This window comes from Tachysurus vachellii, chromosome 9 (assembly GCF_030014155.1).
Source record: "Tachysurus vachellii isolate PV-2020 chromosome 9, HZAU_Pvac_v1, whole genome shotgun sequence".
Lineage (NCBI taxonomy): Eukaryota > Metazoa > Chordata > Actinopteri > Siluriformes > Bagridae > Tachysurus > Tachysurus vachellii.
The window spans coordinates 15,569,459-15,693,874 of NC_083468.1; the positions used below are offsets into that span (position 1 = coordinate 15,569,459).

General features: G+C 39.1%; 4 protein-coding genes across 10 annotated transcripts in view; 2 read left to right on the forward strand and 2 right to left on the reverse strand.

The window, feature by feature from the left end:
* The window catches only part of fam169b (family with sequence similarity 169 member B), a 7,544-nt gene extending 4,359 nt beyond the window's left edge, over positions 1-3,185 (reverse strand). For 4 of the 5 annotated variants that reach the window (XR_009649017.1, XR_009649016.1, XM_060877888.1 and 1 more), the window contains exons 1-5: positions 1,630-3,098; positions 1,383-1,501; positions 1,186-1,288; positions 1,011-1,096; positions 667-841 (exon numbers count right to left, since the gene is read on the reverse strand). Coding sequence is in view for 3 of the 5 variants with exons in the window: in XM_060877888.1 (XP_060733871.1) it covers positions 667-841; positions 1,011-1,096; positions 1,186-1,288; positions 1,383-1,501; positions 1,630-1,672 (526 nt within the window). In the remaining 2 variants the exon portion in view is untranslated. The other variant, XM_060877889.1, reaches the window with a different exon arrangement.
* Positions 3,186-10,978: 7,793 nt separating this feature from the next.
* On the forward strand, positions 10,979-101,176 carry igf1ra (insulin-like growth factor 1a receptor). Its single transcript, XM_060877886.1, has 21 exons — positions 10,979-12,092; positions 26,832-27,392; positions 79,635-79,938; positions 80,368-80,504; positions 80,759-80,903; positions 82,314-82,522; positions 82,682-82,808; positions 83,149-83,381; positions 83,703-83,870; positions 85,231-85,438; positions 89,114-89,394; positions 89,744-89,886; positions 89,993-90,158; positions 90,353-90,455; positions 90,546-90,616; positions 91,021-91,250; positions 91,441-91,548; positions 92,510-92,672; positions 92,841-92,970; positions 94,480-94,614; positions 98,039-101,176. The coding sequence occupies exons 1-21, from the start codon at positions 11,942-11,944 to the stop codon at positions 98,457-98,459; spliced, it is 4,194 nt and encodes a 1,397-aa protein (XP_060733869.1). The 5' UTR covers positions 10,979-11,941; the 3' UTR covers positions 98,460-101,176.
* Positions 101,177-103,906: 2,730 nt separating this feature from the next.
* pgpep1l (pyroglutamyl-peptidase I like) lies at positions 103,907-106,308 on the reverse strand. Of its 3 annotated transcripts, none has more exons than XM_060877892.1 (5): positions 106,107-106,308; positions 105,912-105,964; positions 105,003-105,119; positions 104,248-104,420; positions 103,907-104,105 (listed from the first exon to the last, which is right to left on the reverse strand). In XM_060877892.1, exons 1-5 carry the CDS (start codon positions 106,141-106,143, stop codon positions 103,937-103,939), a joined length of 549 nt encoding a protein of 182 aa, XP_060733875.1. In that variant the 5' UTR covers positions 106,144-106,308; the 3' UTR covers positions 103,907-103,936. The 3 variants fall into 3 exon arrangements, with proteins under 3 accessions (XP_060733875.1, XP_060733874.1, XP_060733876.1); XM_060877891.1 differs by having other exon boundaries at positions 104,248-104,474; XM_060877893.1 differs by lacking the exon at positions 105,003-105,119 and having other exon boundaries at positions 104,248-104,474.
* A 748-nt stretch (positions 106,309-107,056) lies between these two features.
* synm (synemin, intermediate filament protein) lies at positions 107,057-114,653 on the forward strand. The gene is made up of 4 exons (XM_060877890.1): positions 107,057-107,862; positions 109,036-109,160; positions 111,515-111,585; positions 111,678-114,653. The coding sequence occupies exons 1-4, from the start codon at positions 107,065-107,067 to the stop codon at positions 113,909-113,911; spliced, it is 3,228 nt and encodes a 1,075-aa protein (XP_060733873.1). The 5' UTR covers positions 107,057-107,064; the 3' UTR covers positions 113,912-114,653.
* The last annotated feature ends 9,763 nt before the right edge of the window (positions 114,654-124,416 follow it).

A 124,416-nucleotide genomic window follows, 5' to 3' on the forward strand; every position in this document is an offset into this window, starting at 1 on the left:
AACAAGAGAACCACTTATGAAGATGCACAATGGTACAGTTAAACCAAACTATTAACAAATAATTAAACAGCTTGTATTGGACGATTAAGCAAGTAGAAATAAATACATTTCTATAATATGTTAAAAAATGTTTATACAACAATGTGTTGAATTCTTAAAACAAATTTTAAAAAATATAAAATTTAATTTATAACCACAGGGCTCTCCTAGTATTCTGATTATACACAATATTTATGTTAAGACTTTTTTTTTAATTCAAGAAAAACCTACTGTAAAACAAGTGAATATGGTTAAGCTCTTTGTTAGGAAACATTTATGTAACATTTACAAAAGAAGTCTCCAATATCATAGTTTTGTAACAGTCTGAATGTTTTCTGTTACAGGTCTTCAGGACAAGGTTTTGTGTGCTTTCCAGTTATTGCCAACTTAGCATGCTTTGTTTAGCACTATTATCGTCAAGAGAGGAAAAAAGAGGCTGCTGAGCAAATGACTTGTTTAAACTTATGTAAGAAATGAACCACAGGCCAAAATAATAATGGGAACTGAAGTCAGATGGTGCTGTATCAGTACTGAAATAAGAAAGGATCAGGGTTGATTAACTTCAATCTGTCAAAGGTGATATTAATAAAACATGTATATTGATGTTTACAGATGTGAGAGTCACACCTTTGTTTTTAACAGTGTAAAAGCCAACTGCTTCTCCATCTTGCCAGAAGATTTTGCCATATTCTGACACAGGGTGAGTTGAGAAATACACACGTTCTCCCGGAGACCTTTCCAACATTCCAAACACAATCTGACTCAGCAGGAACAGTATAACTCTCTCCATTACTGACTCCACCTGTAGTGATAAAGGTAATAATAATAAAACGTCTGGTATCAATATCTTTATTTCCATGATTAATGCTGTAAAATAAACTGAATCACAGATATAGGCAGATCCTCCTTCCTTCTACATAAACAGATTTACAGTTTAGGTTATATCTTGCTCAAGCATGTGATCAACTTACAAACACAAGTCCATTTCTGGATTTGCTGGATGTCTTCAAAACATCACTGATGGACCACCATTTGCGATACATGTATATGGCAACAACTGAAAGAGTATATTACATTACATTAAAACAACCAACAAAGAAAAAAAAATTTTTTAAATGAGTGAATAGGATTCTGAATTCGGTTAACCTTGGGTTTCATCTCCAGGTAAATGGAGGGCGAGAAGGTTATGAGGTGGATCTTTCTCACCAAACAACCTGAGCTGGCCTATATTGTCATACGTTACTTGTACCTGTAAGCAGTTGTTATAATTAACCAGATATATATTTTTTATAAATCAAGTAGGTTATTTTTATTTCTACTGATGTGTAGTCATGAGCACTGACCTCTGCTCCATTGGGAAGGCAAAATGATTCTGTGTCTGACTCAAGACATGACAGGTATTCAGAGTCAGGGCACAATGTATCATAATCCTGACAAGGCAGGTCCACGGGGTAGGAATTCACTGTAGCAATTAAGTTTTGAAGTGTTTATGCAAAATAAGTTAGTACAAAACATAAGGTGTTATACAGTATACAAATTAAGTTTCAAGAGGCTGTGAAACCCTTGAAATCTTTTACAAAACTTTTATACCTCTAGACTCTAGAGCAGCGACTATTATGCCCTCCCGAGTCATGGATATCTGTACCGTCTTCAGGTTTCATATTTGCAGTCTTGCACTGATGAAGAACTATTTTTTTAGGAACCAACATAACAGTCCATTTGAACAATCCTCTTAACAGGTCCATTCTGCAAAGGATTTTAACCATTTCCCCACTAATGAACTGAATTCTCGCACTGGCACATCATTTAATGTAATCCTCTTTGAAATTAAAGTAAATTATAAGATAATACTTTTTTAATGTCACTATAATTTAAAGTTAAACTGTAATTTTGAGCTTAGGGACAAGGACACATTATTGAAGCATGTGAAAATGTTGATCATTAAAATTTTTTAATATTAGATTTAACGTATTCTAGATATAAACCACATTTGATCTTTTTGTAATGAGGATTCAGACACGATTAAACATTCCATTTATTTATATACTTTTAGATTCTTGTGGAAAATAGTGCAAATCATTAACGAGTTTCAACACACACACACACACACACACACACACACACATACATACAATTTTCATGGTTTTATAAATTCAATATTTATGTATTATTAAAGTATTTGTTCGCCTCACACCTCCAGGGTTGGGGGTTCGATTCCCGCCTCCACCTTGTGTGTGTGAAGTTTGCATGTTCTCCCCGTGCCTCGGGGGTTTCCTCCAGGTACTCCGGTTTCCTCCCCTGGTCCAAAGACATGCATGGTAGGTTTATTTGGCATCTCTGGAAAATTGTCCGCAGTGTGTGATTGTGTGAGTGAATGAGTGTGTGTGTGTGCCCTGCGATGGGTTGGCACTCCGTCCATGGTGTATCCTGCCTTGATGCCCGATGACGCCTGAGACGCCGAGGTAGTTCGGATAAGCGGTAGAAAATGAGTGAGTGAGTGAGTAAAGTATTTGTATTGAAATTATTTGAAATGTATAAACAAAGAAAGGAAAATTGAATTAATTCGAACGTGCCATGTGACCCATGCAATGTATATTTATAGATTTGGCCTTTTTTTTATTTTGAGGCCTACGTTGAGGCCTATATGCATTTCTTCTTCACAACTTTTCAACTGCATGTGCATATAAAATAAATAAAAATATCACCCTTAATACAAGGTTGTGTAAAGACGAAGGGTGGCGCTACAGCACAGTGAATCCGGCGTAGTGACGTCACCACGTCCTGACGCACAGACAAAAACAACTTCTTAACTAATGAAAATTATTCGTATTAAACTGATTGTGGGTTAACAGGTTGCATGACTGTCCCTTCTTACTTAGAGACGGTTTATTTCCGCTGTTTGGTGGATAATGAGTCCATGTTTAGCTCAGGCCTAGAGCTTAAGGCTGTGCTTACAGTCTATTTAGTTTAATTGCGTGCTGTTTTCAATAAAGCAACATCATTTTATCATCTTTATATGTGCATTTTTAAAAAATTTAATTTCACTCCTGTGGTTTTGCTCCTACCTTGATTTCTGACCGGCAAGTTTGAGTTGGATTCCATTTTGAAAGCCCAATGACCTTTGAAATGGTTGCAGTTGTGAAACTGCGCCACCTGCTGCAGCGTGGCGGTACAATTCATCCATTTTATAAACTTTATTTGTTGAAATCTATATCAAGGTGCTAGCAGTACAGTTTGACTGTAAGCATTTAGGCAAGCAAAAAAAGTACCATATTTGATTTGATTATGACATGGATTAGGAATGGCATTTGATTAGGAATCCTTTTTTTTGCACAGCATGTAACAATAATAATACTCTTGTGCTTCAAAAGATCAACATTTTAGTCACTTCAATAATGTATCCTTGTCCCTAAGCTTAAAATTACAATTTAACTTTAAATTATAGTGACATTTCAGGGCTATAATCTTATCTGATCTAAACAAGGTTAAATAGAAACATTTCAATGGATCCTTGGTTAAGTTTTAAATCCAGTTCAAGGGTGAAATCAGAGTTATAAATCAGAGTAATTAGAGTAATAAGTATGTTATTAAAACAATGAGCTTATTGCTATGTGATTGAATCCATGACTAATCACTACACTTTAAAGGTAAAATGTACTGGTATCATACTGGTGTGTAACAGTCCACGTCACACTCTGTAACTTTCATAATCTTTCAAGAATCCATTTCTAAGCCAGGCGTCATAATACTACCCTAACAGGTTTATTAAGAGTAGCTTTTGTTGGATTGGAAATGAATTCTGTGGGAAATGAATTTAAATAACTGTAGTGCACTACAGGCATAACTATAGTGCCACAGTGCACTGCATATAAACATTGCATTTAGTCTTATTCTGGAAGATAATTTCATTAAAACATGGACTTTCATTGAATTAACAGAAATGACCAAATGATATTTGACATATGTATGTGGTAAATATACATTTTATACATAAACAATAAGCCATAACCCCAATTTTTTATATATTGATAGCTGACATAATATTCCTTGTTATCAAGATGATATTATGTACATGAGTTTATAAAAAAGTTAAGCCTTGCAATAATTTGACACAATAATATGTTAGTTACTTTGGTTTTGATTGAACCACTAGTTTCATTAAAAAAATCCCTGATAGAAAAATGTTTAATTTGGCTAGGGTTATTTAAGATAAATTTTATTTATTTATTTATCATTTATTTTTTACTAGAATATTTTATTAGTATTGTCTTAAATTTAATCTACATATTCTATATTCTATGTCAGTTTTATGATTAAAAGGTTATTCACTTTTTTATAGTTGTTCATTCTTTGTTGCTCGATGTCTCTCTCTACTGGCCACATACTGCAATTAAACCTAGAAAGTATAATACTGTATATATTAAGAAATATAACAAAATACTAAAATACTACTGAACTGTGTTTCTAATGAGCATGTTTGATCTCTCATCAAGAATTGTTAATCCACTAAAGCTGCCATTGGTGGACAACAGGGAAGTTTAGATCTGCACATTAATATATTTCTATTTTGCATGTAATCCTTTTCCATAGAATTCCATAGAAGCATGCTTTGTTTAAGATGCCAAATATATAACAATTCGCTCAGTAGTTTTCACAGCAAAATCCTCCATTAAAGAGAAATTAACCTTTTTATGATTTATTTTATGCAGTAGCAGCAAAACAGAAAATTATATAATAGTATACAAATAATAAGCATCAACAAGGATCTCTAAAATTATCTTAACACATTACATTAAGTACAAATCTATGCACACTTAACCCTAATCTAAAGATGCTTCATAAACATAAAAATATAAAGCACAAAGCGTCAATCTCCTTTTTTCTCTCCACATCATTTATTTTAAGACTGTCCCAGCTGTCCCCTCTATTCTTGAAAAATTCTATATGTTTGTAACACAAGTTTTGACTTTTACCTACCAGGCCATTAAATGATGCAAACACAAACTTATTTTAAACATATATTATTTAAAAAGACAGAGGAAAAGTGTGGCAAAAAGGCAAGGGTGAGGATCTGAGTGACATTGGCAAGAACCATCTTGTTAAAATATATGTTACAATATGTTAAATAAACCTTTGCTATTAAACCGCTTGATGAAAATAATATGCGTTAAAGCATGTAAGAGTATATCAGTTGCTGTGGTCAGCATGAACCAGGAAGCTTACCCCAAATTGCTAGAGGAAAGAAAAAATGACAGGTGATTTGGTTAGGGATATTTTTATTTATTTATTTGTTTGTTTGTTTGTTTGTTTGTTTGTTTGTTTGTTTGTTTGTTTTTGCTCAGTAGATTTTAGACAACTGGGTCAAACTATCTCCAACATAGCAGCATGTGGTTTCCAGGATAAACTGGTTAGTACCTATCAAAGAGGTTCAGGATCACAGGTACCCAAGGCTAAATGATGTAGGCTGGAAGCAAAGCTGTAAGAACACACAATGGATGGAAGCTTGCTGTGAATGGGGCTGCTGACTATTGTCCAATGCTGACAGGGCCTACTGTGGGCATTAAAGCATCAAAACTGCACCATGGAGAAGAGATGTTACAATGCTCTATGGGAATAAAGTCAAGCTAGTGGAAGCACTGTGTAACTTTTGCTGTGTTCTGCTGAGAATCCTTGCATTTACGTGGGTGTTACCTTGACACCTACCACCTACCTGTACTTATTACTTATACCAAGTACACCCCTTCATAGTAACAGTATTCTATAAAAACAGTGGCTTTTTCAAAAGGATAATACACCCTCCCACACTACAAAAATAGTTCAGAAATGGATTGAGGAGCATTACAAAAAGTTGCTCAATTCCCTATATCTCAATATCAATCAAGTACCTGTAGGATGTATTGGACAAACCATGAAGGCCAATTTATGGAGGTCCCGCCTTGCAACTTACAAGACTTAATGGATCTTAACGTCTTGATACCATAGTACAACTGCAGAGCTCTTATTATTTCCATGTCTCAACATTTGCTGGCACCATGGACCAGACTTGTTTCTAAAGGACATCCCATAATGCTCAATCGTACTGAGATCTAGGGAATTTGCAGGGTAGTCAGTTGAACTCTTTGTCATGCTTCTCAAACTATTCCTGAATACTTTTGGGTAAGTGTACATAGCTGAAGTATATAGTATATATACAGTATATAGCTGAAAGAAGCCACTTCCAGATGGATTTATCATATCATAGACTACATTAACTAGGTACAGAAACAAAGTTCTACCTAATACAAAAGTAAATACAAATTATATTTAATTGAAATGAATCAAATTTAATCTAAATTAATATTTAGATTAATTTATACAACTGACTGAAAGTTAAAAAAAACTGAAGTGATAGAAATTTAGTACAAAAATAAGAGTAGTTATAGTCCCCCCCACAAGATGACAAATATACTGAGTCAATCATTCTGAGAGATTATATAAGAGATCATTCTGTTGATTTGCATAATTTACAGAAAACATGTTCTGGGACAGGGGATGCAATCTACATCACATTACTTTGCTGTTTGTCTCGGCTATTGTGCTGGCGCCTTATGTCCAAGCCCTTGGTTTTGGAGTACCCTATGTCCTGCACATTTTGTGTTTTCTCAGCTCAATGACACCTGATTCAACAAAACAGTTAATGAACAGATCTTCCCAGGTTGAAATGGGTGTGTTAGAGCATGGCATGGTTTCTTTGTTGCTGTGGTTAATAGCCAGTGGTATCTTTCAGTAAAATTGGATACACCCTCTAAAATGCTTTTCTCTCAGTTTCTTTTGGTTCCTGTAGTCCCATTACACATAAACCACCAACTTCCCACTGAGGAATAGTCAACATTTCTGGAATTCTTCTCACAGTGAAAGGCGAACTTGGCTTGTTAAATTTGTTTTTGTTGAGCTGCAGTTTTATGATCTTAAGGGATCAACTGTCACCCATCTGTTTAATAACTCACGATTTTTGCCATTGTTGCCATCAGAGATATTGCTGTGGAAGGAAAGGTTGGCCTGTGTGTTACAAAACCGTTACAAAACACCTGTAGCAATGTTAATTGAAAGGTACTCATGCCATGTTGTTCCTAGTAATATGATTCACCTGAAATCTGTGTATATTCTTTGTTTGTTACTCTTTCTGTATAATGTAAATGTTTTCATTTCTCTCACATTACAGGACTTTAACCAAGGCACAGGTCACTCTGAAAGTCTGAACCTTTAAAGACAAATCTGTGTAGATGTGACACACATACAGACTGTTTACAATGCTACTATAGCTCTAACAATGGTCAAGGCTATTGTGGGTAATCTTGAGGGAAATCAAATGACAAAAAAAATTAGCAATATAAAAACAATAATATTACTCTCTGTACCTAATTATATGTGTACTGTATCTACCTGCAATCGTATGCAAAAGTTTAGGAACCCCTGACAATTTCCATGATTTTCATTTATAAATATTTGGGTGTTTAGATCAGCAATTTCATTTTGATCCATCAAATAACTGAATGACACAGTAATTTTTCAGTAGTGAAATTAAGTTTATTGGATTAACAGAAAATGCGCAATATGCATCGAAACGAAATTAGACAGGTGCATAAATTTGGGCACCCCAACAGAAAAATCACATCAATATTTAGTAGAGCCCCCTTTAGCAGAAATAACAGCCTCTAGATGCTTCCTATAGCCTGTAATGAGTGTCTGGATTCTGGATGAATGCATTTTGGTCCATTACTCCTTACAAAACATCTCCAGTTCAATTAGGTTTGATGGTTGCCGAGCATGGACAGCCCGCTTCAAATCACCCCACAGATGTACAATGATAGTCTGGGGACTGGGATGGCCATTCCAGTGTTCCTCTGCATAAATGCCTGAGTAGATTTTGAGCAGTGTTTTGGGTTGTTGTCTTGTTGAAATATTCAGCCCTGGTGTAACTTCAACTTTGTGACTGAATCCTCAACATTATTCTCAAGAATCTGCTGATATTGAGTGGAATCCATGTGACTCTCAACTTTAACCAGATTCCCAGTTCCAGCACTGGCCACACAGGCCACACAGCATGATCGAACCTCCACCAAATTTTAATGTGGGTAGCAAGTGTTTTTCTTGTAATGCTGTGTTCTTTTGCCGCCATGCAGTACACCCCTTGTTATGACCAAATAACTCAATCTTTGTTTCATCACTTACAGCACCTTATTCCAAAATGAAGCTGGCTTGTCCAAATGTGCGTTTGCATACCACAAGCGACTCCGTAAAAGCGACTCCAGAAAAGGCTTCTTTCGCATCACTCTCCTGTACAGCTTCACCTTGTGCAAAATGCGCTGAATTGTTGAATGATGCACAGTGACACCATCTGCAACAAGCTGATGTTGTAGGTCGTTGGAGGTTTTTTGTGGGCTGTTTTTGATTGTTCTCACCATCCTTCGCATTTGCCTCTCCAATATTTTTTATGTGGCCTGCCACTTCTGGCCTTAACAAGAACTGTGCCTGTGGCCTTCCATTTCCTCACTATGTTCCTCACAGTGGACACTGACAGCTTATATTTTTGCGATAACATTTTGTAGCCTTCCCCTAAACCATAATGTTGAACAATCTTTGTTTTCTTTGTTTTCATTTGAGAGTTGTTTTGAGGCCTCCATGTTGCCACTCTTCGGTGGAGAGTCAAAGAGAACAACAACTTGCAATTGGCCTTAAATACCATTTCTCATGATTGGATGCACCTGTCTATGAAGTTCAAGGCTTAATGAGCCACCAAAACAATTGTGTGTTCCAATTAATCAGTGCTAAGTAGTTACAGGTGTTCAAATCAACAAAATGGCAAGGGTGCCCAAATTTATGCACCTGTCTAATTTCGTTTCACTACTGAAATATTACTGTGTCCTTCAGTTATTTGATAGATCAAAATGAAATTTCTGATCCAAACACCCAAATATTTATAAATGAAAATCATGGAAATTGTCTGGGGTTCCTAAACTTTTGCATACAACTGTAAATGTACAGTAAATGAACATATAGTAGAAGCAGATATATTTTGCGTCATGGATAGACTGTTTCAGAACATTTCATTTAGGTGGCAATGGTTGAGACCTGAGGAACAGCCATTGTTTATTATAGAATAGCAGACATGATATGACATGATAGTAGTGTAACAAATATATTAAAATTGGTGGTCATCATAGATGAAATGGAGCAGAACAAAAAAGAGAATAATTACAGTGCCACATACCAAAACATCATACCACTCTCAGCTTGAATATGTCAGTACTAATCATGTCCTCTTGCTTTAACGTTGCCTCTATTTTCAGCCTTATGATTTTCAGGAATCTGTTTCTGGCATATGAGCTATTCACAAATACAAGTGGAAAAGGCCACCTGGGGAGTGTGTTTTTGTGGAAACTTAACTTGTTTTTTCCATACCTTGGATAATGAGGGCCCTTTTCTAATCCTTTATATTTGTTTAGGAGCTAAAATTTTGTTGACGTTACTGAAAGAGGAAGAAAAAAGCTATGATATCTGAGAAACCATTCATTACTAGGTACTGCACATGGATTTTTATTCCATTTTTAAACATTAATTTTTTGTCAAATACTGATATTTGAAAAAACCTATACAGTTCACTACGTTTCATGTTACATTAAATTTATCATTGTGCATGTATTAGATTTTTATTCAGCATACAAACATGTATTTAACATGTCTGAAACATTGTTCAGGAGACTATACCAGCCTTGTAAACAATCACTTGGAAACAATTTCCTGATTAATCTAAAGGGGGCACCAAAAACAAAATTATTTAGTGATGTCAGCTCCGGGTGCTCCGGGTGTGTGTTCACGGTGTGTGTTCACTGCTGTGTGTGTGCACTTGGGTCACCATACTTAGCCGTATGTCACGTCACTAAATCCTAAATCCTAAATCCTATATATATATATATATATATATATATATATATATATATATATATATATATATATATATATATATATATATATATATATATATATATATATGTTCTCCCTTCTGTAATACCAATATTAGCCACTGGAGGGCGAACCACAGGTAAAAAAAAAAAAAAAAAGCACAGGCTTAGTTAGCGTAAACGGATTTACAGAAACATCTGTATCGCACATTAAGTGTCTGACATCAGAAACCCGCTTAATGAATTGGTCCATATTTTTGAGCCTTGTCAGTTGTAAATGTAATTTCTACAGCCTATTGTAGTTTGTAGTGCTGGTTCAGGCGCATCTATATCATAAAGAGTGATTACAGTCAGTCATATATATTACTATATATAATTTAAAATAAAGTATAAATGTAGATAAACATTTTATCTATATAATTATACATGTCCTCGACATTCCGGCAGCCAACAGATCCTTATTTATTCCTCCTTGTTTACTTGTTATATAAACAAATTGTTGACATTTAGTTTTACTCATCAGAACAATGTTTTAATTCATTCTGGTTTTTATTTTAGCTTTAAATGACATTTCAGTGCTGTTAGTGATTTTTGTTTCAGATTTGATCCTTGTGGTCCTCCATGTCACAGGAGATTGTTTACACTGTAAACCATGTTGAGTTCATTGTGTTAGAAAAAAATGCATGCTTAGGGACGATGGAATGAAATGTGCATTTAAATTCGGCAGCATTTAGACACAAACACTTTATTTTTCCTAAACCAGAGATGGTGTTGATCATCATCAAGCCCAGTGGTGTGTGACTCCATAAATGTGCTGATGGAGGATTCCCACGCTGGATGTGTGTACTCCTCAACTCCACTCCGTTTTTTCCTGCTCGCTTACGTGTGTGTGTGTGTGTGTGTGTGTGAGTGTATGTGTTTGAGAGAGTGTGTGTGTGTGTGAGTGTGTGTATGAGTGTGTGTGTGTGAGTGTATGTGTGTGTGTGAGAGTGTGTGTGTGTGTGTGTGTGTGCGTGCGTGCGTGTGTGTGTGTGTGCGTGCGTGCGTGTGCGTGTGCGTGTGTGCGTGCGCACAGCTCGAGTGTTGTTTACAGCGGTGATCCTCGGAGCAGCAGAGAGAGATCACAGGAGTCTGGGCCGCTGCAGTGCAGCTCGGTACCGCAGCAGAAACCTTCAATGCCAAAGTGTTGTTTTTTTTTGTTTTTTTTTTTAAATACACAAAACAGGCTATTATTTTAGTCGACGTGGAAAACCATCCGCAAGCCCGAGAGCACGGTGTTAATAGGGATTATTTCTACTGCAGAAAAAGCAGGTCGTGAGAGCGAGAGCGCAGACGGAGGGAGGGAGAAGGAGAGGAGCTGCAGTTGGTCGAAACCATTTTTGTCCTGGCGGATATTTTGGATGTGGCCCTATTGGGAAGCTCATTGAACGGAGGGCTACGTTTTTCATTCATAGCCTATCCGAGTCATCCTCGGCTGAACCCTGAGCTCGTTGTTTCCTCTCACGTCCCAGGGATTCACTGCAATCAGGCCGAGTGTGAACCAAAAACAATTCGGTTTCCAATAAGACGGTTTAGTTTGGGATGAGAGAGGTTTTAGTTTTCTGACTGTGAAGTTAGCTATAGCGCTGCTTTCTGTTTGTTTTCTCGCTCTCTCTCTCTCTCTCTCTCTCTCTCTCTCTCTCTCTCTCTCTCTCTCTCTCTCACTGAAATGGAGGCTGAAGATGCGGATTGTCGTTCGTGTGAACTGCACGGATCGAGACGCTTCAGATGTCCCAGTCGTTGGCAGGAATAACACGTCTTCATCGATCTGAATGTTTTGTCAAGAGGAACAATTTATTTCCAAGTCTGTCCATCTTGTTCCAGCGCAACCGAAAACGCGGATTAGTTTTTTCCCCCATCACTGATTCTAAGAGACCATAAGGAGCTGCTTTCGTTTTAATCTTGGTGTACTGTTTTTATAGATGTGGAACAAGGCCTTTCTGTTGCTCAGAAAGCCGCTGAATGCGACAGGAATGAGACCAGAAACAACGAGGAATATTCCGACCTTCTTCTGGGGTCTGGTGCTGTGTGTGTGCGCGATGCGCCACTTCACCAGCGGACAGATTGGAGAGAGTAAGTGTGCTTCGTTCCATGTCTACAGTTTATTATTATTATTATTATTATTATTATTATTATTATTATTATTATTATTGAAATACACATTGTTACAAGACCAAGTGTGATCATTAAAATGTGCATCCAGTGCACATGGAGCATGGAGATTTGTTTTTTAGGCCTGATTGTGGGATGCAGCTCTCTAGTCATGGGGACACTGTGCTGATGATGAATCCAGTTGTAGACGCTTCAGTTCCTCTGTGTTACGCTGATAGTTGCTTTTTCTCCACTGCCTCGTACGCTTCAAACGTCACTGCGTAAAAACACGGACTAGCTCATTTGTAGGCTTGAATAAAATCTACACAGTACTGAAACAGCACCCAGTGTACCATAAATTGCTTATGACGTGCATTCCAGACGTTTGATGTTTTTGTTGTCAACACACCTGTACCTGTGCATGGCCATCGCTGGTTCAGATTAAACCTGGGGCTTTCATCACAGTCGTGGAGACCACAGAGCCAAAACTGTTCTGCAGAGTTTCATGGCTTCTGTACTGCCAACACACTTGATCCGGGTCAGGAGCAAATGATCAACCTAGAGCAGGTGTATCTAGAGCAGGTAAAACGTTTGTCTTTGACCTGGAGCTGAGAATCACTCAACCAAATGATACACACAAGTGAAGGATTACTATAAAAGACCATGGAGCCATTTCTCAGTCTGCTGCAAGTGCATAGGAACTACTACATAGGAATCTACTGGCTATACAAACATAATTAAAGGAATTTAGTCTTTTATGGAAGGTGTGGTCTATAAAAGTCTTCTAACTATATATTAAAATAGTTAGAGTCTTGTTTTAGTGTTTAGTGACTGTAAAGTGTGTATGGGAGAAACTAAGCATCCTGTTGTAAGTTTTTGTTGAAGAGACGTTTTGCATTGCAAAGTCAGTTTTAAGTGGGTTATGCTTCACTTGATCAGGATAAGTAGGCTGGATTGCTGTGTCGCAAAAAGAATTTTGTTGTGCTGGAAAATGTTGTTATTTGCCGATTCAACCCGTGTTGTTTCAAAAATGTTTAAAAAATGTTTAAATATTTTTGCATTAAGAACTGTAGTTGTTTTTGGTTATCTCAATTACTGTATCACTTCATACTGTCTTCACTGGGAGAATGTCAGGAGCACAAAGAAATAAATCAGGCTGAACAAACCGGCTATTGAAAACTACAGCTGCTATAAAGTCTCTCCTGATATCAATATATGGCACAATTTCATGTCGTAATTTCTAATTTGTGTAGTTTGGCCCAGCATTACTTTAATCCGTGAGTGTGGGTTACTGTGTACGTGGAGTTTCTGTCATATCAGAAACATTCCACTAGTCAGAATGGCTAAGAATGACTTGAAATTGCCTCTAGGTGCGAAAGAGTGAGAACGTGCATGTATGAGATCTTGAGATGAACTGTCATTTCATCCAGTGCTTATTCCTGCCTCAAATCTTGTGTTCCCAAGATGGGCTCTGGATCCACTGTGACCTTAACCTGGATGAAGCAGTTGCTGAATATGAATGAATGACAATAGGGTAATAAAGGTTTATAGGGAAAAAAGTTGCTAGAATCTCACTTGGGCCATGTTAACTCTGTGTTGATTTAAAATTTTATTAAAGAATACTTTTTACGACAGACTAGTCTAAGAAATTAATACCTTCTGAAAATGTCTGTAGTTATATATTTAAATAGTATTAAACCAGTGGAAATAGTAGAATTGTGCTTTTATGTTGAAAAGGCAAAAAAAAAAGTGGAAACTAAGAGCAGTCTTGTTAATGAGTCAGATTTCTACACAGCAAATTGTTTTACAAAAATAGACCACAAATGTACCAGTACTGGATTAATTGTTTTAAAATAGTTTTCTTCTTTTGAAATATGATAGCATGTTTGTGAATTTATTCATTTATTTATTTATTTAGATTGTAGAAAGGTGTGTGTTTTTGGGAACTTGTTTTCATTCCAGACCATCAACCCATTTATGTTCATTGTTTACGCCAGAAACTATGCACTGTATTTCAATGTACATAAAATCTTTTTTAATATAAAAATGCATGTTATTATTTATTAAATTGATTAAAGTTTTATTAATCAATATTACATATTGAGTGAAATGCATTTTTGTTATAATTGATATTTCATATTCAAAATGCATTTTTACTCAACCATGTCACCCACATATCAATTGCTGTCATTGTGAATAAACACTGAATCATTTGTCTTGGCTTTAATCAGTACATGTATGTGGGTTGATTTAATAGACTACAGGCAGGAGGACAAACCTGACAGGTTATTATAGCATTTTGCTCTTATAAACTTAATTAATTACAACTTTTTCCCTCAGACATAAACACTATAAGATTGCAGTCTGTTACGATATTATGTTTACCTCTAGGTTTCTTATGTTGTTTTATAAAATTTGCAACACTTAATATAAAATTCAAAATTTACTTAATGCTTAATATTTATTGGTTATTAAGAAAACACTTCAGTATTTTACATCTGCACAATTTTAATAAGATTATAGTTACAAGTCTTGCAAAAGGACAGAGGAAGCATGGCGAGAAGTCCTTTAAGGTACCAGTCACATGATCCGGCGCCTATCCTGGGAACACTGGCCTATGTAGAAGGAATATGCACTGGATAGAATGCCAGTGCCTGGAGGTGCCATACATACACATTTGCACTCTTGTACACACATACAGTCAGTTTATCACAGCAAATTCACCTGACCAGGAGAACACAGTTACTGAAAAGTGAGAGAGAGTGTGAGTGACTGAAAGGATGGTTGTGATTTCAAATCCCATGGTTTCCAGAGAAGTACTGTTAGATAAAGGCAAATGGTCTTCAATAAGGGCCCTACTATATGCTTGGTCTGTTACCAAATGTAAATTGTAAATGAATAAAATATATATAAATTTGTAACACAGACAAGCAGCATTATTGGTATTTTTTATTTCAAACTGACAGGCGTAATCATGTAGTCTCCCACTGTGTAAATACATTGTCCTTTACTCCAGGTATTCACACCCACGTTGAGTAAAATCAGCCTTGAAATATTCAAGGCTAAATTAATGGCCATGCTCTATTAGAAAGTCCTCATTGGTCTCATAAATGTTTTCATACTGTTCATTTTAATAATCTGGTCAGTCTAATAAAATGTAATTTAGCCCCTTTTCAAGTTTAACCGCAGCAAACTTTCCATGCCTTTTTTCCCCAACTCTATGGCAAACAAGACTCCATGGTTCATCAACTCAGAGGGAGAGAAGAAACTCAGGGATTTGAAAATAGAACATGTAAAAATACATGGCCAGGGGAAACAGACAAGGTTTTGTTGATCTGAAGAGTGGGGAGTTTGTGGACTGTTTTGCCGGTCTTTACTGTTCACGCAGGCGGTCTCTGGCTTGCCGGGCTGCTTGACATGTGAGTCGGCAAACAGGCCGCCGTCAGACACACACGGTATTTAAAGAAAAAAAAATTCTCTGCTGTGCTCATTAGTTTGCCACTCTGACTCCTTAACTGAAATTTTGAGCTTGCTGTAGATGAGAGGCAAGATCGCAAACTTGTATTTATTTCAGTTGGTCTAATCATTGGGGTCCGAATTGCCATGCAGGCAGTAACTGTGCTCTGGATTCATGTATAGCCACTGCAGTTGAAAAAAATGCAGAAATGGCTGTCACCAAAGTGACACATTCTGAAGGCTGAGTGTTTTTCTTCTTTCTCTCCAGACCTTTTGTCTACCTTGAGCTCTGCAGTTCTGGGCTCTCGTTCTGTTTTTGCTGCTCATGACTGAGAAATTGTGGGCCTCTGCTCTTATGACTCACACACTCTGCATTGGCCAGACTGTCAGACACACACTTTCTCTCTCTCTCTCTCTCTCTCTCTCTCTCTCTCTCTCTCTCTCTCTCTCTCTCTCTCTCTCTCTCTCTCTCTCTCTCTCTCTCTCTCTCTCTTTCTCCTCTTCGCTCTGCCTTTGCTGGGGGGTAAGCAGCGAGGGTGGGACGTGGGGGAGGATTTGTACTTGCTCTGCATGCACACCAGGGCAGCGCGTGAGTCACTGAATCTGTGTCACTGTGCTAGTTTGCGCCTTCGAAGTGGTTGTAGCGGGCAGAGTGTCTCCGCTGAGAAGCCAGATGAGCTTTACAGCTCTTAATTTAAACAGGGACACCGTATTATCTACTTGTGTATAATCTGGGAGTCACGATTAAACCATTGAATAGAAGGAGAGTGATTTAGACTAATGGGCCAAATTGAACCGCTTCTCATATGTTTCATTGTTTTCTGTAGTGCAGCTGAGCTGGTTGTGAGGACAGGCTTCATTTTTACATGCTGACTCACTGTTGTGTTTGCTGGTAGAGTACTGCTGACCTAAGAAGTGGTGAAAGGTTTAGCACGTATAATATTCAAGGCATGGAACATGATCAAAGATTTATCTTGGTATTTTGAGTAATATCCGAGGTTAAAAATAATTTTAATTTTAATAAAATTTACACCGTTGAAGGAAAATCGACTTTGAACGTACTGTTTATGATTCATTCTATGTCTAGTTTTTGCTATGTATTTGTTTTTGGGTGGCTTGGTGCTTAATATGTTTGACCCAGTAGTGTAAAGTAGTGTAGAGAATGGATGTATCAGTTTTTCAAGTAAACATTAAAAAGAAGGAAGTATGTGTCCTTTGAATGTGAAGTGATCTTGAATGTAACCAAGTAATGATTTCAAACAGGAACATATCACCATATCACTCACTCTTGTGAATCTCAAGTGGAATTCTATTAGACACTCAGAAGGAATAGATTTTTCTGCTTTTAAAAGTATTCCTGTATAAAGATGACTATTGTGTGTATTGTTTTAACAACATATGAGCATATCTGTTATTAGAAAACATGAAAACATGAGCTGCTGTTTCTTTACTCTGGTTGCCACGCTCACAGTAGCTTTGATCGTAGCTATTCATGTAAACAGAATGCGTGGATATGCATGATTACTGAAGGTATGTTAAATCCTTGTCCTATAGTCAGCCTATAGAAATATAAAGTCATTTTTTCTTTTATTTATTGCACCATTTATGTTTTCTTTCTACAGTTAGCAAATGAACTAGCTGGAAGCAGATATGAGTCTAATGTGAAAGCAACAAAAGCTGAGATATTTTTTAGCTTGGAGGCAGGTGGACTTGATGGATTGATGGGTTCCTAGGTTTGAACCTGTAGTTGTAAATGATTTGGAAACAAATGTATGTGATTTGCTCTGCCTTTCACTTTTCCAAGTACTTACTACATGCATGTGTGTGATGTCTATATGCACACACTGGTATTCACTTATGCATTATATAGGTGAGGGAACAATATAAGGAAAAACTCAAGGAGAAAAGTGAACCCAAACCGTGTCATATGGTATTCAGGAAGTTATATTTGTGCTTTAAAACTGTTTGTAATAGGTTTATACAGTAACTTTTGGCTCACATTTAATGCAAGAGCTAATAAGAACTAATGGCACTGTAGGGGGTCATAAATGTGGTGCCTGATGGGGCTTTCAGTTAAACTGTTGCTCAGCAACAAGAAGCATACAGTAGATTAACATTGGCATATTATAATTGTAATTACTAGGAGGAGAAAGAATTGTTTACCTCATTCTGAGTATGGTTTAGTCCTGGGATTTTGGACTCAGTTTCAAGTGAAAGCTATCAATCAATCAATCAATCAATCAATCAATCAATCAATCTATCTATCTATCAATCAAACAGGCAAGCAATCAATCAATATGTACAGTGACCTATTATTAACCAGTAATACATGTATATTTTGTTTGATAAGTTTTATTTGTTAAAGCTACTGTTAAAGAGCCACATGCATTTTTTTTGAGCCAGGGGTGTTCTATGTGCATAAACAAAGCAACATTTGCAGAACTACCTGTCTGTGCAGACAGACTGATTATAATCAGTACTCAATACATACAAAACATAATTTATAGATTTCACACAGGTAGGACAACTGAAATACACCCCTTAATGCAGAGAATTTCTGGTTTAATAGAAAAAAACGTGAAAACATTGTAAAAGGCCAATGTTAACTGTATTGACCTACATTAATTTTTTAATTTTACCCTGTAATTCTATCCATTTTGAATGTTTCTATTTTGTCCATTCCTCTATTGAGTTTGATTTTACCATTTGTTTATTTTGTATTTTAATCTTCATTTGAAAAATTACAGGACTGAAATGAATGACAAATTAAAATGTAAACAAGAACATAATTTAAAACGAATAATAAAAAAATAAATGTATATAAACAGTAGGAAATAAAATCTGAAAAAGTAAACATGAATAAGACACATATTTCCTTTTCTGGTAGGCACAGAAAATCTCGCTAAGTTTCCAAGCAATGCATTTTTATTCATGTTAAAATTGTGCATTTGTAAATTGTGCATTTATCTTTAACTAGTCAGTTGGTTTTCCATTATGATAAAGTGTTATGTGAGTGAGTTTAAAGCGTAAGGCTTGGGCGAGAGTCTTGCCAAATGACGTACATCTCTCCTCTAGCAGCGGGGTTAATGCAGACTGAGCAGTGGATAGTGAAGGGGTGGAATGGGTGTCGTTTGTAGCCGGACACTGACGCATGAGCTCATGCTTTTGATGTGAGGGCCACTAAAGGCAAGTGTAGCACAAGACCAGTGGTCAGATGACTTCCAGCATGTGGGGGGATTAAGCACAGTTGAGGTGGCAGGTGCAAGCTCTTTTGGGCAGAAGCCAGAGCCTTGCTTTCATGCCTCTCCACGTGAGAGTGGTGTTTGCTCAATCCCATCATCCCTTGGGAGCAGTCCAGTGCAAAACATTTGCTTTAATTGGATCAAATGGATGATAAATGCTGCTGTTTTTATTATTCAACTAGAGATGTGCAGGTTCAGATATCTGCCTAGAGATGGCCACAAATCCCACACTCACAAATAGTGATTCTATATTGCCTGAAAACACGACAGCTCTCTTGTAGATAATAGATTGAATGAGGCCAGAAAAAGACAGTTACATTCTCTTCTGAGTAAGGTTTCTTGCTCATGCTTCTAGTATCTTCTGATACTGTGAAATTAATCTGTTTATCAAGTTTTCTTTTTTCCAAAATTAAGAATTCTACAGATTACAACTACAATGATTAACAATTTATTAATAATACAGCTTTATTAGTTCACCTGTATTTCATTAGTAAAGATTTATTTCTGAAATTTTGAAAAATCAACATATTGCAATACGCCTCTTAATCTGTTATTTATGGGGCTTCATCGGTTCGGTTGAGCGGCTTCACATTAGACTATTTGCCAAGTTGTCATCAGAGTGAATTTATGATTTTGGTTTATTTGCTGTTTGGGTTGGTTTGGCATTAGACTGCACAAACAATTAAATGAAAAAAGTCTGAAAACTCATTTATTCAATGGTCGAAAAAAAGATAAGCAAATTTTGGCCAGATATGCGAAGAAATCCTCAAAATCACTCGAACACCTAAAGCAATAAATTAACAATATAAACATTATTATTTAGATAACGCCTTCCTGCCTTATTTCAGATTTACTTTTCTTTTCTCTTTTCTTTTCTTCTCTTTTCTTTTCTTTTATGTTGGTTAAAATATCGAAAACACATATACTTGCAATTTGCAATAAAACACTTCCCAGAACTCAAAAAGCATGCTGCATTCACTTCCTGCCCTTGGGTTGATTCAGATTCAAATCTTTTTCTTACTGCAATCAAATCATGCTAGAGTCACTTTCTACTACTAAACAAACAACATGATTAAAAACCTTACTATATTTGCGCTGGATTGAAACAGCCAAGATGTTTTGAAAGTGTGCATTTCCGCTAACATTCCTACAAAGCACTCGAGAAGTACTTGTGAACCATTTCAGAAAAGCCATGTTTGCTCAGGTGCACTACGGCCTGATGACACATAGAAGACCCTCGTAGCCCCCGGCCGCTTCAGAGATTCCTGTGAAGGCCAGGGTCAGGTTATCAAACGCAAACAGTGGATGCTGGATTCTCGATATGTCTGTTTGCTCAGCGGTGTGAATAGCATGCTGAGAGGAAGAGACACCCGGGTTTCTGTTTGCTCTCTATGGGCTGTGGACGCTAGACGCCTGATCTAATGGACAGTGCTATTCGAATCCATGATTAGATTCCCTGCTGCCTCTTGTTGCTTATGAGTGTGAGAGGGTGTGGACTTACCCTGCACAATGTAAGTCTTATCTCATGTATCTCTGAACACACCAGAAAAAAAAGGATTTTTTTTACTTATTTTTATTACAGCAGGTCACCTGTAGCTCCTATCTCCGATCTTCGTGATATAAATCTGCTGCTGAAACGTGGCTTTTGTGACATTGGGATTATTCATTCATTCATTGATTTTCTACCGTTTTTCCGAACTATCTCGGGTCACAGGGAGCCTGTGCCTATCTCAGGCGTCATCGGGCATCAAGGCAGGATACACCCTGGACGGAGTGCCAACCCATCGCAGGGCACACACACACTCATTCACTCACGCAATCACACACACACCCTACGGACAATTTTCCAGAGATGCCAATCAACCTACCATGCATGTCTTTGGACCAAGGGAGGAAACCGGAGTACCCGGAGGAAACCCCCGAGGCACGGGGAGAACATGCAAACTCTACACACACAAGGCGGAGGTGGGAATTGAACCCCCAACCCTGGAGGTGTGAGGCAAACGTGCTAACCGCTAAGCCACCGTGCCCCCCACATTGGGATTATGGTTTAGGAAAATATCTATTTATGCACACTTTTCTATCCTCCTAAAATTTGTGTCCCCGTACCTCACTTCTTTAAAGGTGCCCTTCCACACAAAACCGTTTTTACTTGAATTTTTTGATATGTGTTAGGTCCATATGTGTTTGTGTTGTGTCGTGAATTTGAGAACGAACTGCTACCTCCAAGGTCAGTTCTAGCCACTTAAAAGAAATAAGGGGAGAAATCAGGTCAGTTGGAAAAGCTGCTCAGTGTGACGTAGTAATGACTGAGCTCATTACTATTCATGAGCTCTCCCACTTGAGACCGTGCCCCCAGAATTCGTGTAGCTCAGTGAGTTTCCTATACAGCAAGGATGGCTGAACGTCAACGGGCTTGTGAAGAAGCCATTCTGCCGCAATTCAAGGTAATTGTAAACAAATTTCTAGGCTACTTATTGCGCTGGGTGAATGAATAGTCATGCTCTCATATCCTAGCGGTTAGCCAATCGGAGCCAAGCAGCATAGCTCATTTGAATATTCATGAGAACTGGCGCAAATCGAGCTGAGTCTTCCTGTAGGCTTTCTATACCACACTAGAATGGCTTGAAACAAGGTAACCAATGCATTTTTACAGAGTCCATGGTAAACTTCAGACATTACCACAAAAGTAATGAAATACGTGTGGCAGGGCACCTTTAATACAATGTAAAAATTGCTGTAAATGTACATGATTTATTTTACTGAAGTATATTGAGTTTATACAGTGAAGAAGTTTACAGTAAAATCCCCAAGAACATGAGGAATAGTGAGATATCTAATGCTAGATGTTAGAATGTAGACAGATAAAAATACATGGATTCTTTTCCGTGCCCTTCTCTTTGCCAAATATTTGAGACAAACACAAGCCGCCTTTGGATTATATGCTAGCAAACACTTTGGTTGAGTTAATTCATCTTTTAATGTGAGTTAATCTGTGATAGAGATGCTTGCATCAGTGACAGCTAGTTGAGAGAAGTGGAAGCTCAGTGCTTGAGGTTTTGATCTACAAGTCAGAAGGTTAGTTTAAATCCCAACTTGGGTTTTTAAGCAAGACCCTTAAATGTCATCTACTTTGTTGCATCCTTCTTTTATTGTGAGTTCTTTTTGATAACCGTGTCATGCAAATCCCATTTTCTTTTGAATTTACAGTGTTATATACCGTATACATCACATTGTTTGCAATATTTGCAATACTTCATTGGTAACACCCGTGTCAGGAAATAACTATAAATTTTACACTAAATGTTTACAGTGTATTTTTCTGACCTGAGGTTTTAATGCAAACGTCAACATAAACCCAGTATCACGCTGTAAGACGTCGGCTCACACAACCATATAAAATGTATTAGCTGCACGACTAAAACTTGAAGCTTTCCTTACATCTAATAAAACTTGTAATTTCCACAAAGTTTAATATTTTATGGAAAAAAATGCTTTGCAAATAAACCATACCTGCATAATATTCTGTTTCTGGCCGTTCTCATTGCTTCTGATGACTTCTGATCAAGATCTGTCCTTCTTCAAAGAACGCAGCTAAGAGACTCCTTGCATATGTCAAAGCACAGACTGTAGACTTCCATCTTAAGGAGAGCAACCATAATCACGAGATACTGTAACAACAGCCCTTCAGAGCTGAATTTCTTATTATATGAATGGTCACTAATGCATATTCACTTGGGACTGTTTTTTTATGGTTAAGATGCAAGAGGTACGGCTATTTGAGGCAATGACAGAGCCACCAGCACGTCTCATTGGTTGATCTAATTACTAACACTCAACACTGTGTCATTAACACAGCAACAAATCAAAAAATATCAGTGCAACATTCCTGCATATGAAGGCTAAAATGCTTTGTTCCCTGGAGGGTTTCACACTGGCCACGGTTGCTAAAGTCCAAAACTCCGTGTGATTGTTCCTGGCACTTCCCACAGCATTAGTCTTGTTTTGGACTCAGTTGATTTACAGCTTTTAGCATCTGTGTTCATCTTACATCATCACAAATGCACATGGGGAACATCACACTATATCATATTTTTTAATAATTTCTGTGCTCTTATTCACAGTGAGGTATGTCACCTCTTCTGTGTCCCACAATGTTCCCCTGCCACTCATGGTACACGTGTGCTATGGAAAATACTGACCTTGTTGTCAGCTGAAACACACTTCCTTTGCAAGTCGTGAATCATGGCACGATTCCAGCGCAACAGAACTTAAACTACTACAGGTGGTCTGGGGTCAACACTGTGGTGCGCTTCCTGGTCCGCATGACATCTTTTACAATTTTTCATAGGACACGTGATCTCTTTCAGACTAACCTTCCATTGAGACAGTCCTCTAAGGACCCTGAACTTTCACCACCATGGCCCAGGTTAGATTCCTGAGTCGAGAATCTACCCAGACACTGGGGGTTGCACAAGCCAGTTTAAAAATTAAGTGTTGCATCAGATTTGAACGTTTTGGCGTGAGGCAGTGAGATCTGGTCCCAATATGAGAGTCTCAATGCATGAGAGCGACAAAGAGGATTGCAATTTTTGGCTAATTAACCTCCAAGAATTAAGATACATGGATAAAATTGTATTTGTCACATTTTAGTGCATTATTTTATTAAAAATGTTTATTTACATTTTTTTAGAGGAATTATTTCCTATTTTTTTAAAGTCTGTTCAGCCTGGGAACAACATGATTTAGGAATGTAATTAAATATAAAAAGGTCTGCTTAGATGGGAAGATGGGAAGAACATCATTAAATGATTTATATCACATTTATATCCCAGTGTGTGTATACTGGGGAGTAATAAACACTGATCTGATGAGACAGTGTGTGAGATCGGTTTCTAGGCTGTTCCCATAACCTCAAATAGGTTCAAACACATGAATTAGCAAATCTTCACAAAAGCAATAATGTTTCTTCAGTTAGCATTTTGTATGGCGGGAACTGCAATGTTGCCACAATTTCACAATTAAAGCCATTTTGTAAGCATCTAAACCATAAAAACTGCTTGTTGAAACAACTCTTTGAATTAAAAAAAAAAATTGTAAGTTATTTATTTATTTTAAAATAATGTCTAGATATGATTCAGTAACTGCAGTGGAAGTAACTGGAAATGTACACAGTTTCTTTCAGACTCTTGAGAGTTTCAGGAATTGTAATAAAAAAAAATTGTCTCATCGATATTTTTTCTTCCATCACTCTTCCAATTACATTTATAGTGCTTAAAATGTCCCACAAACAGATCTAGGTCAGTGCCTCAAAGGCTGTGGAATAAAAAGGGAAAATAAATGTCTGGAATAGTTTTTATTATAACAGGAATCCTGTTATAAAAATGCAAAGATTTTGTCCACTTTGAGGGTTGAAAGCAATCCTTGTGGGATGACCCAAGAGAACAGGGCTTAGATGTGTTTCTCGCTGGGCGTATGTTTACGGAAGAGCTGGATCTCTATAAGTGGAATGAGAGCTGGGAAACGGGCCTCAGATCACTGTTGGATTCACGGCAGAGGTCAACTGGTGGGCATATGGCTGTGTCAGTTGGCTCCAAGCTGCTTGCATGGTCCTGCCAATACAGAGACATTTGCTAAATGTCTATATAACAGTGTATCTAAGACAGTAATTGGTATTTTATGTGTTGGAGCTGAATTGTTTAGATTAATTAGTATCATGTGCAGATAAACAGCTAGACTTCCTGGGCTGGTCCATTCATATAATGCTGGTCTGATTTTATTAATGAATCCAACAGGAACTGAAGAGCAGAGTTTCTCTTTACCAACAAACAAATTAGTCTTTGTGTTTATGCCAATCTAGACCTCCTCCTCCTCTCTGGCAGCAGGAAGAGAAAGAGAGAACAAAAAAATATCCAAGGATGAAACAAAGGGGACATGCAACTCCCTGGCTCCCGAGCATGGTCGTGCAGTGATAGGAGAAACAAATACTATTTTCTCATGGAGCAGTCATTTCCGTTCTAAATTTGGATGCCCCTACTAGGCTGACAGGAGCTTAATAAACAATGTGCTCACTATTTTGGGCAAGCTGGGTGAATGAGGAACGTCAAATGGGATTCACGTTCTTGGCAGGGTGTCACAGTGGTTTGTTCACTTCTCAGATGTGTGTGTGTGTTTCTGCTGAGATTTTCATTCCCAAGAAAATAACCTAGCATGGAAAGACACCAGATTAAAGATTGTGTCCTGTTTGACCTGTAGTATAATGCTGTGATGATAACGAAGGTTTTGTTTTGACTGTTTGGATATGATACATTATGCTAGCTGTCTAAGACAGAGCAACCTCACGCTCCAAAGGAATGTAAAAAAATTAAGAATTATATAGCTATTTCGTGTCCTGATTGAGTTCTACTGAGTTCCAGAAGACAGATATATTTGAAGTTGTTTTCATTTTTTTTTTAATGGAGCACATTATTTACAGCGCCTTTTGCGATTCCATTTACATTAGACCACATAAATGCGTCTCGGCGAATCGGGTATCAATCCGATCTTTCTACTCCCGCCCAAAATGCAAATATATTTTACCTCATTTCCGGGGTAATTGAAATGGAACATGCTTTGGTGTCTGCGGTTTTCAGAATGCAATCAAAAAGAAGAAGAAAAAACTTGTTACAACGGTTATGCTACAAAAAACAGCATTTACTGTTTGCTGCATTTTGGCTGGCGGCAGCAGTGCATTTTAAGACCCAACGAGACACCTGGGTGAAAGATCACTTGCAAGTGACGTGCTTCCGTTTGGGAGGAGTATAGCGCTGACGTATGTGGCTTCAACCACATTCATTTACATCTGTCCAGTTTCATCTGAAATGCATCCCAGACCACCTCCTGAAGTGGTTTGAACGATCGGCCTTATATCCGTCTTGTAAACGTTTCGGAGGGCATTTAGACCTGGTCTTTTTACGCTCGATCGCATTTAGACCTGGTCTTTTTACGATCGGATAGCTATCCGATCACAGAAAAAGCATGAAGTGACCAGGTGTAAAAAGCCCCTGATATCTAATACAAGACCAAACAGAATTTTAACAATATTGCAGCCTGTTACTGATATAATTCTCCAAAATAAAACGTTTTATTTGTTTAGCTTGTTGTCTGAGTGAGAGAGTGGATGAGTGAGAAGACTCTGGTTTTGCACACAGGTTGTTTTTTTTTTGTGTGGCTCATACACACAAATAGCCTTTTAAACACTGGGGTCATTTGGGGTGAAAAACATTTTTTTGAAGATTCTTGGATCCTGTATCCCACAAAACTATACAGAGGACACGAGCCTCCGCAAAAATGCCTGTTTTTTTCCCCTGACAAGTTGAATTGCCACACTGGGCTTGCCTCTGTGTGTTGGCACAACTTCATAAGAAAGAAGAACAAAAGCTATAATTCCTCTTTGTGTGCAGTGTGAACAATGTGTGGATCTGTGCAGTTGGATATATTTAAGCAATATCGCATGAACAGCAGTGTGGCTACCTGCATAAGGGCAGCAGTGCGGCTGCCCTTATGCAGGTAAACACAGCCAAGCTGATATTCAGTCTAAAAGTGCAACTGTGAGTGCAATATTGCTTTTATGCAACTTTTTCAACACAAGAAAAGTAAAGAGCTTAATATTGAGTAACTGACATTCCCGATGCAATGTGGCCAAATGAACAGAAATAGATCCTAAAGGAGTAACATTAGTAAAATTGGTGTTACTTCTTCCTTTTTGTCTTCAGGGGACGTCTTTCACTTTTATAGTCAGAAATTCTATTTATGAAAAATGTTTGTAATGATCTCTGACTCTACTGTAGTAATGGTTTCATTGAGAACGCTGACAAGCATGTTGATATCCACAGTATAACCTCCTAATGCGGTTATACTAAATATTAGAACTTTGGAACAACACACATCTATGAATTTTATTGTTGGCTTTTGAACTCTAATGCAAAATTCACTCTTCTCTCATTCCACATATCTGACTGTATTCTCTATGGTTTTCCAACAGTCTGTGGACCTCACATTGACATTCGCAATGAAATCAGTGAGTTCAAGAAGCTGGAGAACTGCACGGTGGTGGAGGGCTACCTGCAGATCCTCCTGATAGGAGATAAAAACCACAACCTTCAACAGGAGTTTCGCATGCTTAGCTTCCCCAAGCTCACCATGGTCACAGATTATCTACTCCTGTTCCGTGTAGCCGGCCTTGACAGCCTCAGCACGCTCTTCCCCAACCTCAGTGTCATCCGAGGACGCAATCTTTTCTACAACAACGCCCTGGTAATCTTCGAGATGACCAGCCTAAAAGACATTGGCCTGTACAACTTGAGGAACATCACACGAGGGTCCATTAGAATCGAGAAGAACCCAGAGTTGTGTTATCTCGACTCGGTGGACTGGTCTCTCATTATGGATGCAGAGTTTAATAACTACGTTTCTGGAAACAAGCTGTCCAAAGAGTGTGGCGATGTCTGCCCTGGCATTATGGAGGACAACCCTCAGTGTTTCAGGACCAGCTTTAACGACAATTATAGCTTCCGCTGCTGGACCTCCAGCCACTGCCAGAAAGGTAAGATTGGTGGCTTTTGTGTTAATAACAGAAACAGTTAATTTGCTTTGTTTTGTTGATCTTGTTGATGTTGGTCAGGATTGCTAAGCTCTGCTGGAAATGTATTGAAACAGTGAACACTTCTTACTTCATCAGCTGTCAGTAATGAATAGCTTGCCGTTAGTATGAAACGCTGTGCTAATCTAAGTTATCTTAGACCCTGCTCATCTGTCACATGGCACATAACTCATGAGGTAGTCATTTTTATGGCCCAGGACATGGAGTGTGCATGTGTTGGAGTGTTTTTCACAGCGCACAAATTGAACACTTTTTTCATTCATTCAAGTTGGTTATTAACTTTTTAAACTTCATGGTGATTTTTTTTCTAGCTGTTGTTACATACATCTGCTTATTATGAAGCCACCGGTACATCATTAGACATTTTCATAAACTGCCTGAGAAGTTTGTCAAACTTCTTCTGAACTGTCATATTACTAATATTGCAATAAAAGCTGTTACTGCAGTAGAAGTTAGATGACAGTTAAAATAATATTCGACTAGATGCTACAGTATTACTAGTACTTAGCTGGAGGTCTGTCTGACAGTTTGAGTGTTATCAGATAAATATTTGCCTAGCCTTATCTACGTTCCATGGAGTGACTTATGACCAAGCTGTCATAAAAGCTGTGAAAACAGTTAAGGATGGTGGACTCATTATTTTCTCTTTAGAACGTCTCTGTGTGACCTTCAGTGGCACCCTTTTAGAAAATGTTTGTGGCATGACAGCGTGACAGTTATGCCATTTCTAAATTACATAGTGTCCAGTAAAAAAAGTTCTTTACTGCTACTTGAATTCCTTTCCAGCACTTAAAGGCAGTACACTGTATTTTTCAGTGTAACACACCTCAATCTACATGCCTTTATTTATGGTTGGTTCACATTAATAGTTGCCAGCATGTCTCCTCACATCTGGCTGAGGGTTGTGTTGGAATGTCTGGGAAACTTGCGCATTGTGTGCCCTCTTTTTCTCTCTCAAGCGCACGAGAATGCTGGGAAAAGCGCAGTGGAGAAGAAGGCTGGAGCTTATTCCCAGCCTTGGTCATCAGGAGTGCCTTTCAGGTTCTTTTATGGGCTAGATGATCTGCCCCTCCTCTTCTTTTTTACCCTCCTAAACATGCAATGAGACAAACAGAGGAAATCAAGCCTTCCGCAGATATATATTGTGAGATGTGTGGGAAACAGAGGCCTGTGTATTGTTGTACAGATCTGGTCAGCGTAAGGAAAACTGGTGCTGAAGGACATGGGGTACGAACAGCATAAGGGATGTAACCTTTTTTTCCACTGACCCCCCATGTGCTGATCCTGCCATTTACCAGCAGTCCTTGCTAGACGTGTCAGCACCTGTTTCCCTGCACACCTGTTTGCTATGGTAATGTTGTGTCTGAATAGTGAGTCTTTAGGGGCTGTGTGAGTCATCTATATCCAAGGCTCCCGCAGCACCACCCAAAAACAAAGGAAAGGGCAGGTAGGCACAACAGAAAGGACCTGCTGAAAGTCCTGCTTAATTCATGGGTGTTCTGTGCTTGATTTACGGGAACCAGTCATCATCCCCCACCTGTCTGAGGGCGTTTTTGTTCTGTCTTGGTTTCCCCACAAAGCATCAAAAGGGACGCAAAATGTGCTTTGGGAAGTGGCACCACAGGCTTTGTGCTCTGTTTGTAGGCTCCAGGCTCAACCTTTGCTGAGAAAAACAAAAAAGCAGGTAAAAAAGAAGTGGGTAAAGGAGGGGAGCTACACAGCCCTTCTCAGACATATTTACCCTGTACTTATACTAAAGTAAAATGGAGGTGAACTCAGACAAGAACATGAAAGGACAACCTTGAGGTTTCAAAGGGGAAGATAAGGCCTAATGGGATCAGGCGCAGTGGAGTGCAGATAGGAATCCGGATTGAAGCAGGAGGAGGAGGGTGGTGCCTTTTCGAAGGTGTCTGTGTTGCTTTGTTGTGGGCTGTGCTGCCCCTCAGTGGCTCTTGGTCCAACCTCTGTAGTGCTCTTTAAAGAGCAGATCCTTCCCACTTCTCTCTCTTCTCTTCTCCCACCTCGTCCACATAATTGCCTTGTTTTTCTTGAGCCCAGATGTTTCTTCAAGGGCACACAGTGGTTTTGTAGTCAGCCTGGAGATGGCTTCTATCCGAGAGTTATGCTCTCTAATTATGCCACAGAGAGATGCTGTACTCTACCACTCACTCAGCTTGCTGTGTTTTTCTTTGCATGTGTGTTCCTGAGTGAAATGGGATGTGGGATGTCTACTCTAGATCTATTGTATTTTGTTTGAACACTTAAAGCAATGGATCACATTCCTGTGCTTGTTTGAGCATGTGCTTGCTCCTGTTTCATTATTGCATGAGGGGCTGTGTGTGGTGTGTGTGCATGTTTGTGTGTGTAAGCGAAACACCTCTTCATTTGACACTTTGATCGAGCAGTACTCATTGTCCCTGGACTGTTCGCCCCCCTTTTGTTTGGTGTTACACAAAACTGCAATTAAAGTAACTCTCCTCTGAGAACCCAGGCATTAGGACAGGAGAAATAGTCTTTTATGAGGAACTCAACATTGCAGGACCCATTGTATCAATGTCTACACACAAAATGTTTCTTTTTCTTTCAGTACAATGATCATCTATAATCAAACTCCTGATCATGTTGATTTTTGGGATAGTTGTGTGTAGAAGTATGTGTTTGTGTAGAATTGTTTGTTTGTGGTTTGATACGAGGAGGAGCACTGAGTGGAAATTTTGACAGAAGTGTCCAGCATAGACGTACAGAGCAATGAGTGTAAGCAGACCAGCACCTTCATCCTTTCGTCCTTCGCGCCACCCTTTCTGCAGTCACTTAATTCCTGTTTTTATTTCTTCTGTTTTAATGTTTCCTCATGACACTATTTACCCCCTACCCCAGCTACAATTATTGAACACTTAAAGAGTAAACAACCAATTTTCTGTTGTCACACCGCCTTGGTTAAACACCATTGCTGTACACTTGATGTAATCACTGTTAAGGGGTTCAGGACCTCTGTGTTATTTAAGCTTTACAGAATATGTATTTCAATCATTTTTCTTTATTTCCCAGAAACTTATTTCGACCATCAACAACTCATAGCAACAAGCCTGTATCTGTTCTGTAAAATGCAGCCTGTCACTCGCTCATGGTTTTGTTTTTAGCTCTTCATGTTTATCAATGTGTGTCGAACACTGCAAAGTTAAAACTCACTCACTCATTTTCTACCGCTTATCAGAACTACCTCGGGTGACGGGGAGCCTGTGCCTATCTCAGGCGTCATGGGGCATCAAGGCAGGAGAGTCACAGGGCACACACACACTCTCATTCACTCACGTTACCAAACCAAGTTAACTGAAATTTTTATAAAAGCGCATTTTAACCCAAAGTGTGGAAAATAGCTTAGAAAAGTTGAATTTTTAATATGCATTGGTTCAGCAAGCTTATAATAATCTAACCAATAGAGATAATTTGCCCCAATATATTTATTTACTCATAGTGACCTAAATATAGATTCAGGCGCCAATGAATGAGTCACAGGTCATTTGAATTGAAAAACATGACCTGCACAATAAAGATTATGTCTCCATCTTTTTTTAATGTCATTGTTTAGGGCTGGACTTTGATGCTAAATATCTTTGAAGGAGTTTTACTTGGCACTCAAAGTCGGAGCATATTTCCTCATTCGGCGCTCTGCTCTCAGGAAAACAAAATAAACCTATAGAAAATCATGAAAGCAAAACAAAAACATAAAAAACAGCCATAAGGAGTTCGGAAATTGCACCCGCATGTTCAGAGGTCTTGCAAAAGGTTATGTACTAAACAAATAAATCAGTTTCCTTTGTATTTGTCGGTAAAAAAAACCAAAACTTTAAAATCCTCTTTGTTTTCTCTGTTTTTTCCTTTATCAATATAAAATAAACCCCCTGCCCTACACCCCCCTCTATACTTCAAATATGTATTATGATTTTCTGAGATTTATATGACCAATACAGCATAGGAATGAAGCCTCACTTCCAAAACAGGCTGATGTTACAGTCAGACTCAGGTCGGATCAATGTTCATTTTGTTTGTAAATCTGCTGGTAACAAAATTTAGAAAGATCTATTTTGTTATGTTTTAATTGATTTTCCTTTCCCTTTTCGACAGTTGTAAATGCAATGCTAGCCAGCCTGGTCCATTCCCACAGAAGAAACTTTCAGCACAAGTAGTGTCAGAACACACAGTGCATCACAGCTTGCTGCAGAGTGGTCAGAGTGCCCAAGCTGACCCCTGTCCACTGACAAAAGCACTGACTAATTAACCCTGCCACTGAGTAAAAACAAAAAATTCAAGAATGTTTTGGAGAACGTTACATCTGTGGGATGGACAAATATGTGTGATCCATAGAGTCTCCACACTGCAACTTACAGGACTTAAAGGATCTGCTGATAACAGCTTGGTGCTAGATACCATTGCACACCTTCAGGGGTATTTGCCGAGTCCATACCTTGACGGGTCAGAGCCGTTTTTTCCAGCACAATGGGGACCTGCACAATATTATGCAGGTGGTTTTAATGTAATGGCTAATTGGTGTGTGTGTGCTTATGTATATGTGTAAACATATTTGCTCTGTGGACTGTTTTTTGTTTGGCCTCTTGTGTTCCAGACAAGTATGTTGTTAAGCTACCCCCGACTGGGAGTGAGGGAAAGAGAGGGGCAAGTAGCAGAGGGGAGGGCCAGGCGGTGTGATGATAAGCTCCAAGGTCTCACAGAGAGCCTCATGGCCTCACACAACAGCACACAGACTCCTCAGGGTTACTCCAAAGGCGATTTTCCCCACCCCACCAAACACCGACAGTTTGGCTCTGGCTTACATAGCTGACATTTCTCACATTCCTCAGCAGCGGGACACAATACACAGACTGCAACGATTTGGAAAAATACCGAAAAGTCCTGAATACTGACGAAGCTGTTTGCCTCACCCACAGCTGCTCTACTGTAGAATCTTTCTGTTTGTGTCTTGTGTCAGCGTTGTAACGAAATCAACTGACTGTGTGTTCAACTGTGTGTGGACTTGCATTATTACAGTTTCTTCAGAACCGAGTGACTGGCTGGTGACCAGTGTCTGCATCTCGTTAAGAGTTTGTGCAATGCACATTTTCATTAGTTGGGTCAAGGTTGTGTCATGGTGACTGGTCATGAAGACTGCAAGGTCAAATTTCACCACCGGGAAAAGACTTGGCCTGTCTGTCTCACTGTCTGTTTGTTGTTTTCTTCTGTAATCTGCTCCAAGCTTCTGTGCCAAAAGACGGCGCTGACAAACTGATGAAGCTCTTATGAAAGTGAACTGAGGAAAACGAGGGATAGGTCACTATGCCCTTTGAATAAACTTTGCACATGGAGTAGGTTTACGACATTAAATATTTGAGAATGGTGATCTGGTGTGCCTTTGTATTTATAGTGTTTAGGGAAACTGGTGTACAGTGGGGCTTATATTAGAAATAACATGTGTTTAGGAGTTTTAGTACACAAGAGCTTCTATAAATACAGTCACTACTGTAGTGAAAGCATGAATGAGAGAACTGCAGAGAGATGTGTAGGCACAGGCACGCACAGACACTGTCGAGTGCTTTGAAAAGAGGATGCTGGGAACATGTTTTTGTTTCTTTGTGTGGGTGGATGTATATATGTGTGTGTGTCTGTGTGTAAAGGGGAGGGGCTGCATGTTTTTTTTTGTGCCATCACTCGGGGTAGTGTGTTTTTCTTAAGCAGCATAATCTTACCAGACATGTGTGGGTGGCTTTATGTTTGCTCTGAGTTTTTGGGAGATCTGCATAAAGAAAACCACTGAGAACAGATGACAAGCCGACTTCCTTTGCAGCCGAGGTGGCAGAATGCAGCGCTGTCCTCTGGGTGTATTAACTTTAGCCGTGACTCAATACGTCTATTCTCAAACCAGAACAAAGCACCAGAATAGAGAGAGAAAAAAGGAGATGAGAAAAGTAAAAAAGCATATGGATAAGCTTTCTTGTTTTTTAGTCTGACTGATAGATTCTCCAAGCTACAACTTCTTTGAAGCTCCTCTCAGTAGCTCTTAGTCAGAGGCGGAAGAGAGAAGTTTGTTTCCTTGTGCCAATTCTGCTTTAACTTGACTTAAATTTTTACAAACTCAAACCAAGCAAGGCATATGGCACATAATACACACATAATGGTACAGTGTACCAGTATGGACAGTGCATCATCCATCCATCTATATTCTCTACACCGCTTATCCTATTGGGTCACAGGGAACCTGGAGCCTCTCCCAGAAAGGCACAAGGCAGGGCACACACACTACACACTACAGCCTAAAATGCATGTCTTTGGAGTGGGGAAGGATACCGGAGAACCCGGAGGAATGGGGAGAACAAAGCATGTGGAGAACATGCAATGAACATGGCAGAGGTGGGGCTCAAACCCCCAACACTGCAGGTGTGAGGTAAATCACCAAACCTACATTTCATTTAATGGTCTTTAAAGTTTCTTTTTTCTAATTATGCCTCGTTTGAATCTGCTGGTGATTCTGTCAGACACCAGCACTTCAAACAGCAGCTCCTTCATTTCTGAATCAAATACATTTATCTCTGTTGGCTTTTCTTTCATAGTCCATTCGCTGTGCTAATATTAAAGGTGTGAGCAGCTCTTTCCTGTTAAAGCTTTGGTTTCTGTTTACACATGAGCCTTTTGATAATTTGCTGGTCTCATCCCGTTCAGTTACTGTGTAAGGTTTTTTCAATGGATTTCTTCAGATTAACCATGGGTAAATTTGAACGTAAACGTTCTTGTGTGAAGTGGCTTCAATTCAATAAATGGGGAATCGTCTAAAGCTCAAGGCTTAATCCGGGATTTAAGAGGTGGTGGAACTCTGGGTCATATCAACAGTGTGGAACTGTGATTAAAAACTTTTTAATCTATTCCCTGTTCCTAGACCTTGTCTGTTTTTGGATTAAAATAAAGTCAGAAAATCTTCTGATACATTTCTGGTAAAGATACAAAATACAGAAATGTCTTTGAGGCCAACACCTTCTGACCCCTTCTCAACATATCCAGTTAGGAGTTATTACTGTTGACCCTGTCGTCTGTACAGCGTGTGTAATCGCTCTCTTATGTTTGAATGATGATGTTGATGTGATGATGACAGGAGCATGCACTGTTTACAAACTGAATGAATTACTGAATTAATTAATCGTGTTCATTTGGCTGTGGTTATAGAGCTAGAGCTTTGTTAAGCTAGCTCTATAGCCATGATTTTTGCAGGAAGATAGACAAGGCAAGGTTAGCAATTAGAGTATAAAAAACATTTAAATGCCAAAGGTAGAATTTTATTCAAAATGTTAATTTTTATTTTCAAGTAAATTCTTTGACTCTTAATTGTTGACAGCCATTAGTGAGAACTGGCCCTAAAACACAAGCAACAACAACAAAACAACCTACAAAGAGATTCTGGGATGCCATCATAAGTAAACAGAAGTCTTATCAGATATTATTGTACATCATACGCTTGTGTTTTTTCTTCACACAAGGTGTGTTTGCAGCAGTTTTATATAAGAACCATCCATATTTTAATGGGGTTCTTTGCTATGTTTCATTGGAATAATGTAAAGAGGTTATATCCTGTAAAAGAGTACTTGCTCCCTAACAGCAGTCTTGATGGAATCAGTGAAAACACATGTTCATGTGAGGTGTAAATGGGGCTGCAGATTGGCTTGGGTACAAAGGCTTTTTCTGCTTGATTGGGTTTATTGGATTCCATTGGCTTGTGTGAGCTGTGGATGTTATCAGTCAAAGGGCAGTACAGCGCTGTTTGTACAGCGAGCACAGTGATGTAGAGGTCCATTTAAATGTGATAAAATGGCCCAGTGTGGTTATTACTCCTTTGACATATGTGTTAGGTTGAATATAAGTCTTTTAGCTAGTCGTCAGAGCAAATGACAAATGACTGTGACACGGACCTCCTACTCGTTTTTCCCCCTTTCTCTTGCTCTTCTCAGCCTGTAGTACAACTACAAATGCAGTGGATATGTCCTCAGGGGTGTGTGTGTGTGTGTGTGTGTGTGTGTGTGTGTGGGGCAGTGCAGGGTATAGAGCTACATGCTATCTAGAGTGCTAATGTTGAATTAAAGGGGTTATTCATTTGCCACTCTTTACACACGTCTATAAAAATATGAGGAAATACTATTTCCGGGCTCTTGAGTGTTCCAGGCTCAGAATCAGTCTCTCTCTCTCTCTCTCTCTCTCTCTCTCTCTCTCTCTCTCTCTCTCTCTCTGTCTCACTCTATCTCTCTCGCTCTCTGCAGTGTGTGTGAGAGACAGAGAGAGAATGTGTGTGGTATATAGCATTGCCAATGTGATTACATGCTACTTCTCATAGTCCTCCTTCCCCTTGTAGTGTAGAATGCAGCTGCTGTGTTGTTTCCAGCTTAAATAATGATGGTGTTATTAACTGCACTCTGAACCCAGGAACAGGCTTTTCCCCTAGGAGAAAAAAGAAAAAAAAAACATAACCATGTGAAGCATGCTGTTCCATACCAAGCACAGATGTTGCATTACATGAACATTACATGTGAATAGAGTGAATCTATAACTTAATAACATATTAATATCTATTGAAAACAAAAAAGTTTTTGTTCTTTGTTCCATTGTAAATATTCACATTCTTAGTTTTCCTATGGAACTGTAATTACCATGCCAGTCATGATGAATGAAAAAGGATTTGTGCATCGGAGCTAAATAAGGTGCAGTTTTCTGAGGCTTGTCCTAGATCCTATTGGGTCGTGTTTTTGTTTTGTTTTTTCCACGAAAAGCCACATAACCCCACTCCTGCTTTGAAGTCCTCTAGGGTTCAGCAGAGGAAGTGACTCTAAAGCGTAATGGTGATCCTGGTGAATGCTGCAGCAGTGTTTTTTTCCCCCTCTTTGTTTCTTCTCAGAATGAAGCGAGCAGGAAAGCCTTATTGTTTCCTTTCGGCTACAATTACACGCTACTCGGTGGCACGTTCTACACACGAAAAAGAAATCTGAAGAGAAGCCGTGTGTGAAGGATTGAGTTTTTGCATCTGTGAGTTTTGTAGAGAAAAAAAAAGTTGCAGTTTATGCGTGTTTTTCTCTCTTGTGGTAGAGAAGGCACAGGCTTGTGTACTCTATATGATTAAAAGGGTGTGGGTGTACATACATTGTTTATAAGCATTATGTGTCTGTTTCTAAAAGATAAAAATATTCACAAGTTATAGTCACTGCTAGTTTGTCCATTTCAAGCTGATGGAAAAACATTGTTTAAAAAAAACCCACAGAAGCTAACTGAATTTTTGCTGTACACAATCTGGGATTGATCATTAAAAAATAGAGCAGAGATGTTAGAGTCCTGTATTTCCCATTGTCAGTCACACAGGTAGTGAAGACTGGGGGTTTTATTAATTGCTGGATCTGGTTGCGTGTTTGTGTGCAATATCTTTATATGCCTTAGGATGAGCACTTCTCAAACAGGATAACTTTTTTCACATAAATGTTTTACACACAATCACACGCACAAATCTCCGTAAAGTCACCACCCTACCATCCCCCAGTTCCTTATTGTGTGTGGTTGTCAGCACCTGGTCGAACAGGCACAGGTGGCAGTAGGCACTTGCTGTGTCTCCACCATGGTAGGCAAACTGCCTCTTTGGCTTGGCTGCCTCCAGCCTCTCGTAGGAATCACCAGTTGGCACGTTTGCCTGGTGAGGTTTGCCAAGGGTGAGATGTGCCATCTCTTTTCACACTCTCAGCGTTCACTGTCCATTCAACATTTTCCTCTAAATTGAATTTCCTCTGTATTTCTTTTCTATTTTTTCTGTACTACTCTGGTCCACTAGCTGGCATTGCAGAGTTGATGAAATTGAATAAAAGTAAATGAGCTCATGCTAGCGTGCTAGTGTAGTGATTGAGACCATGGAGTTCAATGTGTTCTCTAATATATGCATCAGCCTTTTTTTTTTTCTTTTTTATGATTTAACAACCAGCCATCAACATGCAGCTAAGTCACATATGAGTGGATGTAACAAATATTTTCTAACAGCATAGAAAAACATCTGATTTTGGCATAAGATATATAATAATCACGTATAATGCTTTTGACTTATATACATTTTTGTTATCTGTACTTTCTGGGTTACTCTAGTTGTTATGTATGTGGTTGAAGGTTTAATCTTTTTATTTAGATACTATGGGGCTCATACGAACCTTTATCTCTTTCTGATTTTCCTTTAGTAAATTGTTCAAATGAATTCTCTCTTTCACCTATACTCTAATATTTTGTAAAACGATTGAGTGGATGATTGGAGTCCTATTCACCAATATGATGTTAAAACACACTGTGGGCAACTGTCTTTGTAGCTGAGACATGTTGTAGTGTGAGTATACGTAGGGTAGACAGCTTGAGAGAGAGCGAGAGAGAGAGAGAGAGAGAGAGAGAGAGAGAGAGAGGCATGCCTGAGAAAGAAGTGCTGTACTCTTAGTGTAAACACACTCACACCCACTGCTGTCTGCTTGGTCATTTACTGTGGCAGATCATCAAGCACCATGCCTGTGTCCATTGCCTGTGGTGAATAAAAAGTCAGGCCAAATGTGGCTAAGAGCTTCTTTGTTTCCCGTCACCTTGCGTGTGGTCTGTTTGCCGCCTGCTTATATGGCACAATTTCCTCTAGTGCCTTCGCAAATGGCTGCAGAAGGTTAGGAGTTCAATCAGAACCCAGCCATAGTTCACTCCGAAACGCTTACTTTGCTAATGACAAATGAAGTGAAGATCAGCTAGCACTGTTCATCCTAAATTTCACTGGTCAGTTCTGACTTCGTGTTTTTTAGGAAGCATTTACGCAGTTTGAAGAAACAGCTCACACACATCCATTCAGAAGTCTCTCCTGCTCTGTTGTGTCCAGCTCAGCTTGTTTAGAACATCCAGTTACAGCTCTTATGTGGCGTTTGTATCCGCATGGAGGCAATGGAGGCTGGAGTGAGCTGTTACTGACGGGAAAGCGGGGGCAGAGGCACATTAGCCAGCTTTACATCTCTTTTGCCACTTGTGTCAGAGGAGAGAGAGTGAGTGCATGCTTGGGCTATTAATCACATGGCAAATGCTTTGAAACTCTCCTCCTTCATCATCAATTACTAAATACCATTAAGCATGTGTGTATGTGTCCAATAAACACAACAGGCATGATCTGCTTGGTTCATTATGTACATAAAAGCCTGTGTGAAGTGTGTCTCTCTGATGGTCTTCACCCCTGTAATTCTTCTTATTAATATTATAAAATATCTTTTAAAAACAAATGAACATACATCAATAAAGTATATTTATTTTCATATATGAATTTTTTTTACTTCCCTTAGATGGTTGCAAATTTGGAGTTTTAATACTTCTGAGGACTTTTATGTCAGTTTAAATATATCAGTTTTGATGTTAGCATTTTATATAAACCTAAAAAAAAAAAGTGCTCCTAAAAGACTGAGATTCTTGAAACAACATATTGTTCAATTGTACATATAAAAAGATAATTGTTTCTAGAAAATTATTGTTTCTGTTAATAGTCTTCAAAAAGAAGAAATAAACATTATTAATAACCATGAATACATTCAGTGAAATATCATAATTAACAAATTTACATTAGAATTAACTAAGAGTCTGCTGGGAACTGGTCTGATTCAGCGGGTTTAAACAAAATGTTTATTTAGAAATCTGTCATTTTTGGAACAATTAATATGAAATAAAAATAGAAATGAATCACATGTACTCTAATCAGATGTTTAGTTTTGATGAGTCTGTGCCCATGATAGCAAGAAACTGTAGTTGTGCATTGAGCCAAAATAAATAGTTCGGGTATGATATTACTACATTGAAAATGAACGACATCTGCAGCTGTGTTTAGATGATGCAAGATAGACATGAAGGTTCTGTGGTTAAGCATTTAGAATAAAAACACAGTCCAGTGAGCCAAACTGTTCATCACATTTGGACCAATCACCAGTTACTGGCTAATGTGTTTTGTTTTTTTTTTTTTGTTTTTTTTACAATTTTTTAAGGAGAATTTTGTAAAAAAAAACAACAACAACAACAAAAAAAAAACTTTATTTTTACAATTTTTGTAGCAAAACCAGTGCTAATTGCATTGCTCACAGTGACTTGTACAAACTTGTAAATAAGTATGTTCTGAAATTCATTTCCTCTTGATTTGCCTGTCAAACAAAGGTAAGATTTATTTTGTTTTTGTTGGGTAACACAGTAGGGGAAAAATACCACGGAATCTTTACCTTAGCTTTAGCACCACGGAAGCTTTACCTTAGTTGACATCCCATGACATGTTGTTGGTCCTTCAAGTAGATCCTTCATCTGACTGAATGGTAAAGCTAAATTCTAAATGGCAGCATTTCTACAATCATTCCTGTAAAAGTCCAGCCCTAGGTTTCCGTGCACATGGAGGGAGAGGAATGATGTAGGAAGATGAGTGATGGAGGGAGAAGTGTGGGAGAGTGTTTTAGCTTCCAGTGTGGAACACAGAGTCAGCTTTGTTCGGGAAAGTGGAAGTGCTGCAGCATTGTGACTCTTGATGTTTTCGCTCTGCAGGCGAGAGTCATTCATGTGCCGTATGTAGCACTCTTTACTGTGGGTAACTTTTTTTTTTTTTACCATTCTGCCCTTTCCCGCCTTTTTGGGCTGCAGCTTGTTTTCAGACGAGCAGCTCACACTTTGTTTACATCAAAGTCATTGGAGAAGGGTGACTGCATGTTTGTTTAGTTTGAACTCATTGTTGACTGCCCACCCTCAAATATTTCCTCTACTCTTGATTAGAGGTTTAACTGAGTGTCGATGCATGCTGTAGTCCAGGGGTCATCAATTAGCTTTGCCAGGGTGGAGAAAATAATGTTTGACTAGACCCCCCCGGCCATTAAAAACCTTCACACGTGACATAATGTATTTAAATCAGATTCTAACATGCAGTGTGACATTAATACCGTTGCTAGTTCCCACACACTAGCTGCTCTCTGTCACACAGCAGCTACCAGACAGGGAGGGCAAAGGCTAACACATGCTTCCTCTGAGACAGAAGCATCACAGGGGAGAATTTCTGTCAACCCTCTTCCACATACACAGACACCAGGGTTCGGCTAGTGTGGCTCTGATTGACAGGTTGGTTCTATCGCTCTCTTGGTCAGGGTTGACTGTGTCATCACCAGAATTCAAATTCCTAGTGATAGGATGATTTCTTTTCTCTTGTGCTGTTTAGGAGCATAGTATTTCATTTTTTTTTATTATTTTAAAAACAATAAAAAGCTACAGTTTCTTTCACTTTACTTCAGGCATACGATAATTGCCTAGTATATTCTTTCTACACTTTACATAGTTCACACATTCTGACAATGTAAGAAAATGTAAAGGGAAAACAGTTGAATGTGACACAGTGAATCAGTTCCTCCAAAATTTTGCTTAGTGTTTTGTGACACTCAAAATATTTTGATTTTGCTGCAGCATTTTTGTAGGGTTTTATTGTGTGGCAGAACTACTTGAATTGGCAAAATTCCAAGGATCCATTTTTTTAAACTACTACCAACAAAGATACATTTGTAGTCTACATGGAATACTTTTCATACCTTGCTGTTTTTCTAAATCTTGTCCAAACCGTTTTCAGTCAAAAAAGTGGAGGGGAGAGGGCAGATTTCAATGTGTTTATTTTTTGTAGTTTTTTACAGAGCCTACAGTACTTATTATAATGCTGATGCTGAGAGAAAACTCACCATTTAATGATTCTGTGTATCGTCTTTAAAATCTGAAAATGTGATTTTTTCTCATCAAGCTTGTTGCAATCTCAGGGCTGTTTAGACAAACAGTACAACTGTAGTGACAGTGCTGATGGCCGGCATTAAAAAAATGTGCTGTCCTCTCCATTTCACATCCATTTCTGTCTTCACGCTTTCAACATGTTGATGGCTACCGATAAAGGAATAGCAAAAAATGACAAGAACGAGGAATACGATACAAGAGGTGAGGAGCAGAGAATAAAGGGGAGGACATGAGACAGCAGAGACAGTCGACCAGACTCCGCTGTGCAGTTTGCAAAACAGAGCAGTGTGAATTTACCAGGCCAATTGATTTATTTGTTCTCACTTTATGTGGGCGAGAGATGACTGAACACGCTGTTACATCCTTCCTTTACTGAGTTTTGAAGAGAACCATAAAGCATGAATGCTTCTCATTACATACAAGCATAAATAGTATTACATAATTGTATGTAGCTTTTCTGCTCAAAAAAGATTACGTTAATTATGTTACCTTGTCATGTTTGGAGCTGAGAAAGAAGAGAGTTTGGTTTGGAACCTACTGTTATTTCCTAGGCCCCTTAAGGAAAGCTGCTAAGAGTGTTTCTCTCTCTTTCTCTCTCTCTCTCTCTCTCTCTCTCTCTATATCTCTCTCTCTCTCCTCATTCTCTCTCTCTCTCTCTCTCTCTCTCTCTCTCTCTCTCTCTCCTACCAGCTTTAAGCAATAATGCACAGAAATATTTCAGACCACCAGGGAGGACTCGGAAACAGACCCTTGCCTTACTGTAGCTGCCGGATTAAGCTACCTGGTGGTGACGGTTTATTTAGCATTGTTTATTTAGCATTGAGTTTATCAGTGGGTCATTAGGAGCATACAAACAAGCCTTAATCATTTCCTTTACTCCTTCCTTCGAGGGTAACTGCCGTTTTTATGAGGAATTCTTCACTACTACTAAATAAATAAAAGCTTAATAGAAGAATGCTTAAAACCCCCTCTGTTTCTCTGTAGCTAATGCGTAGCTCAATTTTAGCTGGCTATAAGACTGCAGCATTTGAAGTGGCCAGGGTTGCCTGGCAACATGATATGTGATGTGATTTCCTTTTTCAGTGGTGTTTGTGTGTGACACTTGCCTTGGCATATGTGCTCTACCCTACGTGCTCCATCTGCACTGATCCTATGGATAGACAATGTTGCATAGGTGTTGTCAGTGCATCATTGTATCTGTGTGTGTGTGTGTGTGTGTGTGTGTTGGGGAGGTATGGAAAATAAATGAAAAAGCCATGCAGTACTGAGTGCAACAGACTTTCATGTCAAGGCTCTCTCCGACAACGGATGTGATATATCGAGCGCAGGCTTGCAAGGCAGGTCATATCCCTCTGGAGAGAATGAGGGTTAGAGAGATGTAGAGGTATTTTGATGGAGCCAAAGACAAGAGACAAATCAAGAACAGAAGGAACTCACAGAGCTTATACATCTAATTAGACAAAAAAAAAAAAGGCTACTTATAACCAAATGGCCTTAGTAATGTTTAGGGTCAGTGAATGTGCAGTCAAACTGAGTGCACACTTTTCCAAGACTATTTTCACACCTAGGTATTTTTGGCTTGATTTTATACAGTTCAGTTGGATTCAAATTTTCAGACGTACCAAATTGTTTTGGTGTTCTTTCATTAGTCAGGAATGTGGCAAGTGTTACACTTCTGTAAGTCTTTATTGGTACAATCCATTCATACCTTCATCAGTAGTAGCAAAAATTAAAAAAAAAAAAATTAAAAAAAAATAAGTGATTATTGTGGTGATTATTGTGGTGATTATCCTGGTGATCAGTGATAATTAAATGCTTGGTGCTTGTTGGTGTTTGTGTAATCACTACTGGCTCGGGGAACTGATGTCCATCAATGTGATTGTTCTTTGTACTCAGGCAAAGCTTACTCTACCATGCATAGACAATGAATAGTAAACAACTGGGAGACAAAGTGCCCTGTAGTAGCCCTGGTCTTGAGCTAACTATTAATTTTATTATGTGACTTTTTTTAAGATCCCATTTTGTTTTTGTTAACTGACACACCCAGCATTGGAATCTGCTGTGGTTTTGACTCAGTTTGGCTTCTTGTTGTAATTACATAATTACATATCCTTTGGTGTTGCGTTAACAGGGCTATCATAAATGGACTCCTATGAGACTCAGAGACCCTTCAGACCTGGCATGCACCATGACGAAACCCACAAACGCCATCCGTTTTGTACATCATCTCATTTTCTCTTTTCCTTTTAAAGTAGGGGCTAGAAAACCAAAAGCACTTTTGACAGCTTTTGGATTTGTCGCTCTACTCTTTTGGCGTCTTGGCAGTCAAGCTGATCGATGAAGCAAACATAAGCACTCTCTCTTTTACAATGCAAGCCTTTGTTTTCTCATCAGCATCTGAACCATCAACCCTTTTCTAAATAGTTTCCAGCTTATTAAAACAGTTCCAGACTGTGACTGTTGAACGAGCGAATTTCTATTTAATTGCTTGGCATCCGTCTTGCTAGTGAGTTGTGGGCATCATTTTCAAGCAGGAGGCATTGTCCTAGCTGGAGAACACTGGTGTCACCTCACGACAGGGTTGTGCAGTCACATGTGTGTGATTCTACTAATGGATGTTTTGAAAGTCAGTAATCTTATTTGCCTACTACACTGCTCAAAGAAATACGGGAACACATAAATCACTCATTGTAGAAAATCTTTCCGTATATTCATTGTGTAATTCATTGAGAACAAAATGATGTGACAATGGTCAAATGGAAACCAAAATCATCAACTCGCTAAGGGCTAGATTCGAAATCAAACCAAAAATCAAAATAAAGGGTTTTAATTACAGGCTCATAAAACTTATTTAAATTTTGTCACAGCAATTCATAATGTAAGTCAGTAGTGTGTATGGCCTCCACATGTCTGTAGGTACTTCCAAAATTTGGCCATGCTCCTGATGAGATGGTGGGTGGTGTCCTGGGGAATCTCATGACACACGGTCTGGGGAACGTGAGGGTCAGTCAATGGCATCAACTGCTCACATACTCTGGCCGCAATAGGCTGGGCATTGTCATGACCAGGAGAAAACCATGGCCCACTGCACCAATTTAAGGTCTGATAATGGCTTCCCTTCAAGTATATTTCTTGTTCTCTCGCAAATGACAGTGGAGCTGTTGGTGCTGAGCTGTAAGCATGGGACCCACTAGACGATGTCTGGCCCTCATGCCACTCTCATGGTGTCTGTTTCTGACATTTTGGTGAATAAAATTCACACCAGTTGCCTGCTTGAGGTCATTTTGTAAGGCTCTGGTAGTGATCCCTCTCTTCCTTCTTGCAGCAGACACTGGTCCTGTTGCTAGGTTATTGTGATTCTGGGTTGTTTGTTCAGCATTCCTCATATAACGGCCTGTGTCCCGTTATCTTCTTCAGGCTCTTAAAACTGTGCTGGAAGACACATCATACTTCCTTGAGATGGCAAGTATGGATATAAGGACTACCTGACTGGATTGCAGGTACTGCCTCATGCTACAAGTAGTGACAAGAACCATAAACAAAGCACAAAACTAAAAACAGGTCAGTCAGGAAGGATAAGGAAAGAGCAATTGTCTGAGGCCACCACCTGCAAACCCATTACCTTTGGGGGTTGTCTTGCTGGTACCTCTTCAGTGCACCTGTTGTCACTTTCTTTTGCACCAAAGCAGGTGAAACTAATTCACAATCACTTATGTTCCCTTACTGGACAGATTGATGTCCCTAAAGTTTAATTGAATTTGCATTATTCTTTGATGATCAATCCTTCCCTTATTTTTTGAGCAGTGTATTTCTTCTCTCTCACATTCTCTCACTCTTTTTCTTCATATTCCATTTAGCTTTCCCAGCTCCCTGGGGACATTGTTGCTTTGACAGTCTCCTATAGTCTCCTCCTACAGTCTCCTCATCCTTAAACCACAGCTACAGCACTGAGTCAGCATCAAAGTCTGCTATAGTAGTTAATACTAAGGAAAAGAGCAAACCAAAAACACTTATTGTCAGCGTCTTAATGTGCAGATCAAGTGTTTATTTACTTTGGAATCCCAGAATGTTAGTCTAGTTTTAAATGACAGAGCTTAATCCAGTGGTTCTGGCTTCTCTGTCAATGAGCATGGAACAAAAAAACAAGCTGCATGATTCCTCTTAACTACTTATATGTACAATGTGGTATGTGTTATTTCTGAATATTCTTGTTTAAAAAATGAAAAAGTAGGGACTTTTCATTTAATGTCAAATAGCAACAAATATTCTCCCATAAGCATAAGATGAACAGAAGCTAAAACCGTATGATGAGACAGGCAACCGTATGATGACCCCAGTGCCATGACCACAGGTGGAAACCAAATCCCGAGGCATCTACAGCCTATTTGTTTAGACATAAATCTCCTAATTGAGTTTCAGAGAGTGTGCTGCACTCTTAAATATGTGGAGAACACTACGTTCTAGGCCTAAACAAGACGTTGACGATGTAATCAAAAGGAAACCCATTCTACTGATTTAATCTTTGCCTGGCTTTGGTCCTGCTCTTTTAACTGCCTGCAAAAACTTTTATGGCTTTTTTCAGTATATGGGTCATTGCTTTAGGGGAAGTAAGTGTGTGCCCTACAGAACACTCAAATATTATTGTAAAGGTTCTCACAGTTCTTGCTTTTAAGCAGATAATTTTAGAAGTCTATGTTTTCTTAGGTTAAGAAGGTGAGGCAACAGGATATTTGCTTGATTAGGCTGGAAATGATATATCTGGAGAATTCTGTCTTCCACTTTGTTCAACCTTCAGGGCATCAAGATCAATGTAAGCTTGCACATACATGGTCCTTCACAGGTCAATCCAGGAGGAAGTCTGCATTCTTAGGAGCTCTCCTGGAGCATTGGTTAAATTCCTGAGAATGTCTGGAAGATAAACGAAAGCAGACAATGACTTTGGATTGTTTAGCGAGAGAATAAGATGATGTAGTAAGCAATCAAGTGCAATGTGTACTCCAAGTTCATTCTAGAGCATGTAGTACTGAAGTATTGTCAACACTTGACGCTATTGTTCTATAAGGGTTAATGATGATTCTTCCTTTTATTGTTATTTAAAATTCTACCCTCCCCAAGCTATTATTGGCTGCATTTCAAACTGTTTATTGGCCATACCTAAAGTGCAAGCATATCCTTTTGTGTAGTGCTTACAGAGTGTGTGTGTAGTGCATACAATTCTATAAGATGGTAAAATTTATAACCAGGGGAGTTTACTCCCTCTGATCCAAAACCTCAGCTAGCACATTTAAAGTGTCCTTTACCACTTGTGCACTGCTTAGGTCAAACCAAACAGATAAGGCTAACTGGAATTAAAAAAGTATGCTGTTTTATGGTAACTTTAAATTGACTAACACTGTGATACAATAAATAAAAGAAAATGAATTTCCAGGAAGAAAGAGAAAGTCTATTATGCGGCATGGTGACATAGCAGTTAGCATTACCACCTAAAACTTTATCTGTGTAGTTCAATGTGTTCTCCCTGTGTGTGGTTTACCTCCAGGTTCTCTGGTTTCCTCCCACCTCATGGTAGGTGGAATGTGTGCAACTGTTTGTGCCTGGTGCAACCTACACTGCGATGTATTGGCCTTGAATGCAGAGTGTATTCCCGGCTCATGCTCAGTATTCCAGGCATAAGCTCCGGATCTACCACCACCTTGACCTACTGTAGTATAGATGTTACTGATGATGAGTGGACAAAATCTGTTTCCCGGTGGAATGTCATCCCTTACTTATTAGCCTTTGTTGCTCTTTGTACTTCTTGTAATGTGAACTGTTTTAAAATGTATTGATTTTGAGAGTCGAAAACAAAACTGTAAAACTGAAAGGGCATCACTTTACTTCAAAAGTCTCTATTAGTACATAACTTGATTTCTTAGAAGAAGGCTAGAGAAATCTGTCTACAAATAATTAACTGTAGTTAATAGTGATTAGCTCCTTTAATACTCGCTGTTCATAATGGGGGTTTATGGTGTTGTCAAGTATTTGTTCAATTCAATTCAATTCAATTCAATTCAATTCAATTCAATTCAAGTTTATTTGTATAGCGCTTTTTACAATGGACATTGTCACAAAGCAGCTTTACAGAACATAAACATAGAACAAAAGATAAACATAAGGAGAAGTATAAAGAATTAATATAATAAAAATTCAAGATATATACAGTTCACAGTGTGTATGTATGTATGTATGTGTGTATGTGTATTTGTCCCCAATGAGCAAGTCTGAGGAGGCTCAGGCAACAGTGGCAAGGAAAAACTCCCTTAGATTGGTAAAGGAAGAAACCTTGAGAGGAACCAGACTCAAGGGGAACCCATCCTCATATGGGTGACACTAGATGGTGTGGTTACAAATAGACAAGTATCACAGAGTCCAACTGGAGCCGGTAGATCTGTAGATGTCTCAGGGTTCTCACAGAGTCAGCCTTGTCTCAGTGGAGGTCCAAAAATTTCATCGCACGGAAGACGATCATAGCATGGGTGTCTCAGCATGGGTAGAAAAAGAGAAGAGAAGAGCAGTGCAGAGGGATTAACATATCTGCTGTTCATAAGAATGTGCAAGTCTAGTGTGATAGTGCACAATATTTATGGAATGTATTATGTGTACGCCTGACTAAAGAGATGAGTTTTCAATCTACATTTAAACTGTGAAAGTGTGTCTGAGCCCCGAACACTATCAGGAAGACTATTCCAAAGTTTGGGAGCTAAATAAGAGAACGCTCTTCCGCCTTTAGTAGACTTAGATATTCTGGGGACTACCAGGAGTCCTGAGTTTTGTGACCTCAGAGAGCGTGAAGGATTGTAACGTGTTAGAAGACTAGTTAGATACATGGGAGCTAAACCATTAAGAGCCTTGTACGTAAGTAGCAGCAGTTTGTAATCAATTCTAAACTTAACAGGTAGCCAGTGTAGAGATGATAAAATTGGGGTTATATGGTCATACTTTCTTGTCCTAGTGAGAACTCTGGCCGCTGCATTTTGGACTAACTGTAGCCTATTTATTAAAGATGCAGGACAACCACCTAGCACCATTTGTGCTACAGTTGTATTTAATATATAATGTGCAAATTAGACTGAGAATGCTTGGTCTGTCTAAACTTACAACCCCAAAATTACTAAATTGTGGATGGTTTGCATAACATTTGCATTTGTGTTTAGGATGTCGGAAGTCCTCCTGCAGTGACTCGAGTCAAATTTAACAGGCGTCAAATGGGCGAGAATAATTGTCAATGCTCTGGTTGCCAAAGGATACAACTTCTGAATGTGTCTACAGTCACATATACAGTACATGTGATTGTGTGTATTTGTTGCTTTCATTTTAGTCAGCGTCCATAGCCTAGAATAGCATAAGAGAAGATGCCAGTACACACATACTCTCACACTCTCTCCCTCCGTCCTGCTGGCCCTGAACCCCACTATCCTTTCTCACACAGACGGTACAGGAATTTGTGTTGTAAATAAAGATGGAATGAGTCGCCCTGCCCCTTTTTGCTTTCCCAAATTCTAAAAAAGCTTTCCTCTCAGATAAAAGCAGCTGCATCATCACCTTGTTTGAGTAATAGCTCCGAATGCACTCATGGGAACAGCACAATTATCCAAGTTGAATTCCACAAATTGTTTTTACAAATGTTTACACTGCTGAGCCCTTTGAAGTTGGTCAAGGCACAGAGGCTGATTTGCGCATCGTGTTCAAGCATATATTTCTGAACAAATTAGTGTTGGTCCTGAAATACATTTACTTGTAGCATAATTATAGAGACTCATAAACCTTTGGATATGTGCTGCTGGTACACGTGTTAGCATCAATTTAATATAAATACTAGTTCTAAATACTAGTTGCCTTTAATGTAATTAAATGCATGGGATGTTGTACCAACTGGTAGAATAAGCATGCATGTGATTTGCTTTGAGTGTACGGGTGTGTTTGTCTATGAAGAAATCCCTCTGGCATTTGTAGGAATGAGTAGTTGACTCCTTCATGACACCCCAGTCTAGCTAACAGCTGCAGCAACTTGAGAAGTGGACGAGAAGGAAGGGGAAAATGGTGGAAAGGGGTAAATGTCCCTCTTCCTGTGGGAGCTTTGGTCAGGAGGTTAAGTGGCCTTCCACCGTCTGCTGTTGTTTGACACAGACATGCAGAGATGAAGAGAGGTGAGGAGATAAGACGTTTACACCAGATTAGTTTTCAGTTTGAGTCTAAGCCCACAGGGAAGATACTGCAGGCACTTTCAAGCACTTTACACAAGCACACATCTGGGGGCCATATATGCAGTGCAGTATTTATCATTTTTATTTCATCTGTCATTTCCTTTGGGATCAATCATCCATCCATCTATCTATCTATCTATCTATCTATCTATCTATCTATCTATCTATCTATCTATCTATCTATCTATCTATCTATCTATCTAGTCTAACCTTGGGTGACTTGGGACTTGGTATTACAAAATAATATCAATATCAGGATCTGTTTTTTAAAAAATCATTTTTTCATAATTTAAAATGATCTAAAAAATATTGTATGAATGGTACACTTTGTGGGGGCACGGTGGCTTAGTGGTTAGCACGTTTGCCTCACACCTCCAGGGTTGGGGGTTCAATTCCCGCCTTCGCCTTGTGTGTGTGGAGTTTGCACGTTCTCCCCGTGCCTCAGGGGTTTCCTTCAGGTTCTCCGGTTTCCTCCCCCGGGCCAAAGACATGCATGGTAGGTTGATTGGCATCTCTGGAAAAAATTTTCGTAGTGTGTGAGTGAATGAGAGTGTGTGTGTGCCCTGCGATGGGTTGGCACTCCGTCCAGGGTGTATCCTGCCTTGATGCCCGATGATGCCTGAGATCACAGGCGCCCCGTGAACCGAGGTAGTTCGGATAAGCGGTAGAGAATGAATGAATGGTAGAATTTGTTTTTCAGAATTGTGTATATATATATATATATATATATATATATATATATATATATATATATTTATTTATTTTTTTCTTTTTAGTGTTCTTTTTTTTTACAGAGATTAAATGTAAATGTAGCATCAAAAGTTTTATTTTGAAATAATTTACTTGATATATATAGAGATATCAGAGAGAGACAGAGAGAGAGAGAGAGAGAGAGAGAGAGAGAGAGAATTTTGTCACATCGCCTAGACTAAATAATAGATATGGTTGTTAAAGCTATAAATCCTCTCGACACAGTTTTTACTCTTGACTAAGGCCTGGACATAGATGGAGATTTGATGTATTGCCGGCATACTGATCCATGACTTGGCTTGGTGCTGGATGTAAGAGGGGTGGGGGAGTAAATGGGATATTTTATGCATTCACTTCTCTATGAACATCAGGTCAGCATGCACGCCTGTCTGCCATGCTTGACTTGGCAAAATGGAGAAGACAGTAAGTGATAAAGAGGCAGTTGGAGAACCAGCGTGGGGGGATAAGGGAGGGATAGATGTATTCTTATGTTTCTGAGTACACCTATACTTTCCCCAGTTGTCACCTCTACCCCTTCCCTCTATCACTTTATCTCTTCCTGGCATCTTGCACATGATCTCAAGTAGTCTTTAGGCAGACGAGCAAACAGCTAGACAAACAGGCTTAAAGAAAACTGTAGCTAGTCTGGGCTTCACCTAAGCTTAGCTCATAGCTGGAGTCTGCTCACTGTCTTGTTGGTCGGATAGAGGGCTCAAACGCAAGCATCAGGATGCTCAAGTAACGTTAAAGGCTGGGTCAATGTGTTATTGAGTGTTTGAACGCATTATTTTAAGTCTCTGAAAGGTGTCAGTGGTGATAGTATTGAGAATATTAGAAGTGGGTTGGTTTACATGACTGTGTGTGTGTGTTTCTCATCCATGGGATTCTTTTGGTTTAAACTGTGTACTCAAAAACCCCTTGCACTGTACCCTTTGGAATGTCAACTCTCTTATGGCAGGTGTCCTATTGGATGAAATAACTGTAAGAGGATTTGTGTGTAGGCATGTGTGTGTCTGTGTGTTGATTGGGGGTGTTGTGTGTATGAGTGTGTGTGCCATTTCTCACTGCTTTTTTACCTGTCAGTATGCAATACTTAATTTAAACCAACTGATATTCTCATACCATTACCAGAGAAAACTCTTATTAAACTCCTGAGAGTGCTGGTGTAACGTCTCTTACTCTGTCCCAGTAAACCCCTCTACTAGTCGTGTTTCGTGTGTTGTTTTTTGCTCTGAGTAGTCCGAAGGCCTCTCTACAGGTTTTTTTTTTACATGGCTGGCTAGAAAAGCTAAGCACTGCACGTGGGAAGATTAAACCTCCTTCACCAGCCTCTTTTTAAACCGTCACACTGTCAGCTTCCCTCTGCTGCTGTGTTAGAGTGTGTTGACAAGGTCTGCCCTACTGCGAATATTACCCAGACTCTGAAGAGATTTATGTTAAATTGCACAGTTTGTCACAGCGGTTAACATCTCAAAATGTACAGCTTTGAGGATGTGTTTGAGCAACTGTAGGAACGATAACATGGTATGGAATCAGCAGTGCCTGACCTACAGCAATCAGGAGGGCTTTTTTATATTTAACTGAGTACTACACTGTAAAAATGTCTGGCAAGTATTACCTGGTTATTCTTAAATAAACCTCTTTTGTCGTATTTTAAATGTATTAAGTAGTATAAATGAACTGGTGACAGAATCAAGTACAGATGACTAATAAGATGTAACACACAAAAACATAACCGTAATGAATGAAGACAGGTGCATGGCACTGAATGTGATTTGCAGGGACTGATGGGTAATGTAGGAGAGCTGTATCTTATAGCAGCTTAGTATTTTTTTCATTTCAGTTCAGTTTGGTAATGAGCAGCATGTGGTGACTCGTCTTGTCAGAAATCCTTCTTTATCCTGCAAATAAGACATTTTATTTTGACTGCAAAACTGTCATCGCAACCAGTCATAGCAACAGTACCTTGTATAAAAAAAAACAGTGGTGCTATTATTCTATATTTGCTCTTTTTGGCATGACTCTTGAGTCTTTAAGTTATGTTCTTCAAGCTTCTCAGCTTCGTCAGTTTTGGTGTTCAGGATAGTTTGTGAATTAACAGAGCGTAACCTGCTAAGCATTAGCCTAAATGTTATCTGTTTGAATGTTGCTCAGTTGAGTGGTGATAAAGCACACAGTGTTTGACTGTTTGAGGAAATGTTTAAGCAACATTAGCTTATCAAATCACAAATACAGCACATGAACTTATTTGGAGTACCAAATAATTTTTATAGAAATTTTTTATTTGGATACTATTTGTGATTTTTTTTCTAAGCTTGCTATTAACACAGTGAATTGTTTTTTATTTTATTAAGAAAGATTGTGATCATAATCAATAAGACGAGTAATATAATCAATTATGCTGCCCTATGCAGCATTAAATTCAATTAAATAATCTAGAACCATATAATCATATCTTTCACATGCCCAATATGATTTGTTGTTATAAAAAGACACTGTGATCAGTATTAACTCTTTTCTGCCAGGATTTTAGCCTAATGACATTCTTAGACCCCGGCATATTTGTAGTGCCTGTATAGGTTTTCTATAAAGATTGCAGTAGACTGCAAATGCTCTAAATGTTAGGTTAAATGCACTATGTACACGCAATACTTAAGCGTTTACCTCCCTTGTATATAAGCATTGTCCATTTTATCAGGCTCAATTACCTTTGGTGCCTTTTGGTAGCTATAATTACTGACTGTAATAGATGTATACGAAAGTGGGCATGCACTGGATGCAAGACTAGGATTAAGAGTAAGGCAGTCGCTAGCGAGTGCTAGTTCATATCACTCTTTTTCCCTTTCTTCATAGTGGATTGACAGCAGAGTTAACAAAAGCAGGCTATTCATCACCATGGGGCAGAACACATTTAGCCTTGCTCTAAAAGCACTCATTGTCATTCAGGCACAATGTTTATGCAGGGAGGGGGTCAGAGAATGGGATTGACAAAGAACAAGCGAGAGAATGAGTCCTAATCACACTGCAAAATGTATTGCGCTGGAGTTATATTTGACTATAGCAATGTGTATACATTATTTACATTAGTTGCAGCATGATGCACCACAATTGTTCTTCAGATACGTTGATTTGCATAACCAAGAGGAAAAGCAACCTGGAAAATGGCCAGGCAGGACAATGTAATAAAGTTACAAACAGGAGTTATAGCTATATCAAGAGCCAAGAAAAATGGTTGCTTAAGAAACCACTGTGCCAAATTGTCCCATCCAGTATAAGTAAATGCTTCAAATATGTCAGGAGGTAAACTAAAATATAAGAATATAATGTGATTGAAAGTGTTGAGTTTTATTTATTTATTTTTTTTCTATAGTTTTATAAGCTTTAAAGAATGTAAGATTTTATAATTTTGCATTCTTTGGTAGAAATATGGTTTGTGCTCCTCTCTTTGTCCAATGTGTGAATTAATCTAACAGATGCAAGCGTACACATTTAGATCATATTCAAGGCTTTTTCCCTAACCACACAATTCACAGTCAGTAGTAGATAATAATAATGACACCATTGGTTTAGAAGAGTAGTATGCAGGTTGGGATGCACACCAAATATTCACCATTTACTCAGTTACATGAGTGACACAAGAACAAAAGCTTTATTCTGCACATCATTATGATCGTCAGATTTACTGAGTATCAGGGAAAAGAACAAATCTTCTTAACAAGAGTTTGTCTTTAGCTTTCATTTTCTGGTTAGCTCTGTTCATGGTGTAACCGTTTTTTCTGCGCATAACCTCTCTCTTTCTGCGCATAACCTCACACTCTGATTCACTCACGCAATCACACACTACAGACAATTTTCCATAGATGCCAATCAACCTACCATGCATGTCTTTGGACCGGGGGAGGAAACCGGAGTACCCGGAGGAAACCCCCGAGGCACGGGGAGAACATGCAAACTCCACACACACAAGGCGGAGGCGGGGATCGAACCCCCAACCCTGGAGGTGTGAGGTGAATGTGCTCACCACTAAGTCTGTGCCCCCTGCGCATAACCTACAGAATAAATTATTTAACAGATATTAGCTACTGTAGCTAGTTTAAATATAAGATTTGGTTAGCGATATGACTGTTGCTGCTGATTCTGTTTACTAGTTGTATTATGCCTTGTGTTGGAATCATTATGCTTGATGCCAGTAACAGTATACTGAACACTGAATGTTTCTGTCTATATCCGTACATGTGGATTCAATAAAGGCTGTTGGGGTGGCTGGGGGAGGAGTTAGTATAAATAGAGTGGACCCACAAACCACACCACAAAATATTTCCAATGTGTACAACCATACTTAATGTTTTTTTTTTTATATAGAGTCAGGATTTTAATTCCTGAACAAGTCCAAACAACCAATTAAATTCAAGTGACCAGGTAAAACTGAAGAATAAGTAAAAACGTGTTAATAAATATAATAACTTTGATCATGTTGGATTATGATTCCACAAAAAGTCGCATATTCCTTGGCAGTGCTTCACAGATGCCACTTTGAGATACAACTGCTCTACTGGATAGATAACATGATTAGGTCTAGATTTGACTGTGTACACTTCTTGCATCCTTTTTGTAGTATACCTCAGGATTCTTCCCTGTTTTTTTTATTCATTTATTTATTTTTTATATAGAACCCAACAACAGTTTTCCTTAGGAACCTCACACCATTAAACCTTTATCTCCTGAGGAGCCCTGGTTCATACATGAACACACACTTCAGCTTAAAAGCCTATCCATGTGCATGTGTGCCATGGTTTTGTTTTCCAGTTTATGGCTCATTTTGGGACTCATAGGATGTTGAACCTCTCTGCATCTGCAATCGATGAGGGTGTTTTAGGGACCCCCACTGAGCCACACTGAGCTTGAACTACTTGCCGAGAGCTAAAAGTGCTTTGGCATTGTGGAACCTACTGACCAAACACACACAAACACACACACACACACAGAGTTGCTTAGTGTTTGTCGCTGTGCTGCCTGTGTAGAACAGAAGGCCTCTGAAATCACCTCCATATAGCCAGACTGAGCTGAACCACACTATGTCTGTTTTGTCTGTTAGTGTTTTTTCTTATTTTGAATATCTGCTTTAAAGAGCAGTGTGAGAAAGAGAGAGAGATAGAGAATTGCAGGCCTGAGTTTGAATGCTTCAGCATGACATATTTTGCTGAGTCACAAGTATAAGACTTCCTTAAAAGCTCTTTTCTCTCAGCTTTGTCTGTAGCTAATACAAGATTCTACATAACAAATCCCAGGAAAACCAAACCAAATGCAAAAGCAGCCAGAACCGAGCCTGTGGATTGTATGTGTGTGTGACATGAGTGCTGTGTTACATTAAAGTGTGTGTTTTTATCTGAGCGAAAGTTCAGTTGGGAAAAACAATGAGCTAATGTCTCTGGCTTTGATTTAGCTTCAGTTTCTTTTCTTCTTTCCCTAGTTTTCTTTTTATATCCTTAGAATTAAATGACCATATTTGTATTATCCCCACAAGCCAGCCATTGTCTATAGAAATAAAGCGTGCGGCTAGGGGGTTCCGAACATGTGGATCTCAGAGAGATGAAGGCTTTTCTATCTAAGGGTAAGCATGTCCCACTTGGCCATGATTGTCACACAGATTGCAAGAGCGTATTCACAAAGAATCTGACCACTAAGAGTTCTCCTAAGTGGCGCTAAAAGTTCCTCTTTAAAACCTATTCATGAAACACTGAGAATGGCTTCTGAGAGAAATGTGTGAGTTACTGTAAGTGGGATTTACTCAGTTGCTATGACAGCAGTTATGTTTTGTGAATAAATATGGATGGTGAATGGCCAGATGTTTCAGATTCATGCATGTAATGCACAAGACGCACATATTTTTGCCATATATTTTACAATATTAGAGTATCAATTTACTTCACTTCTTATGTCACAGATGACTCTGTTGTATGCTTATTTGGTTTAGTATTGTTATTTCACAGGAGCTCATTTAGATTTTTGTTCCACGTGATGGGTTTATAAGTTGTCTAGACCTCTACATCAGAAATAACATAACACTGTCGAGTAGGGTTAGGGTTAGGGCAGCCGTGTATATGTGAGGTGACTGCATCCGTAACTAAATAATCATTAAAATGCACAATCATAATCAGCATAATATTTTTTTAAAGGGGAAATTACATGAACTGAGATACACTGTTAATCACTCCTTGATTAAAAATGATTAGTTTTTGACTCCAGACTAGTCCATGGATAACTTAAATACCAATCTATGAGGTAGATGTACAGAGGTAAAGCACTTTACTGTGGACCCTGGCTTACAACTACAGCTACTGTGATCAATTCTAACTTGGGTTCTTTAAGACACCAACAATTTTCGTTTTTGATTTTTAAGTGAAAGTAAATTCCTGAATAAATCTTATTTATAATTAGCCATACAATACTGATGCCTCATCGTTGACTCCTGAAAAGGAACTGTTTCTCAGATATAACAATAGCAATGCCGTACATTTATAATAATAGATTTTATACAACACTCAGTTCTGGGCCTAAAATTTTATAAAATTTCCAAATGGATTTCCAAGATTACTTGTATTTTCTATAACCATGCTGGGACATTTCACTGTGCGCTTTACTCTGCTCAGGTTTGTTTGCAGTGTTTGTTTGCACTTAATGGTTTTCAGCTGTTACTACAGTAGTGTTAGTGAAACCATCAGATGTAATTCTCTTCAGGAATATAACATTTTAAAAGGGATGCCAATTTTACCGGAAGCACCTTCACTGGCATTGGTACCCGATGTGAGCTAACTAGCCTGCTTGCCAACATAGTGCTATAAAGCAGAGTGATTTAAATGCTATAAAGTTGACTATAGCTTTTTCAGGATTTATTTCTACTACTGCAGCAAAAGTAAACAGAACATTATCATTTTTTAGAAGATTGCACTTTGTGGTTATACTGAATATCGGCTCTGACTGACTGTGGGAATCATAGGTAATACAGTCAAATCGCAACCACACTGCTATTCAATATGTCTGCACTTTTGGACTTGCTTAAATGTAACCAAGTATGCCCTATTAAAAGAAACAACTAGAGTGTTTTCTCGCGCTACTTCCTTGAAAGGTTGTGATCACAGCAGACAGACATGAAACTCATTAACCCCTGTGATGTGATTCAGTAGCTAACAAAGAAATTTTCTATAAATCAGACTTGACAGATATTATGTACACCATGTCTGGACGTCTGGATCTGGAATGTTCTGTGTTTGAGAGCCCTCACGTATTTGAAATGGAAAAGAGCACTACGGGCAGCGAGCACTACGGGCAGGGGAGGCAGAGGGAGACAGAGCAGGATGCACATGCTCCATACACTTCAGGTGTGCAGCTCCACACACCAGCCAAGAATTTCAGCCTGCAGTCATGAGAAAGGAATTCACCTGCATCCTGCTTCAGTGCTATTAAACACACCTTTATCTCACTGCTGTGGTCTGTCATATATTTATTACTTTGTGCACAATATGAATAATTTCTTTATCATCTCCATATACCCTTTATTCATTCCTTCTTCATTATCTGTCATTACCTTACAATCGGTTCATTAATTGACCCTTTTGGATTTCTGTGCTAGATTTATGGGGATACTTACATGCTTCTTTCTTACATGTATTTTTCCACCTGCTCAGTTATTCTGTCAAAATGAAGTGTTTCCTGTAAATGAACTGATGGTTGTCCATCTCAATAGTCATGGAGGAAAGTGTGTTCGTTTCAACACGTTTGTTTTTATTGCCTCTTCATAAGCGCTTTTTTACGAGACACAGCTGAAACGTAGGTTTATTTTCCTGCAAGCCTCAGAGCTAGTGTAAACCTTGATCTAACATATGATAAACATTACATAAACATCCGATAAAAGGTTCTTCAGTGTTTATATGTGCTTGCATTTGCAATGCGGTTTTCAATGAAGTCTTAGCAAGTCTTGACATGACATTAGCTGTTGCACTGGTGCACACAGGCTACATCCTAAAACAGGTCGTTGTTTATTAAATGGTACTGTTTGAACATGAGATTTAGTCAGTTAGTGCAGCATTTTTGCCTGGGTGGTTTCAAGACACTTTTCATAAACATAAGTGCACTTTGTTCTTCTTTGTATCTAAAAAGAAGTTTGTGTAGTTAAACAGCCAAAAATTGCAGCTTTGTTCCTAACAGTAAGAGCAATAAAATACTTAAGTTATGTGGCTTTTAATGGCTTGGAAAGAACATGTGACAAAGGGAATTTGCACCAGCAGTTATATAAGGGCATCTACGTTACTCCAGCTTCTTTGTCTTCAGAAAGTGCTATGTTTGTGTCAGCATTTTGAGAGGTCATCTAGTTTAGAACAGGCAACACTTACTTTCTATGTCTACTGTTTAAGAGATGCTCGCGAGCTATCTATTACCTACATCGCTTACTGGGCAGCATCGATCTTGCCCCTGCGTTTCACTAAGCAGACAACCCGCACCATAGGCTGTTCAGTAGCTTACGCTAGTTGCCACGTAGAGGCACCTGTGACTTAATTTTAATCACCAAAGTGAGCATCCCTGGGCCGTCTTCCAGCCACACCAGGCCTCCTTCTAGTGCACTCAAAACGGAGAAAAGGGCTAGTGTTGTGACCCAAGCTTCCCCATCAAAGTCTAGGCTGGTCAGTGTGCGCAGGCCCAGAACTGGTCTGTCATCTCCGCCAGTCAGGCTAAGAATGAATCCTGATGCCTTACAGTAAGTAAGGGAACTTCCACCTCTGGCGTTTCAGGGGTTAGTGGGGTCTGCCTAGTGAGTGTTCAGCCTCATGACGGCAGCCGCCAACATTATCCCTTTGGGTCTGCTTCACATGAAGCCATTCCAGCTCTGGTTCAGAGGTGCTGGCTTTCACCCTGCAGGCACCCCTTCAGGTTCATAAGGGTTACGCGCCACAGGCTGTGCACCCTTCTAATGATGAAAAGATCCCGGTTTTTAACCTTTTGAGACTATTTTGACTCTTTTTGACTCAATACTCTTTTGAAGGACGCCTCACTTTTGGGCTTGGGAGTGCTTTTGGACGCATAAATTGCCTGGAGTTGAGGGTCGTTTTTCTAGCATTAAAACACTTTCTCCCTCATCTCAGGGGCTACCCTGTACTAGTACACACAGACAGTACTATGGTGGTTTACTGGTGGTTTGTGTTCACACCCTCTGTTCAGGTTAGCGCAGCAGATTCTACTCTGATTCTCCCTAAGTGTTGGAGCGCATTTGGCAGATTTTCGGGGTGGGCGGAAGTGGAACTGTTTGTCTCCAAGGAGTCGAGCCAATGTCTGCTATGGTATTCCCTTTCTCAACTGGCCCCTCCGGGCCTGGATGCCCAGGTACAGGCCAAGGCTCTGCCTGTACTGCTCTCGGAAGTTCTAGCCAGAGTACACCACAATCAAGTCCATCTTCTTCTATTGGCTCCTTGTTGGCTTGCTTGAGTTCGGTTTGTGGACCTATTCTCCTTCCTAGTTGGCACTCAATGGGAGATCTCCATCAGGAAAGATCTCTCTCAGGTGCAGGCGACATTCCTTCACCCCTGCCCCCAGATGTGGAAGCTCTGGGTCTGGCCCCTGAGGTGGACCAGTTTCTAGACGCAGGCTTCTCATCTGCCTCTGGTGCGACCAATGCTACCAGTACCCAGTTTAATGCTCGGTTGGTACAGTGCTGTCCCCCTCTAAATTGTGTGGCTGCTATTGCTGCCAAACCACGAACCAGTGGGTTCTTGGGGCCTCCTTGGGAAGGCACCCTCTGGTCTTTCTTTCTCTGTGCAGTACCAGGTGGCTGAGACCATCTTGTATACTGTGCCTTTCTTCCTGGGACCTCTTGGTGGTCCTGGAGGGGCTACTTGAAGACCACTTTAATCCCATGTAGTCAGCCTCTGAGAAGTTTCTGACCCAAAAGACAGCTCTGCTCTTAGCCTTGGCCTCCATCAAAAAAGTGGGTCTGCAGGCTTTGTCAGTCACTCCTTCCTGCCTAGAATTTGCCCCTGGCATGTTCAAGGCTATCCTGCAGCCCAGGCTTTGCCTCTGGGAATCAGAGCTTTCACCAGTAGGGGTATTGCCTCTTCCAGTGCCTTGTCCAGGGGTGTTACCCTCAAAGGGATTTGTGCTGCAGCAGGCTGGTCCTCTCCGCACACCTTTATAAGGTTCTATTACCTGGACCTGGACTCCACCCCAGCATCCCAGGTCCTTCAGAGCTATTAATGTTCTGTTCCCTTGTGCTCTCTCATGGCCTCTGGCACAGTCATTGACTGGTGTGTGGTGTCATGGGTATTGACGTTCCCATTGCGTCAGCCCTGACGCAGTGTTGAGTTCCCTCCAAAGGGAACTACACCAGGTTACATACGTACAGTAATCTGGTTCCCTGAGAATGGAACGAGACACTTTGTTGCTTGCAACATCCTGGGTGTCCACTTGGAAATGGAAGCTGGAGTAATGTGATGTAAATGCCCTTATATGGACTTGCTGGTGCATATTCTCTTTGTCACATGTACTTTCTGAACCAATAAATTGGCGTGTGTGCACACAGAGCTTCAGACACAACTTCCTCAAAGAAGCGTTTCCATAGCGTCAGCCCTGACGCAGCATCTCATTCCCTTCTAAGGGAAACGGGTTACATACGTAACCTGGCATAGTTTATGTTGTCCAACAGGTGTTGCCGTCAAAATAATGTAAACGTTAACCATAGTTTCTTTAGAGTTAAAAGTTCTCTCACTCTCACTCATTTTCTACCACTTATCCGAACTACCTCGGGTCACAGGGAGCCTGTGCCTATCTCAGGCGTCATCGGGCATCAAGGCAGGATACACCCTAGACGGAGTGCCAACCCATCCCAGGGCACACACACTCTCATTCACTCATGCAATCACACACTACAGACAATTTTCCAGAGCTGCCAATCAACCTACCATGCATGTCTTTGGACCGGGGGAGGAAACCGGAGTACCCGGAGGAAACCCCCGAGGCACGGGGAGAACATGCAAACTCCACACACAAGGCGGAGGCGGGAATTGAACCCCCAACCCTGGAGGTGTGAGGCGAACGTGCAAACCACTATGCCACCGTGCCCCCCGAGTTAAAAGTTGTTAAGGTTTAATACACAGGACTGAGTTAGCAAACTTCGGGTAAATGTTTAAATGTGTGAAATTACATACATATTTAGTGTTTTTTATAGTCAGTTTTGATTCAGATTTGATTAGAGTTATGTTGAAAGAGTTAATAAAAACGGGATTTAAGGGAATCTGATGTCACTGAGCTGAGAACGTGTACAGATTGTTCCAGTCTTTTTATATTTTGATATCATAATTTATTCTAGCTAGCAGGATAAAGAATCACTCTGATAAAACTTACTTTAGTCAGCATTTAGAGCTAAAGTAATCATAACTGAAATTATCAATGTCGTAAATAGTACTATTGTCTGAGGTTGATTCTCGGCCCTGATCAAGTATTTTAATAGAAATGCATTCATTTTGTATTGAGATGGAATTCATTCAGCATAGGAACTCAATGAAATCTGTAGTCATAACCTTCTGTCCTTGATTAGGTTTGGAAGAGGAAGTGCTACAAACCATTTATCTCCAAGACCAGGGTGTTCTTTCTGTTTTTTACCTTCAGATTTTTACCTTCAGTCACACTGAATTTTAGATTTATGCTCAGGTACTCTCTCTCTCTCTCTCTCTCTCTCTCTTTCTTTCTCTCACACAAGAAGAAAAAGAACCATTTATTTGTATTTTATGTATTTTACATTACAAATCAATTCTTCATATGCAATATGCAGGCATATTAGGAGTTTGGGCTCAAGGAGCACAGGGTTTCAGCATTTCATTTTCTGAGAGGTTCTGTGTGTGTGTGTGTGTGTGTGTGTGTGTGTGTGTGTGTGTGTGTGTGTAGGTTACGTGTATGTTAAGCAGAATATAGGAGTGTGTGTGTGTGTGTGTGTGTGTGTGTGTGTGTGCGTGCGTGCATGTGTGTGGTTATTCAATTGATTGAGCTGTGTGAATGGGACTGAAGAGGGTTGTGAGTGACGAGTGCTTATTCAGGCTTCCACCAAACCCCGAGGAAACACTGGTCTGCCTTTGTAGCAAAAGTTCATCAGCTGTCAAGCTGAGACGGCTGTCTGTGTGCTGGAAGTTGCAGTTGCCTATTACATTTAACAAAAGGCTTCTCCATGTAGAAGAGCTAGCTGGAGTGCAGGTCGGATAGTGTGGCCATTCTGTATGCCAAAAGTGAAATGTCATTAATTCGAGTTTGACTAACACTAATGCTAAGCTTAATTGGTGCTACATGTGTTCACCATTAATTAGTGTTTTTGTTTGTTTGGCTGTTTATGAAGTGCAGACCTGATTGGTAAAAGAAGCCATGTCTGGCAGGAATATATCTCTGTGCTTTTCTGCCGAGTGAGCAATTTACATCTTTGTTTAGCTCCGGCTAATTATATGGTGCTTTTGCCTGAAGCATCACCCATCCTCCCTCCCACCTCACCCCTCTCTCTCATGAAAGGCTCTCTGTCCCCCTTCTGTACAATAAGGGTACTACATGTTAGGTGACAGAGTTGATTGTGTGTGTGAGTGTGGCTGAATATTTTTGAGGAAGGCCTACAGGGAAACAAATGGCATGTTTCTGAGAACAGGACCCTGCTCTAGCACTGGCGTGCATTACTGATCTTGCTGCTGCATCATGGCAGACTGAGTGTTTGTGTGTGTGTGTGTGTGTAAGGGGAAGGGGGAGTCAGTCCCTGCCTTTTCAGACAGTGTCTTTATGTCAGACCTGGCTGCGTCTGTGGCACAACACTGCACAAAGGGGACCATTGTTTGTTTGGGTGTGTGTGTGGGGGCGTGCTATTCTGTTTCAATCATCTCTGGAAATCCTGCTTCTTCGAGGTGGTTAATGCTTTGCCTGTGGCTCTTTCTTTCCCTCTTCCTTGGATAACCGTGCATAAGCAACCCTTTATCCCTCTTACCCCCCACCTGTGCTTGCACAAGAACTGTTGTTATGGTAGTCTCCTGGGCATTAGGCAACATGTTGCTGTGTCTAAGAAAAGCTTTTTGCGTGTGTGTGTGTGTGTGTGTGTGTGTGTGTGTGCGTTGTGGTGGGGTGGTGGGTGCTGGTGGTGAACGGCTATTAAGGGCCAGATTGTTGTTGATTGCAGTGCTGATTGGTAAGGATCTGATACATTTTTTAAGCTGTGCAGTATACAGGCATCAATGTGTCACCTCTCCTGCCTGCACAGAACATGGCCCAGTCCTCCTTAATCTGACTAACAGCTAATAATGGGGGTGGGGGCTGACACACTATTTCCCTTTGCCTTTCTCATGACTGTTTTCTCTCTCTCTCTCTGTCTCTCTCAATTTCTCATCATAAGGCCTGCCAGCCAAAAGACACCTGTCTGGTCTAAACATCAATCCATGTTATTCAGACCAGTCTACACATCCCATTGTTTACATAGTTGATTAGTTGTTTAGTGATTGTTTTATATATATATATATATATATATGTATATATATATATATATATATATATATATATATATATATATATATATATATATATATATATATATATATATATATAACAATTGCTTAACTTATTTAGGTTTGGTTGGTCTCAGTGTGGTGACTCGGGCAGGCCCCCATAATGTCTTCTTTATAAACAGACCCTTGAGGATCTACTATAAGTTGTTATTGATTTTACAATTTAGCTCATAAAGAGTGATGGCCTGTCAGTGTAATGGCAGCTTATTTGATGGATTATTGGTGTAGCATTAACTAGCTACAGTTCAGGGTCGAATTCAGCAGGCTGCTCAGTTGGGATACACCCCTAGAAACCCCTTTCTGGGTGCCTTACTCTCACATACAGTTTCAGAGATTTAAAGACTTTTTTCTATTATCAAGTACATTATTCATATGGTTCTGTTTCTGCATACTGATTGGCTGACAGAGCGATATAATGTTCTAAGACTGCAGTCACTCGTCATAATTTGCATGAGCATTTGAAGTTGCTTAGCTACAGTATGTGAAGGGGCCAGCTTCTCTAAGAATAAGGCAGTTGTCTTCAGTCTTATTATAGTCATACAATATTTTGTTTATTTTTCATTCATTGTTTTGATTTTTGTCTTATTGCTTCAATTATATACTAAGTGTATTTTTGTTTTACTGCCAGATTCCTCAGCATGTGCAGATGTTTAATGGTAACAGTGCCTCTCTGCAATCAGAGACTCCTCTGGTGGACTTAGGGTTGGACAGCATCAGAAGCTCCAGTATGAGCACTTCTGTCTTGCCTTTTTACACTTTTAATGTGACATTGCAGCTACAGTAACACAGTTATTGCTAAAACCAGTGGAAAAGGTTTAGGGAAAATTTAAAAACATACTTATTTTTCACCCTTGCTGCATGTGACTATTCTTAATTATCCAGTCATATTCAAACCCCTTTTCAAAAGTAATGATCATACAGATCTCATTGCCACTGTAAAAGCCATCATCAACAAGTGGAGAAAATGGGGCACCATGGTGACGTCAGCAAGTACAGGACATCTCTTCAAAATTGATGAAAGGACAAGATGAAATCTTATCACAGAGTTTGTTCTAGCAACATTAAAGGTGCTGCAGGTGCTCCATTTTCTTTAGAATAGTAGCCAGGTAATACCACAAGCCTTCATGTTAACAACATAGTTAATGTTATGAAATATGAACCAGTGAATTGGTGTCCATAATGTCTGAGTGGACCACCTTGGTAGGCCTACAGTCACAATACCAGCCTCTCTTCTTTTCCTCTTCTTCATTTCTTTGACATATGATACTGTAAGCGTCCATTGCATAACAGCAACGTCCACATTCCTCATACCTTCACATTTCCTATATGTCCCTTGGGCTGTATATCAACGTAGACAGTGGAGGGAAGACCCCTGCCCCTGTGTCCACGAAAGGCCATCTGCTATATGACTCTTGGGAGACATCAGAGGCTCCTCTGTCAAGCAGTGCTTTGAAATGAGCGTAATGATTGATTTCATGGGTTCTGATTAAATGGCTCTATTCTTGTGAGGGTGTATGCATGTGTGAGACATGAGAGAGACAGATAAAGAGAGAGAAAGTGAGAGAGGACATTAACCAAAAACACAGCATGAATAGTAACAGTGTTGCGTCATCAGTGAGATTGTGTGACAGCGGCTAAGACACCGTGACTAACTGTTAAGATGGAAAAAGTTTGTTTTTAATCAAATAGACTTGTGTAAGTACAACATAAATAGGTTGGTGTCAGAAAGAGTTAAAGTATGAAACCACACAGGAGAACAGAGAGAAACTTTGGACTATACACAGAGAAGGTGAAATGAGGAAAATAGAATAATGATGCCATCAGCAGCCAATCACGTGGGAGCTGGGGAGGGCTGTCAGCTGTCCTGTTTCATCTACATCACATACACACACACAAACACACACACACTCACACACAAATTTGTCTTACTATCCTTGCGTAGAACTTCCAATGACATATTTATTAGAGAAAGTTATGCCTGCACTTCTATCTAACACAAATTTCAGTAACTGAAAGGTTTCCTTAGGTTTTTAAATAAAAGCTGCTAAAATAAAACCCAAATCCCTCAACAAGGTCAAAGCTGTCAGTCACACTCTGCCTGTCTGTTCCTCTAAGTCAATTATTTGTCACACCTTTCATATTTCCTACCTGTGTGGCAAAACTATCACATTTTCTCATCAAAAAGCACAGCTGAAAAACCACTTGAAGGTAACTGCTATTGTTAATGTCACAAATGATTAAAATGTACAAAATGTATGTGATTCATACTTGAGTCAGATTTGCGTATGCTGGAATCTTTAGCCGGCTTTTAGGAGAGTGAAAAGGAAAAGAGAGTGTAGGACTTTACACACTTTGGCTGCCATCTTACTGTTTTTGGCCAACAATAAATAAGCAATGCATTATGGGTTTGACTGTTTTTTTTTACAGTAATAGTATTTTTAATGGTATCTTTATTTAAACCCACTTAACCAGTGCGTGGCTGAAAAGGGGTGTTAAACACAGCAAGGAAGGTCTGAGGAAACAATTCATCAAGTTTCACTAATTTCCTTCCTCTCATTTGGAAATATGAATCTGTTGATTCCCTATCAGCTATTAAAAAAAAAGAAAGAAAGAAAGAAAGAAATTCATCCTCCTGCCCTTCATGAAATGTAGTGAGCTGATATTTGCTGTAATGAAGTATTAGCTACACTAATACTATAAATTTCATAAAGCTACACTTAGGAGTTTTCCATGACAAACAGAAAGCTAAAAGTGTTTGGGATATTGAGCTGTGGCACGCCGCTACAGTTACCGGTCCAGCCAGAGCCTTGTCAGAAGAGCACACATGAAAGCAGGCAGAAACAAAAGCAGAAAAAGAAGCAGGAGTGGCTACGTTTGCTCAGCTCGCTCCAACCAGCTGCTGTTTCTAAAGAGGACCACAGCAGCAGGCTTGTACCTTTCTCAGAACAAAAAGAAGGGCCACACACAAGCCTTATTTTTCTCCTCCCTTCTCCCAAATTAAAAAGTATAAAAGAAAACAAGTGTGCCATGAGTGTGTGTTTGGGGAGCCAGATGCCGAATGTTAAGTAGCTGGGGATGCCAAAAAAAAATGTGGCAGACGTGCATCGGCCACTCAAAGATGAACAAAAGGGAGACAAGCCAGTACAACAGGGGAGCTGCAGAAGAGCAGGAGAGAGGGAGGGAGACTGCAGAGGCAGTTCAGATTAGGGCGAGGCATCTTTTCAAACCGAGTGCCCTTGACAACCTGTTGAAGTCTCACCTAAGAGGAAAACAACTGCACAGTTGCACGCACAAACACAATCACTCCCATGACCGCCACCCCAGCCCCAACACACACACACGCACATACCCACCCCCACACACAAATATAAATACAACTGCAATCAGCCCCCAACTGACCCACACACACGTACACACACACACACACACACAAATACACCTGCAATCAGCCTCCCAATCCACCCACACATACACACACGCTACAGACACACCCCCAACCACACACATTTACACACACGGACGCACACACAGTCACACCCGCAACCGCAATCAGAAAGCCACATGCGCATATACACACACACACACACACAACTGCAATCACCCTGACATGCACATTTACAATCAACACACACATTTGTCACTTCAATTCTAAATGTATTATTAGGGTTTGTGTGTGTCTGTCTGCCATACTGTCTGTCCATCTTTGCTGGTGGTACAACAGTTTGCCTCAGGCTATTCTTTGTGAACCCACAGACCCCTGACCAGACCAGAGAAGTGTCCAGATACTCCCTGTATACCCCATCTCCATACATACACTCAATGCATGTATTGAAATATACTAATGACTGTTAACTACAGTTGATAATCACCCTCGACATGTCCCTTAGGATAATGATTGTTTCTGTTTCTCCCTCTGACGTACCTGCAGCGAACTGAGGCTTCCCCCACAGGAGCAGGATAAACTCAAAGCTCCGAGCTGCCAGGAGACTCCCTGAATCTAATAAAGCAGATCTGAGAAGCAGAATATTTTTAGCAGCCCCGTACACTGAAAGGAAATGCTGCTGGATCTGCAGAAGCTAAAAAAAAGGCATCATTTTATTTGCATTAGCTTGCCAGTGGCATGCTTTCAGGATTGCAGCTCTGGCGTTCTTTGCGTCTCGGCAGGGCTGCTAATTGCCGCCGATTTACGGCTTGGAACTCGATTTTGATGGTCTGTTTCAGTTAGGGTTAGATGTGTGTGCTGGGAGAGACATTCCCCTATTTATATTAAAGGAGTGGATTAGCACTTGTGGCAGTGGTGGTATGGAAGAACATGTCTCAAATACAATCTATTTTTCACAAAACAGTACATCACACACACAAAACGACACAAAACATTTATTTTGGGATAGTCCACAGTAATATGTCAACATTATAAAATCTTGGCTGAAAATTCATTATGATTAATAGTTTAATTGTTTTTTTGGTTTAGTAATTCACATATGGCTGCATTATGAAATGAGCAACCTTGGTCCGATATGGTAGATGATGATTAATTTCCCTTTAATCTGCTGGTAAATCTCACCTTATCACAACTAACAGCTTCATAGTAAACTTTATAAAAAGCTGAATTCTGTAAAAAAAAAATCTTTTTTTTACCAGTCATGTGACCATCTTTTTGCTATATTTTTCTTTCAAAAAATCTCTATGTTGCAATGTTTATAAGTTTGTTTTGATACTAGAGCATAGAAATGTGTATACAACAAAGTATGGCGAGCCAATCAGATTGTAATCCTATAGATTCCGAAGGTTGTGGCCAGAAAAATCATACATTTTATATAAGCTGCTCAGTGGCATGTGAACAGAATAGCCGATACCGAGACTAGCTGAAGAATAAACAATAAACTCTTAGAAAAACCATGTAAGTCCCTTCAGCTTTTCTCAGAGGGTTTTGTGATTGTTGCAGAAAAACATGCTTGCTTTTGCTGCAGCTTTTTTTAAATTTGTGTTGTCACAGTTTCACAAAGGTTTTTTTTTGTGGAAAGTACTTGAATTGTCTAAATAGCAATTGATACTAGCAGTCTATTAGCAGACAGTTGTGGGGGAAATGATTCACATTTGATTTAATGGTATTTACCACAAGTACGATCAAGTCAAATGAAACCACATGTGTTTTCACAGCAAAACAAAAAAAAAGGTTGACATGGCAAAAAGAAATTGAGCAGAAACATCATACAGATATGTTCAAGCCATTGAAGGTTGAAAGAATGGAATTAAATCATAACCTACGTACAGTATGTGGTTCTTCAGTGAGACATGCTGCTGTGAGATAAGTAGCAGCAGTGAAGAAAAACATGGAGTTCTGTAACAGATGGCCTAGCCTACACAGAGCCCTGATCATCAGGGCTGTCTGAGACCTTAGAGATAGAAGACGTCTGCAGAACTTTGGCAAGTTCTCCATTATGCTTGGAACAGTGTAACAGATGAAGTTCTTCTAAAACTGTACAAAAGTGTACCAAAAACATTGATTGAATATTGATTTGGATTCATTTTCAATTCATTAATATTGACGGCATCTTTGTGTTACTGACTTTTGCATAATGCTGTATTAATGACTGAACAGGAAACGCTCAACAAAGTACATGTGACAACACTAAACCAGACATTAGTACAAAGATCTCTAAATATGTATTATCTCTGTACATATGTAACAATAAAAACGTTATTGTCATTTCTACAAATGAATGGCATGTATAATGGCAGATTTCTTGAAGCAGACTTAGTTGGACTCTTCCAGTAATATACACTGTGTATCTCTGACTCTTCACTAACATAAGTATAGATGACGAACGTCTGTATTGCAGATAGACTCGAGCTAAAGGAGTGAGTTACGCTGTTATTTAAAGCAATGATTATTCAGGTTGTTTAATAGAGGTAGGATTTAATATAGTAACGAACAGCATCAACTCTCATTACCAATCTGTGATTCAACATTACTGCTCATTGGCCAGAGTAGGTGTGTTTAAACAGTTCTTCACAAAATAGACAGTGAGTGTCTGTGTGTGTGTTTGTGTGTGTGTGTGTGTGTGAGTGTGTCTGTGAGCTATTGAGGAGATTCAGTTACTAAAACCCACATTAAACTGGTATATCAAATCTATATAAACTCTCCTTTCTTCCCTAAGGCTGCAAAATGTGTGCACAATATAAAATAAGGACCTTTAACACATTTCTAGTCATTCATTCATCTTCACTAACCACTTTATCCTGGTCAGAGTTGCGGTCAATCCAAGAGCCTGAGGGATGAAACTTGGACAATCCATTGGGAACGGAAATACATAACCCATTTTACAGTGATATATATATATATATATATATATATATATATATATATATATATATATATATATATATATATATATATATTAGAACAACACAGCATATTAAACAAGCAGCTCAGCAGGAGCTATTAAGAGGATGGAATGATGTAAGCAATGGTGAACATGTGTGGGAGCTAAAGAGTGAATAAGAGTTTGGGTCATAGGAAATATCATGCATGCCAGAACATAGAGACTGCTGCATACTTTGTTTCAGAGTAATGCATTTAACTGTGTCAGTTTATCTGTGTTTATAGGAATGTTTTTTAATATCCTGTTAAGGAACCTGTACTAAAGTCAATCTGTGAAAAAAGATTTGACTGAACAAAGATTTTCATTAAAAATCCATCCATTATTATAGAAATCTTCACCAGGGTGTTAAATGACTGACCTCTAGATTTAACACTTTTTCAAACTGCAGGTTTTCTTTAAAACATGTCTAATAAAAAAAGAAAGCTATTTTTCCCTAATATTAAAGACAGAGGTGCACAGAATCAGGACCAGTCAGGCCAAACTCTGACCTGTGTTATGCAGTACATAAAGCATCTGTCACTCTGTGGTTTCTCTGAGACTCTGCACCTGTTCACTCATGCTCTCTGTGGAGGATTTGGGTTACAATGTGAGGATGTGGTCAAATATATATATCAGTTATATATCAGTTCTGAGGCCGCTAACAGTCCACTCTCAAAAAGACTTAAGTAACCTGAGATGAAGATCAGAATACACGTCAGCCAGCTCCCCTAGTCTTTTCTGCATATCGGCTGTAATTTATTTGTCACGTCTGTACCAGACTTTGAGAGTGAAAGCTCGACAGACTCTATGAGGCAGGTTAAACTTGAGAAAAAAGTATATCCTCCTTAAAACATTGTTGCAGTGGAGTTGGTGTTATTTCAAGTTTTTACAAATTGTAGTTCTCAAGAACTTGAAGGTATCTACAACCTCAAACCTATACAGTATTGTCAGCATTGGAAGGGTAAACAGAAGCAAGGGATTTCGTCTTAAGTCCACCATTTTGATCATGTTCAACTACATGTATGTGTAACTTCTCGAAAAAACCCGTTTTCAACCTTCTGTCAATAAGATTCAGGAGAGACGAGTGACTGACCCTTAATGATCCATTCTTTTCTTTTTCGTTTTCTATTTGATGTTGATATGAGACTTCTGGACACCCAGTACAGATCTGTACCAACATCCACACATTAAACAAACCAAGTTTTCTCTCCAGGTTTTGTAGAGGTGTTGGTGATGGGGTGATTTTGAACAGTGTCAGTCAGCATGACACATGTTCATGACATCAAACAAATCAACATATTGGATTATTTCATCCAATACCAATCCACCAATTTCAAGCCACTAATATGCAGCACTGGATGAGCAGTAAGTACTGGTTGAGTGGTCACGTAGTTATAGATAATTTAGAGCTTCAGATTAACAAGAGTGAATTTAGTTTTGAAGAGTATATCATATTTAAAAACCTGTGATCTATCTGCACTTCTACACTCAACAAGAACTGAAGTTTCTGTGAAACAGCTAATCGACAACCTCCATATCCCTTTACACAAGTTCAGTCTTCTCCTGATTAAATGTTGCTTGGCCTGTATTTGCATTATGGAATTTTTTATTTTAGCGAACAACACCTGCCTATCATTTGTTGAAAACTAACTACGATTTTTCCAACATGATTTTCCATTTCCTGTTTCTTACAAGTAGACAGTAAATGAATTACAAAAAAATGATTTACTTAAAACAACAGGTTTTTGATCTGTACACTTAAATGGTGAAAATGGACTGTTGGATGAGTGGCTGGGTCAAGAATAATTCAACTTAAAGCGTCATTTCGACTGATTATTTCGTCACAAATCAAGGGAAATGTTGACAAGTGCACTTTTGTTTCTTGCATAGGAACGAAGTGCATGTTGAAAAGTTTATGATTTTTTAAAAGCCAGGACCATAAATTATAATCAGGTTTTATGCCCTGCTTAGTGTTATGGCTGGATCTGTGTGTTTATATATTATTAACTGTTTCTGAGGTCATTTCATGGACAACAATAAGAACTTTTAGTCTCTCAGCATTTTGCACACAGAGGCACATAGCCTGGGCTTTATTTGAGCTTGGAGGAAAAGAGTGATTGCACAAAAGTGTCTCTTACCATACAATTAGAAAAGCTCTGTAGGCTAATTATTTTTTAAATAAATCTTGTGCTCTTTCCAATAAAAGGGCAATTCCATGCAAATTTCAATCTTGCCAAGGATAAAATTGCAGGTACAGGGGGAAAAAAATCACTTTTAAATTATCCACTTAAGTCTATATTTAACTTTTCTAACCAACAAATTTACTTGCACACAACAGTGTTTCAGCCAGAAAGTTTTTTAGGAGAGATATCAGATTTTTTTGTAATTTGGTTTGGAGTAGATTTATTCATTCATTCATTCATGTTCAATAATTGGTATTTACAATTATCAAGTAAATACTGTGTGTGAGTAAGGAATGCACTCCTGGTCCAAGTACATGTTCAGGGTACCATGCACACACATCGTTACATTTCATGCACACATGATTACATTACCCACGAGATTGCATTATCAAATCGTGAACGTACCACAGTCTAACCATGGCTGTTTCAAGTCAAGTAGTCAAGAAGCGTTTATTGTCATTTCAACCATATGTAGCTGTTGCAGTACATAGCGAAACGAGACAACGTTTCTCCAGGATCATGGTGCTACATAAAACAAAGACAGGGCTATGGACTTGTAAGTAGTCTTAGCCACATAAAGTCTTTGAGGACCATTATGTATTCAGAGAAGGGTTGATAGCACTTTTTACAAGTGGTTTGTCCTGTTCTGTAGTACAGCACAAGAATCAGTTTAAAAAGTTATTGTTTGAGGTACTTCAGAGGAAGGAGATGTGGCTGCATGCTGGGATTTGGCAGATGTCTAAATTGGGGGAAAATGTAAAAAAATGTATAATTTGCACATGATTTTTTTTTGCATTCTTGTGACGCGCTTCAAGAGTATGAATTACTCAATAATGCAGTCTGTGCAGGATATGAGAGCCTTCAACAGTATGTGTTCTGATGATAAATCACCGGTAGTTTGTATTGGTTGTTTCCTGTGATTACTTCAGTGATAAACTGAAGAACATTCAGCAGTACCCACACCAACACATTAGCTGTTTATGTAAAAGTCAGGAAGTTGCATTGTTTCCCTGAACATTTGCAACACATGGCTTTCAAAAAACATGCTTATGCTGTGCTTTTAGCTCTCCATCCAGTATTTTACCAAAAACATTTTATCTAATGCTTTGAACACGGCTTATCTGGCTGTTTGGTCGCGCCAGGGAGAGCTTGTTTATCAGATTTTCTCCTCCAGACTCAATAACATGTCAATCACTGACTGCCCCCTCCTTCTCACCAAGCCCGCTGCCGCTGCTCTACGATTGGTCAAGCCAACATTCCTCTCAGTTTACCTCGTAGCCCCGCTGCCCTCACAATGGGTGATCAGCTCTCGAGCAGTCTGACCGCATTTACACCATCAGCATGTGGGTTTTAGCCATCCAGAGTGCGTCACTTAAAAATGCAGTTACCTAATTATATTGGCATCCATCCATATGAACATTCACAACCTACATGTGAAAGCTACAGTATGTAGACAGATCAGATCACCTAGAGGGCTTCATGGCAGCATGATTCATGCTGTAACCACACTGTTGATAACCTGCAAGGATTTTGCAAGGACATCCTGTATTTGTTTCTTTTTTTTAAATTAGCTCATTTGAAATAATTAATGTAGGAATAGATAGAAGCGAATCAAGAAATGTTTATTAACAAAATGATTAAAAATGACTTGTTGGACCAAAAAGACCAAATGTCGTAGCATTTTTAAAACAGCACATTAGTTTTAGTTTGTTCTGGCACTTTCTTTTGGGTTATTATCTATAGGCTTAACATGTTTACACTGCAAGTTCACCTCTCTTTTCGAATCATATTAGGATTTCAAAGCAACATGTTCCACAATGCTTTCCTTATTTAATCATTGTATTTGGTTTGTGGTAATTATAGTGATAAAGCATAAAACAAAGCTCCAGGTTTTCATTCATTTTTGATAGGTGTATTCACAGTAAACACATTTTTATGAAAACATGATTTAAGCTGAAAGGAAATTTGAGAACTCATGTAAATTTCAATGGAACAACAAAAGAATATATCCACAAAAAAATCCAGCCTGGAAGTTCAAAAATAGTTTAATACCCTATAAAAAGGTCTCCTAAAATCACTCCAAGCTAATTCCTCACCATCACATGGTCCCTGAAAGTGATATGAGATACTGTCAGTGTTTTCCATTCTGTACTAATGAAGCTTTTGCATTTTCAACAACAGCAGTTTATAGGGTTATTTAAAAAAAATCTATTTAAAACAGCTGTTATCCAAGGCACAGAGAAATGCAATCTTCGCTCATAGGAGTTTTTATGGCATGTTTATTTTGCAAAAAGATTTTAAAAAATTAATCAAATTAGCCACAGTAATCAGGAAGTTAGCCTACAAATGTAGGTCAAGTGTGAAACATTAAAATTACATACTGGAATAATAAAAAAAACTGTCAACGAAAATGTTACAGTATGTTAAGTAAGGATTGTTAGTGAGTACATTGGAAAATAAAAAAATTGAAATGTAACTTTTAAACTGCAAGTGTGAAGAGTGGGATCATTATCATTAGCATCATTTGCTGTTCTGTAGGTTCTGTAGACAGAAAACAGACAGAAATGTTTATTTTAAATCCATGCCTCAGAATGTGTTCATTGGAAATATTTGTACATATTCAGGGTAAGCTGTATGACATGTTCATCCTTCATTGTTCTAGTAAATAGAAACTATAAGCTTTTGTAGAGTCATTTAAAAACACATTGAGTTTAAGGTGCTTAGTTTAACTGGCAAGGCAGATGTGATTAAAAAGAAAACATTCAATTCTGTTCATTTTACTAATGTGATGATGATGATGTGATAAAATGTAAAATACCACTGGCTATTTGTGTTTGCAATGCTAGTAAAAAAAAACAAACAAAAAAAAAACATATATATGAACATTAAATAACCTGTTTACAAGCCAGCTAAATAACAAGTACAGTGTGCCCTGGAAAAGAATATGGGACAATGCAGAGGGTGAGTGAAGCTAGGGAAAAGAGATGGAGCACTTTAGCTACGTGCATGTGTAGAGTTGTGCGTGATGAGAGCAACGTTTCAGTAGGGAACACAGAGATGACGCACATAGGTAGACTCATTTTCTTTGCTGCATTCTTGCTGGCCTGGGCTCGTATAGTCTAATGGTCATCAGTGTGTGATACAAACTGCGCTTTGCAAACCACCGTGAAGAGCTCAGCAAATGATAGGATACGGCAGTGATCCAAGTAGTCTGAATAAAAACCCTCTTATCCAGTTCATTTCTTGGTGCTTTTCTGAATGAATTTGCAAACAGTGCCTGAAATTGTTTTCCATAATGCTGACCCTCACCAAGCATATTATTATACGACTGGGAAATAAAGTCTGTGACCGGTGATAAGAACAAGTGGATTAACATTCTGCTTTCTGATTACGCTCTTGCTCGGTACACTGGGCAGTGTTTACAGTGTTAGCATAAGCCCACAAACCAGAATCCAAGTGTGTCAGTGGGTTCTTGCCAGGCCACTAATGCTCTGTTTTTTTATATGCTCCTTATTTCCTGTGCTCTCTCTGAGGAATGTAACAGTGCGGCGGCTGGAAGAAGCCCTTGTGCCCACAATTTGTTTCATCCCTGAGGCAAACGTGCATACGTGCCACTCGGCATATTGCAGTGATTTGGAGTGCAGCAGTTGCTGTGTGCTGTCTGACCTGGGTGTTTTCACAGAGAGGGGGAGGGCTGGGTCCTCACTGCTCAGCGTGTGCCCGTGTTTTTGTTTTCTCTGCAGTGCCAGTCCGAAATGGTTGAGAGGAGGGGTTCTCTCTCTCTCTCTCTTTCTCTCTCGCTCTCTCTCTCTCTCTCTCTCTCTCTCTCTCTCTCTCTCTTTCTCTCTCTCTCTCTTTCTTGCATAGATAAAGAGGCATGAGCCATTTCATCGTCTCAAATCACGTTTCCCAGCAGACTGTGTGGCTCTCTCTGTCTCTTAACTCACTGAAATTGTATAAACAACATAAAAAACAGAACTGAAGTGTGTGCACTGGTCAAACATCAGGAGAACTTCTTCCATCTTCTGTCAAATCCAAACAAACGTGTATTTGAGATTCACAGGCATTCAGAGCTCTTCCTCTTCTCGTCATATTGCCCTATTACTGCCTTACTTAAATTATTTGAAATCATATTCAGAAACACAGGTGTATTTGTTTTCATTGGTCATTCGTAAGATAATTAAAGTTTGCCAGTGTTAAAAACAAGGCAGGAGGTCAAATGAATTGTCTGTAGATCTCAGAGATAAATGGACATCAGTCTGTAAAAAGTTTACAAATAGATGATTCATGTCAAAGAATGAAAACAAATCATGGCATGTCTTGGTGCAGATTGGGGAGGGAACCAGAAAAAACTGTGTGGATTTTAAGGTCTTTAAGAATGCAATGTCTCCATCATCATTTTTTCCCTGCAATTTGTGTGACTCTGAAGGAACACCAGAGGGTTTGTGTAGAGACAGGAACAAAAACACTGAGTAAAAGACACATAAAGGACCTGTGATTTTGCAGTGTTGGACTGTGGTCCGTTGATGCAGGTCAGCAGAAGCACACCACGCCCGTCATAGCTGCATGTGAAGTACAGTCAGATAGGAAGAGGCATGAATTATGGAGATGCCTAAAAATAAAGGAGCAGACCCCCTCTCTGTACATTTATGTTTCCTCACTATGAGAATTGAGGCCAGCTAACAGTACACAGGCTGTAAAACGGTACATTCTTTGTTTATCTCTCTCTCCATCTCCATCACTGTCTTCCCTTTCCCCTAGAATTTCAGCAGAAGGTATGCATGTTTGAGATGTTTTCCCCAATCTGGGAATCTGTAGAAGCAGTGTGAAGCGTTTTCACTGCAGAACAACAGCAGCTTGTGTTTGCCTTGCCTGCCCCCTTTTGGTCATATTCTGAGCAGTAGATCAGCCTCCTCCCATTTCCTCTCCTCCCTTTTCTCCTCTGCAGCAATGCTGATATTCTGCAGGTTATGTATAAGAGCAAAAAGCTCATACACGCAGACTTGTTTTTGGAGAGTTCAAAAGTAATGGTGTTCTAAGTCAGAGCCAGATATTCCTGGGGAGCAGCAAGCCCTTGATTGCACCAGAATTTAGAGCCAGAAAGACTGCAGCTATTAATAGCCCATAAAAAGGGCAACATGGCTATTTAAGGCAGAGCAGCTTTAACTTGGTATATTGAATATGCACCATGCTCTCTTCAGTATCACTGCCACACATTTCTGACTTTGAGATAGTTGAACAGAGCTTTTGAAAAAAGAATGGTGATAGCCAGAATAATGTTGGATTTGCATTACGGAATTCATTCGGTATCCAGTAATTCTTCTTTCCTTAATGTAGCTTGTGATCTGGCAGGATGTGGGAAAAATGTGGGAAAATGGCAAAAGTGTGTGTGTGTGTGTGTTTGTGTGTGTGTGTATGTGTAAGAGAGCGAGAGAGAGGAAGAGAGACGGTCAGCTCTATCCTTAGTTGGGTAATGAGATATTATGTGAAATATTTATGTCCAGGTTAACCCTTTGCTAGTGTAGGGTGTATTTGGAGCTCACATAAATGTAGATTTTGACATTTATTCAATTCCACACAGAAACAGTATTAATTACAACCCTAAACACATCTGTAACATTTTCCCTGTCAGTAAGAGCTCTACATGTCCATAAATAAGGAAGGGAAATGTTTCATTCAGACATGTCATTGGTAATGCCTCTGGAGTGTGCCAAGGGCCCGTTGCCTGGCAACCATGATGGCCTGTCTTCTTGCTGGCGTTGTCTTGTGGAGCTGGTTGTCTAGCACAAGGCTTCCAGTGATGCAGCGGTGCTTAACATGCCCTGTGCCTTCTAAAGCATGCTGGGATGTGTTTCTAAATATGAGTGTCATGGGTGCGTTTAGAGCCGAGCCTCAGCTGCACAGGTCGCTCTCACTCATGGATTTCCTGTTAACTGTCGGGACTTTCTCTTTCTGCAGAACCATTCTCACATTGAGTAGAGACTTGAAGACAACGGGGTCAGTTCCCACTGCTCTCCCAAATTCTTTGCAGAAACACTAAACACTGAAAAGTCAATAAGATTTTTTGCTGAACACCTCATCTGAAACACACCTATTCTCATTCTCCTCGTTGTCTCCAGACGTTTGTTTTACTTTCAAGTTTCTCACGCTCTAATGCAAGCCGATCCTACTTGGGTGCAAGTGAGCCAAAGGCATGTACTTGGACGGCAGATTAAATGTACTTTGGGAAACATCATGTTGACACCTACCACTCCTTTAACACACCATTGTTATTAAAAGCACTTTTCCAAAAAAAAACAACAATGTAAATGATGGACTTATTTAGAGTTGTCAAAACAGCGAGTAAAGAAATACCAGATCCCATTTCTCGGAGTATAAAGTCGCCATAAAGAGTTATGAAATGAGCCATCATTATTTTTTCTGTGCTGTTCTTTGCTGTATAGTTTGTTTATGAATAATTCTGAGTTGAGTTCCACAGAGATAGTTTTGGCTGATCTGATCACATTCCACTTGTTATGTGCGCTGTCTGCTTTTACATCTCCACTTCCACAGAGATTTGTATAATACTTTGCCCTACATGCATTTGTTGAACAGCCACCACCTAGGCTGTCTGGGCTTATTCTAAGTGTTTTTTGTGAAGTGTCATGTCTTTACAACACTTTAGTTAAAGTTGGGTCTGTTTAGTTAAAGCTCGTGGGCCGCTCCAAGCCTGACAAGCTTTGCCTGTGGGTCTGGAAGGCACTTTCTCCCCACACTGCTGGAAAAGACTGATGACACTAGACTTTCTTTAATCTACTCATCTCTCTTTTGTGGCTTTTGCCTTCTTTCCAATTCCTTTAGCAGTCCCTAACTGGGATAATATTAATTTAGTCAGGCCTGAGAAGGAGTTTGCTAAAAAGGCTGTCACAAAGCAGCAGGGGCTCTGTCACCTGAAGTAGCACTCCTTCCATTTCCTTCACTCTTTCCAGGTTTTACAGACCACTAATCAGTCAGCTGCTTTCCAAAATACAGGAAGCAAAACACAAACATATGTGCATGTCTTCAGCTATGAGCATAATTGGTGTCTTGGTGCAATGTCTCCGCATTACTGTGATATAGAGTAGAGATTATAATAAGTACTTATTGAACTGTCTTCCCCTTTAGGGAAATAAAGAACTCCAGCGGTATTGTAATATAAATTAAAAGCCTGGAATAAGGAAGCAGTATTTTTATCATGACCTTACTGTTTTTAATCCTCTTTGTGTGTGTCTGTGTGTGTATGTGTATTTTACAGCATGCCCACCAAAATGTGAGGGTCAAGCCTGCATGGATTCGGGCGAGTGCTGCCACCCACAGTGCCTGGGGAGCTGTACGGAAGCCGGTAATGACATGGCATGTGCAGCCTGCCAGCATTATTCCCATGAGGGCCGCTGTGTGCCAGACTGTCCTCCTGGCACCTACCGTTTTGAGGGCTGGCGCTGCATCACCAAGGAGGTTTGCGCCCAGGTTCATTTGCCCAGCGAAGTAGACTTTGTCATCCACGATGGAGAGTGTATGCCTGATTGCCCACCCGGCTTCATGCGCAATGAGAGCCAAAGGTCTGTTTTGCCTCCTTTAACATGTCTCTTTGTTTAGATTTATTTCTGAAACCAGACTTTATAGTTATAAGGTGGCCTTATTGCCGCCTCCAATGGACCTTTAACAGATTTTAGTTTGTGCGACTTTCTTTGTTAATAAATAATATACAGAGTAACAAGTATTAGAATTACTAAGGAATAAGATTACAAGTTTTGACATTACTGGTTGGAGCCAGCAGACTTTCAAGTAAATGAGGACAAAGTGTGGTAAAGTTTAGTGAAACAGTGACTAAAGACAAGCTCTTGACCTTTTTATGTTACAACCTGGATGAAGAAGCTAAAATTTGTGTTTATGACTCTGTTGTGGTTTCCTGCCATTTGTCAGCTCAAAGTGTAGCTGCGTGTCCTTGACATTATTCTCTCTGTCTGTCTCTCACTCTCCTCACACAGTATGTATTGTAACGCATGTGACGGCCTCTGTGATAAGGTCTGTGAAACTAAAACCATCGACTCGGTGGACGCCGCCCAGTCCCTCCAGGGCTGCACTGTTATCAGAGGCAACCTGCACATCAATATCCGTCGAGGCAGTAAGTATTTAGGAAGAAGTGAAAACTCCCTCTGCTACACTAGCTATTTCATGGCTTTTATATCTTATTATCTTACTTTGTTGTGTACTCTGTTGAAAGCAAATAAAACTTATGTGCATATTTACTGATATATCACATGTACAATAAGTTTATTATGCAGCTCACGAGCTCATTGTCAGGCTTTATTCCTGCATGAGTACTGTCCATTATGGCAACATGTCTTTTCACATATATTTTTTCTTTATTTTCTTTAGACAACATTGCTTCAGAGCTGGAGAGTTTTATGGGCTTGATCCAAACAGTGACAGGTTATGTGCGGATCAAACACTCTCACGCCCTGGGCTCTCTATCGTTCTTGAAGAGTCTGCGCTACATTAACGGAGAGGAGCTTTTAGAAAAGTAAGACTCCTTTCTTCTTTTCGTTTGTACACAACACCATATAGCAGCTTTCATAACTTCTGTGACCATCTAAATGATTGCTTACAATTTATCAGGTGACTTTACCCACTAAACAGCCATTCTGCAAAATTATATTTTTAAAAATTGGTTTAAAACCTGCACCAAATTAGAATATCAGGAGATTTTGCTGTGCTTTTATTTTTATTAATTTATTTTTTGCTGTAAGTTTAGTCATATAGCCCAAATGGGTTGATGATGGAAAGGGAAAAAATTTTTTTTTATACCTTATGCTTAACTTTTTCCTTGCCTAATTCTAACTTAGCATCCAGCTGATCAATGCATTCAATGATCCATTGGCCCAGCATGAAACAAATGCAAATGTTTAGCCATGCCCAAAATAATACATTTGTTGAAGCCTAATTTTTTTTTTGTGTTGGATATTTTAGGTTGCTAAAAAAATTTATGAGGAAATACAGTATATGTTTTTGGCTTCTGTCTAATATTTTGCAGAAAGTTCTCTTCATATAATACATTAATGCAGTTTCAAGGTATTTTTAAAGAGAATCTGCTGAGAGCGTGTAAGTCAATATATTCTGTATGTACTTGTAACATGTAGGGACTACATTTGGGCTTTAGCATGATGTCACATGCTGTTTTTATACAGTACTTTTGCTTCAGGTAAAATGTCTAAGAAGTTTAAGGGAAGAAGGTGAAAGAGGTCGTGAGAAAGCCTTTCTTTGTTCTCAGGTTTCTTCTGGTAGGGGGGCTTGTATGTGTGTGTCTTGCATTCCTCACATTCCTTAGATGTTCTGTAGAACTAAACATACCCAAAGTACAGATTACTTCCACATCAACTGTGTGTAAGGATGAAATATAATATCTGCACATACTTGCTGGGGCTTTAGTGGCTTCAAAGCACATATACCTTATGCCTGATATTTTCATGGTGGGGCATTCTTTTCACAGTAGTGGCATGGAGTGATGCTTTGGTATGACTGTCCTATAAAGTGGGTAGTAAGTGTTCACAGTGTTTTACCATATCATTACCAAGTCAGTGTCACAACTGTGCTGTCAGCGGTGACCTCTGCACTTTAAAGGATGTGTAGGGGGCCTGAAACTTTGCACCTAGCAACACATGGGTTTCAGGCAGCAAATGTGTACCTACAATATGGCATGTATGCTAAGTTTACTGTATATAGCTATAATAAAGATATACTATTTTGTCTTTTGACTATTTTAACTTTGAACATAGATATAGTAAGTAGTTTGTAGACTGAAATATTGAAGGTACACTACATGTATTTCTAGGTAAATGATACACACTACAGGTGCAAAAGGTACAGAGATTTTGTTCTGAGAGTATAAAATTTTGGCACTTTTCTAACTCTTGTTATTCTTTGTGTCATATAGTATGTATGCATTCTCAGCGCTGGATAATCAGCACCTGCAGTATTTGTGGGACTGGAGCCAGCACAACCTGACCATCAGAGCAGGTAAACTTTTCTTCCGCTCCAATCCTAAACTCTGCATGTCCGAGATTCACAAGATGTGGGAGAAGACGAGTGTCACGGAGAAAATGGAGCAAGATGATGTTCGCAACAATGGGGAACGAGCTAGTTGTGAGTAGCTTTTTTTTTTATTCAAGCTAGACTAATGACACCAGTTCTGATGTATTAATTCAACAAGACTGAAGTTGCAATTGCTTGAGGCATCTGCCAGTGAACACTGCCAAGTCAAAAATCTTTAATATAAATCTCTTTTGTGTCCTTTTCCCTAAGGTGAAAGTCATATAATAAAATTCAAGACCAACAATACTCAGAGCAATCGAATAAAACTTACCTGGGAACGCTACCGACCGCCAGACTATCGAGATCTCATCAGCTTCATAGTCTACTACAAGGAAGCGTGAGTGTTTCTGTTGGCCTACGTTCATATCTATATTACTCTGAAAATTCTGGGACCAAACCCAACTCCTAAAATAAAATAAGGAACATTTTAAAATCTGGTCCTGTTTAGCAAATCAAAGATGTGTCTCCTGTGCCGTAATGATCCAATCTGCTGTTAGGACAAATGAAAACTGCTCCCAGAGGAACCAATTTTTTTATAAATGTGGTTTCATAGAGCAGAAAGCAGCTTTGCAAGATCTAATAAGACATAGCCTATCCTGTAGAAATCCTAGAAAAACGTGTTTGCAAATTGAATCAAATCATTAAAATGCTTCTTGTGATCTGTTTCTGTGACACAGACCATTTCAGAACATTACAGAATTTGATGGACAGGATGGCTGTGGGTCCAGTTGGACCATGGTAGACGTGGACCTCCCTCAGGAGAAATCATTGGATCCAGGAGTTTTGCTTTACCCGTTAAAGCCCTGGACTCAGTACGCAATTTTTGTGAAAGCCATCACTCTGGTGGTGGAGGATAAACATACTGTTGGGGCTAAAAGCAATGTTGTCTACATCCGCACCAAAGCTTCCGGTAGGTAACCGGCTACTGTTCAAACTGGAACCATGGGAAATGTTTTCAAATAAATATGTGATTTACTATCAAGTGGAATTTTCATTTACTGGAAAAAAGGTCTTGCTAATTTAATTGAATCAGTGAGGCTTTTTTGCATCAGTATTGCTTGCAGTAAAAACTGCTTACATAATAAAGCAGACGTTTATCAAAAACTAAACAGCAGAACATCAGATTCTCTGATTTGCTTGTTTATAAGCTTATATGTCCTGCTGTTGCCATTAGACCAATCTTATAGAAATTATTGAAAAGGGAATGTTTCATTATATGGTCACTTCACAGAGCCCTCAATGCCAAGGGATGCCCGTTCATATGCAAATACATCTTCGTCTCTCGTGGTGAAGTGGTCTCCTCCCATTTCCCCAAACGGAAATGCCACCTTCTACCTGCTCCGCTGGCAACAGCAGGCTGAGGACCGTGAGCTCTACCAGCACAATTACTGCTCTAAAGGTAAAGGCACTCCTTTCATATGCACTCCTTTCCCCTCTTTTATAGAACCCTTGTCTTGTCTTCTTCTTATTTTGCTCACTTTATTTCTCTCTCACTTTATGAAGTCTAACTCTCAGGAATTCCAAATACTCCATCTGATTTCTATGATACATTAACCGTGGTATGGATGTTGGTGCCAGAAGATCTTGTTTGAGTATTTCAGAAACTGCTGATTTCCTGAGATTTCCTCACACAGTAGTCTTTAGAATTTACACAGAATGGTGCAAAATAAGCCCTCCAAAAACAGAGACATTTCTGTGGGTGGAAACACCCTGTTAATGAGAGAGATCAGAAGATTGATTTAAGCTACTGTACCAAGAAGGATACGGTAACTCAAATAATCACTCTTTACAGACCTGAAGAGCAGAAAAGCATCTCAGCATGCACAAAGAACATTAAACATAGAGCAGTGAGGTGAATGAGCAATTTCTGAGTTCATTATAGACTTAACACTAATTTCTTCATGCTGAAATCTTCCAATGTTTGCTGATGAAGACCCCAGCACAAAGACGACCAACGCAACAGTAGTTCAAAGATGCATCTCCAAGTGATTCTATCCACAGTCTTAGATTCTGTCATACAGCTCTATTTCAGAGACTCGAACCCGGCAAGGCTAGCTATGACAGCATAACTAAAAGAGAGAGCCAGAAGGTGGGGACATGAGGGCTTCCTGGGACATAAAGCATCCCACCACTCCACAGAAAACCTGAAGGACATGCAAGATTGGTAAGGCAACAGCATGCAAATATCCCAGTTCACCAAAAATTCTACGCCCATGAACCTTCAAGATCTGTTCCTTCACCTAAGAAAAGCTATTCATAGAAAGCTAGACTAAACAAATGTGTTCTCAGCTTGTGTCTCAGTTAAACACTAATTGGAAGGACGCTGTCAGGAACAACAGGCCTTCATAAGCACAGAAGATTAGAGAAAATTATTTTTTGATGGATGAGTTTGTTCCCAAGATAATTCATATTCTTCAGGGTTAGGGGTGCTGTATGTTCTGAGATGCTTTTTTTGCTTACCATATTTTATGAAGAGTTACCATATTTGAGATGCCTCAGACTTCCTGTAAGCTTGAACCAATCTGGCCATTCTCCTCAGACCTCTTTCATCAGAACTCCAAGGCATTTCTTAATGCAGAACTGCTGTTCACCGGATGTTTTTGTTTTCTTGACCCTGTGGCCAGTTTATTTGGTAATTCTGTCTTACCTGCACTTCATTCTATGCGCAGTTTGTAGGTATATAATTACAGACTGTCCTCCATATTTTGCTCTTCACAAGCCAAGTGTACTAACATAATAGCAACTGCTTTTGCCCACAGAACTGAAGATCCCAATCCGCATCTCAGCCACAGCCCTGTCAGAAGTGGAAGAGGACTCTCAGCCCACTAAATCAGACATGGCTGGTGGTGAGAAAGGCCAGTGCTGCAAGTGTCCCAAGACAGATGAAGACAAAAAGGCAGAGGCAGAAGAGCGTACCTTCAGCAAAGCATTTGAGAACTTCCTTCATAATTCTGTATTCACACCCAGGTACAGTAATCTCTGCCAACCCACTCGTGTTGAAACAGACTCAGGAAAATCTGTGGGATGTTTTTCTTTCTGAAAAAGGACATTTAATGCAGAACTACAGTCAGTATTTAAGGGCTGTATGACTTAATTGCACCAAAAAAAAGTAGAATATTTCTGAGGCACGTACACCTTGTTGATTTGTTGCTGGCATTGTGTTGCTGTTTAGAGTGAGCATTTACAATTTATGCCTGCATCCTGATCCCAGATCAGATTTCACCATTTCACTCATTCCTAACATAAGCTCGCTCAGGAGGTGCACTGTTGCTCTGAGGTGTGGTTTGTTATTACCCTGCCAGCTGTGGATGCTGCACATGAAAAGGCTTTAAGAGACTCATTTGGAACAAAAGATTAAGGTTTGGTCAATAAGGCCTCACACAGAATGAGGTTCCTTGATGCCCATCTGTTGGCCAGAATTCAAGAGGACATCTGCACTGTAGTGTCTGTTTATTTGCTAGTCAAAATGCATTCTTCTTCATATCAGAGGAAAAGCTACATACATTTTGACACAACTCTTTTTTGTTTTTTGGAGCATATTAATGTGTTTGCATTAAAAATTACAGTTATGGCAATCTGTCTGTAAAACATTATTAAAGAATTCAGTTTAAAGCAGTGGCAAATAAATATTATACCTTGTGAGTTAGTTATTGGGGCCCTGAAAATGACTGATTACATGACTTATAAAATAGTAAATCTTTTTAGGAAGATTTAGTGGCAGAAGGAGCATAGATTAGCAGTCCTGCTTGCAAAATGGTACAGGAATGATCCTAAACCAATCTGCATTTTAGAGCAAGGATTTGAATCAATTACAATCATAATATAATATAATCATTTCCTTGTGTTTCTGAGATGACATTACTGTAGCTTCTTATCCAGCGGGACACTGACCAGGATAATGTGGTTCCTGAGCATTAATGTGGTGGAAGAGAACGCCGTAGACACATCCAAACAACTGTGTGTGTGTTTGTGTGTGTGTATGTGCAAAAAAAAAAAACGGCTTCACCTGTTGGTCAAGCTTATGGATTTTTATTTTAGAATTCATGAAAAAGCAGAGACTGAATGGATATTGAGGATTTAAGGTAGAGATGGATGGCACTGGTGAAGAAGAGCATGGATGAAGATATCTTTCTCACATCCTCTCTTGTGTCTATCTCTTTTCTCCACCTCCCTCATTGCCCCACACAGTCTTTTATTGTGTGCTTGTTTAATTTGGAGTGACCGTCTGTACAGCGCATTCATGTGGAATGTTAATGAATTTTGCGGGAAGATCCCCACTGAGCGAGTCTGTGGACAGAGAAGCGAAAGAGAGAGAGACAGAGGGCACAGCAGAAGAAAGTTTGCCCTTTTAGTCCCCTCTCTCCCTCATGGCCATAGATCAGCTGTCCGGGCTCTAAGCCAGTTGGAAGCCTACATATTCACTCAAATCACACATGTGACGTATCTGCATTCGCTGTTACACACAGAGGGCGGGATGGGAAGGGAAATGCATTATTGATAACCTCTTCCCCAAGCACTGTATCTGTGCACACTTCATCCTCATTTCTACGTCCTTAGAGCAAGAAGTTGTGTTATCAATGGATGCTTTGTGTTGTAGCTGTTGAAGCATTCCTGAGGTTTGCAGGTGTGATGTCTGCCTCAGGGTCTGGAATGGATGTGTGTGTCTGGATGAGTCATTCTCACATTCTCAGCACACTTTGTCAGGTGTCTTTGCCTGTCAGCATCTCAGGCCAAAAGTATTTGGTCGTGTGTGTGTCCTTGTCCCTCCTGTTTTATTTAGAAATAATCTTTTAGGTAATTTTGTTGCATAGTCTTGGGTTTATATGAATAGCATCATAATTAACGAATCATGAATTTTGATCTATCTATTTAATTTTGATCTATTTACATTTATTTGTTTAACAGAATAAATGTAAATAGATCAAAATTGTTCAATTTGTTAATGTCTATTCAAACATACCCCAAAATTATCCACTCAAATTTGGAGAACTGGAGAATGCAGATTTAAACATACCCACACATATAGTATATGGCCAAAACAATATGTAGACCAGACCATCGAAGCCATGAACATGCATGCTTGCTGAACGCCTCCTCTTCTCTTCTGGAAAAGTTTTCCACCACATTTTGGAGCATGGCTGTGGGGATTTGTGCTCATTCAGCCACAAGAGCATTGGTGAGGTCAGGCACTGATGGCGGGTGAGCAGGCCTGACTCGCAGAGGCCTGACTCGCATCTCTCAGGTGTTCAGTGGGGTTGAGATCACAGCGTTTTGCAGACCACTCGGGATCTTCCACACCAACTTCGGCAAATCGTGTTTTCATTGTAACTCACTTTCTCATGCTGGAGCACGTTTGGGGCAATTAGTTCGAGCAAAGGAAAAACTCAATGCTATGGTGTACCAATCAATGCTAAATAATTGTGTTCTTCCAATTTTGTGGCAGCATTTACAATTATGTCACTTGGCAGACACCCTCATCAAGAGCAGCTTACATTTCTCATTTATACAACTGACAGTTGAGGGTTAAGGCATGGTGGAACTGGGATTTAAACAACCATCAGATCAGGAGTCTTAACACCTTAACCACTGATCTACTATTTCTCTAGCAGCAGTTTGGGGAAGTTGGGATGTGTTGGTCAGGTTGTCCATGCATATAGTGTATATGTACATGGGTTTTGATGACTTTATCTCTTCACAGGCTGAAGGTATCTTCACACATCAGGTGTTTAATTACTTGTTTCAATTATTTAAGGGCAAATAGAAGCCCTGATCAGTTACTATTTCCTTTTTTTTACCTCTGAAAATTGATCTTGAAAACTATGGTTGAGCATTTGTGCTTCGGACTGTCTCCCATGTTTGTGTGTCCTCCATGATCATAATTTTTGTCTGTTTCCCACTTAAACCTGTCAATCTTACAAACTCCTCATTACCCAAGTCGCATCCATCTTGTCTTCCTATCTTTGAGTTCAATCCCATCATAGGGTCTGATTATTAATTCTTTGCAGAGATCCTGAGCGAGCGAATCGGTACATGTCAACCAAAGATGGCGCTAGGTAAGGCCATGGCTGCTGCGCTTTAGCTTCATCTGTGAAGTGGCAGTGGCTCAATTAGCAGCTGGTAAACCGCAGTCTTTGGTGTTGCATGCATGTAACATAGAGTGGCAGGCGGTCTTCAGCTTCATCATCCTCACCTCACACACACAGGCACTCCTTACTTTGAGGAGAGATAGTAAATGCGGTCATTTCATTTCAAGCTGTGGCTTTGTGGTATATTGCATATGTTTGCGTTATAGGCGCAATGCCAGTTATGCTGTTTTTTACTTTTGTACCAACAAAAGTACGTACTTTATAAGCCACATTCTGACTTCAAACAACCCTATTATTCTAAAGCTTATATATTTTAACTCCATAATATTTGGCTCTAGCAGTGGACATGTTGTCTATAGGTGGAAGATATAGACATATTTATTAGGGGTTGGATGGTGAATATTCAGGATTCCAGTTGTTTTGATGGAATAGTCAGGATTATATCCACTAGAAATTACTGGCCAATTGGGTTTATTCTTTAACACCTCTTCTCTTCTCTTCTCTTCTCTTCTCTTCTCTTCTCTTCTCTTCTCTTCTCTTCTCTTCTCTCACTCAGACCTCACAACAGTAGACGTCGCCGGGAGCTATTTGGTTTTGCTAATGATACATTAGCACGAAGCTTGGGTCAGAACATGACCGCGTCGGATGGCAACATGACAGAACCCGAGCTTGTAGAGAAAGTGTATCCATTCTCAGAAACCACATCTCAGATAGAGTTCATGGAGATCTTCAACCTGCAACCATTCACTGTCTACCGTATAGACATCCACGCATGCAATCACGAGGTTCAGCGATGCAGTGCTGCTGCCTTTGTTTTTTCCAGGACCAAACCTGCAGGTGGGGTTATTCAGTCTGTTTGCATCACTCCAGATCACAGTGTGGGCCTTGAGGAAATTATCTTGTGTAACCTATAGGTCAGGAGCTTCAAGGCAGACTTATAGTTTAAAACCACATGTTCTGTTATTCCAAAGCTAATAATGATAATGCACTTATGCCAAGCAGTCAATAGTGGTGATTATTGTGCTCATCATTAATAAAGCTTCATTGACAGTCTAGTCTGGATTGGCTAGGAGTAATATGCTAGGTTGTGTACCTTAAAATTAGTATCTTAGGACTTGGATCAATGTTCGTTACCTCTTGCCTATGTGAGACGGCTTCTATTGATCAGCAGTCTTTGCTCATCTAGAAAAATCTGACAACATTCCCGGCCCGGTAACCCATGAGATGGATGAGAAGACAGAGGGGATGGTTCTGTTGAGATGGCCTGAGCCTCCACAACCTAGTGGTCTCATCCTCATGTATGAACTCAAGTTTCGCCTGGGTTCAGAGGTGAGTATTTAAATATTATGCCTCATAAAACACCTAAATACCACTCAGAATATGAGCACAGACTGAAAGAAAATGTGTTTGTGTGTGTGTGTGCATGTCTATTCAGCCTGAGAAGCATGAGTGTGTGTCGCGGCAACAGTACCGTGAGCTCGGAGGAACCCGGCTAACCAACCTGGGGTTTGGCAACTACTCAGTCCGTGTGAGGGCCACCTCGCTAGCAGGAAATGGATCCTGGACTGAGTCGGTGTCCTTCTACGTCCCTCAATCCAAGCGTAAGGCACTTCTTCACAATCTGTTTAGCTTATAGAATTCATGCTTATCTTTGGTATAACTTTTTGATAAATTGCAAAATATTAGTATTGTTAATGTAGATATTGGTATAAATTAGTATATCTGTTTTTGGTGTTATTCATTGGTTTATTTAGTCTCATCTTGTGCAAAAGTGTTGTGTTATTTATTTCCACAGAAGCCTATGACAGTATGGTCTACCTAGCCATTACACTTCCCATAGGGGTGCTGATCTTATTCGTTACTGTTATTAGCACCTTCTTCCTTGTCAAAAAAAAGAGGTGAGGCATTTATTTTTAGTACCTGGAACACTGCGATGATGTTAATGTAATGTTGATTTAATGTGGATGTCATGTTACACCCTTTCACAGGAACAGTGATAGATTGGGGAATGGAGTTCTCTATGCCTCTGTAAACCCAGAGTACTTCAGTGCAGCAGAGAGTAAGTACTGCTTTAACTGCACACAGTTGATATTGTAGTATATGTAGTATATAGAACAATTGAATTGCCATTTTGTGTTTAGGCAGGATAGACTAATTATTCATTTGTTATATATTTATTATTTTGTAGAGCTTCGATTTTTCCGTCCTTAATTGATTTGTCATTTCTTTACATGCATACATTTTCCGTAATCAAACTTTTACAACCATTCCTGCATACCCTTCAACAATATTTCTGTTTAAATATATGAAGTCTGAAATCACTATGTTTCACTATGACACAGACAAAGCAAAAAGCAAGACAATGCCCTTCCTTTTAATCCAGTACAGTAATACAGTATGGTGTGAGGGAATGTACAGTAGATGTAGAAATGTTTTAAAACAACTTTCTTCATCTATGGCCAGTGTATGTACCAGATGAGTGGGAGGTGGCTCGTGAGAAGATCACTCTGTGTCGGGAGCTGGGCCAGGGTTCTTTTGGCATGGTGTATGAGGGCATTGCCAAAGGTGTGGTCAAGGATGAACCTGAGACCAGGGTGGCCATCAAGACAGTTAATGAATCGGCAAGCATGCGTGAACGCATTGAATTCCTCAATGAAGCCTCTGTCATGAAGGAATTCAACTGTCATCATGTGGTAAGAAACCGTTCCAAGACGCATCTTGACTGTAGATGATAGAAGAGCAATTTCATTATAGGACATGAGTTACTCCATCCCAGAGGAGTGAATTTAACACACCAGATAAGAGGAAAGAGAATGGCCACTGGTATGTGTGTGTGTGTGTGTGTGTGTAATAAATGATTATCCTGTTCTGTGATTGTTTAAGGTACGGTTGCTGGGAGTAGTTTCACAAGGCCAGCCCACTCTTGTGATCATGGAGCTCATGACACGAGGTGACCTGAAGAGTTATCTGCGCTCCCTGCGCTCAAAACAGGTATTAGAGCCAACTAGTACTCTTTACTCTTATTGCACTTATAACACTTGTTAGTTGTACGTCTAGATAAACTGTATGGCCAAAAGTATGTGGACACCCGAATATATGTGAGACTTCCCCAAAATGTTCTTACAATCTTTTACAAACAATGGAACAGGGTTAGGCCTCTAGGTCCCAGTGAAGGAAATCAGTGACAATTTCTTTCACTGGGACCTAGAGGCCTAACCCTGTTCCACCATTGCCAAAGCCCCTATGTACAACACAAGCTTCATGAACACGTGGTTTGCCAAAGTTGGAGTGGAAAGAACTTGTGTCCTGTGCAGAGCCCTGAACTCACCTCTAATGAGTATATTTGGGATGAACTGGAACACCAACTACACTCCAGGCCTCCTCATCCAACATCAGCTCTTGTGGCTGAATGAACGCAGACTCTCCAGCATCTGGTGGAAAACCTTCCGTGAAGAGTGGAGATTATTATAACAGCAAAGGCAACTAAACCTGGAATGGAATGTCTAAAACGTGTATACTGTATAGGTGTGATTGGTCACTTGTCCAAAAACCTTTAGCCATATCATATTTATCAACACATTTTCTCTTAATGAAACAAACAGACTTGCAGTGCACTGTACTGTACTGCTGTATTAATCAGAAAATTGTTTGTTTGTTCATATACAGTACATGCCTAATTTTCTGCCAACTGCTCTTGAGTCTATTACTATAAGTAGTATTAACCTGAATCCTCTTACACCTCATCAGATATGTTTGGCCAGGTCTCAAAGACAGATCTTTTGTGTCTCCATCTCTCCCACGTATCCTCTTTTTTTGTACTTTATGGTATCTTCCCCTGTGGTGCAGAAACAAAGGCATCCTGGGGAGTAACAATGAGAAAGAGAAAAAAGAAAGGTAGTTTTAATCTTTTTAACACTATGTTAACACTCTGTTCTTTCCTCTGGCTGTGCAGCAGGGTTCGTGTAGCCAGGCACTCCCGCCACTGAAGAAGATGATTCAGATGGCTGGCGAGATTTCCGACGGCATGGCATACCTCAATGCAAACAAGTTTGTCCACCGAGACCTGGCCGCCAGAAACTGCATGGTGGCCGAAGACTTCACTGTCAAAATTGGAGGTGATTAATGCTTACACACACTCCAGAACCATTCAGCAACAAAAATTTAGAACATTCAGGACGAGCCTCATAAATCTTACTTGGACTTTGATGCAACAGTGCTGAAAAGATCTGAAGCACTATATTATACCCTCTCATTCATCACAAGCATTTTCTTCTTTTATTTAGATTTTGGCATGACACGGGACATTTATGAGACGGATTACTATCGGAAAGGAGGCAAAGGACTCCTGCCCGTCCGCTGGATGTCCCCCGAGTCTCTGAAAGATGGCGTCTTCACCACAAACTCTGATGTCTGGTATGAGCAGTGTGTCCACATTTGTGTATACACACACTCAGTCAACACTGGTTCTGTTGGAGTGTGCATGTGTGTATGTGTTCGTGCAACTTTGTGTATGTGCCAGTAGAAGGAATTAATAGACTAACTAAACTAAACTAAACTAAATGACACATCCCTTTTTACTCATATTCATTCATTCATTTTCTACCGCTTATCTGAACTATTCTCGGGTCACGGGGAGCCTGTGCCTATCTCAGGCATCATCGGGCATCAAGGCAGGATACACCCTGGACGGAGTGCCAACTTTTTTTACTCATATTTTTCAATAAAAATAAGAGCACACAAATTCCTAAACAATTTCTATTTTTGTAACTGCCTGGTTCTTTGAGGTTCTAATATTTTTATGCATTGTTTTTTCTAACACTACTTACATCACCAACCATTAGTCCAAACCCAGCCTATAAAAACTTGCAAGATATTGCATTTGTCAGACTTTGTGTCTCATTACTTGATTGTGTTAACTCAGCATTACTGTAGCCAAATGGAGAACTCTGACCATTGCTTTTGTGTAGTTTCCCAGTTATGTGTACTGCACCAGCTTGGTGCCATATTGCACTCTTAACATCCTCCAGATGTGCAATAATGATGGGCTCATGGTTGAAAGCACCAAACCCACTGCCCTGTCTTTGTACCGGATGGGCTGTTTTTTAAAGTCCTCTGGATAAATGCACATATAAACCTCACCCGTAGGTGTCTCCATTTGTTCTTTGCCTTTTTTCCCTTCCTCCCTAAAACCGTCCTTGCTTTGCTGTGGTTTTGCTTTTCAACACACGTCCGTTGCAGCCAATTAGATAAAATTCACTGTTACAACAGGCTCACTTTAAGAGAACCAGAGCTGCGCCTCAGATCTTGGGCCAGTGCAGAAAATGTGTCCACAGAGAGTTAATGAATAATGACTAGCAATAGAGAGAACTGTGAGAGAGCTATTTGTGTACGTGTTCTTGTTCTTCCCTGCTGTTGCGCTGTCTTTCCTGCTGCTTGAGAACATATAGACGTATTTGCATTTTCAAAGAGCACTTGGCCAAAAAAATTCAGCACAGAAATAAAAATAGTAGCCATTATGGTAATTGGGTGCTACAGAGGTAGTTGTGTTTATATAGAACTAGCACATGAAACCTCTTTTTTCCAGTTATTGGATAAAAAATGGCTCAGAGGACCAACCCAGGTCCTGCTAAACCTTGAAGGCTAGCATATGAATTTAGTGTTTTTTTCCTGCAAATGCAATTCACGTTCTGCATTATACTCCACTGGCCTTGTTTTCCTGCCGTCAAAGTGAATCAGGTTATTTAAGTAAGGAACAGATTGCTGCAAGATTCACCAGCCCTGCACTTACTATAGAAGCTTGAGGGTGCAACATCTAATTGTGCGCTCTCTCTCTCTCTCTCTCTCTCTCTCTCTCTCTCTCTCTCTCTCTCTCTCTTTCTGTCTCTCTCTCTCATTCTCTCTCTCATTCTTTGCTATCTTTAGGTCATTTGGGGTGGTGTTGTGGGAGATAGCCACCCTTGCCGAGCAGCCTTACCAGGGCATGTCCAATGAGCAGGTACTGCGATTCGTCATGGAAGGAGGCCTGCTGGACAAACCGGATAACTGCCCAGATATGCTGTGAGTTTGTCTCTTTCTCCATCAAGCACTGTCCTTAAAAAATCCAAACAAAACATAACCTTTGCAAATAGTTAAACTGTAATAGATATCTGGCAGTTGTTCATATTAGCTGATTATCTGGCATTTTGAATTTTACTGCAGTAGAAAAGACACATTAATATTACACAATCATAGATTTATCCTTAAAAAAGAGTGACCTTTATTTTTTTAACGAATTCTCACCCAGAGTGTAGGCAAAATTTGTGATCTGTGATAAACATGTATGTAATTTTGTTCAGTCATGTTGTTTTTGTATTATGTGCATAGTGACAGTGTAAAGACACAAACAAATGAATAGTTTGTTAATCAGAAGATTGCCCAATGATTTAACATCACAAAAGTTTTCATTTAAAGCACAAGATGTCATGCTTCTCATTATCTTATAATTCAGGTTCAGTTAAAAATATCAGATAAATCTGATTGTCACCAAGATGAGGATGGGTTCCCTTATGGTTCCTCTCATATCATCGTTCTCCCGCATATCATCTTTAATTTAAATTCATTTGAAAAAAATTCCATTCCTGTAAAGCTGCTTTGTGACAGTCCAATAAAATAAAATGAAATTAAACTGAAGTGTTAGTATTACAGGAAGAAATGAATGCAGTGTTACAGGAAGAAATTAATACATTTAAAATATATACTAGTGCTTGGTATTTGGTGTTCAGCATTTAGTATTCAGTCTTCAGCCATAGTTATGCATGTGGGTGCAATGCTGTCTAACAGTAAACAATAGCCAGTCTTTTCTTTACTGACCATATTAGCATTTTAGGAGGAAACCTAACCAGAATCTAAAGCCATTAGCTCAGCTCTGGCATGTCCTCCAGACTTGGCTCATGATCTGTTTATGGATTCAGTCGTGAGAATGCAGCTCTTACGTCAGCAAGTGTGTATGTATGGGAAAATCTGAGGATTCACGTCACAGCTTAAAAGGAGCTGCTCAAGTTCACAGTGTTGGGATGCTCCTTGTGCAGAGTAAGATGAAGCCCATAGAAGGGATGCCATGCCTCATGGGTGAGAATGCCAACCATTTCACCAGCCAGATTAGGATGACCTGCCCACTCCAGATGGGATTCACATATCCAGACAATTAGCACCACTCATTGCCGCTCACTGGGACCATCTCCCGTGTGTGTGTATGTGTGTGTGTGTTTGTGTGTGTACTGTATGTGTGTGTGTGTACTGTATGTGTCAGTGCACATTTCCCCTTTTGTAGGCTGATGTCAGCAACTCGGCATGAGGTCTTTCTCTTCGTTCACATGTTCTCTTTTCTCCTCGTTCTCTCTAATATTGGCTTCACTTTACAGAGCAAGGCTGCTGTTTTTCAGATTCAAACCTTTGGTTTCCATGGCAGCCCATCCATGGAGGCCAGTTTCTGTTAGCATGTGTGCAGAAAGAACGGAACATGCACTAATGCCACAATGAAGCTTTATATTTTTGCTAGATTTTTAGCTCACAGTTGTGTTGTGTTCATATGTTTGACCCTGGTCTCTAAATTCATGGCTTAGCAGCAGTTTATTTCCTGTTCACCCGTTTTTATTTTAGAATTCATTAAAAGCTAATACGACCTTTTTTGTTTTGCCACAGTGGTCAATATTCTATGAAAATTAGACAATTTGGTTCAATGCATCAGTTTCAAAAACAACAATTTAAACTGAATCTTGGTGACAATCATAAATCACTTATTAGTCATTAAAATTAAGCATAAATTTATTTAATAAATAGGACACCATATTTTGTATATTTATAAAATATCCATCAAACCAATTCAAATTATTATCCATAATTACAATTATAGTAATATTGTTAATTAAAAAAACAACAAATGATTTAATTTGCTTGTTTTGTAATGAACATATGAATTTCATGACTTACACATTTACAGTTTCAAAAAAATCAGCATATTGAGTGATAATGACTTGATGAAACATTATTTTCGCAGAAAACTTACCAAATGGTAAAATGGGGGATTCCCATCTATATGTTACTTAAATCTGTGTTATTATGTTTGCTTTAAGAACAATTACAATATTACATTTATACTTGAATCTTTAATGACTGGTTACTTCTGTTGAGTGAATATGGCAGTCAGCGTTTACTGTCTCCTCGATGTATTTATTGGCCTCCATTTATTGGATTGATTAGACATCAATCCATTGACTCCTATAGATTTGTGTGTGTCCAAGCAAAAGGGCAGACAGGACTAGAAACAACTGCAAGACTGGCTCCAGGGACTACTGTCATCAATCGTCTATGCCCAGTTTAAACCAATGGTATAATTAACTTTTTCAGGAGCACTCAATGAAGATCTTAAAAAAGCAGCCTCCCCCATTATGGTGCGCTGCTTGACTTGAGGCGCGTGCTCTGATATGTCTCACTGAGGCTGTAGAGGCCTGTTACTCCGCAGCTGAGCCATAGGCATTTATTTTGGTGGGCTGGACAGATATTCTTAGCTTGTTTGTGTAAGATGTGAGTGCTGCTGCACCACATCGAGCTGTAATGACCCTGTTTTTTTATGAGGCCGTCAGCTTTTCATGATTGGCTGTATGGACTCAGCAGTTGGGAGGGCGTGTGGGTCATAACAGCACATGCAGACTTTACTATGTGTGTACTCAAAACATTTTGCAGGAACTCAGTTTCACAGTGGTCTGGTGCCACCTATTGATCAAGCAGAACCCAAATACAAGCTTTGCACATTTGGCTTTGTTTTATTTAGTTACATTCTAGTTCTTAGTGGTTAGCACGTTTGGCTTCTCTTTGATTTCTTCTTTTTCCCTGTATGTTCTCCATGTGCATCTCTGGGTTCTTCTTTAGGTCCAAGGCATGCGTTGTAGGCTGATTGGCATCTCAGAATTGTCTGTAGTGGGACAGTGCTTGTGCGAGTGTGTATGTGATGATGACCTGCAGTGGGTTTGTGTCCCCCACCATGTGCCCCGAGGGTTCTGGACAGGCTCCAGGCTCCCTGTGACCCAGTGTAGAATAAGTGCTAACCAAAACAGATGGACCTTCTTGTTCTTTCTAGAGTCATCTTTATTTTACAGCGATTAATAATATTGTTTATATCTCTGATATCTGAGCTTAAAGGGGGTAAGTCCTTTAACTAATATGAATAAGGCAGATACTAATTACATGCAAGCCTAGTTATCAAGGATGTAGTGGCTGGTATCACATGCCTTAAAGGAGGCCAGGTCTTCCTGGATTTATACATGTGACTAACTGATTGGCTTATCAGGCTTATCAGACTGAACAGGTTATAAGCTGTGTTATATATAAAGATTATTCAATTAGACTATAATGTTACACATATAATATTTTTCACTCTGCTGAAGACTTGGCCATGCAGAATCTATTCAGCGTTGGTGTGTATTTTTTTGTGAACGTTTGATAGGTTTGAGCTGATGCGCATGTGCTGGCAGTACAACCCCAAAATGCGTCCCTCCTTCCTGGAGATCATCAGCAGCATCAAGGAGGAGCTGGAGCCGTCCTTCAGTGATGTCAGCTTCTTCTACAGCGATGAGAACAAGCCACCTGACACAGAGGAGCTCGACGTGGAAAACATGGAGAACATCCCGCTGGACCCTGCCTCCACCCTGACTCCACCCTCCTCTCAGGGGCTTACAGAGACTGCTACTTTGCCCTCTGCCCCCATGACCTGCACCTCAGTCCCTACACCCTCCACCTCACCTTCTTCCTCTACAGCGTCTCCAGCCTTGGACTCACACTTCGACAACACACAGCCGTACGCACACATGAACGGCGGCCGCAAAAACGAGCGAGCGCTTCCGCTTCCACAGTCGTCGGCCTGCTGAATTGCCCCACGTGCACACGGTATCCCATATTTTCCCTTACACATGTTTGTGGTCACTTGTACTTTTTTCTTAGTCGAAAAAACAAACTCAAGGAGCAAAAATGGAGTCGATACCCAGATAGACAATGTCCTACTGTAAATCAGTACATTGCTTACTTATTTTTATGATGATGATGATTATTATTATTATTATTTTTATTTTTATCACAGTGCAAGATTTATGTGTGGCACACAGAAAGGCTGCGTAATGCTCTGGCAATATTTAAAATGACTCACATAACCATCACACTGGGGAGCTGCAGCAGAAACTTCTTTTGTATCATATTTTGTTGCTTTTTAATTTTCTAGAGGAGGTTTAAAGAGGTATAAGCATATTCTCAGCCAGAGAATTGTATATAAAAGGCTTTTTTTTCCTGTATCACCCAACAAGCCCAACTTTCTGAGCACTTTTTAAAGGGCTTGTGTGTGTTTGTGTGTGCATGTCTAGAGGTGTATGTGGGTTTTTGCCGAATGAAAACGCATATATTCCTCTCTGCCATGCTGCATATCTTTCCCTCACCTGCTCTCTTTATCGTCACATTTCTCTTTCAAGGTAAAGTAGAGGGCATCTCTGCTAGGATAGTTTGTTCTCATTTTAGAACTGTGGCCTGTTTGGTCAAGTTGTCGTTTGCTCCAGCCCCAAAGATGGGGCTTTTTGAAACTGCCGATTTTATTTTATTTTTTTACCAAATCAATACTTCTTTTTCATATTTATTAATCAGCATGTTTATGTTTCCCCTCTTTACTTCCTAAATTTTGTTTGAACAAGAAAGTACTGCAGTCATGAAACTATAGCTCCTACACTGGCCTCATGCTATAATTTTTTTCCTGGTAAAGCAGTCGGTCTGCTCTCCCCTCTGGTATAGCTCTGATTATCCAACTGTGACATGACCGTGTCCACTCCAGCATCTGAGAGATGCACAGCCGCGATGTGTTGTTTCAAATGACATACAAACCATCTGACAGCGAACGTCGACAAAGAACATGTTCCAAGTGCTGAGCCAGATAAGAGGCATACAAGATTGTCTCAAACATGAAGCAAACCGTTTGGGCTAAGAGGATCACCGGTCTTGACACTTGTTTGCATAGACTTTGAGGCATTGTACACGGCAGGTATTTTGTTCACCTAGTTCTTTGTCTCTGTACAAATCCGCCAATTCTACGAAGGTCTTACAGTTGTATGTTAGACCACCAGATCATTTACACACATCATTGGTTTGTCACTTTTGATAACTTTTTTACAGCTCTGATGTTCTTTGTCTGTACAGAAAGAAGCTGCTATTTTATCCTTTTTTTTTCTTCAAGGATGTTATATATATAAATATATAAATATATATATAAAGAAATCCTTCAGGTTTAATATTTTATGATCTCCACTACAGTCCATTTTCTTATGCTTTATACTCTTCTAGCAAAAAATGAAAGAAAAACAAAAAAAGAACAAAAAAAAGGAAGAAAAAAATTATATTTAATAAACAGATTTTCCCCTTCCGCTGAGAGGTTGTCTAGGTTGCCACATACAATCCATTGCCTTATGTTTTTAATGTATTATTATTATTATTATTATTATTATTATTATTATTATTACTGTGTTTGTGTAGGTTTTTACAAAGGCCCTTGGTCTGTGTGAGTAGTTTTGGCACCCTTGTACCAGTTTTCTAGCACTGCACCCCAGGTGCAACTGAATCTCAGGTCAGAGTTAAGATTTTGCTCTCTCCATGCATCCTTGTCCCAGCTCCTCCTTCAAATCTGTTGCTTTGTCTTTGGTGTACTGGCGCTCTCTCTTGCTGCTCTGCCTCCCATGAGTGTTGTACAGTGATTTTTCTGCCTCCCCCGGTGCCTCATTCTTAATTCAAGATTCAGCTTACTTTTGTTGTGTGTATGTGTTTTTTTTTAAATATCACTATCACCCCATCTGTATAATTGCTTAGCATCTGACAGGGCTACTTGGGTCATCTTAGGTTGCCTTACAAACCCCAACCCGCTCACCTGCACTCTAATGCAACACGCTGCTGTAGGCTGCATTCTCCAACGCGCCTCAGCGTAGTCACACGCTCTCGATGAGTGCAGGCTTCTCTGATGAAACATCTGGAAACCAAATACAGACAGGGCTCCAGCTCAGTGGTCTTGTCATTTCATTGAGAGTGAAAGAGGCTCGTTTTTTTGGTTTGAAAAACATTTATTTCTATTTTGAAGGATTTCTCTTTGTATTTTGAGTAGTGTCACCCATGTGTAATTTGACCCTTGATAGAAGGCTGTTTTCCTCTTCTGTAGGGTTATTTATTCTATTTTGTGTGTGTGTGTGTGTGTGTGTTTGAGAGAGAGAGAGAGAGAGCGAGAGAGAGAGAGCGAGAGAGAGAGAAGTTTAAATCACTGTATAAATGGCCCAATGTATATGAGTTTTTAATTGTGTTTTCCATGATGTCATGACTGGGGGACTTTATTTTCCATTTCTTTCAAGCATTTATCTACCTCACTCTTTTTTGTTATTATATATGTATGTTCATAAAAAAAAGAAAGATCTCACTATTTTCTCATGTCTGTAAGAGACAAACTTCAGCCTCTAGACAAAAAAAACCTCATCAGCATCACAAATCACATGCTCTCAGAGGACTGGAGAGAGGAGGGCTGTGTAGCTACATGCAAGCCCAAAACAAGCAGCCCAAACTGTATCCCACATCATAGATGCCAAAGCTCATTCACTTTATATCATTTTTAGTTAAAAAATGTAATTAAATTAAATAAATAAAATTTAAAAAACACATGAGTAATATATTACAGACGAATGTAGGTATCTAACTGACTGTAACTGTAGGTTACAATTCTGGACAAATCAGTGTTTTTGCACACTTTCAAAATTCTTTGTAATGAAAAGGATATTCCTTGTAAGTATTATTGGTTTGTCTCTTTTTATAAGAGCCATAAATAGGACAAGGCATATAATATTTTGGACAGACCCGCATAAGCTTTAGCCATCCTCTCTCCATTCAGTAAAGTGATTTCCGCAACCAGGAATCCTCCGATCATGCAGATGGCTTTGAGCGTTTGCCATTTATGGTTTTATACAAATACTGCTGTGATTGATTTTCTGCCTAAAGACAAACTGTTGCGTTTCCAAAGCGAGTACAGTTAAGCATATACTATACTTTATATTAGTATATCAAATATACTATACTGTACTATAATCTTAAGATAAAATCTTAAGCCAGCAAAACCACTATTTTGCATTCATTTATTTATTTGCCCATCTTATATTTCCTGTTCAGGCCTGAAACAGTTCTAATTTTCTGACTCATTTTGTATCGTTTAACTGTCCAAGCTTTGGCACTGACAGAGAGCAGAAACTGTAGTGCCGTTCCACTCTACTCTAGCTCTAACTCCTGCAGCAGACATACAGTACTGATGTGATTTTTAGTCTGCATTCCTCATTAAAAAAAGTTTTTTGAAAACCCGATTTGTCTTTTTCAGAGCGGCTTCACTTTCAGCTATAAAAGTACCACTGCAACATTCCTTCACTTTTCTACTAACAGTTAACACCCACAGACCAGCCAAATATGTACATATAGTCTTGAGCCAGTTTACATTAAAATAAAACTGTTTAGCATTGTGATCATCTCAGTATTTAATGATTACACTATAGCCCGTCCCGCTGTGAGAGACTATGAGATGTTTGTACACTTTCTGCTCGTAAGAAACTAAATCTTGACTCGATAATTTCAAAAATGTAAAATAAGCACCAAAGTATGTGCTTTTGGGAAATTTGATATTTAAGTATTCGGCCTTCTGTAGACTCAATGTTCCTGCATGCTGTGCTGATTTGGTTTAAAACGTCCTTTCTTTCGTCCGTTTGCTCCAGAAATTTCCCATACTCATCTATCTCATCCTCCTTTTCTAGAGAGAAAGAAAGACAGAAGCGTCTGGGTTATTGTGTCTCTCTCCTCTTATGCTGCTTCAAATATGCTGCTCCTCTGTCTGTTTTTAAGGCCACTCCATCTCCTCTCAACTGGCTATCCGGAGCTTTGGGCAGGTGCTCGGTCTCAGCAGAACGGTTTTCCAAACAAGCATTTACTAAAATGAACAAGGCTTTAGACCTTCAAAGTAGGCTTTAGACAGAAAAGGACTTTGAAGCACACAAAAAACACTTTGCTCCATAATTTCTCACAAACCCTGAAAGTACCGTTTCGTAGCACTTAACGTTCTTTCAGTCTCTGCTTGTTGTAGTTTTGTGTAAGAGGAATTTCAGGGCTAAAAATGTGGCCAGTGATGGGGAGACCTGGTTGGGAGATCAGATTGCTGGAAAAAATATGGTATGGAAAAAAATTCAATGGCGTTCTGCATGGGACAAGACATAATCCAAATCACCATTCTTTGAAAGGCCTTGTACTTGTGTTGTTGCATATGTATATGGATGGGAGTGTATCATATGTAGATGTAGTGATGTAGATTTTGATGTCTTTATATTGAGAAAAAGAATTACTATAGATCAGTGATATTTATTTGTTTGATTTTTTTTTCTGTAATGAAATGGACAAAAGGGTTGGCTTGTTCCAAAGTGAATGTCAGTTTTTGTTGAAAGCTGCCAAGGTCCCTAGTTAACTGTAGGTTACAAATCTACCACAGAAACACAGACACAAATAGGACAGTTATGTCCAGTAGATTACGGGTAGTCATGAGAGAGATTTAACATGACTAGAATTTTTGTTTTAAAGAGAAAAGTTTACAGTAGATATAGCGCTTCTTGCAATTACCGTTCCTTGCGATCCCGAAGATCGATTGACTGAAAGAGTTTGGTTTGTTTTTTGTTTTCTTTTCTTTTTCCAAGTATCATTCATTTTTGTTGTATTTCCTCAGAATACAAAACCTCAGGTTTTGAGAAGATGCATAGATGCATTTTGATTGCAATAATGAGCTTGAGGTTTTATATACATCATTTTCCAGGCACTGTTACTTTGCTTGGCATTCCGGATTTAAAAAATAAATAAATAAATAAGTCAAATAAATGTAAAGGGGCCTTGTTCTACTGTACTGAGAACCTTTTTTTTTCTGAAAAAAAAAACAAAAAAAAACTTTTATCCCTGTCATTGAACTGATTAGAAAAACTGATTTGATGAAACAGCTCAGCTGGTACTTGTCTTCTCGTAAATTAATGTATCTGAGGCCTCCTTGCTTTATTTTTATTTTCTCCTCACTTCTAGTTCAGACTGTATACTTTTTACATGACATTGGCTTAATGTGTATCTGAAGAATTTTCATGTATTTTCTTTTTTTCTTAAATTTTGAATTAAAAAAGTGAATGGGACAAATTGCCAGTGTTGAGTTTTACTTACTGTATTGCGTCTTTATTAACACACTTACATGCTTTTTTTCCAAACTAGACTATTAAAGCACTATGTAATTCATTATGTGGTGTTGTCTGCATCAGCATTCTCATGCTGTCGGTCAGATGCTTTGTGCATCAAACTGGCATAACATGACCTGGATAATGGTCTGAAGCTGATACACCAATTTTTCTGGGCTCACCAGGCAGGTACAGGCAGGCACATGGATGAGTGCTGCTCTCCTTTGCCCATAATGGAGGGAGTGATAGAGCACAAAATCACACAGGTACCTGCACACAGAGAAAACACACTTTTGCATTACAGTTGTCATTGTACTAACAGATCATTTTAGAACTGTTACAGAAAAATGACAAGAAATCAATAGATATATATTGAAAAAGTTTTTAAGCACTGTGCAATAAAAGTACAAACCTCCCAGCATCCCTAGAGTAGATCACATCCAGTCCAAGCCCTTTCAAGCACTTGGCAATTGACCTCATGTCTATTATGGAATCCAGTCGTTCTGCTCCTCCTTGAATACAACAGTTATCAGCTGGGCAGACACCACACACATCCCTGTCTTTATAGCCACTGTTCTTGCCTGTCTGTTCCAGAATAATACATTTGGTTCCTGAAGCTATGCCCACATGGATAGCAACCTGATCAGCAGACAGACTGGATATGGTCAGCAACAGATATTCAAGATATTTTAAACCACACTGCAACTATGATCTTAATAAGTGAAAATGTATTCAATATAGTCACAGTTATGTAGTAGACTTATTACAGGGTTACAATTACAAGAATATTAAACCTATATATTATATATTTTTTTTACTGAAACTTGAATTTTTTGAATGCTAGATAATTTTGTTTATAAAAAGCATTTTATAGATTATTATACATTTTTACTTTTTTTTTTTTAGAAAGAAAACATGCTTATCAGTGGTGCTGCTTTATATTATTACTTCCAATAATTAAAATCATATTGATTTTATTTATTAATTTATTAATTTTATATGACTAGTTAGTTCTGTTTAGTTTAGAACAGACATTTGGACACCGTGGATTTGTAACCTCACTTAGGATTGCAGTATATTTCTCAAAACAGCCAGGGGTTAAGAGTCTGGGGCATCTCATAAATGTAAGCAATATCCTTGTCCATTGTAACAAAGCAGTCTCTTTACCTTTGGTTTCAGATTGTGCCATATTTCAGCAATAGCTTGTTGAGCTTTTGAGTAACACACAGGAATCTCAACAATATGAATCTCAATGTTTGCTCCAAGGCCCATTCTCTTTAAGCCCTACAAGAAATCAAATGCATTATTTAGATTATGGAGATCGCTGTTTTGTTTTATTTTTAAGATAATTTTGAGATATTTGTCTAATGTTGAAGGCCCCACAATGTTAAAAGCATCATAGATGCTTTAAAAAGCATGCATTTAAAAATGCATACTTTGTCTGAACACACTGCTGTTAGTGTAAAGAAATTAATTAATTAACATCATTTACATTAACAGCATTTTGCAACATGCTTAAACAACCAGATCAACCATAAAAAACAGTAATAAGATAGCAGTACTGGAAAATTTTTGTCTTGCTGTGTGTGACACCCAGTTAAATGATTCATAAACCATTCAAACCACTAGATAGGTTGCCATTGTACATGTGCCAATTTTTACCTTAAACCCAGTGCACACTAAACATTGCAATCCAATTAAAATGTTTTATCTTTTGACATATCCATTGCATATATTCTGAACAAAGCTTCTGCTCAAATGTAAGACATAAATAAACATATGAACCACAGCACTGTGCATGTGAGCAAGTTGTGAATCAGACTAGGAAAATGGCCATGTTCAAGCATTTACATGACTCATATTTTCCTTTTTAAATAAATACTAGATTTTTTTTTCATTCAGCAGAGATTTTCATCTGAATAAGTTATCAATCTAATTACTAAAGGATTATTTGGTTGCATGTAAACATAACTACAGAAAAGGCCTTTTCTACCATCACCTCACCAAACAATTTGCTATCATGATGCAGGTTCAATCAGCACTGTTTCAAGAGTAAACCTAAAACAAATACACAACCTTAACTGCTTCCCAACTTTGATTTACCAGGTATTGTCGGAATGGACCAAACCCTGTAAAAAATATATAGAAATTCATATATATATATATATATATATATATATATATATATATATATATATATATATATATATATATAAAGAATGTAAAAAGTCTACAGCAAGGGCAAGTATTAAGCTAATCCTTTTCACACACCTGTAAGAACAATTAACTCTGGCTTACAAGCTTCCATCCCCTTCGTAAAGTTGTTATTGTTATTTATTTCGTAGACGGGGAACGACGATTAAAACTTTACCACCTGAATCAGCGTTTGAATCAGCATCACTCGATTCCTCAGAGTCGCAGTGAGCGATTCATGAACAGATGGTTCTTTCTACATGATTCATTTGCGTTCTATATTTTTATCTGATTTCTGCAGATAATTATATCACGTGATAAAATTTATTTAAAAAAAGCTGCTTCAACAGAATGATTAAACCGATCAATCAATAAATCACATCATTGATGTGTGTGTAATACCAGTTTATAGATTTAAATATCTAGCCTATGAGAAATCGAGAAATCGATAATTTTTTATTTTTTTTAAATGTTAAAAGAATTTAAATGTGGAAATTATGGCCAAAGGATAAAACAGCCTCCTTTTAAAGCATTCCCTTACTCAATAAAACAACTTAATTTAAATCAAATTATGACTATTTGCTTACAGTTCATGCTTTGAGCAACCATCTAGACATCATGGTAATCTATGAATTAATTATATTCTGGACATGACTCAATACTCAGTGGTGAATCAAATGAATCAAATCTCACTTAAATGCATCGTTGGAAAGAATCGCTTCTCTGAATGATTCTACCAGCCGACCACTTTTGAGTGGGTAAGGTTGCATAACGGAGGTCAGAACAGTCCTGCACTGTCCATCGTTGTCCACATGGGAGAGCCAGATCCCAGTCGCAGTGCTCCTGAAGTGTTCTTCACATCTGTCTCTGGAGACTGGATCATCATCATTATTGCGCGCCTCCCTTCTGCACCTGGAAAGTCTGCTTAACCTCACAGCAGCACTGCGCGTCCTACGCACTTGCCACTAATAACGAGGGAATAGTTTCCTTTTTCATTTTTTAATTCAACACGCCGATTCACGGACTCACTAGGAACATGTTTCAGTTTAAGAAGTCGTTCGAGGGCGAAAAGCTTCAGCTTCAGGAACTGAATCAGAGGCTTATGCAGTATCTGTACAGAGCGAAGCTGTTAGAGCAAGAAAACGCTCGCCTGCTAGCGGAAATAAACACTATCAGGCATCACAGGACTACAGAATGGGAAGAAACACGCATGGAAGAGCTGAGAGAAATGAGAAGGCTGGTAGAACAACTGTCTTTGGAAAAATCCAGAGCGGAGATGGAGCGAGAGAAGATGCGCATAGAACTTCAGATGCTCCAGGCCATGCGCTCCGATGAGACTGCACTTAGTAAAGGTCTCGATGGTGAGCTGAAAGGTTGTGAAAAGCAGCTCCGCCATGCTCTTCAGACCAACCGTGCGTTAGAGGAACGTCTGATTCAACTGCAAAATGAATGCGCGCTTTTGCATGATGCGCATAGGAACGAGGTGGCGCACCTTAGGAACCAGCTTCACACCCGGGTCTTACCTGTTGTCACTCGGACGTACAGCGGGCCATCAGCGTTTACTACAGAGGAGATCCAGGATTATGCGCTGAGCCTGTCTGAAAGTTGGATGGAAACATTTGAAATGTATCGACAGGAGGTTGAGAAGATGGAAGAATCTATAAAAGCAGATCAGGCGAGGCTTGAAGATATCAGAAGAGAGAAGGTGGGGTACGCTTTAGAGCTGAACAAGCTGCAGGTGCAAATGGAGAAACACAGCCAGATACAGCTGGAGCTCGAGGAGCATCTCATGGGCATGCAAGAAAAGTTTACAAAAGATGTTAGACAATATCAGGTGTGTGAAATCATTATTATTATTATTGTTGTTGTTGTTGTTGTTGTCATTGTTGTTGTTGTTGTTGTTAATGGTCTTTCTGGGGCTAATATGACCACACCCCCTCAGTTGAAAACCAACCACACTCTTAAACATTCTAGGCTAACACTTTTTTTAAAAAAAAAATACCCACACCCCTATGAGATGTTTTCAAATTAAACATAATATGCTAGAATCTCTCAAATGCATGTTAAAGTATTTGGACAACAATTGTTGACCATGCCACAGTGGAGCTCTCAGTCAAGCATTAGGTCACGTTGATCTCTATGTGCATTATATCCATCATGTATCAGACCTAAATGTTTGTCTTAAGATTGCTCTCAGGGGAACTTTCTAAGCAGATGATTATTCAGTTTATAAATAAACAGAATGAGTCGTGCTTGTGCTATACAGGCAGCAAGGCAATAACATCTCTTTAAGATCTGCACTCACCACACTTCTTAACATATTCACTTACTAGCACTGTCAGATGTTTAGAGTCTGGGGAAGGCTAAACCATACAACACTGTTTTTCTATTAGAAGGAGTTCCAAGTTGAACCTATATCCATTGAATTATCAAAGGAACTTTTAAATAACTACTGAAAATTTTATTTTCTAAATGTGTATTTAAGGAAGGTTCAACATAGGTAACTAAAGAAGACATAAGAGTGTACTTATCACTGTATGTATAGCAGTGTCGAACCAGACTGCTTTGACAACCTTCACAACAGGAGAGGATTTAAAGGTTACTATGGCATCTTGTGGGCTAGATGAGCTTGACTAATCATTTAGTGACCTACTTTAGGCAAGTGGCTATAAGCCAGTCACCAGGCTTCATGCTTTAAATGGAGCAATTGCAGTGTAATGGAGTAGGGTGTTGCAAAAGATCCTCAACAGGTGCATCATCACAACAGGAAGTATCTTTGGGCATTCTTTTGATAGCCCATGATAATCCATAAAATGAATAGTATGTTATTAGAAAAGCACAGCAATACCAATATGTCATATCAAATAATACATTCACTAACCAGTTTTGTCTACATCACTGCACCATAAGTTTAGAATTCAGGAGCAAGGATGCTCAAGGTGGTTGTACTTATAATGGTTTTAGCAGCAGCAGGCTAGAATAATGAAGTAACATTTGTCTTCCACAGATAATTGTTGAAGAACTGGAACAAGAGCGTATGCTTCTGGCCAACAACATTTCAGAAAAGCTAAAGGATCATCATGACCTCCTACAGGTCAAAATGGGACTTGGCATGGAAGTGGCTGCATACAGGTAGAGATACTGTCCATAGTAATATATACTCTTAGAAAAAAGATTCTAACTCAAAACCTATAATGTAAGGTGTCCAGTCTGTCAAAGACGCGGGGGTAAAAACGGACCCAAACGCAGGACAGCTTAACAAAAACGGGGATTTAATAAATTAAAGAAACACGAAACAGGACACAGACATAACCAGACATGACGACGACAGGAGACAATAACTAAAAGACACAAAACAGGACACAGACATGACGACGACAGGAGACAATAGGATTCCGCGCTGCACGAAGCAACGCGGCTCAATTAAATAATACAAATAATCATTATACACAAGGGACAGGTGTGCAGAGGCGGGGCAGAAAAGACAAGGGCGGGGCAGACACGTGAACATGAAACATAAACAAAAGGCACATGGCCAAAGTCCAGGCAGAGTCCTGACACAGTCTGATCTAGAGAGGGTTGGTTTTGCCAAAGATGGCATTTGCCATGGTGAGGATAAAAACCAGACCATAATAAAAGATAACAATACAACATGATTTATTAACAAAATAACATGACACATCTGCAGGAAAAAAAAACACAAAAAAGGTGATGCAAGGCATGGCAAAAAATAGGGAAATACAAAGACCAGCACTCTGCAAGGCAACATGCAACGCAAAGAGGATAAATAGGCAGGGAAGTTAGATTCAGGTGAGAACAGGTGGGAAACAGACACATGAAAACAACACTAAGAAACGTGACAAAACAAGCTGCCGGTTCACCCCCTAATGTTCCAGCAGGAAATGCAGCAAGCAGAGTTCTGATAGGTTTGGGTGAACCTGCACCCACAGTGGCCCTTTGTGTATAAGATTGGACACCTTTAACACCATTCAGCAACCATACAATAAATGTCTTTTTAACCTTTTGTGTCTTATTTTCTCTACCTAATGTACCAGAAGCACAAAACTACAGAATAAAGTTTAAAATATGCATTTATTTATTGAGATACAGATCTATTTAGGCAAAATTACAACATTTAGTAAACGTCAATAGTCATTATAAAGTAAATATTAAATATGTATAGCAAAATAAGTTATGCTTTTTGGGTTAGGGCCATATTTAAAAATCAGCTTCTGTTGAAAGTTTAAAACCAGGATCTGTTGTTAAATATTGTCAAAGGACTGCTTATTTCATTTATCAAACTCTGTTTTTACAGTGTGTCTAACACTGTACACAAAATGCCTTGTTATGCCTTGCCTTGCCTTGCCATGTCATAACTACCAAGTATCTCTGAGATAACTTTTAGTGTTGATGGCCAAACAGACTCCTCTCTGTCCTGATTTAGCTCTTAGAGTGTATTTTTAATCAGTGGAACTGCAGAGCAAATTCTGCCTGTCCTTTTGGCAGAGATTCATCTTCACTCTGTGATTAAGGAGCTTTAACACGATTTTGAATGACTGTGGGGTTGAATCTATATAGCATTAGAGCAAACAAGGTAATTATCAATTATGTTTACATGAAGGTTGTAGTTCTTGCAAAGGCATGTAACACAACAACTATATATATTCTTCTGTACAAGGACCTGAAGGTGTCTGAACTAGCTGGAGTATATAGCTATAGTGACTTCAAACTATGTATTATATTTTGGGTATTATGTAGATAAACAATGCCATATATATATTATAAACTTATAAACAATATCCAGGTTAGTAATATAACTAGGCTGGGATTCAGACAGGCACATCTTCTCACCTCCCTGTCATGTACACAAAGTGACTACCAGGCCTTTTATAGAAGGCTCCAGTGAGTTGTTCCTCCTATCACCATTGCCCTTATTTGCTTGTGTTTGAATCCTTCGCTTGAGTTTTTTCTTGCCATGATTCTGCAAAATGTTCCATGTTTTTCAGCCTACTTTCTTATTTGTAAAATATCTGGCAGTGGAATATTTATAATGTCTTCATTGGCAATGCAGTAGAGAATGCCAACAACTCTTTCTCTTTGTCTGTCACAGCGTCACATTCTGAGCTATAATGAAAACAGAGCACGTTGTGGTTGTTATTTTTAGTTTGGTCATTCAGCAGCTCTGGAGGGAACGTCCACTGGGACTGTACTGAACTGTATTTTCAAAGTTTTACTCTAGCAGTGTTAAGGTAGGTTTCACAAAAAGAGGAATACAATGGTATGGCGAAGTCTATCTTTAATTAGTCACATAAATCTTTGGGAAGGTCCGTGTATGTATCTTGTATTGCTTTCAGTTTAAGGTTTTGTTTGGTGATGACTCAGCAAGGTGGTCAGCATACTGAAGACAGGTGAAAGAAATAACCCAAATGGTTTAACTAATATTTCGTACACGGAAAACTCCTAACCCTTGATTTTATGCTTCCTAGGGCACTCCTAGAAGGTGAAGGTAAACATGCTCAAATGAGGTCTGACCAGTATTCAAGAGAGAGAATTATAGGTACTGTGGACTAAGTTTTACTACATTCAATTACACTAAAGGATCATTTTAAAAATTTTAAAATGCTAAACTTTGCATTTTCTCTCTGGCAGATATCAAATTGCCAGCCCATCCTTACACACCAAGAGGCTCCGCCATGGCAGCCAGTCGGCCAGAAGTGAGAAGGAATTTAATAGAGTATGATGTATGGAAGATGGAACCTGTTTCCAGCATGAGAACATCCACTGTATCTAGTCAGTTCGATTCCCACAAAACCTCCAGGATTTTGCCTATCACTGTTTCAAACCATGCCCAACAGAGTCCTGCTGCAAGAAGAGACATGGTTTCATTCACCAAAGCAAAACAGGCTTCAAGTACACCAAGTGCAACCAAACCCGTTGTCTCTGCTAATAAGACTGGCAAAAAAGTGATGGAGGAACAGACAGTGATCATCAAAGGTGTGTCCAAAAGCCCACCAAGGAGTTCACCTGATATTTTCCAGTCAGAAATACAAACCAAATTATTCCCTACCACCTCTTCAACAGTAGAAATAAAATCAGTGAAAGTTGTGGCACCACCGATGATGAGCCTGAACACTGATGCAGAACCTGCTCAGATAGTTGTTGATAAGAATTATGAAAGAAAAGATGAGAGGGCAGAAGGAGATCATGCCAAGGCAACAGTGCAACCTCCATTTATCCAGCAGAAGGCATTCAGTCAAGAAGATGAGAAAAGTTTGAAAGATTCTGGTAATGTGCAATCAAAGGTATTTGCAGGTGAGGAAAAGGTTTTGGACTCAGTTTCCATGGAAGAAATTATAGAAAAGGTCATAAAGCCTGCTGGCTTTGATACAAAGATCAGTTCATCTGCTGACTCCAAGATCACATACCATGTAGAGAAAACAGAGCAAGAGGATGGAAGCACCAAGACTCAGATAGTCCTACAGTCAAAAGTGGAAGAGGACCTGGATGTGTCAGATAACTCAGCTCTTGAGGAACTCCTTAGCAAGGGGATACATAAAGTCTCGCTTGAGGATATTGAAGGAACCCCAACAGGAAATATGATTCATAACCTCCTACGTCTTGGTCTTGAAAATGAAAGCTTAGAAAACAAGTCGGTTAAAGTAGAGATAATGGAGACACCACTGGAATCTCCTAGTGATGAAGGGAAAGCTGAAACTGAGGATATTGTAGAGGTTAAATTCAAGCCTTACTCCCAAACTTCATCAATGTTCTTTCACATTGAAGAACCAGAGAATGAACCTCAGCCAGCTAAACGACATGAAAACACTGATGAGTCTGTGAAAGCCTCAGAGTATAGCAAGAGTGGATTTGTGCAGGTGCAGGAAATGTCCAGAGATGAGAGCCTCCCATACTGTTCTCAGGGCCAAGAAACACAAGAATACTTTGTTTCCACTCCTGAAGACAACGTGTCTGAATCAGAGGAGGGTGGAGGATTTATGTCTTATGGACATTATGGTGCGGTTGAAGACCTTTCAGATGAGCGATACTACCAGGATGAAGGTTTGCCTACAAGTAGGATGTACTTTCATGAAGGGGACAAAAACAGGGAGTCACCTGAATATATCAAAAGAGACATCACTGGAATTCCAGAGTGTATTATTGAAGAGGAGGTGCATGTTTCTCCCCAAGTACAAGAGTCCATGCTGGAGATACTGAAAGAAGAGTCATTGAATCCCAGAGAACAGCTAATGGGAGCTCTGGAGCAGCTGGAGGGCACTGTCTCTGGTGCTCTAAAAGAAGAGCTTGTTTCTTTCTCCAAAGCTGGTCAGAGTTCTGAGAACCTGTCTGTTAACTTTCAGAAGGTGCAACAACCCCCAGACAATGGAAAAATGACCTTTGTGGCAGAGCTTAATATTTCCCAGTGTCTGGAGGATTCTGGATTGCTGCAAGATGAGGTAGATGACCTTTCACCAGAACAGGTGATGGCAGCACAGCAGTCCTCCAGCTCTGACCTCCATCAGGCACACAGTACTGGAGCTGGTAGTGAGTATACCATCAGACTCTCCAGTGAAGAGGTCCAAAAAGAGAAAATGCCCTGGATGGCCAGCCTTGAAGAAACTGAAGGTTTGTGCTCAGCCAGTGAAAATAATAAGACAGAGAAGGTCATCAGGCTGGGGCCTAATGAGAGATCCTTCACGTTCCAAATGGATATTAACAACAGTGCATCTGTAACAGGCATAGAAGGGATGGATTTGCAAGATCAAAAAGAAAATGGAGCCAGTGTGCAAAAGGTCCTTCAGGAACAGAAGACTGACCCCTCATTAAAGGTCTGCCAGGAGAAAAGAATAGCTACTGTTTATCTTGACAGCTTCCAGGAAGACTAACTGATATCCAGATAAACCCACCCATAAATGATATCCAAATAAAAACTCCTATTATATAATCAGGTATGGAGAAATGCTCATTACTGTCATTGTTTTTACAATACATATAGAAAGCTGCATATATCAGTGACTTAAATGTTTTCTTTCTATGCAAACAGATTTGGAATTAATACAGTCAATTAATGAATTTAGACTCATTTGGTGTGGATGTTTTCTGTGTAAGCCTGAAAGAATTAGTCACATTTATTATATGTCTTGGCTTGGGAATGGCATGTTATAAAATTTACTGAAGTTAATAAAAGAACATTCAATATAACTGATTATAGAATATGGTTGTCTCTGGTAACACTACACAAATAATTTTAACAAAAGTACAGATACTTTAGATGGCACATACTGCATTCATTGCTCAAATCACTGCTTTGTATTTCTGCTTTTTAACTTCCTTTACCTTAATTTTTACATTTTACATTTAACAAATATTTTTTGATCTACAATGTACTCTATAGTATTTGCACTGTCATCATTTATGTTTATGATGAAACTGTTTTGCTTTACCACATTTTCAAATTATTATGGTCCGCAGATATACATTCAAATATATTTTATATTAATAAAACTAAGACTAAAACGATGCCTGTTTTTTATATGCCTATTCCCGGTTTAGCACAATTGTGTAATTGATCAGACACTCAATAAAACTGTTAATTACATGGTAAAATAAACACTGTTGAAATCTGAATTGATTGATTTGGCTCTGTGAGTACCAGAGATTTCAGACTATCCTTCCTGTCCTTCCTAGGGCCTTTAATCCTTAAATAACATTAGCATGGAATTTACTGATCCAGCCCCCAGAACTTCTAACATTAGAGCCTTGCCACTTGTCCAGGCATGTGTGAAAAATCAAACTACTCTTAAAAATCAACAGTGTGAGACTAGTGGTCACTGGGGTGGTGTCTAATAGCATGTTTGCATAACCAGTGTATTTTGGGACCCTTACTCATGCTTCACGTGGTTTTAATAAAGGGAGCGAGAATGAAAGAGTGAGTGAGTGAAGCTCCAATGAGCTTCTTTGGAGTTTTCTAATAACATGTCCTAAAGTGTTGTTTATGTGTGGGTATCAGGAACATGTGTTAATGAACTATATTATTTGCAACATTAAATAAATCTACTGTACTATAGTTATTCAATAAATAAAGATAAGATTCTTTTTTTCACATTAATACTTATATTACTTATAATACTTACATTACACTAATTATGTTAGAATCACTTGCTTTTTGTTTGGCTTAATTTTTGTCACCTGATTTGTCACTGGTGACAGTGTTATTAAAGCTTTTTATTAGTATTGGATATGTAATAACTTAATTTAAACTTTTTGAAACTTCAGACCATTTCGAAAATAATTTCATTATTTTTTTCCAGTGTTAATGGAACATCAGCATTACCACCAACAACATTAACATCAACAACAACATAACAACAACAATATAATAATAATAATAATAATAATAATAATAATAATAATAATAATAATAATGTTTGATGATAATGTTAACTGATTTTTTTCTCTTCTACTAGTGTGCTTTTTTACCTTTTATGCAATACTTACATTCTATTTCATTAACTTTTATTTCTACATCAAGAATCCTAATTAATTCTATTCCACATCACTTCCACATTGTCTGGTTATTAATTCATGCTACTACTAAAATAAACACATATCATCCTGTATGCTTCAGAGTTAGTGTCTTAAAACTTTGTTTGATTAGAAATCTAAGCATACATTAATATTTTCTAAGTGGACCAGGTGGTTTGCTAGCCAAGCCAAAATCTCTTAGGAAGAACAAAAAGTTGAGGAAAGTCTCATACTATACCTATTGTATTTAAAAGTTAGCTTTTGTCCCGGCTGTGGTTCTCACAAATGTCTGTACTGCTATAAAAGGGAATGATTGTACAAGACAATACATTATGGTAGATCTTACATTAATCTCAAGTATTTGTGCACAACTGGGGACATTAGTGGAAGGGCTGCCTGCTGACTGAGATTGGGCACCGATCCAGGGTACTTTGTTTCCACAAATAAACTCGCCTTGTAAAGTCCAAACTCTTCTCACCACTTCCACTTACAGACCATCCAGCTCAGTACTTAACTCATGACATTTACCCATTATCTAAGGGGTGAGAGTGAACAAAGATATAAGGATACTTTAGCTGTATTTGCCAATATCTACCATTAAATATTTACACAGATGGAAGTGGAATAATAAACATTAATAATAAAATAATAATAAAAATTCTCTGATTAGAATTATATCGTTATATCATGGATAACCAAAACACTACAATATACTGTACCTACTGTTCAGTGTTTTCTCAATGACCAAAACGTAGGAAAAACCTTGGAAACATGGAACAAACTTTATTCAGTTGGGTCTCAAGGCAGGAATGATGTAATTTTTCAACAGGAAAGCAATTATAAAGCAGTGTTCCTATGTTTCCATTATTGTGGCATTTCCTAAACAAGTAGGCTTCCATTTCTTTTTTGGATTTTTGTATTGTATCTTTAGTTAATGTTTTATTCTGTCAGGGTCACAGTGAATCTGGAGCATATCACAGGTGTACTAGGCTAATAATGGCAATATACATTGGATGGGATGCAAATACATTATAATGCATCATGCACACTCATGTTCACACCTAGGGGCATGTCATCTTATCCTGTACATCTACACACAGGTTTTGGGGAGGTGAGAACAAACCTGAAAACTTGGAGGAAGCCAATTTGGACGGTAACCTGACTCGGACTTTATGTAGGTCAATAAAACATCGAGCATTATGCTGAAACTCTGTGTCAATGAATTGGGATTCTCTGTTTCCAACCGGGTTTTGGCTAAATTTGAAAGCATGGGTGAGCTTTTCTGGGCTGCAGCTGTTATCCTGCTTACATGAATAAGAATCTGATCCATGCACAACATTATCTGGTAGGGAAAGTTTAGCAGCTTTAAGAGGAGTCAAACGTTGATACACAGCCTGAAACCTGGACCTGTCTTACACTTAGATACAACAACAAAACAACATAGCAACAGAGAGCCTTAAAGGAATGTGGAGGTCCCTTACAAGAATCAACCACAAATATGCTCTTTCAGTGGCTTTCTGAGGAATAACTTAAGACATAAATGCCACAATACTGTATGTTAGAAGATTTCTAACGAAAGCTCTAAACTGTTTCCTTTAATAGGCATTTACTTCACAACAAGATTATTTCAGTGTACTGGGATCTAAAGCAACAGTTCACCAGAGAATATACAAAGGTCGTTCTTCATTTAACACGAGCAGTAGCACTCTTATTTCAGGGTTGATGCCAAGAATGGAGGTAGACTTAAAATCCTTTGGCTTCAAGCAAAATGGCATAGCACAATGCCAGTCTGTGTGACATTTTACTGCATCACCAGGCCAGGATTAGAGCTCCATCCTGAAATCATTCTGCCTTGGAGACTCAGGCCAAAATAGCTGTTGCCACAATCACATAGGCACAATATATTTAATCATCACTGTCATGGACTTATCTTACATGTTTTACAGTTCTTCCTCAGGAAAAGTAAATAAGTAATAAGAGCATTTACACAAAACCTCTTCAGTGACATGACTCTATACTGGATGCAGAAAAACACAAGCTCTAGAAGTAATGAAAGGTATGTGGTAGCTCAGTGGTAAAGGTCTGCTGATTAGAAGGTTGTAAGTTCAATTCCCAGGTCCATCAAGTTGCCACTGCTGGGGTGCTGAGCAAGAACCTTAATCCTAAATTGCTCAGTTGTGAAAAATGAGATAAAAGTCACTCTGGATAAGGGGGTCTGCCAAATTCCAAGAATTTAATGTACATATGAATTGTCTTGTATAAGTATTCCATTACTCTTGACTAAAACCTTATCCCTTATCCCAATGATGAACTTCTGATCGAGGGCCTTCTCTAGGTAGTCACAGTTGTTTTATAACAGATTACATGGTGCACAGTTGGATGTTTAAAGAATGGGCTATTTTTTGTTTTCATAATCAAACATTGATTCTTTTCCAGAAAATTGTTCCAGACTTGGTTTAATAACATCTTGGTCTGAATGATACAGTTTGTTTAGATGTGTTCACCAAGAACTTTGGGGCATCCAGGAACAATTGTCAAATCAAATCAAATCAAATTTTATTTGTCACATACACATACAGTACATACATACATTGTACGACATGCAGTGAAATGCTTTTTCATCTACCCGGTATATAAGCATAAAAAGGAATGCAATTTAGGATAAAAAAATAAACCAAAACCAAAAGGAGATAGATAAATAAAAAGTATAAACTATATAAAACTATATAAAATATGAAAATATATGTGAAAAAATAATGTATATACATATACATAAATATACATATACATAAATGTGTATGTTTTTTTTAATGATTGTCCTTAAAGTATCCATTTGCAGTATGGTGTGTATAGAGTGTATAAAGTGGCACTGTGCTGTGCAAGTCCAGAGTTAAAGTAACAGTCCAGAGTTAAAGTGACAGTGCAAAAAAAGGTGTGCATAAAAACAGTGAAGATGGAGGGAGAGGTCCAGTACTAGATCCTGGGTGTTTCCTGATTTAGACTCCGAATGGCCTGCGGGAAGAAGCTTCTCCTCATTCTCTCTGTGTTAATTGTGTGTGTTTTACAGATAGTTTGTGGTTATATTATCTTATGTGACTTTTTTCCTTCAACTTTCTAGTTCAAGATTTTATTGCAAGCTTGTTACAATACAAAATGTGGAAAAGTTGAAGGGGGTGAATACTCATACAAGCCTCTGTACTGTAAGTTTATATAATTTTCTCATGTAAGGGCATCTGTTTAATATTAAACTACATTTACCTTTCCATATTTCAGGAACGGCAAAGAGTAAAGATAATTTAGAGTGCATCATGAGAATTTAGATTCTCAGCTACAATGACATCCCTCCTCTACTGGTAACAAGTAAGGGACGTTGAAACTCATCTATGATTTCTGAATTTCACAGGAAATTATGGTAGATTTTTTAATAGCTTACTTTCATTGGTCTTTAGCCTGTCACAGCTTTTCACCTTAGACCGTAATTAATTCCTACAAATAATACAGTCTTCAACCCAGTGCAATACTTGATATGTGTTTCAAAGGTTCTCGGAACTTCTCATGTTATATTATCTACCTGGTATCTAGATGCTTTCAGCACATCCAGAACAGTTAATGTAGAGCTGAATTCTGAATATGCCCTACTTCATACATCTAGGTGTTTCTGATGAAGCCTCAGTCACTGTCACCCTTCATTTTCTTAGTTTACCAGAAATGTTTGAATCTAATAATGTAAATAATCCAGTGATGCTATTTTTGAGGCCAGACTAAAGAACGATGAGTCAGGAATGTTTTTTTCCATGATAAGGAGTTTAGTCTCACATTGACATATTGGTGTGAAAGGAGGCAGGGAAGTGATGAGGTTCTAAAATGGCAGCAGACTCCAGGGACATGCTGCTCCAGCTCTCTGAGTCATAGCTCTGAATCTTCAACCCTCACTGAGAAAGCATTATCAGTTCATAATAGTGTCAACACATTAGCATTTCTCCATTCTATTTTGTACTAATGACTTGTAATCTACAGAATGTTGACTAACTGACTGAAGCTAGAAGGCTCAGTCCCCAGGGGCTGCATAACGGTACCAGGATCACCCGAGAGCTATTCCTTTGGATAGAACTACATGTACTTTGAAACCATGGAGATGAGATTGGATTGCAATTGCCACAAACAGTTTAGCACTCAAGTCTCCATTGGTGAACAGTTACAAGATTGACTTCAAGTTAAAACTAGAATCAGATTTCCTGGTTATACAATAGCATTTTTTGAACATATAGTATACGGTTATACAAGGTAAATGAATTAATTATCACACTATCTGGTGTCACCCAGAGACTGGTTCCTCTCAAACTTTGCTTTCCTTTCTTCCTTATATCATCTCGGGAGGTTTTTCCCTGCCAATGTTTTTTAATCTACTTTTCAACAGCTGTTGCGCCTGTGGCTGTGTCAGGCCAGAAAATCATGGGTAGTTGGAGGTGAAATGTGGTCCATTGTTATGCAATGTACTTTGTTATACATAGCATCTGGAAAAATGCTGCAATAGAAGGGGAAAAGTGATCAATCACTGCTTAAATGAAATTTTGGACATGGAAGGGCAATGGCAGTATGAGCCTCCAATATGTATGAGCGCTGTGAATATTGTAGCAGATTTACAGTACTTCTTGTATGAAGGGCACTAAGTAGGCTGATCCTGAAGCCTTGTGAGGAGGAATGTTACCATAGGGAAATCAGTATGAACAAGGATCTCCAAAGCATGAGACTATATAGAGCTTTATTTGTGTTGTATTAATATTTATTGTACCCTCCCGCCAGTGCCTGGTAGTCTTCTGAAGCTGGCAAAGAAGTACATAGCTCTCTGAACGCTTAACTGGATATTGTGTGGAAGGAAAATAAACACATCCTGCAGTGTGCCCCGCCTCTATGTGAGGCTTTTGTCTTTATTAGGGTTTGAATTGCTACTCTCAGTTCATGCCTGAGGTCTAAACAAAACACAGCACTGTTCCTCAGAAATATTATTGTTATTCTCAGAGTTGATGCATGTCAGTGTATTCTGGATGATATAATGAAATTTGCATTTAAAAATGACTTCATTTCTTGGTCCTAAAGCCAGGTAGTGCATGTCTAGCAAATCTCTGATGAGATAGAAGAACATTTAGATCATCTTTTCCATCTGAGAAACATTGCAATGCAAAGAACATTGTTGAAGGATGCAGAAAAACTTCAAGCTTACCTCTAGCTTGCACTGCTATATGGATATTATAATGCAACAGCCAGTGTCCTTACTAGAGACAAAAGGTCTGTACAAATTACCTTTTGTTTACCTACACTACATTTGCCTACACAATGAAATTATTCTAGAAAACTATAAATCAGTGTATTGTTTCACCTCACAGTACCTGAAACAAAATTCTAATCTACAATAATTGATTTGATCAAAATGTGCAGGACCTTTATCAGCAGGTCCAAGATCAGTTCCAGGGGAAGTTTTTTCCTAAAAAAATTCCCCCTACTATGGAATAACCTTCAAGTTATTCTGTCTTCACCGCTTGCACACTGATCACAATCATGGTTGCCAGCTGTTTGTATCACCTCTGCATGACTGACAAGTAAAAAGCAGGGCTCTCAAGTTTTGAAGACAGGCAAGCATGACATCTCACCCACCCACCCCCACCCCCCAGCACCGCCCACAAGGGGAGGGAAAAAAATGGGGGAGTTGATGTGTTTGGTAAGGATCACTGACCACGATTTAACCAAATACAAAGTATTTGTTTAATTTCCATTTATTAATGTGTGTGTGTGTGTGTGTGTGTGTGTGTGTGTGTTTGTGTGTGTGTGTGTGTGTGTGTGTGTGTGTGAGAGAGAGAGAGAGAGAGAGAGAGAGAGAGAGAGAGATTATGACTGGTGTTGTTTATTGTAAGTGTTTGTTGCCTTTTTGGACTCCTTTATCATTTGTAATGTTGCTCCCATTTAAAACAGTTCGGCTCAAGCCCAGACATTTTTAGGGTCATGATTATGGACAATGTCCCCGTCCAGAGACAAGCTGTTTCGTGTTGAGGTTTTGTTCAAACCGACTATCGAAAATACCCTCTTTAATGAATATGTTTTTTTTTTATTTCATTGGTTGTTGCGTTAAATCTTACCCAGATAGTGCTATTTTCTGATTGGCTATTGTGTAGCCTCTTTTTTTTGATTGGCTGATAAGTGTCAGGCTCGACTAAGAACTCCAGGGGAGACGCGCTTGATTCCTGCCCGTTCCCATAGAAACAGCGGTGCGGACTGATACATTTTGGGCGCTGCGGCTTATTAAATATATGATAAATAGTCAAAAATATTTTCTGCGTGAGAAATACGATGTGTGGCGGGAGAGCGTGAGAAAAGACCGAAATGCGTGACTGTCACTTTCAATGCGTGACACTTGACAGCCCTGAAAAAGAAAGAAGTAGTCGAGATATAATATATAAATTAAAAACTGGGAATATTAACAAATAACCATGTAGTGCCTACATTTGGACAGTAATCTGCCTTCAGGTGCATAACAAAATTTTACATAATATTTTTCCAAATGTGAATATAGTGACACATTGCCTTATGTTTCAGCAGAGCAATTGCATTTAATTATAAAATGGCATGTGCAGACTGTTTTTGAACAAGAAAGTCTTTATTTCTTTTCATACATTTGTAGACTTTTGTAAAAATGTTGTTAAAATATTTTTTCATTATAGAGTATTATCTTTTGGTATAACACTACATAATAATATGCATAACCTGGAGCTTCTTGTGAAAGGTTAAGTGTATTATATAGGTGTGTGTGTATGTGTGTGTGTGTGTGTGTGTGTGTGTGTGTGTGTGTGAGAGAGAGAGAGAGAGAGAGAGAGAGAGAGAGAGAGAGAGAGAGTTCCAGGGTGTGTCTCCATCATGAAAGATGAAAGCATCTCTGGTTGGATGTCATCCAGTCCAAGGTTTAGGCTCCATCCTTCTGCATGCTAGCAATGTCATCTGCTCCTTGGATTAATCTGCACTAACGCACCATGAACTCAATTTTATATTCATTAACAAAGGGTGGTCTGCTCACACACCATCACTTTCTTGCTGATTGTTTGCCATTTGCAGGTATATAGTGTTATTACAATGTTTAACTGGTATTTTACAAAGTTCCATCAATGATAGAATACCACAGATCACAAAATTGTGACTTACTTAGTGATTATTCACAGGTCTGTATAAAAACAAGAGAGCAGACAAGACAGGTAATTTCCTAATTTCCTGCTTACACTAGGCCTGTGTTCATGGTGTGGTAAATTCTTAAGACAAAAAGTAATCTGATGTTCTTGAAATTTATCCATCATCCTGACAATAATTGAGCATTATATCAATTCACCACTGTGTCAAGCATGTCAGGTAAGAATTGACAATAATTTTGTTCATATATAGTATTTGTCAGTTCAGATACATTTAAGCACTAACAGGGCCCAGGTATGTGGTTGTGTTTTTTTTCATGTAGGCAATAAATTTGCAATTGCAATAAATTCTATACATGTATTTTGTTCTTACTTATATCTTTTGCATACAATATGCTATACATTTAAAACAACTTGTGGGATCCGTCTAATATTTTCATTACCGCAATCATCAAGGATATGAATTGCACATGTCAGATTCAGTGGTAGTATGCTCTTATGTTTTTTAAATAGTTAGCTCAGTTAACAAGCACTAGTGCATTGGAAACCCTGCTTCATCTGCTTCATCAGAAATTCCAGGCACTGAGCCCTATTTTAGAGATGGACTGGGAGCTGGATATGGTCACTATTTTGTAAAGCCACCACTGCCTTCCTGCCTGAAAAGAAAGACCATAACACAATGTGCTATGCTGTGCCAACAAAACTTGCCACACTCCCAATGCATCCCAGGAGAAAAGAAAAAATAAGTGTGCAAAATCTAATACTGCATACAAGCAAAATAGAATTAGGAAATTTGCCATGAGCTGCAAAGTTGTTTTTGAAGGCTTCTGCTTAGTAATTGTAACCAGACTAAATGTGACGTAGACTTACATAAAGGCCTAAAACTGGGGTATGTTACATAGCAACCAAGTAAACACAGAAAAATAGACACAGTGATAAAACGGAAAAAAGTCATAGCTTCATCCTAAAAAAATAAGCAGATATACAGTACATAGTGTTGAATGATGTGATGATATGCATGTGTGGAACTAAAATAAAAGAACAATGCATTCTCTTGTAGTGCAAGATGAAGTGCTACACTACTTCATCACATATGACTCTGTAGATGACAGCATTGTTTTGGAAAGAAAACAAAGCATTCGTTTCAGCTGTCTCTCAACTGTAAATTATGGCTTGGAGGCAATAGAGAGCTGCTGTTGCATACTGTTATATAGGCACTCATGAGATGCATATTTCTCACATAAACTTTATGGAGCACCTCAACTACTCACCCCTAAACAACTGTGAGGCAGTACTTGCTTTGCTGTTGCAGGATTTTGCTGGAAATCTGCATTGTGGAAGCTCATTTTGGATATCTAACACCAAATATAGGCCTTACACTACAGAGAGCTAGATCCTGTCTCAAAGGCATGAACAGTGTGGCCAGTGTGATTATTTGTAAGCAAACTACCAAAGATAATCTTTCAAAGGCCAACTAGTCATCATAAGAATTACTTTCCATTACTACCTTTGACTTTTGCCACAAGGATTTCACTCCTTCGGTACGGCTTAGTAAAAACTTAGGAGCATCAGAACATATGGAGGCGAATAATGTTTGTGTAGGCATTAGTTTAGATTCTAACTGATTAGTCTATATACTGTATACAGACCTAAGGCACACTATACAGCAAAAATAACCAAAGACTGATGTAAATTTT

Coding starts and splice junctions, on each gene's coding strand:
- pgpep1l (XM_060877891.1), bottom strand. CDS start 106,143: ATGGAAGCTTGTAAGCCAGAGTTAATTGTTCTTACAG. Junction 104,475..105,002: donor GGCACAATCTGAAACCAAAG/GTAAAGAGACTG, acceptor TCTGCTGATCAG/GTTGCTATCCATGTGGGCAT. Junction 104,106..104,247: donor TACTCTAGGGATGCTGGGAG/GTTTGTACTTTT, acceptor CTCTGTGTGCAG/GTACCTGTGTGATTTTGTGC.
- igf1ra (XM_060877886.1), top strand. CDS start 11,942: ATGTGGAACAAGGCCTTTCTGTTGCTCAGAAAGCCGCTGAATGCGACA. Junction 79,939..80,367: donor ATGCGCAATGAGAGCCAAAG/GTCTGTTTTGCC, acceptor CTCCTCACACAG/TATGTATTGTAACGCATGTG. Junction 83,871..85,230: donor GCACAATTACTGCTCTAAAG/GTAAAGGCACTC, acceptor TTTTGCCCACAG/AACTGAAGATCCCAATCCGC.
- synm (XM_060877890.1), top strand. CDS start 107,065: ATGTTTCAGTTTAAGAAGTCGTTCGAGGGCGAAAAGCTTCAGCTTCAG. Junction 109,161..111,514: donor ATGGAAGTGGCTGCATACAG/GTAGAGATACTG, acceptor TATGCTTCCTAG/GGCACTCCTAGAAGGTGAAG. Junction 111,586..111,677: donor TTCAAGAGAGAGAATTATAG/GTACTGTGGACT, acceptor TCTCTCTGGCAG/ATATCAAATTGCCAGCCCAT.